We start from the raw sequence: 144179 nt of genomic DNA, 5'->3' as shown, positions 1-144179 counted from the left end.
AGCTGATTTTGTCTTTTCAGACACCTAAATCAGGGGTTATGCCCCTTACAGAAAGGTCAAATCTCTTCGGTCAAAATGTAACAAAGTTGCGCTTTAATGACCCAAACATTTTCCACTATTCAAAACTTCTGTAAGTATAATGGTTTCTGAGATTATCCCATAACAAGGTGTTAGGTCAAAGGTCAAGGTCAACATACAAATTTGACCTTGAGGTATTTTTCAAAGTCATATGAATTGATGATGAATGGTGAAGATCCTAGGTGTCTACGACTTACGGTTTCTGAGTTTTGGTGGCCAACCGACACCGGTTAAATTTCATAGGGGCATAACCCTACCAATGAGTCGTTGAATGCTTTCGATCCAAATGTGACGAAGAACCGGGGTCTGGTCCTGAACAAATTTCACCCTTTGTTTTTTTTCTACCTATTACGGTTACGATGTTGGAACGATAACAAGGTTTTTGGGTTTCGGAGGGATTACTCCGAACCGACAAAATATTTCGACTCACAGGGTGAGTTCCGGATAGGTATTCATGACACCGATACAAAGTGTGAACATGAAAGCGACATGGTGTACGGTTACGGAGGGAAATTTTGTCAAAGTTTGGCGGAACAAGAAGAATAATAATAATAATTAAAATGTCAATTGTTCTTGAACAATTGAGAGGTCTTTCCTTTTGTAATGTAAAATACATGTTCCAATAGACGTAGAATGTATTAAAAAGGTCAAGGTCAACCTTAAAAAGCTTTAAAACACACTGAAAATCCTTTAAATAAGTTCAAAAACACATAATTCGCTATATGGGACATGACCTTGACCTTTGATCTTTTGACCTTTGTCAAGGTCACTAGTCCCCAATGATATTGCTGAAGACCCCATGGGTCTAGGACCTTTGGTTATATAGTAAAAGCTGATTTTGTCTTTTCAGAAACCTAAATCAGGGGTTATGCCCCTTACAGAAAGGTCAAATCTCTTCGGTCAAAATGTAACAAAGTTGCGCCTTAATGACCCAAACATTTTCCACTATTCAAAACTTCTGTAAGTATAATGGTTTCTGAGATTATCCCATAACAAGGTGTTAGGTCAAAGGTCAAGGTCAACATACAAATTTGACCTTGAGGTATTTTTCAAAGATACATGAATTGATGATGATTGGTGAAGATCCTAGGTGTCTACGACTTACGGTTTCTGAGTTTTGGTGGCCAACCGACACCGGTTAATTTTCATAGGGGCATAACCCTACCAATGAGTCGTTGAATCTTTTCGATCCAAATGTAAAGAAGAACTGGGGTCTGGTCCTGAACAAATTTCGCCATTCGTTTTTTTCCTACCTATAACGGTTACGGTGTTGGAACGATAACAAGGTTTTTGGGTTTCGGAGGAATTACTCCGAACCGACAAAATATTTCGACTAACAGGGTGAGTTCCAGATAGATATTCATGACACCGATAGAAAGTGTGAACATGAAAGCGACACGTCTTACGGTTAAGGCTGCTAACTTCGTCAAAGTTTGGCGGAAGAATAATAATAATAATAATAATAATAATAATAATAATAATAATAATAATAATAAACAGAAGAAATACAGTAAGGTCTTTCCCTTTTGTAAAAGGAAAGACCTTAATAATCAGAAGAAATACAGTAAGGTCTTTCCTTATAGAAAAAGGAAAGACCTTAATAATAATAATAATAATCAGAAGAAATACAGTAAGGTCTTTCCCTTTAGTAAAAGGAAAGACCTTAATTATGTGGAGTATTTTATTAAGATAGCAGATATATGAATGATTTGGATGTCTTCAGGGCATTGTAACTCTTTTATCTAGATTTTAGTGACAGCATGATAAATTTTTCCAAAAATATATTTAAAGTTTTAAAATCATTAGAAACAACACGATGAAAACATATGTTTTGATTAAATTTTCCTGCGAGTGTCACAGAAAATTCAAAATGGTCGCCTATTCCCTGTGTAAAACACATGTTATGACCTTGCAGACTTTTAACGTTATCTGTTTTTTTTTCAAATATATGTAAAACCTTTTAACTAATTTTAAACAAATTAAAATTCAGTTTGAAGACTTTCATGACGCCTTCCAACAAACTTCATTATGCTATACAATTGTTTAAATCAAACACAATTTCTTTGTCAAGCCGTTTTGTCTCTTCTGATATGTCCTCGCATATAAAAAAAATTAGCCTGCAATGTATGAACAGAAAACCAATAAATTACAGTATTTTTGCATAAAACTTACAACGGATTTTTGTTATCATAAGCATGATACCGATTAGATATTATCATCTCATTTGATCTATAAACCACACATCATACTTGCGAACAATCGCCACCCCCCTCACAACCTCCCCCCCCCCCCAAAAAAAAATACGGAAAAAAAGCTGTAGAAGATTTTTTAATAAATGAAGATGATCCCGGAGTTGTATTTATGTTCTAATAAAAACGTGTAGACCAATTTAAACACATTAGTTTCTCTATTACAAGTTTTTCTTTGTACTATATATATGACTGGTTGAGATAAGCTTCTTAAAGTCTTAAAAAATCAAGTCACATAGAAATCAATCAAAGGCCTTCGTTAGATCCATCGGGATTGCAAATATGTTTTGTAGGATTTATGTCGACAACCGTTTTCAATATTTGAATTGCTCACCCAATTATTTTAACATAACGGAACTAGAACCAACTGGCATACATATGGAAAGTTTAGCTAGCTATAAAACAAGGTTTAATCCACCATGTTCTTCATAAATCCCTGTGCTAAGTCATATTTAACATTTGTGTTTCTGTTTTTACTTGTGCTTTTAATTAATTTGCCTTAGAGTTTGGTAATTATGTTTTAAATGTTTTTCAATCCCTCTTAACGGATTGATTGACAACCAAAAACTAGTAAAAAGGCTGCCAAAAACAAAGTTAAAAAAATATAACTGTTTCAATTGCTATTTGGAAATAGAACACTTATTAGAAAGGAAAAAATGGGCAAATAAGCATGTATGGATTATTTGCAACTGTTTCTATGGTAATTATAAGTTTGATGCAGCTTGTAAAATATCAGGATTATTGTATGTCATACATACATATATATATTTATATAGAGATAGATGTTACAACCAAACCCTGTTGAATATTAAACCTAACTGTACAATTTGTTTAGATATTTAACTCTCTTAGGATTTAATGAAAAATTGCGAATGCATTTTAAGATGTGTATTGAAAACACGAAAAGTAATTTTGAATTTTAAAATAATCAATAGTACGTAGGAAATCAATTATTCAGTATTTTATTATATTTAAATGTTAAAAATATGTTTCAGACGAACAAAAACATAAAATAATTAAGAAAAAAAGCAATACCTCTGTCAGTTTTCTTTATACTCCAAAATATCAAAATGACTAATCGATCATATAATAATTACGATAAACCAACGTTACAGTTACTAGGTCATAAATGACGGTTAATAGTATAATTATGTAGTCCAACAAGGAAGTCTTTACACAATAAACAGTTACAAAAACTTTAAAAAACAAAAGGGTTAAAGGTGCGTAACGTCTATCGGGACATCTAACAATATACATTATAGGTACTAAATAACAGTTGTATCGTTTATCTATAATCGAAATATTTTGTAAAAAATGTATATACACTCATTATATATACCTGGGTTACTTTTTTGATAATAAATGTAAAACAACAAAAATATTGAACTCCAAAAGACGGTGAAACGTCTAGATAGTGATATGAAACACGTTATATCGGTTAATGAAGTCTGTATGGAGTGAACATTCACAATCGAAACATTTTAATTAAGATATTTATATTAAAACGCCATACGGTAGATCAGAGGGTATGATATTAGTATCAAAACAAAAATAAATAACTTTGAATGTTGAATCTACACGTTTATCATAGTTTCTAATTTGTAGACGTCCATGTTTGTCGGTTTTGAAAAAAATATATAAAACAGATAATTTTGTTTTGAAGATATCCTGAACCGTAAGTTCACTACGTTATATGAGAATTTGTCTTCACTTTTTGGAGATAATCTTCGATTAAACGCCAGAATCAATATAAACTAAGCTCACTTGATGACAAAATGTACTCATATCGGGGTATTAAAACCTCGCGAATAATACTAAAGATTATCGATGAATATGGTCACCACGGACAGATATCTAAAATATAAAATTACATACATCTCAAGGAATTGAAAACCATAATAAAAAAAATATATAAACAACATATTATTGTCTTGAAAAAATAACAACATTATTTCGATGCATAATTATGTTCGTCCGTCCGTCTGCTTTTATTTTAGTTTTCCGAGAGCTAATTTAATTCCAAAATATTTAGAAATTTAAAAACAAATGTCATGCACAAAGCAATATGTTTTACGTTTTAGTTATTTACTGTTCAACAGATAATAATTATGTTCTAATATAATGCAGTAAAGGTATGTCGATTTTTCAGCACAAGTCAGGATAAGGTACAGTTTTGACATGAAATAACTGTCACTTTATTTGAACTTAAGACATAGTAGCCATTAACGCTTGAAATTGCAGAAAACTACATAGAAAGCAATAGGGCTATGAATAAGTGGTTTTATACCTTAAAAATAGATAGTAGTGAAATGCAACACTTGACAAAATCTTTTTGGATGTTATATGCAGGTCAAGAACTATGTTCATTTTAAACATTAGAATAGTGGACAGCGTCTATCTTTTTGACTGTAATTGTATATTATTGTTATTATATAGTCGAGTGCATTATAGGCCCCCGCATGGAAAATAAGAAAGAATTTAGAAAACTAAAATCTGAAACAATTCAATTAAGAAAACTTACAGTCTAATTCATAAAAAAACAATTTATGAATAACAAATATGACAGACATAAACCAACGACAACCATTTAATTACAGGTTCTCGAAATGCACATATAGAATGTATTGGGGTTTAAACATCTGTAAATGACCCATCCCTTTTCCCTTAGACAAATCCGAAAAAAACATCTAGCAAAAACACAGACTATTATAATTAATTTAAAAAAAAACATGTATCTAAGACTAAATCATCAGTCCGAATTCGACATAAGCTGTAATCTCATTACCAGAATCTATGACAAACGAGACGATTTTAATATTGAAATTATCCATTTCCACCACCTAAATAGCAATATATTGACTTAACCAGCATATGGGATTACATTTCCCAACTCACTCCCGTCATTGTGTTAATTATTCATCGTAAATGTTACTGTAAAACATTACTTTTACTATAAATTATAGTATTATTGGTATTATCCATTTGAACTTGCTCGTTACTTTTACATACCGTTATTGTATCATTGTGCTATGGTGCTATGGTAAATTTTTGAATTTTTGTATTTTGTTTTAAATTTGCTGTGTCTATATATAAAAAAGAAGATGTGGTATGATTGCCAATGAGACAACTATCCACAAAATACCAAAATGACACAGACATTAAAAACTATAGGTCACCGTACGGCCTTTAACAATGAGCAAAGCCCATACCGCATTGTCAGCTATAAAAGCCCCGATAAGACAATGTAAAACAATTCAAACGAGAAAACTAGCGGCCTTATTTTTGTAAAAAAAAATGAACGAAAAACAAATATTTAACACATAAACAAACGACAACCACTGAATTAAAGGCTCCCGACTTGGGACAGGCACAAACATAAATAATGCGGCGGGGTTAAACATGTTAGCGGGATCCCAAACATCCCCCTAACCTGGGACAGTGGTATAACAGTACAACATAAGAACGAACTATAAAAATCAGTTGAAAAAGTATATGCCTTTTTGTTTTCTTTGTTGACACATTTGTTTATTTTATTATAGGGATTAAGAATATAACATAACGTTGACTGCAGTACCCCTATTATTGACATCTTTACTTGCTATGTCTGCTTGTTTTGTTCACACATCGTTGTCAATATATTGAAATTTAATGCCACTGTTATAGAAGTGAGAGGTTTAGCTAGCTATTAAACCAGGATTAATCCAAGTCAGGAATCTGACAGCTGTTATTAATTCGTTTGATTTGTGTGAGCTTTTTATTTTGTCATTTGAATAGCTTCCGTTTTAAATTTTCCGCGGATTTCGGTATTTTTGTCATTTTACTTCCGTTCACATCCAACATCCAAAGATTTAGTGTAAAGAGGTCATTAAATGTCAGAGGAAAATATGACTTTGTCACAATGCCAAAATCTCGAACGATCGACTATAAACGTTTTTTCTATAAACTCCAAATTGTGTGTTATTGTCAATCTACCATCAACTACAAAAAAGTTGTTTATTGGCGTCTTAATCGAATTTCCTATTTACTATATCAACGTTTTTGTTAGCGTCGTTTTTTTTCATATTTATTCATGTTTTATCACTAAGTTTTAGGCTGTTGGGTATTATGTCTGTGATGTATGTTTACACAGATTTTGGTGCTGGATCCAATCATAGTCACATTAAGCTTTTATGTCTGATTTCTCTATTTGCTCATCCAATTTTGTCAATATAACGAAACTATGAACAACTGTCATGCATACAACTGTGAAGTTAAGCTAAATATAAAACCAGGTTTAACCCGAAATTGTCTTTAAAAAGTGCCTATTAAAAGTCAGAAACATGGACGGTATATTATTTATATACTCCTTATGTTCAATTTTGTCAGTGTTTATGGACAATTTTTTTTAAAAAGTGTGACTTGGATGGAGAGTTGTCTCTTTGGCACTCATACCACATCTTCTGATATCTATATACCTTTTTCTGAATTTACCATGGAGTTCGATATTTTTGTTTACTTTTTATACGCCCGTCAAAATTTTGACGGGACGTATTCAGGTATACAAATGTCCGGTGTCCTTCGTACCGTCCGTCCGTCCGTCCGTCCGTCCGTCTGTCTGTCTGTCTGTCTGTCCGTCCGTCTGTCTGTCCGGCGTAAACATGTAGCACCGTTACTTGAGAACGACTTATATAAATTTCATGAAACTTAATATAGTTGTTTTTTATGATGGTCAAATGATCTGTATACTTTTTGATGAAAATAAGATTTAAACTTTATGAGTTACGGCACTTTGTAACTAAAACAGGGGTGTGTTTTTTTCACATGTCGCACCGTATCTCAAATAAAATTGAGAATGGAAATGGTGAATGTGTCAAAGAGACAACAACCCGACCAAATAAAAAACAACAGCAGAGGGTCACCAACAGGTCTTCAATGTAGCGAGAAATTCCCGCACCCGGTGGCGTCCTTCAGCTGGCCCCTAAACAAATATATACTAGTCCAGTGATAATGAACGCCATACAAAAACTATTCTTGATTATTGCTTAAAACTTTACACACTTTTTAATTATATTAATCTTAATATCTGTATACTTTTTGGTGATGATTCAAAATTTCATTTTTGAGTTATTAAGTATTTTGTAAAAAAGGGGGAGGGGGTTTTTACATGTCGTGCCGTATCTCAAAAACGATTTATGATTATTGCTTAAAACTTTACACACATCTTTGTTATATTAATCTAAAGATCTGTATACTTTTTGGTGATGACTCAAAATTTTATTTTTGAGTTATTGAGTATTTTGTAAAAAAGGGGAGTGTTTTTTTTACATGTCGCGCTGTATCTCAAAAACAATTTATGATTATTGCTTGAAACTGTACACACTTCTTCGTTATATTAATCTAAAGATCTGTATACTTTTTGGTTTGATTCAAAATTTTATTTTAGTGATATTTGTAAGAAAACTTTCTCAGAAACTATTTATGATTATTGCATAAAACTTCCACACAAGACGTCGGGCGTATCATGCGCTCATGGCGCAACTGTTTAATCTAAAGATCTGTATACTTTTTGGTTTGATTCAAAATTTTATTTTAATGATATTTGTAAGAAAACTTTCTCAGAAACTATTTATGATTATTGCATAAAACTTCCACACAAGACGTCGGGCGTATCATGCGCTCATGGCGCAGCTGTTTATTTAGTATAGATGTTCAAATTGTGTTTTCATTGTGTGCTTACTTGATAATTTATTAACAATTTTGTTGTGGACTAAAAATGATGTATTATATTTCATATGCATTTAGTGAAAAACGAATCATCTTCTTCTTTCGAAGTCCTTTATTTTTCAATAGATTGACACATGGTTATAGCTCATACCATTTGAGGAGATAAACGAATTTTACATATTGGTAAAATCAATTGTTGTTATAGGTACCAGGATTATACTTTAATACGCCAGAAACGCGTTTCTTCTACACAAGACTTGTCAGTGACGCTCAGGTCAAAATATTTATAAAGCCAAACAAGAACAAAGATGAAGAGCATTGAGGACCCAAAATTCCCTAAAATTGTGCCAAATACGGCTAAGGTAATAAGAAAATACTTAGTATTTCGAAAAATTCAGAGTTTTGTAAACAGGTAGTTTATGAAAACTACCAAAAACCATTCCATTTTATCCTACTTATAACCTCTATTCATATTTGAATGATTGTAGTTAACAATTTCGCATGTTTTCTTTTTGAACATATTGGTGTATACACTGGGTCAAGTGTTATAACAACGTTATATCGATCTGTATAAATATCTTTGTGCTTTTTCTGTGGCGTTTATTTCCGGTCTCATTTACGTATCCATGGTCCACACTCATACATACATGTATACATAGCATATGCCAGTAATTGTCACTTTAATTTTTAAAGAAGATAACAGTAATATGAGTGAAACAGGTTGTTTTCTTTTTTACAGAATTTCAAACAGGATGTATAAACACGGGACAATTTACCTACAAACTGAATGCTGTGTTTGATTTGTCCGAGATTGCGTTTTTGAATAAATCTACCGAGTTTACAAATCAATAAAATCAGCGGAAATATAACTTATATAACTATGTCAAATCTCAATAATTGCATTAGTAATTGCTATTTACATGGGCGGATCAAGCATTTGAGTGCAGATGGCGAAAGTGGAAACAGGATGTATTAAAACATGTAGAATATTCTTTCTATTCTCTATTCTATTTTAATAATTAGTTCTTTCTGTTAGGTTAATCAGTCTAAGGAATACACGAACCTTCATTCTCTTATACTTTCGTTTTCTGAAAACCACAGAGAACGCTAAAACAAGAAAAACAAAAGTAACTATTTTTAGCAAAAATCCGCGTTGGAACCAAACTGTACTTATTATTTTACCATCCCACCTGTGCCACGACGATGCCCGATGGTGATTCACATACTCATTTTTGTAAGAAATTTCAAACAACTGGCATTTGTTTTGAAAACTCTTATAACAATTGTTGAAAAATGGTGTCCCAGTTGTGAACATGTTTTTTAGGTAAGGTAGTAGGTACCAGTATGTGCTTGCTTCAGGCAAACCAGAAAGTACATGTGCCAACAAAGGATGATTAGCAGTTGAAGCAAAAAAATCAATGGCAATACGATCGAAGTTATCTCCCCTATGGAGAAGGAAGTTATCTTTCTGGTTATAAATTTTTGAAAGCAGTGGTTCAATATTTTGTATGCATTCCATATCTATGTCAGCATATATTCCACCAAATTTATATATTATGATGTACCGGCCAATGTTTGTTTTACTAATCCATTCAGGCTGACTTGAATATAACTGATAAAGACTAGGAAAATTTTCCCGGACTAAGTTATCCACCATTGGTTTATCCCATAGAGTGTATCTAAAACCTGGACATAAATTCAGCCAAGATTTCCGTGCAAATTGGTATCTATTTAGAATATCTTTTCCCTCCATATCAAAATAAATCTGATGAATATGACGTGGAATTATCTGTTTACTGTTGTTCATCACGTTGTAACACCTTTCTTTATGGTCCTTATTCTGTTTATCAGGTAACAATGGTACCAAATTGAGCATGCACAAAAAAATAAGTAAAAATCCACAAACAAGCAGGGCTTTTGTTACCTTTGATTCCATACAAAATTCTACAAAGAAATAATCGTTATTAAAAGTCAAGTTTAGCAAATTAAACATGTACCACATTATATACTAAATAACAAAATTAATATAAATCGAGGAATCCAGAGACGTTATTTGTTGTAAGAGTCTATCTAAGGTATCGGTGTAGATTCGTAGTATTTTTTATGGTTAACAAAAATTGAGACTGGAAATGGTGAATGTGTCAAAGAGCCAAGAACCCGACCATAGAACAGACAACAGCAGAAGGTCACCAACAGGTCTTCAATGCAGCGAGAAACTCCCTCACCCTGAGGCGTCCTTCAGCTGGCCCCTAAACAAATATATATACTAGTTCAGTAATAATGAACGCCATACTAAACTCCAAATTGTACACAAGAAACTAAAATTAAAAATGATACAAGACTAACAAAGGCCTGAGGCTCCTGAGTTGGGACAGGCGCAACAAAAAGCGGAGGGGTTAAACATGTTTATGAGATCTCAACCCTCCCCCTATACCTCTAGCCAATGTAGAAAAGTAAACGCATAACAATACGCACATTAAAATTCAGTTAAAGAGATGTCCGAGTCTGATGTCAGAAAGTTTGAGTAAATTGCACTTGCTTTAAAGAAAAAATCATATCGCAGACCTGAATAACATTCACAATGCATTTTAAGGTATTTTTCATTTTCTACACAATCATCTGTATGATATTTTACATTTTTAGTAATAGTGAAGAGTTTGGCTTGATGTAACGACTTGTCTCTATTGACAACACTTCTAAAATTAGATAAAATACGTATGTCTATCATTTACATTTTTCAAATATGGACATGCCACTTATTCATTTTTAACAGTCAATCAGTACGTAAACTGTTACCATTTGGTTCATTTCTATCTTCATACAATTTTTCAGCCCATTCTTGTTTTTCAATTTCATATAAATTGGTTTTAATGTCATAGATTGTATGTCTATTTTAATATCATAATTATGCCAAGTGTATGCACTATCTCATAAGATTTGTTGTCCCAAGATCGGTATTTATTCCCCCCATGTGTACCGTGTATGCCATTCTAGTGCCAGGTTTATCGCACACTCAAATATAGACTGTACATTTCTAAAAGTTAGGCTGAGTTCGATGTTTTAAAACCATATCACCTGAAACCGCTATATTCGACGCATTTGATGAAAATCCCATGAAGGGTCATAATGCCCTGTTTTCAATCGTTTGAACTTCTGTCCAGTTATTGTGTAAATAATATTCTTCCACATGATAAGAATTTAAAAAAATGTATACTATCTAAAGCGCCCGTCGTGTGGATTTAGTTATCTCTCGAATCATTTAAATATCTGTATGCATTTTCAAAGCCAATAGACCACATTTGAAATTATAAAATCTGTTCTCGGAGCTACACGTTACGAAAATGTATAATTTTCGTTTTGGACCTTCAAAGTCATACACCAAGAACTAATTCAGATTAACATCATTTGAAGACTATTTTCGTCTGGCATGATTATCGCAATATCATCGGCATATAGCAAAATTAAAACATTCATATCAACAATGTCAGTATCAGCAATTAGAACACGCATGTCTTCAGCTGCAGTGTATATAAAGTGCGAATCCAGCTAGTTCATTTTTACTGTTATATGCGGGTATGTCTATTGTAGAATAAAGGATCATGGGAAAACTGTATTTGTTTATGTTTTGAAAATATCAAGTTAAGTGATTTGAAGATAAGTTTTAACATATTTTCATTGTGATATGTCTTTATAATATACAAACATAGCATTAAAGTTCAAATAAGTGTTATAAAAGCATCATAATATAGCATATCGATTATTGAAAGCGATCCATTTTAGCTATAGATGCGATGAATTATCACTGTTAGTGCAGTCATTATTAATGTAGAATTTTCAAAGATGCGAGGAATTTTTATTGTAGAATTATGTGATAAATGCACTTGCAACAAACGAAAAAACTTAGTTGATGACTTTAGGATTTATGATACATGTATTTTCAAATTGAAATACAAACTCCTCATTCATTCTTCATCAAATATATAGCTTTTCAAACTTGTAACAAAAGCGATTCTCAAAATGAAAAATTCTAGATCCGCGAATGGATACTACCGCAGAGGTAAAACCATACACATTTGGGTTATTGTACACGAAATGATTGCTACAATTCATTTTTGTTGATTTTAGACCCTTTGGAACTCTATGTGGGCTGTTTCAGCAACTAGACAAAAAATCCCCAAACTAGATACACGGTTAGATTCAGCATGTCAACGAATCCCAAATATCTATATTAAAGGACTTTGTTCTTTAAATTTGGACCCCTCAAAATTGAAAAAGGGACCAAAAATATAAAAAAATGCATGCATCGGATACATTTGTTATTAAAGGCATGACTGTAACAATAGGATTGATATACACAAATATCTTATTCTAGGGGTCTCATTGGGGGGGGGTTCTGATCCCGGATCCCGCTTACTGTTTTGGCAGATTCCCGTATTCCGCTTATTGTTTTGGCAGATTCCTGTGTCCCGCTAGACTTCATTTCTCGTTTTTCACAACACAATCATTTGACTTTCGACTGTCACGCTTGCAAAAAATCGGCAATCCGGCGTCACGCTTATACCCAAATGCGACCCACTATTTTACTCTATTCTGAATTATATTAAGCCCATTATACATATATTAAAAAAGTAGTGTGGATTTTTTTATACCTTTTTATCCCGTCTCGTTTCGTTTTTGAGCCATATATAGATGTCGTATGTGACAATGAGACAACTCTCCATCCGAGTCACAATTTATAAAAGTAGACCATTATACGTAAACATACGGTCTTAAACATGGAGTCTTGGCTCACACCGAACAGCAAGTTATAAATGGCTCCAGTGTAAAACCTTTTAAACGGGAAAACAAAGATTCAATCTATATCAAGATGTACGTAATTAGTGGTGAAGTGTCATGGAAATGGAAAAAAAAATAAGGATAAAGATCCCTATACGCTTTATAAGAAACTAAATGGAATACATTTGAAATAAATGTTATTTCTATTGAATTTATTAGAGTGTTTTAAAACCAAACTTTCCTCCGTAAGTTAAATTTTATCAAATCTTTCTCTTACTTTATCTATTGTTTGAGCAAGTCGGCTAAATTAAGGCCTTACAGCTAATTTCATAATGCATGCAAAGCAAAACTTTGGTTGGCTTGCTTGCTTTGTTTGTTTAATTGTTTATACAAACTTTGTAAATAAGATTGACATTTTTAAACAATATGATTAGGCATATGATAGTTCAACCTGTATTTTTAATATTTGAATTAAATTGGGTGTTATCATAACGATTATCCAATAAAAGAAAAACAAGCAAGTCAACTAAAGTCTTGCTCTACATGCTTAAAGAAATGAGCTGTAATAGATAAAAAAAATAAATAAAAAATTATACAGTGAAAATGCACCGCATATACAGTATTAATGATTCGCTCCACAGTAAAAATGAAAGAATAGTATCATTATTCGACAGTAAACATGACTAGCATTACGAAATCATCATAGTGGAATTTAGTTAAATATGAAGAAACTGAATGACAAAACATATTCTACGTTATACAACTTTATTAATTGTATTAAAATGAATATTTTGTACTGCAACAACATCTTACCTGTTAGTTATAAAGCACCTGCACGAACTGTTCGTGAAATGTCATAAATATTCACCTATTTTGGTATATATTTCAAAGCTGGATGGCTTTAGGCGCGATAAAACCCCGCTCGCATCTCCTACTTTGTTTTATTAGTATTATGTATTTCTGAACATATACATTTTAACTAATTTTCTTCATTTTCTTCGAAAGTAAAAAAAAGTTCGTCTGTTTATTTATCATTCTACATTAGACATTTATGGCATATACAGTAAAAATGATATTTTAGGATCCGCACTTTATATACACTGAGCTGGATGAAAAATAAAAAAGGCGACATTTTACGGACTTGTTTTCCACCAAACTTAACAGGAACTGTTTTTAGAATGACTATTTTACGAAAATTCAAATTATTTTATGTATCCAATTTTATTTCTATATCAAGGCACTCACGATTAGTGTGTACGAGACAAGCGGTTTGGCTCAAATAAACCTTTTATTACACGAAAATGAGAAAAGTAAATGTATCTCTAGAGTTGTCGCCCATTGTCTGCTGACTAACTTTACGACTACCCGCTTACCACCAGTAAACGGCATGCTGCCGATCTTACATACGCATTTTCTAATTCTAAAATAGTGTCTTGTTAAAATTCTGCATACAGTTATCTAAAAATAATTTTTTAACCATCATATTTAAACCTTATCGGCTCTTTTAACCAGTCATGTTCACTAATTGTTCAACTGTATCAGTGTTTTTTTTAGCAATATTTTCAACAATATTATTTGCAATGTCTTTCTCTATGCGTTCAAACTACAGGGGCCTATATGTTTTCTTACTGTCATGTTCATTTTGGTCCTCCAGATTTCTGTCAGATTTCGAAGTTTATAGAAAATTCTTTTTTATCGAATTAAATATATTCAATACTACTATGTCGCTAATTGTAAAAATAAATGATGCTTGAAAAAGATTTATTTAGTCTAATTTTCAACCTTTAAAAACAACAAAATCTTAGTGAAATATTGCGAATACAAGGGAAAAAAATGATTTTACGATATTTTATTGATAAGATCTTTTAAAAAAAGTATCATAATCAAAATATTGACGACCTTCAAGGCTTAATTATTACAGTAGAGGCTGTGTATCTATACATCAAAAATGAATAACACTATTACGCTTAAACTGGTATATTTTTTAATCTAAAATTTAAAATTTTGACGAATACTAATTCCAAAATACTACACACTGTCGTAAGAAAAGAAATCCCTGGACCCTCTCGAACCTGAAACAATCCCTGTATCGTTTTAGATTACCTCTCTGTATACTAAGATGTCCAACGAAGGTATTAAAAGAGTGCTTGGAAGTCTGGAACTCTCGCAACACCCTTCACCCACCAACTGAATATTCAGTCCATCTTCTAACTTTGTATTATAATGCTGGTCACTATTTCAAGGTTAATGGAACAGCAATAGTAACAAAGACGGCTCCGTCGTATGACATTATTTATAGAAAATTAAGAACAGTAAACTCTAAAATGTTCTCTTATTATAGTTTACTTATGAAATGTCCAACTCTTAGATAACCAGTCATGGCCCGGCTACGCATGTATCCACATATAAATTTGAATGACCGAAATTGTTAAGTGTTGCTCATAGAATGGTTCATTGCCCTTTTAAGGTGCGTTGTTTTTTTCAGCAACTATAAAAGATTGAGAAATGTTAGATATCAACATAGTTCATTTCTAAAAGATCTACAAAAAAGGCAGCAACACTGAAATGTTCAACTAGGTCCTTATGGGAATGTTGCTATAACCCTTAATTGAGTTTAAATCTCTAATTTGTTATGCCAGAAACATACCATACCTTCCACAATGTTAAATTGATTTGATATACTCAGTTTGACTTCACCAAAGAATAGTTCCACATTCACAGGGATATACATGTAATATATTTATTTACGACAGGCGTATGAATGTTCCAGTTCAGGATGCGGGATAATTGTAATAACAATAGAGTAAGAAGTTCCGATAGTATTTAAAGTCGTGCGTGCACGAGAAAAGTTATCGACAAGCGTGGAGACCATCTAACGAGTACAAAATGTAGTGTATACGTGTATAGGAAGATTAATCTTCAGTATAACAGTGCATGCCTTATATATATGTAGTAAGAGTTCATATTTTAATTATGCGCTTTTCTTTTGCAGATCGTATGTTAAAACTGATGCCATTGTGTATTATTTGAATGAACTGTCTGATACCATTAGTTGGAAAAACTATTTGAAGACATTTGTCTTGTGTTTTATGTGTTTAATAAATTATGAAGATGGTCACCGCACCTGACAGTCTCTATATGGTGTTTTTCTTTATTAATACAGAAACAATAACACTGCAAATAATTGAGACATGGGTATTATTTGTCGTCGTTGGTATTAGGGTGTTGTTAGAAAATAAGGAGCCTACAGTACATGTATATAAATAATTTATTTTCGGTTGAAAAGAGTGAATTAAGAAAATAACTTATATACTTCACTGTTAATCCAATACCGGTAACAGGATGAGCATGTATTTTACGTACGGCAATTTATTTCAGTTGGTAGAAAAAACGATTTACATAGAATAATACAATAAATTCTCGTTTTTATAGTTTTATATGGTTTCATTTCATTCATGATATCATGATACCTACACTTCTTAGGTTAAAACGAAATTGAATATATTATAATTTCATCAAATAAGTGTTAATCATTTTAATTATTCCATATTGATAAAATATTAGTAGGTTTTTCTATATAAATGGGATTATGAATAAATAAGCATATTCACCTGCGGAAAAAGGATATTCACCGCGCAAAACGTCGCGTGCTTTTGTGCACTTTTACTTTTTACTTCCTATTTAAAGAAATAAATGCATAAAATTTGATATTTCTTTTCTTTTTTTTCTTTCTACGTTTTCGTTAGAGTCAAGTTTGGTATTAAATCAAACATGGTCCTTACATAGTTCCTATGTTTAGAATGGTGCGTTAAAGTTTGATGTATAATGAAGAGATTTGGTATGGTTACCAATGAGAAAACATAGATTTAAACAAGAATATATTTATCAACAATAAGCAACATTAACAGAGAACAGCAATCTTTAAAAAGCAGAAGGAATGTGAAAGAATTTAAAAGAGCAAAGTTAACCATGGAGTGTACTTATGTGTCATTGAATACTTGACCAAAATATAAGTATCTCTTTTCAAGCTTACCTGACTATCACTTGCTTTTTCAATGCTAGTGTTGTGTGTGTGTGTTTCGTATTCATCTATCTGTACTTATCAATGAAATAAAACGATAACTTAAACATTATTTATAATTTTTGACATAAATATATGTATATCCTTTTAGTTTAATTTAAATTTGTCATGGATGTTGAAGGTTATTTAAAAGCATGTCCGGTACCGTATACAAATTGATCACGACTTTATTTATTTATATCTAGTGAAATTTCACATTTCAGGCGTTAAACATTTCAATATTTTAATGATCTCAAGGATTTTATATCAGATTTTGATGATCTTTTATACAACAGGATGGAGACAACCCACAAAAGGGGGATAATTTCCGTAATGCATAACTATCCCATAAAGAAGAATACTTTTCTACTGTTGTAAAATGTTTGTCAATTTATACTTATCATGGCACATACTTATAAAAATGCAGCAAATGTTACAAAGGATGAATAGTCCTCAATCATTTACGAAAATGCTAGGAGCCTGTGAAAATTCACAATTGTTTCTTTTTTCTTCATTTTTTTGTCATTTTTTATAGTAAAGAAAAAGCTAAGAAAATAGCATAATCAGCACTTCCAAGTTATAGATAACTTAGTTAGGAGATTGTTATTCAGTTGGGGAATAGTTCCCCGTTTTGCGGGTTTGTTCCGTACCTATTTAAAGTTTGAATTGCATAGTTTTGCTGAAATTCATTGATGTTTGTTTGTTTGTTTTCATGTTTGTTGGGGCAGGTTTTTGATTATCGTCATCAAAACAACATATGATAATATTTGCACCAACACATCAGAGTAAATTTCCTTTCAAAGAACCATTTACTTTTTCTGTTTGTTAAGTGATATGGAATATGAGCACTTGTCTTCAAGCATTTTGTTAAGATACTTATTAAACAGCTAATTTGACAGATAGGGGTAAATTATCTTGTATTCCTTTTACTAGGTTGGCAAACTTAAATATAGGAGTTAACTTTGTTCGATCAAACGAGCACCAGAGCCGATATATAACGCATTACGCATGTCACATCAGAATATATTGCAGTGAAATCGCTTATGAGAAAAAGAAAAATGTTTTATATTAAATATAAATCAAAACTTTATGGAAAATCTGTGTCACAGATGACCACTGATAAGTTAACATTATCATAATGAATCTTGTCCTCTCTTGCTCTATTATGACATCAAGCATCATCATTTACATGACCAGCACCAGTAGTTGAGCAGGCTCTCCGTGTCTGATGTTCTTTCTTGGGTTTATGTTGCTTCGCTTCTGAATTTCTATGTTGTGTTTACATTTCGTCATTGCTTGTGTTTTGACACGGCGTTATAGGTTTATCTTGATTTATATATTTTTGAGTTTTCCTTTATAATCATCCACCTGTTTCTTGTATTGATCACTGAAAGTTCTCTATATGGTTACAAATAACAACAATAATGTAGCAACATTTCAGCAGCGCCTGCATACGGAGTATATATCTCCCAATTGATATGATATTCCCGACCTTTTATTTCATTTTCTCATTTTCTTGATAGAGGGTTGCTGCTAACAAGGAATCTATTAAATTTATAGTTCCGAATGGTGCAGTTGAAATCATCCCTTCGTAAATTTTACGGACGCCATCACGAGTTGGTCGACCGCTATGGGTTATTCGTTTCAGAGATGATAGCGGATATGTTCATAATGTCGTTACTACAATTCCGTTCCCTATTTACGAAAATTCAAAGTTACCTACCGAATTAGACTTGTTATCCGATTTGTACTAACATGAGTACTACATGTGGAGCAGAATTTGCTTACTCTTCCAGAGCACCTTTGAAACCCCTTCAGTTGTTAGTGGGGTTGGTGTTGCTTAGTCTTTAGTAATCTATGTTGTGTTTTGTGTGCTGCTTTTGTCGATTTGACTTTTTCTTTTTTAGCCATAGCATTGTCAGTTTTTTTTCGATTTATGAGTTTGAATGTTCATCTGGTATCGTTCGTCCCTTTTTAAATCAAAACTGCAATGATTTATTGTTGTTTACCAAACCAAATGAAGCAAACATTTTATGCACATTCAATACAATAATATCGACAAGAATTTGTGTGCTATTAATTGTCATGTGGTCTAATGAATCACTTGTATCTTAGTCGAGCAGCGACAATACGTGAAACATCAGTTAATTATAATGGACATTTACTACCAATATGTTTTTGTTAGTACATGCACTACAAACCATTCAAGTCTGAAATGGCCTATATCTGTACTCGACTGTACTGATTTTTACTCGACCAGTCTGAATTGGTCTGACTTTTACTTGACATTACTCGACCCAAGTCTGAACCATACTTGACTGTACTGAATCGTACTTGACCCTTACCTTTGCCGTTGAAAATAGTCTGAACTATTACTCGACCAATCTGAAACAGTCTTGACCCATTCTCGACATGTACTCGACCTATTTTTCCAGTCTAAACCATACTTTACCAAAGGTCTGAACAATACTCGACCAGTCTGAACCATACTAGACCAAAAAACCTCTACTTTCTTAACTGTTAAAATAAATTTCGTTTTAACTGACATATATAACAACAGCCAACAAATTTTATAAAAGATTTTAATCTTATAAAAGAAATATATCTCTGATTATATTTAGGATAAAAAATATATTATATATAACTTATATCAAAAAGGGATAAAATTAAATAAATACATAATTTTTTTTTGATTAGTGGTAAAATATAAAGTATAACCTCTGCTTTGGGGCAAACTCATAAATAAGATCACACCTGGTCAGAGGTATTAAATTCTAAATAACATTGATTCAAAATTGCAACATCCTGTTTAAATTAAATAACAAGGCCTTTCGAATATACATGTATGTACTAGATAAGTAATACACGAATTTAAGAAAATAGGGCTTTCTTTTTACCTGTAAAACACACATGTACTGAGGTAATTAGAACATATTAAAGTGCTTTATGTATGCCATGTTAATTTGACAAAAAATACTTAAATTAATTGAATTTTTTTTTACTGTTACTTATTTTTACTGTTACTTTGGAATACATTTCCTTTTTTTTTTAAATTATCAAGGATTGCTATGGAAATTCTATTATAATGATTATATTAAATTCTTGATTTGATAAAACAAAACAATTAAGCTCTCATTTTTTTTTTAAAATTTATTAAGTTGTTTTATATACTATTTTATATATATCTTAATAAAAAAAAATCACTGCATTATTACCTGAACTCAACTGACACCATAAATCTATACTAGGCTTAAGTTAACGGTGAAAATAGTCCAGTTACCATAAAATACTTCCAAAATATTCATAAAATTTTGAATAGTATTGAAAATTAGTCACAATTCATTTTTTTAGATTATTTGATCACCTTGTTTTATTTATATTTTAAAAGTTGATATATATTATTATGTAAGTGTTGATTAATATTGAGTTGAAGTTATATTATGATTGATTATTGTGAAATTTTAATTTCAATACTGTATTTTTAATTTCAAGTTGTTGTTCAAATTTCGTTTTTATTAAAACAAAATCCTAAATTGATAAAATTCAGTTGATAGATACAAAGAATAGGTCTAGCTTGGTTAAGACTTGGTCGAGTATGGTTCAGACTAGGTCGAGTATGGTTCAGACTAGGTCGAGTACGGTGCAGACTCGTATAAAACGGTTAAGTATTGGTCAAGAACACATTCAGACTGTTAAGTATGGTTCAGACTACAGTCGAGTATTATCAAGTAAATCTCAGACGAATTCAGACTGGTCGAGTAAAAATCAGTACAGTCGAGTACTGATATAGGCCATTTCAGACTTTTAATGGTTTGTAGTGATGTATGTTCTCTGTGTGATTTTGAACAGATGACATATTGCAATGTATAAGAATAAAAGATACAGTGCCCATGATACAACTATACACTAGACTGGCTCCCGATTGCAATATTCCGTATGTTACACATATACCAATATATCGTTATTGAACAGACATGAACCAACGACAACACCTGAACATACATGCTTCTGACTTGGAACAGGCACATAGAGAATGTGGCGGGGTTTTGTATGTTTGTAAGCGCTCAACTCTCCATTTTACCTGGGACAATAGTGTAACAATACAACATTAGAACAAACTATAAAAAAATAGTTGAAAAAGACTTCACTTATTAAATCGATAAAAAGAAGAAAAAACATCCGTCATCTCGAACAACTTAACGACACTGTATACAGATCTGAGAGACTGTACTCGCAGTAACTGATAACTAGTTCAAAGACAATAACAACAAATAATTTAATTTTGGATGTTACATGTCTTCTGATTGGCTGACGTTATTTTGTTATCAGCCCATAGACATAATTTAGTCATGTGACCGTGACGTCATCAACGTTTTTTCATGGTTTTCAACGGTTTAAAATGGAATTTAGAATTCAATTATAAGAAATGACTACGAAATGACTGTAATTTTTATTCTGTCTATTCGAAATAACATAAAAAATGTGGTGCACACTGTTAAATAACCCGCTATGTGCGTTATTCAGTGTGCACCAAATTTTTTATGTTATATCTTCATAGACAGAAAAAATATTACAGTCATTAACCTGATGCATGTACATGTATCTATCATGACTAAAATATCAATCAGTGCACATACATCCAAAATCTAATGGATTTAGTGTAAAAGTGTCATTAGAAGTCAGAGACATGATTTTAACGTTGTGCACGATGTTCCTACAACACGACGTTACACTAAAAATGCGGCGTCAAAGAGGGTTTTTGACTTTGATTAATTTTTGCAAGTTTTATTCGTTTGTTTTATGTGTTATTGGTTGATTCTGGTTCTGTTCTTTTTGTGATATCATTTTATCATAAATTACTTCAAGTTGTGGAAATCGATTTAATGTTTACCTTTTAAGTTATTTCACCTAAAATTGCAGTGTTTACTGTCGTAAGTAATGTAGGAAGGAAAAATTGGACGGAAGTACATGTATACGGTTTCCATAAATAATGTGCAAAACTTTTATCATAGGATGTTTAACTTTCATGGTGCATATCATCTGTTATTGTAAAATTTCTATATCTTAATTCAACCCCAATACAAATATATCTGACACTCTGCAAGTAAATCGAAACATTTTTAACCTTGATTAATTTGAATAGAATTGTATTTTTCTTGGCACATAATTTGTCGAAATACACCCCTTCATTTCTTGAATCTTGGCTTGAGAATTATTTTCCAAGTCTTCTAAAGTTGCTTGCTTAAATTGTTTAACTTCTGATATACATTTTAAAATAAAGTAATCTACTCTTGAATTGTCCGTAAAATAATTTAATCCCGGGTTTTATTAATTCAATGAAACGGTTTTCGTCGCTGTTTTGGATTTGTCTTTAAATTACCTCAATTTCATGCACAAGTTAATATTGACGAAAAGTTCCGGCTTCACTGGAGATAAAATGATTTAAATTAACTTAAAACTTACCGAATATGAAATAATATGTGGATATCACACAAAACATTTATAGTATATGCAATTCATTCACTTTTTATTTAAATCTTATCTAATAAAATCTACCCTTACAACTTAACCAACCATAACTAAACGTTAAAAGTCATCATTTGTAGGACAAACATATAATCTATATCGGATGGCCGTCATGCAACATGTATGATCATATATAATCATGTTTGTCATGAAAACAAAATACTTTAGAAATTGACACGGGCTTTGACTCAATGCTCAACCAAACTATAAGAATATCGGTAATTCAATAGAACAATTTTTTTAAGATTCATTAGGCGCTGATTATGAAGTACAAGACACCAAAAAATATCAAGTATTATAAAAATCAAACTGATACACGTTACCGTTACAATAGCATTAAATATTTTCTGAACCAGATGAGCATTTCAACAATCAACAATTTAATATATCGTCAGTTGTACTTAAGGCAAAACAAAATTATATATGTGAAAATCCAAAACCTAGTGCAAACTTTAAAGAGCTGATATAACCGTAAACGGCACACGAAAAACCGAAGGAAGCAGTGCCATTTAAAATGCATATTAGTGATCCATTCCTTAATTCAAGATGATTTTATAATGTTTATAACAGTATATTTTAATGAAAAAATCTTAGTCTTTTCATGCAAATCCAGAAGTAATGGGGTATTGGGCATGTAATAATCCCCAAATTAAACGTGGATAGCTGGTACATCTGAACGCAGTGTATAAATAACCAAAATTGTCATAAGCTATTGACTTCAGTGAGTGTTCTTCATTTATTACACAGGTATGAAGAAAAATCAGTGACTTGATAAAAAGGGCACAATTTCCTGTCTCTCCGGCAAAAAAGAAGTTATTTATTAAATTGCGAAATGGGTAATGATTTAAACCTTACAAATTAAATTTCAGTCCGACAAATAAAATTTAAATCCTAAGGAATATTTAATCGTCGTAGTCTTCGATGTTGTTTTTGTTTCGTGAAAAACATTATCTCGTTTAGAGCAGTGAAATGACTTTGATGGAGGCCCGGGGTTCCTTTTCCAAAAAAAAAAAATCGTTGGATGAAAATAAATACTAATCCGGTAAAACCGCGGATTCAGAATCTTAGTTTGTGTATATGCATTTAAGCTAAAGATGTAGATTATAATTAATTTTAACACTTTTTTCCTTGTGACTTGTTTTGTTTCAGTAATTTTGATATCAATAACATCAAATGTACAAATTTCACTGGTTTAGTAAAGGTTTGAATTTAATTGTTTCAAAATTCATTCGGAATTAGGCAATTAAACATATACAACAATATTTTTTGCGTCTGATGCAATTTGAATATATTTTTTTTTAAATGAAGAACACTCACATATACGAAGTTAATCGTTGTAGAATACAATAGCTTTCATTCATACAAACTCATCAACAATATACGCTTAAAAACTGTACCAATCTTAATTTCTTTAAGTTTCAAAAAATATTTGACCATTGAGAATAAAAACATGAGCAGGAATAACAATGATTTTCGTTTAATAGTGAATATATGAGGTTTTATATCTTTCTTTCTTTCAAATGAATACAAATATTCCAATCGTTGCGTTTACTGTTTAGATTTCATCGATTGATTGATTGATTTTTGTTTACTTTACGTCGAAATATAAAATATTTCGCGAGAACAAATTCACAATACATGCAATAAAAAGGCGGTTGAAAGAGGCCATCCGGGATGAAGTTCGGGGAAATTATAAAAGAAACTGGAAAGTCAGAGTATATTAAATAAAAACAGATTTTTTTTAAACAGGGTAACTACAGACCCCTCTCAGAGTTGTTGGAAGGGTTCGTAACGTACAAATAATCGTTAAACTCTCTTTAAACGAAGCATCGGATTTAACGTCCCCATTCTGACCGGATGTGGCTGCGAACTTGTTCCTTTTGCGCAGCCAAACGAAATCCAATTTGCAAGGGTTTTACTGTCGGACGGAAGCAATGATAACAAGGAATATGCATTTGCCGAAACAACAATCTCCTTCCGTTTATTACAATGTATGTTGAAGAATGCTTACCATGTAGGGTGCCACCAATGAAGCAAATACTTAATGACACACTGGAACATTGGATAATATGGCCTCTTGTTTTTATTGAGTTTCGTGTTTCACTCAATCTTTACTTTTATATGTGGTAAATATTGACTTTTGTCTTTTAGTCATCATTTTTTTTGGGGGGGGGGGGTGGGGGGGGGGGTCCTGACGTTGGTTGTCTCTCTTGGGTTTATGTTTTAATGCTCTCTTAGTATCATCCCTGATTTTATAAAAAAAAAACAATTTAATATTAAAGTTAAAAGACAATAAAGACAAATGACGACAATAGTACACTGTCATTATGGGTCGAGCCAGATCATCAAAAAAACAAACCATGAAAAATAAATTGAAAATCAAATAAACACAAGTTGCTTCCCTTTGATCTAGTTTTCAAAAAAATCAAATATATTTTGCTACATTGTACCTGATATTTTTTTTATTGTTATGATAGTTTACATTTGCATCTTTTATGTAACAGTAGAATCGACAAATAGAGAAATTATGAAACTAAAAAACGATATTGCAATCGATCATTTATACACATACATATTTGGTAGATTAAAAAAAGAAGAAAAGAAATCGTAACTCTAGCTAAATTAGTAGAAAAATTTCTCCTCTGTATGCAGTAAAGGATAGATTCACCAAGTGACGATTCATGGTCATTGAGGCTATAAACATCGTTACCCAAACTTAAGTTTATTTTCCATGCATAATAAAGTCGTATACGTAAAACAGGCATCATAATTATAATATATACGCTGACTTACTTTCAAAATAATAATAATTTCATTTAGAGTGGAAGCATTGTATGAATATCATATAAGCGCTATGCGAAACAAAAATAGTTCACTACATATAGTATTTGTTTATTACTCAAACCGTTGCATCAGACTCCATTGATGTATACATATAGTAAAGTAGATACATATAACTAAAAAAAAATAGCTTTAAAACTTTTAAAACATATATTATCTAAAGGGTCAAATATCAGTGACAGTCACTACATGTATATATATTTACATGTATGAGGTTAAATCCAAGTCTAAATAATTGTACACTTTTCATTTAAATTCAATAGGATTTATTATTTGTATTGGTTATATCCGTGGTTGCACTACAAAGGTGGACTAAGTAAGAACTTTAAAACTATACGTTAAACGTGACATTGGTTCTTTTCTATAAATAGTATCATTCATGTAAAGGAGAGATTTATTTAGTGTATTTTTTCATTATCTACCCCTATTTAATTTCAATATCATTGATGAACAGGATATTGGATAATTGTATTTGCAATTAACATTCTCAGGTATAGTTGCAGTAATTGTGTTAATGTATTACAGGTCAAAAATATTCATTTTTGATATGCATGAATGTAACGACATTGTGATGATGTAGTAATATTTTGAAGAACATTATGGTGCTTATTAACTTAACGTGACGGTACCCAGATTGCATCTATTTTGGCAATTTTTTCATCTACGTTTTTTTATGATAATGACAAACATGTCCATTCTGTGTTTATTTTGTAGCCGTATCCTTCTTTATTATAAAGGTACACCAATTTGATTTTTATTCCATATGGAATCATAGAAAAATTGGTCTAAACTGACCTCCAAACCATCAATGATTCTGAAATGAGGAGTACCCAAATTGCATCCATGCTTAAATTCACATCGTCAAAAGTCTAATAACAGAGCTTTTGTTAAATTTCTTCAAATATTTTGAACAATTGGATATTAGTCCATGCTTACTCTTCATTATTTTTTAAGTGGATACTTGTAACATATTGTATTTGCTCATTTTAAAAAGATGACGTTTTGATGACGTCGCATGGCGACGTTTCAGTACATTTTGCTGTTTCAGTAAATACTTCTTCTGTTGATAAATACTGTGAACGTTTTGTGCATATCTAAATAGTTTTACCTATGTTGAAAGATGTGTTTAGTATCAAATCATAAAAATACTAATTGTTTAGTCTCTAGGAAATCTTGTAAGATTTTCGCTGCTAGTTTTGCTAAATAGGTGCAATTTGGGTACTCGGTGAAATTTGGGTACCGTTACGTTAGAACTGATTACGCTTTTCTCATATTTCTTGTTATATATTTCTTTTTATAAGAATTAAAATCTGTTTTATAAGAAGCTTTTCAATTGTCCTTTTTGGAATGAGGCTCACTAACAAGCAAATCGCCTGTACTTATCAGTGAAATATTTCTGCTCATAAAAAGTTAATCGACTGTACTCGTCAGTATCATGTTTTTCTGATTTTGAGCAAGTTAATCGCCTGTACTCGTCAGTATCATGTTTTTCTGATTTTGAGCAAGTTAATCGCCTGTACTTGTCTGTTATATGTTTCTGATCATTAAGAAGTAGGTCCGGTAAGGGCCGATTTTGGCCTCAAATTTCAGGTTCATCTGACGAAAGATATTTGACACTTTTTCAACACTTAAGGTGGCTCACCCCAATAAGGACCCCCGGTAGAATTTTTTTATTTTCACATATTTTGTAGATCTTTTTATGCTGAATCCAAAAATGCAAAGAAAAAAGGGGGTCACCAGGCTCGTTTTCCCCTCAAATTGAAGCGAAATGTGCGATTTTGACCCTATTTCCAAACATGCCCACCCTTTCAACAATAACGGTTACATCAAATTAAAAGACTTTTAAAACCAAGTCAGTATGATTTTTATGTGAAAAAATATTAGAATTTGAAATGTAAACCTTTGCCTTGATTGTTTTTGACTTAAAAATCCTTTTATTTTCAGATTAATGTCTAAATTTTGCATTTTCTAATTTCAGTTTAAGGCAAAAAATATTAGTTTAATCGATTTTTTGTAAAATTTCCCCGGTAGATTTTTTTTAAAAACAGATATGTCAAAGCTATGAACTTTTCGAACATTTTAAGGTAAAATAAAATGGGGGTCACCAGGCTTTTAAAAAAGTTACGAGCTTTTGTTTAACCCCTCTACCCCATAAGATCTGATTTCAATGCACTCCATTAATTACTTAATTGTGAATTCTTTATTGATGGCTTTAATAAAATAATGTTTGTAATTATATCAATAAACGATGACTGAATATAAAGGTGGTTATCGTATTACTGTTTGTTATCAAAAAGCGAAATTTTGATTATTTTGGTGAAATACGGTAATTTTGTCTGGCGCGAGTTGCTTCCCTCTAATTTGGCGCCATTATCGGACCAGAGGAATTTCAAGGTCGCCATTGCCGAGCAGCATACTATATTGATGAATACGACCATGTGAATGCAGAACAGACATTGTGGCGAATATACAACGATGAAGGTAGAGTTAGTACATAAGAAAATATAGATTTCGATATATTAGGCAGCCAAATGTTATCAGTATAACGAAAAATACAAACTTGGGGGTTGTCTCAAAATACTCGCTACTGATGAAAATCACTGCGGCTGAAACCTTGCACGGGCTCAATTTCTGTTCCATGTTTAATGTTATAGATCGTTATAGCTGGTATCTTATTTATGTGTTTATTTTACCCTTTACAGACAAGTTGTAAACATGTCTGGCCAGTTTTAGAAAATATCCGTGTGCAAACGGTCGAAGAGGAAGTGATGACATCTTCTATGAAGCACCACAACTGTCCTTTTTACGCTACCGTTAGTGTCAATGAATTAGTCTTTTTTAATCATCATTTGTAATATCTAATTTCTTAGCCAAGTCAGGGTCATATGTATGTGGGGTACCCCATAACTTCCCTCGGAACAGTTTCTACTCCTTAGGCTTAGCCCTAACTATATTTCCCTTCCCTTAATTTCACCCTAAACCCCCCCTCTTTACTTCCATCTCCTTGCTCCAAGACAAAATAGAAATGACTAAATATATTTCCAAAATACCCCCCTTTTCTCTAATCCCTCATTCCCCTGTCTCCTTATCCCTGTCCACCCCTCAATTAAGGTCCTCAAGGGGTTTGATTGACTTGTTTATTTTCTTGAGAATATGATATAATTGGCCTAATTTGTAAATGATAAACCCTACACCATATTGAAGGATTCGTCTTGATCAACCACAATTTGTTTACCATAACACCCCCCCCCCTCTCCCTAATTCTGTTAGGTATACAAAAATGTCTTAAGGTCTAGTAATAGAAGTATCAGGGTTAAACATGTACAGAGTGTGGCCATAAGTATTTGTCACTTGAGATTTTTAGCTGTTCATGTATATTGTATATAAAACTACATTTTTTTTAAAAAATATTTTGGATTGATTTAAGCATCCTGGTACCAATAGAAGCAGTATTATCACAGGTTTATTTTTTTGGTTATATTTTTTTGTGTCTCATTTTCATTATTTTCTGTTCAGAAATTCGATATATATTCAACCAAATTAAATTATAAAAAATATTTTATGTGTTCTCAAGGGAAAACAAAAACACATGAAAACGAACCTATTATCAAATAAACACATATTAATTTATACCATTCTACTTCATTTAAGGTTACCCTTGCATTGTCAGTCTTATCAAACTTGCATGTACCTCCCAAATTAGGTTTCTGTTCTCCAACTTGAGTTTGCCTCTACCAATGTTATGAAACTAATACACAATTAATGCATATATATGATACTACAAACAAACAAACATGAAGTTTGAATTTTTGGTGGGGTCGCTTTTACTGTTCTGGAGTTATGCCCCTTTACAAATTAAAAAAATGCTGAATTTTTGTTCCTTTCATTAACACAAGTTTGCTTCATCCAAATGTTCTGAAACTTATATGCAATGCTTACTACAACAACAATCAGATCAAGTACAAATTTGGGTGGTGTCACTCATTTCATTCTTTATATGCAAGCGGCAGCTCATCTGTGTCCCATGGACACATTACCCATCATGCCCATTATGAACTAGTCTACATCTATATGCTTTTGAATGTCAATAATTGTTGATTTTCTGACAGAAATACTCTGATATTTCATTTCAGGCTGCAAGTATATTTGTACATGTACATTGCAAATGGAAGGAGTGATCTTGGAATGTTCAACTTTACTTGGAAACTATTGGCAAAGTACTGACAGAATTTCATGAGAAGCCAGTATCATATTCTAGTCTTGCAACCGGAAACTATGCATAAAGTGCTGAAACTTAAGAACAACATTCTACATGTATATATGCAATATGTGTTGCCACAATCCACTTAAGGAGCTAAGATCAATTATAAATTGGAACTACATGTATATGCTTTAGGGCTGTCAAAATCCTTTAAAAAAATCCAATCAAAAGGACCTACTTCACCTTTATATATTGCTACCTGTCACAATGATGAATACAGATCATATATATGAGTCTTATAAAAAAAAAACAGTGAAGGAGAATAAAAATAATGAAAATATAGAGCTGATCAGCTAATGATTGTACATGTACATGATGTATAAATGGCAACAATTCTTATACATGTATACTAGTACATTGAAATTAATTATATTAATAAATGTTTTATATATTTGATCTCATATATATATATAGATATTAGAGGAATAAAATCAATCACGTTTCAAAAATTTGATTTAGTTGAGGCTTTTTTTACGCTCGTTTTCAGGACATATTATGGTATACCATTGACTGTCCATCGTCAACATGTCGGACATATACTCAAAAATAATAAATACTAAAAGGTACATGTAGTAGATAAACTATTTGCGTGCAATAATTTACAATTCTGTCTGGCAATGTCATTGGCCACATAATCACTTGTATGGTTCATTGGTCAACAGTAAGTCCTCTTTTAATATGCTATATTGTGAAATAAATATGTCATCTTCATGTATATTTGGTGTATGAAATGATTATTAAATGTATTATAACAAATTAAAATATCAAATAAGAGGATGTGATATGATTGTTAATGAGACACAAGAGACCAAATAACACAGAAATGACTATACATGTAGGTCACCATATGGACTTCAACAATGAGTAAAACCTATTCTGCATAGTTGGTTTTAAAGGCCTTGAAATGACAAATGAACAATTTAAAACATTTCAAATGAGAAAACTATTGGGTGATTTATGTAAAAAAAGAATGAATGAAAAACAAATATGTCTGTCTTGCAGGGTTTATCTGAACTTAAACTCATTTTCATGGACTTGTCTGTTTCTTGAATTCTAAAAATGTTTCAAAATATTTGGTTGATGGGATGATTGTTACAAAGTCCGACAAAGGGTGCAGGCTCATTGGTTGATTATATTGTGAATAACCGAAGCCGGTCCTGCTTTGGCAGTTAGTCCCCACATTAATTGCCACTGGAGAAATAAAATACTAAGGAAAAAAAATTGAATCAGGATAATTTTCTGTCGATATGCACATCTACATAGTATGTCTTTATTATCTAAAACGGTTTCATGAAATTCTGTTGTGCGGTTTGAGAGGAGTTGCAATGACAAACTGTTGCAGTAGTATATTGAAGCAAATAAGTTCAAATTGCCTTACTCCTAGAAAAAAAGAATGTGTACATCTAAATAGTATGTCCTTATCTAAAAAGGTTTCATAAAATTCTATTGTGCGGTTTGAGAGGAGTTGCAAGGACAAACATGCAGTAGTATAGTGAAGCAAATAAGTTCAAAGGGGCATAACTCCTAGAAAAAATTTGACTTGTAAATTCCTATCGATATGCACATCTGCATAGTATGTCCTTATTATCTAAAAAGGTTTCATGAAATTTTGTTGGGCGGTTTGAGAGTTGTGATCACAAGAAACAAGACTGATAGACTGGCTGATGGACGGACGGACGGGTCAAAAACGTTATACCCTATGCCACTTCGTTGCATAGGGTATAAAAATAGGAAGATTGGGTATCATTGTTTATGAGGCAACTCTTCACCAGAGACCAATTTACAAAGAAGATAACAATTATGTCCCCGTACGGACTTCAAAAATTACTATAAACTGATATACCACACAGTCAAACAAATAAAAGTCCCAGAAATTACGTTTTTTTATATGATTGCACATAATGAAAATTTAATTTGCATACTGAATGATCACTGGCAAATATTTCAAGCATAATACGGATGAGAACATGCAGATAAGTATCAATTATGAAAGTTATGCAAAGTAAGAGGAGCTAGATATATGGACTGCCATAAGAAAATGAATGGACAATTATGCTTGGTGCATGTATAGGCAAAAATCCCGCTTAATAGCTCCGTATGTATATATCCAGCTGTTTGAACACCCTGTATAATCAAGGGATCATCTGTCAGATTAGTCATATTTCTATGTTAACCACACGATATGAAAATAAGCAGATGTGGTATGATTGCCCATGAAACAACTATCCACAAAATTCAATATTATAAATTAAAAAAAAACATTATCTCCTTTTATCATCACGCATAGATCGATGATTAGTTATGCATTTCTTTGCCACGGTAAGATCAAATCAGTGTTCACAAACAAAATTGTCATTCACATTTTTTGCCGCAATGACATCACTCAACTATATTTTTTTTAATCAAGAACTTTCCTTTATTAGCTTACCTTTTAAAAAAGCATGTCAAAAATTAAGATAGAAGTTAAAGTTTGCCAACATCCCCGGCTAATATAGCGTTCCTGTGTACTGGGCGTAGTTTTTAAATTACAATCCAAACTTTCCCTGAACCTAGTAGTATAGATTTTTTTTTATATATAAAATCTTTAGTAGTGTTTGAGACTGTCCGGCACGCTGCGGGTGTATGTCCTAGCAAAATCCCGACATGCTGAAACCAAAAATTTTGCGGTTCTCTGCAAAGCATGCAGTATTGAGGAATTATATCATAGACCGATATATAAGGTCGGAATACTAGGCAAGTCCCGGTTACTTTTGACAGTGGTGGATCCAGGGGAGGGTTCCGAGGATTGGAACTCCCCTTTTTTGGACGATAGAATGGGAAAATATAGTTGGCACACCCTCTTTTTGTCCTGGGTTGGGGACCCCCTGTTAAAAAGGCTGGATCCACCCCGATTGATCAATTTTCATCTTCATGAAAAGGCGGAAAACAGCAAATTATTGAAGTGTCGTTTTATTTCTGCAGGAAAACAAATAATAATTTTAGTGAAATAAGTTGCTGGATCCATTAGTCTATTTTAATAACACTCAGTGCTCTGATTCAATTATTTTAGTTTTAATGCTGATATTTTTTTTTTTTAATATGAACTCGGTTGACATATAGATACAACAGAAAATTGTAAATCAACAAAATAACAATTCAGCAAAATAAGTAATAGAAGAAAAGTATCATAAAAATAGAAAACATTGGCCCCGAGGTCTTAGATTATAGGACTTAGTCTAGTGTTCCGGAAATCATGGAATTGTGATACGAGAAAAAATGTCAAATGATTTTCGTGCAGGTAAACAAATCTTTAAATTAAAATGTTAGGTGTGCCTGTCAAGTATTAAGTCTGTTAGAAAATTGGCATGTCCAAATATGTTTTTGGGAAAATAAACACATATATGTCTCTGATACGGGTCACAAGTCAGTGGCGGATCCAGAACTTTTCCTAAAAGGGGGGGGGGGGGGGGGGGGGCTCTAGTCATGCTTCAATGATTCCCTATATAATCAACCAAATTTTTCCCACGAAAGGGGGGCCCTCAGCCCCCCCACCTTGAAAGCTGTACGATGACATGAATTTGTTTACATCGCTATCATTTGTTTATAGTTAATCATTGCGTCATTGGCAAAACATTTTCAAAAATAAATTTCCAAGACATCATTTAATTCAACCGGTATTTAAGTGAATTTAAAATATGGTACGAACGGACCCAAGAGGCGACCGTGTAAGATGAGAATGCGTTTTGGGAGCGAAGCGGCACCAAATACCGTCGACGTCATACATGTGACTTTGTCAGTATTTATATATTCTTTTTTTTTTTAATGTTATATTCATGTATATTTCTGTCTTTTTTAACTTTTATGCGAAAATGAAGAAAGCACTCTGAATTTCTGATCGAACATATTTCCTGTTTTGAAGAACGTTTCGCATCATTTCGACATTTGTTTACATCGTCAAGGGTGCTTTCATACACGCCCGCGTTCCAAGGTCGTCAAAGCTGTTTTTGAGAAGACCCCTAAAAGCGACCGTTCCCAAGGCACTCGTCGTAAGAAACATGCGTTAAAATATGCGCACTGTTAAAGGGCCGAGCCACCTTAAGTGTCTATTTCAGTTGATTCAATTAGTTTATGTGAAAGATTTTAACTGAGCTAGTCATTAAAAACGCTCCGATTCAAGCTTAAATATGAAAAATCTATCAAATATTCCAACAAATGTCACTTTTCAGATGTTGATTTTGTCAAAAATGAAAGTGGCCGCATCCGTGTTCATCCTCAACCTTTATATATGTTATGTATCATCATGAAATACAACTAACATTTCAATAATGAGCATGCACACAAATGCGTCCACTTTCATTTAAGACGGAAACCGTCTAAAATTTAACTAAAATGCTAAAATTGTGAAGATTTCAGTAATTTAGCATGACTTAATGATGCTAGCACCCGATACATGTGCATTGTATTGTCAAAAAAGCCCATATTTTTGTAGAAGCATTCTATTTTCCAATAAATAACTAAAATAGATATAGGAAGATGTGGTGTAAGTGCCAGTGAGACAATCTCCATCCAAAGAACAATTTATAAAAGTAAACCATTATAGATCAATGTACGGCCTTCAACACGGAGCCTTGGCTCACACCGAACAACAAGCTATAAAGGGCCCCAAAATTACTAGTGTATAACCATTCAAACGGGAAACCCAACGGTCTAATCTATATAAAAAACGAGAAACGAGAAACACGTATAAATTACATAAACAAAGGACAACTACTGTACATCAGAAAAAGTTTACATTTAACAATTTTGTAAAACTGCTATATTTTGAGTCCAAAAAGGGGTCTTACTGGACCTTATCCTTTGTAAATCGTCAGTTTTTGTCAGTATTCTGTTTCTGTTTCTGATCTTAATCAAGCAAATCGCCTGCAATTGTCAGTGTAGTTTTCCTGCCTATAAAAAAGAAATCGCCTGTATTTGTCAGTGCTATGTTTCTGATCTTAAACAATCAAATCGCCTACACTTGTCAGTGTAGTTTTCCTGCTCATAAAAAGGAAATCGCCTGTGTTTGTCAGTGTTAATATGTTTCTGATAATAAACAAGTTAGTCGCCTGTACTTGTCAGTGTTATGCTTCTTTTCATAATTACGTAAAACGCCTCTACTTGCATTTGTCTGTTTTATGTTTCTGATTATCGGTTAGTCGGCTGTAGTAATATTTCAGAGTATAAACTAATAAATCGCTTGCACTTGTCAGTGTGATTTATCTGATCGTTAACAAGCTAATCATCTGTATTTTTCAGTGTTATGGTTCTGAACATAAACAAGTTAGTCGTTTGTGCTTTTAAGGATTATGTTTCTAATCTTAATCAAGTTAATCGCCTGTACTTGTCAGTGTTAAGTTTCTGGTGACAAATAGGTTTATCGCCTGTACTTGTAAGTGTAATTTGTCTGCTTATAAAAAGTAAATCGCCCGTACTTGTTAGTGTTATGTATCTGTTCATAAACGCGTAAATCGCCTTTACTTCTCTGTTTTATGTTTCTGAGCATAAACAAGTTAGTCGCATGTACTTGTCAGTGTTAAGTTACTAATAATAAACTAGTTAATCGCTTGATACTTGTCAGTGTTATGTTTCTGATCGTAAACAAGTTATATCGTGTACTTGTTAGTGTTGTGTTTTTGATTATAAACACGTAAATCTCCTGTATTTGTCAGCATTTATGTTTTTAATAATAAATGAGTTAGTCGCTTGTTCTTGTTCGTCTTATGTTTCGGATCATATAAACAAGTTAGTGTCTTGTTTTATTATCCTGAACACGTTAATCGCCAGTACTTTTCAGTGTCATGTTTTTGTTTTAAACAAGTTATTTATACGTTTATAATTTGTAAGTGCATTAATATAATTTGCCCCTGTAAGTGACACTATAGCCACTCTAGAAATGATGTTTACTGTCGGTCGTCAGAAGTCAAGGTGACAATATTGCAATATTAAAGTCAGCTCATTTGAAATATCATTAATTTTGCAATTATTTTATATATTTCTACATCGTTAAAAAATTGACATCAATAAAATGAGCTTTCAATAAACAGGTATGCTTCTCAATGACAAATCGTTGTTATCATAGATAATTTTAACAATTTTTTTATTATAATATTTACTTCCTTTTTGTCTGCTTGTATTACTTTACAGATATGCATTTTTGTTCAGCGAATTTCTCTTGAATTTAAAAGTAAATCCAGAATAGCATAATTCGCTTTACTCTTATTAACCCTTACTGCTGGTTTACCTTAAGCTCCTTAAAAGATCACCGACTCCGATTGTACATAAATTTACTATTACACAATTTTACCTTATTTTTCGTTAATCTGTGTTGCGCATTTTGTCATGTTTTGAAAACCTGACTCCAATGCGCAAATTAACCTTCAGATAGCTTTTGCTAATTTGTTTCACACCATTAACTTGTGTAAAATGTTTAAACACATTATATTTTTCAGCAATGCAGCAGGTAAGTCAGTCACCATATTGATCATAATATATATTACATATCATGTGTTCCTGCATAAAAAAAAAGTTTGAAAGTGTATCATGTATGTTTGATTCCTTGAGTATTTAGGTGTAATACCACCAAATCATAGTTCGTCACATCCGGTTCAATACGAAAATAGGTCGAAAATAAATTTCCTTTGAATTTGAAAGTTAAAAAAATTGAAATTAATCCTACATCTTATTGCATTACAAAACTTCTGAGTCATATACATCTTGGGTGTTTCTAAGCACCAACTTTTTTTACAGGTTAATGCAAATAAATAGTATGAACAATAGATTTATTAAAAAAAAGACTGTTTTGTAAGCATATTGATAATAAGACATATTCATCAGTCATCTTGCGCCCATTATATTCAGTATACAAAAAAATGAGAATAAATGTTCTTAAAAATACGCAATACAGTAAATAAACTCGTCATAGATACCAGGGATGAAATTTTGTATTTGCGCCAGACGCGCGTTTTGTCTACAAAAGACTCACCATTGACGCTCGAATAGTCTAAGAACTAGTAAAAATCAAAAAAGGAAATATTTAAAAGATATGTTTGCGTCAATCCCATCAACACATATGAATATTCATAACATGATAATTTTGTCTCATCCTCATTGTTCATTACCCATAGTAGGTTTTTTGATGAGTGTAAATCTTTTAGATGCGTGCAACAATTATTCATCATTGTTATGGTAACATGGTATCTTTTCGTTGATCTAATAGACCTTCATTAGTAGAAAAGAAAATGTCTACATCTTTGAAATATACACTACATATTTGAAATATACACTACATGTAGGTTGAAAAGGCAGTCGTTTTTGTAATATTTCATGTTCTCTTATTTTTCATAGTACCCACCTCCTCCTGGTGGGCAGTATCCCCCGCCTCCTGGTGGGCAGTATCCCCCGCCTCCTGGCGGTCAGTATCCCCCACCTCCTGGTGGGCAGTATCCTCCGCCTCCGGGTGCTCAATATCCGCCTCCTCCACAAGGACCACCTCCACCCTATAATGGCGGATATGGTCCACCTCCAATGCACAACCAACAGCAACAACAGCAGGTTGTAGTAGTACAACAAACCAGTGACTATGTAACAGTGAAGGAAAATAAAGGGTAAGTAGATACATTACGATAACTAACCTTTTTCCAAATGTTTATTTCAGTTTTTCAATAAATTGTTCAATTTGTAGGATCTTTTAATTCGATGAGAACTGGGGAAAAGTATGAGCAGTAATGGTCATAGAAAATGTTCAAATACTACGTCATATCAGGTCGGAATTGTGACATTCACTTCCATGTTCCGTTTTGAAAACTGTTACACTGCCTTTACATCAGAATCCTTTGTATGGTTATATCTTAATAGATTGCTCTCCCTTCAATCGGTTGTATCACCTTCGATGTCCCTACTAAAATGATGCATTGTTTATGTTCTTTCCCTAGAACCTAAGCAAACCTAATAGGAGGAAAAACCGTGAATTGGTCAATCATAGTCTCTTGTGTAATACAATATAGTAGAGATACAATATAAAATTGATTTGTATGATATGGCCTAGGCCTGCACTCCCGAATCAGAATGTATCTAACTTAACAGTGATTATCTTCTTCATAATCCGTCACAGTCGTAAGTTTTTTTTCCACCGTTCTAACGGTATGCTTTATTTTCAAACGTGATATGTGATTCCCCTTTTGTATCGTCTTTTGACTCGTGTTTAAATGATATATAGTATATTATCATATTATATGACATAAACCAAAAGCAAACCATAAGCAAAATTAATTTGAAATGTCTTCAAAGGGAAAACAACCATATAATATAGCAGAATAAAATCGAATAGAATATGTTTTATTCGCCAAATTAGGACCCCAGGAGGGCATATAGCATACAAACATGAACAAACCAACAATTATTGAAAAAAAAACACACATAAAATCTTGGTGAACTCCATTGCTATGGAACAGTAAGTAACTCGAAAGAGTCCCTTATAATAAAAGTACATAATAATGTGGGACCTCAATTGAATAAGTCTTAACGAATAAAACATATACAGTGTACGCCAGTGAATCAGCAGCAACAAAACGCGATACTAACAACAGAATCAAAGCCATCTCGATGTCAATATAAGGATCTGACAATAGACAAGAAATCCCAATGTATGCCTATACAACTATAGTTTAGTTCAAGTAATCAAAATCAGATAGTCTGTCATATCTTTTATTTTTATTTTTACTATAGAGTTACTATAACTTCATTGGAACATAATCATAATGGATTACTTTAAGAAGCGTAAATTCAATTTTAGTTTTACTATTGGATGCTCGTTCTTTATATACCTGAAAACATTAACAAAAATGACTGTAACGTCGACTCTCGAGATATGGCAACAAAATAATTTCATTAAAAATGGGATACTTTTCCTGGTGATTTTTTACAATGTATGAATGTTTTATTTAGATGGACTTTGAAATTTTCATGTTGTGAATGACAAGGAAGTTTAACCTCCTTTAAACATGTACATTTGAAGTTTGCATGTAAGTGTCTGTAATCTATTGATTGTAATGGTAGGTAATGAGAGTAATATTTTTCACCTGCCAGTATTATGTAATATTTGACAGTTGAATAGGAAAAAATAAAAAATTAGATGATTAATTACATTTATTATCGAAAGTAAGTTTCATATCCTTCGAACACCCTTTTTAGTATAGGCAGACATACAAAAATGTATGAGGACGATTCTATAAATGCTACAATAATGCATTTTCGTATCATATATTAATATTGAAGTAGATGTTTACTTTATTTTGATTAGATGCATGCCAGACACAAGTAATTGGGAATGGTGGAACTGGTTGCTCTGTGTCCTTGCTGTAATATTTCTAGGGCCAATTATCTTAGTACTAGGAGTAAGTTGGCTGTATATTTGAATTTCTTTGACTTATCAACGATTTGCCTGTGGCGGGTCTTGAATTCCTGGTTTTATATCTTAACACACTTTCCGAAGTTCAAATATGAAAACAGCTTCAGAAGCAGCAAAATTGTAAGAAAACAAAACATGAGGAGAACGGCAAATGCTCTAAATTGGGGCTGCTTCATTTGTTCTAGGTCGGGCGAACCGGGACCGGGTTAAATATGGCTAAAAATGAAACGAGTTGAACCGGCTGATTTAAAGATGGCGACAGAAGTTCAAATTTATACTTTTTTGCTTTCTAAGCTAGGGAATATAAAAGATGAACCTATTAACAATAAATATATATTTTTAAAATGCAATCTTTTTTTTGAGGCCTTATTCATCATAAAATTGTTTCTCGGAGATAATTTTATAAATTTGAAAATAAAATATAGCATGGCAATTTAATATCGCCATAGTGGACCAATGCAGTATCATGTAATATACTAGTCTGATTGACAAAAATCAATCTTCACCTTTTAAATTCCGATAATTTATCTAAAATTGCAGTTCCCGCCATATTTTTATGACCGGTTGATTGCTTGCCGGTGAGTGAAGACCGGCGAGGGCGGCGTATGCCTATTTGCGCCGGCGGCTGATTTTAAAGCAAATGAAGCGACTGTGCCTATACCGGAAGCGTCGACCGGGCTAACCCGGGTTAAGCCACTGTGGCAAATGAAGTACTACCAATGTAAAGACATATTCAAAATATCAAGGTTAATACATATCGACTACTGGGTCCTTTGACATCTTTTAACAAATAATTAGTATCTCCCTTATATTTTTAAAACATTTGTATCAATTCCAGCAATTGGTCTCAATATACGTTTAATTTATTTACTTAACTTTGCACTAACGCCTCAGCTACTTTTAGTGTTCGTACTTTTACTTAAATGTGTCCATTGTTCAAAGAAATACCAGTATCCACTATATAAGGGGATTGAGCTTGATTAAACATTAAAGTTAAAGATATTTATCTTTTCCTATTCGCTTTAAATTAAACAATTTCCTATCGGCCTTCTATTCTATTTGACACTGAATGTTCCTTGTATGTGAAATAATTTCTAATATAACAATTTAACTCTAATGTTAATATATATCGGTATATACATCCATAAGACTCTCCTGCTTTTATGTATTTAAATAAAATTATTTAAGTATCTATTGTATATATACAACTTATATATAATTATATATATGTTTACAAACATTTTTTAGAGATCTGTCGTTATTATTTTTAACACTGTCATATGAACGGGAGGCTTGGCTATCCATAACACAAGTTTTAACTCACCATTTTTTCTGAAAACAAATACGGAGTTGAAGAACAATGAGTACCCGAAATTCCAAAAGGTTTTGCCAAAACACAGGTAATCGTTTCCTGAGATAGAAAGTACTTAGTATTTTGAAAGATGCAACGTTTTGCTTACAGTTATTTAAAAATACATATAAATGACCATATTAATGATTTTTCACGTCAACACAGAAGTGCCGACTTCTTGACTGGTGATACCCTCGGGGAAAAACCCTCCAACTGCAGTGGCATCGACCCAGTGGTTGTAAAATAACTCATCATTGATATCAGGTTTAAAATTTTGTACGACATATCCACACAAAGACATATGTATACATTATAAAATTATTATATGTATCTTTACTTATGAGTATACAATGATTTTACATTTTTAATAATGTCGAACGTCCTGATATTAGGATAGAAATATTACTTTAAAATAACATACATTATGCTATTACAGTTGGTATGTTGTATTCTACTGGGTGGTAACGGCGGTCATGACCATCACCATCATTAAAGATTATCAAGGTAAATATCCTACTGGTTGTGTTTCCAACACTCACTGACTAAGATTGAGTTTCGGATGGCCAGAAGGGGATCCAGCCAATTTAATTAAAGGGAGAACGGTGTCCAACCATATTTCCCCATACAAAAGTATTGATCGTAAAAAATTTGTGTTCCCACACCCGAACCCTCTTTGCCCCTTGGATCCATCTATGATTGCCAATGTAAGAATATTTAGCTTTAACTGCTAATGACAAGCCCGTGTTATCATACATCAGAGCACTTTGCTAAACGTATGCTAAGGTTTCATGTTGTTATGCTAAAATATAAATATATATGAATTAATACTCACTATATAGCAAACAAAGCCACTTGCTTTCGATTGAAAATAATGATTCTATAACATAACATTTGCTCTTCCATGAATGTAACAATGTGTCGGAAGAAACAATGTGGACATAAAAAAACACCACAAGTCGTATAGAAACTGAAAAAAAATACGACCTTAAGACAAACAGGGCCACAAAACACTACAAAATGAAATAAGTAAAAGACTGAGAAACAAGTACCCGACCAAAAACTGATCGTGATCTCAGGTTCTTCGGAAGGGTAGGCAGATCTCTTCCACTAATAACACCCGTCATGTTGTTATGAGGTTACTACAAATTTGGTGATAGGTTTTGTTCAAACGTTTGTGTTTTTGCACAATAATTACCTTATAATCTTCGGATTATTACTTAAAAGCACAATAAACCCAGTTATGGAAAATATTTCATTTCTTTATCCACTTTCTTTATTAGCTTATTAGCTTATAATTAAAATAAATAACTCGTTGATTCTTTTTTTTTAACATCCAGCAAAAAATCTATCATATGAGTATACATATACATGACAAGGATAAAAGTGGATCTAGACTAGATAAGGTGTGCATATTACTCAAGCGTATTACCAGTTACAGATTGTGTTGAATACCAAGAGAGGTTTCTGGAATTCTCATGACATAAAAGGATTGTTCGAGTGATTAATTGATGTCAAATCTGTCCACTTGAATTATAATATCATGCTTACATGCGAAGTAAAAATAAAGGTAAATGTAAGTACTTGTTATAACCTACTAAATTTCTTTTTTTTATAGATTGACGAAAGACTTCACTACACAGATTTCTTGGGCATTGGTGGGATCGAAATCAATGAATACATTATTATTGCATTGATACTAAATAAAAGATTGTAAATAATCATCTCATAAAATTATAGTTCTCTTTATCATTCTGTATTGTTTGTTTGTCACTAAAGTTATGTCTTTTAATTGTCTTTTTAATTATTTTAACTGATGATAATCATACTAGAACGGTCAATAAGAGGCGGATGATACCATGGAGACATATTAAAGAGAAAAGAAGAGAAAAATCGCCATGACAAAAAACGAAATTAAAACATGAAAAGTCCACACAATACCACATAGAAAACAAAAATGAGTAAAACGAACCCTATCAAAGGTTGAACTAGGATGCTTTCAAAGGATAAACAGCCCTTTCAACATGTAAAACATAATGTAAATATCATACGTTGGCCTTCAAAACTTGTGTTTGTTATTTTCCTATTTGTGTATTTGGCTATTATTGAAGGTCATACAAGGAAATGTAGATTATTACATAAATAAATATCAATTTATGTATATCTTTGCATTCACTTCCCAATTGACTTTCAATTATACAACATCTGAGTTTCTTACTCGTACAATAGTAAATGTATCTCATCGATTAAATGAAGGATTTGTATTTACAAATATTAGATTTTTTATAGCAGGTACTTAATCAAATGTATAATTCAGTGTAAAAAATACTCGTTCCACAAAGCAAGCATAGTGAATACTGAAATGTATTGTTATAACATACTAGTATCATATTGAGACCTTGCAGGAAAATAAAAATTGTGGACAAAAAAGGGTATTAGTACTTACATTCCATTCTGCCATTGCTACCTTTTTATTTTACGATAACAATCAGGATAAGACACTTGTATGTGCGATAAAAACTTTGGAAATAACAGTCAAATAAAGTTCCAACTATCTCTATGTATACAACTGTCATGCAAGTGAAGGATTAACTTAACTACACACCAGGTTCTATAATGGTTTTTCTTTTACAATTGTGACTTGGATGGATAATTGTCTTATTGGCACTCATACCACATCTTCCCCCATTAACCCATAGCTACCATTTTTTTTTGAAAATGTTTATACTAAGTCAGAATAAAACGGTTGATGTCGCTTGTTCTGTTGATTTATAATGTTTATACCAAGTCAGAATAAAACGGTTGATGTCGCTTGTTCTGTTGATTGATAATGTTTATACTAAGTCAGAAATAAAACGGTTGATGTCGCTTGTTCTGTTGATTGATAATGTTTATACTAAGTCAGAAATAATACGGTTGATGTCGCTTGTTCTGTTGATTGATAATGTTTATACTAAGTCAGAAATAAAACGGTTGAAGTCGCTTGTTCTGTTGATTGATAATGTTTATACTAAGTCAGAAATAAAACGGCTGATGTCGCTTGTTCTGTTGATTGATAATGTTTATACTAAGTCAGAAATAAAACGGTTGATGTCGCTTGTTCTGTTGATTTATAATGTTTATACCAAGTTCTGTTTATTGATAATGTTTATACTAAGTCAAAAATAAAACGGTTGATGTCGCTTGTTCTGTTGATTGATAATGTTTATACTAAGTCAGAAATAAAACGGTTGATGTCGCTTGTTCTGTTGATTGATAATGTTTATACTAAGTCAGAAATAAAACGGTTGATGTCGCTTGTTCTGTTTATTGATAATGTTTATACTAAGTAAGAAATAAAACGGTTGATGTCGCTTGTTCTGTTGTTTGATAATGTTTATACTAAGTCAGAAATAAAACGGTTGATGTCGCTTGTTCTGTTGATTGATAATGTTTATACTAAGTCAGAAATAAAACGGTAGATGTCGTTTGTTTTGTTGATTGATAATGTTTATACTAAGTCAGAAATAAAACGGTTAATGTCGCTTGTTCTGTTGATTAATAATGTTTATACTAAGTCAGAAATAAAACGGTTGAAGTCGCTTGTTCTGTTGATTGATAATGTTTATACTAAGTAAGAAATAAAACGGTTGATGTCGCTTGTTCTGTTGATTGATAATGTTCGATTTTGTCAGTTTTTACTTACTTCCCCTTTTAGAATTTACCTTAGAATTCGGTATTTTTGTTATACTCTTCCTCTAAAAATATTAACATTAACCTTGTTAAGAACTACACATGTAAGTTCAGCTCTCTTTCAAAAACGATACGGCTTCCATAATATATTTATTGGCTGGTAAAAACCTGGCATTTTTGCTTATATTTAGATCTGAGGTCAGGTTGAACAGTGAATTGGTCGTATTTTATTAAGGTCGGTATATATTCATTAGATCAGAAAATAAAACTAATGCAAATGGAAAAACTAGTATAAAACAAGCAGTCCACCCCATAATACTGCACGATTTCCTATTGTCTTCGGCTGATCTTTTCTTATTCCAGTAAGCAGAGGTTTCCTTTACCTTCACTGTTATATTCTTCTGCAGTTGAAATATGTAGTTTTGTAGAATAATTCGAAGTCTGTCTCTTGACATACTCTTTTCAAGTTGAAACCATTTGTTACTTTTTAGCTTACAGGAACATTGGCATTTATTTGATTTGTAAGCAGCTACAGAAGTTGTGTCTGTGTCCTGATTTTTTGTAATCCAATCCGTTGATGTAATTCTTGAATTTGCAGCAGTCGCCTTCAACGTTTCTGTATTGTCAACAGCATGAGACGTTGAAGCCAAAGGCCAATATTTAGATGTAACTTGACCTGTAGTTGGCTTCAATAAAGTTGTCACTATCGAAAAGGGTTTACTTGTTGGGGAGATCGTGTTTTGATCAGTGGCTACTGTAGACTTGACTGGCGTAGAAAAATATGTAGTAACACCACCATTTACTGCAAATATATCAAAGATGTGAGACAAGATATTGTAACATTTGATTATTACTTCGTAACACTAGGCGTTTGTGAAGCGGATAATACTAAGGTACAATTTGAACTCACTTGTTTATTAAATTCTTGATATTCCTAAATAAACTGACAACGCCATGGCAAACAAAAAATAAGACAAACACTATTACAAATAAAAGTACACAATACACAATTAGAAAACTAAAGACCAAGCAACACGAACCCCGACAAAATATGGGGGTAATCTCAGGTGCACCGGAAGGGTTAACATATCCTGCTCCACATGTGGCAACCGTCATGTTGCTCATGTTATTACCCAGTAATAGTCTAATTAAGTATGTCTCATTCGCGAAAAAAAAAATGCATTTCAACACCTCATACTACTCGTTCGTAATATAAACTTACTTGAATAAACAAGAACTTTAGTCTCATCTGTTCCACCACATATAGTAGATGTTGGGGAACAAGTAGGAGTGGGCAAGCAATACGCTAGTCTTTTAAATGTGACTATACTCGGCTGTTGATTCGAGCAATAACAAACACATCCAGTCTTGATGAATTTAAAGAAATAAACAAGAACAATTAATATGTTTAATTAACAACCAACTTGTTAATGAAAATTTTACAACGCTATACGGATATCGATTCGCACATTTCCCTCTCATAAAATACGTGTCGTCATTAACTTAAATGCAATATTGAAACAACTTGATTATCCGGACTGTCTTGGACAAAAGTACAAATTATCTCCGTGCATCTTTACATTCAATTTTCTTGTGAAGTAGAGTTGCGTTTCTTTTTCTTCGTTGTTGGTTAAAGAATTATGTTGATTTATAATATGTTCTTTAAATTTTCTGTTTGAAATTGTCCTTTTTTGTTTTTTCCGTATTACAATACTTATTGCACGTCAGTGTTTCTAAGTTTCCGTTGTTTTCCTCTTACATATATAGTTGATGTGTTTCCCTCTAACGTATAGTTGATGTGTTTTCCTCGGTTTTAGTTTATTCCGGGTTTGTTTTCTCTCAATTAATTTGAGAATACTACTGTTGCATTTTCTTACATTTATATACACGATTAAATTACAAAAATCAGCCGGTCCTTTTCATATACCAAATTTTAAGTCTAATATTGAAATCTACTAAAACTTTGAAATAAATCACCAGGAAAGCTAAACCATATCAGATCGATATTTTGTGTCTGTGTTTCTGTTAGGGTTTTTTGTCGATCTGACGAATCAAGTACTATTGAACTGATATTTTAGTTCGTTCTTACGTAATAACCAGGTTAGAGGAGTGATTAAGGTGCCAACAAGCATGACGATTACACCTGACACATTCTGTACGTGCCTGTAACGTCTGAAGCCCATCATTCAGTGGTTGTCGTTTGGTGCTGTATATCATATTTGTTTTTGTTTCTGTTTTACACTTGGGACAGTCAGAGACTACCACGTGGTATGAATTTTGCTCAGTTTTAAAAGCCATTCGGTGACCTAAACATACTAACATCTACGTGATATTTATAGACGAATAGTTGTCTGATTGTCAAACATACCACATTTCCTTATTTCATATATTATAGTATTGTAAAATAGTTCCAATAATGTAAGTTGAGGATTGCATACAATATACAAAGTTATGTTCTATTTAAGTGACCCCTTGTGTTTTAAATCGGTAATATTACATATCATCTAATGTTTTAAATTCATACATAGATATATATTTCGTGCAATTACTAATACATGTATTAATATATAATGAGCAGATGAAAGATTGTTAACTAAAGCTATCGATATATAAACTTACGTTTTTTGTCGCAGCGTATATTTTGCCTTTAGTTTTGCAAGCCGTTATACATTGCTGTGATGTAGATATTTGACTTCCTTGATATTCCTCAAAAATGTCATACCGATCAAAACAACCGATAACCTTGAAATCTACAATACAAAGAAAACTTTAACACATAATTCATTAATGGCGCTCGCATCAATGCAGTTGAAAAACAATCTTAAAAACGAGTCGAAGATCATCTTAATAACCTGTACTCCACAGAAAAACCCTATAGACAGTGAAAATCTAACAGGATGCAGAAATGTTCAGAATGTTGAGATCGACTGTCACATATTGTTAATTTACACCAAAATGGCGACCTATCGATTCTTAGTTGGAGTTATCGCCCTAAAAGAAAGATGAATTTTACCCTGTTTTTATTATTACTGCCTATCATCTTGAAACTATAATACATATATAATATACAATATAATTAAAAAATAATCAACAAAACTAGATCTGAAAATCCTCAGCCTGGCTGAAATAGTCGGTCGGCTTCTTAATTATAGGAACTATTGTTCCTGAAGGACAATTTAACCCCAAAGGCGCTTCTGCTTATACTCTTATTTTTCTATCTGTTTGTTTCCTCACAGGGTGTTGTGATAATACACCAATGGTTAGTTAAGAAAGGGTTGAACATGCTTAAATACGTCACACGTCAAGATCCTGTATTTCAGTGTGCGTGTGTGTGTATGGTTTTTGTTTGTTATATTAGTTTTTCGTTTATTACTTTATGATATTCATTTTGGTCATTGTTGAAGGCCATGCTATTACCTTTTATGGTTACTATCATCTTCTCCATTTGATCTCTGGTGAATTATTGTCTCATCTTCTTATCCAATTAATATGGAATAATTGTTGACATTAACCTCCCCATGGCGGATTTAACATGATTCTAAAGCACATGCTCATATTCAAAATGTCGTATATTAGAACACGAAATTATTTTCTCAGTATTAAATTGGATAGCCTGTAAAACTTAAAACTTCACTTCAAGAAATTCAAGCGACTTTAATCATCTGATATTTTTCAATAACCTCAGGTTTAGTCAGGAATTGATTTTTTTTGTAAACCGAAAAAAACATCCTTGTAGATTTCGAAAAAAGAGCAGGCTAATGCCACTACAAGGTAGCGCTAGCACCCGCAAAATGGAAAGAGATTGCTATAAATTGCAATAACTTGTTTCCCAATCTACTATACATACATATATTTAAACTAAACAGAAAGAAGTATGGTAAGCATAAATCGTAGTTATATGATTCAATCATGAATTGATAAAAAAAGCAATACCACAAATGTGTGTTGTGTTTTTGAAGTCCGTAAGTATTTATGAATTGCAAGGAGGGGCGAAAGATACCAAAGGGACTGTTAAACTCAGACTCAGACTCAGAACGAAAACAAACCGACAACGCCATGGCTAAAAACAAAAAAGAGAAACAGACAGATAATAGTACACAAAACGTAACATAGAAAACTAAAGACTCAGCAACATGAACCCCACCAAAAACTGGAGTGATCTCAGGTGCTCCGGAAGGGTAAGCAGATCCTGCTCAACATGTGGCACACGTGGTGTTGCTTATGTTATTACAAATCCGATAAATAGTATAATTCGGTAAGTCTGTTTAAAAGTTTAACCATATACTGAGAAAACACGCGTTTCTTTTTCTGCAAGACTGAGTATATATGAATAACTTACTGTTGAGTTCGTGTTATTTATAAAAACAAAGCATAAGTTTAAAAAGATACGGTAACATAGATTGCCAAAAAAATCGTTGGCTGTTTTATACCACAAATTTTTCCTACCTTGGGTGTATCCATAAATAAATAAAATGTATAACATTATTATCCGTATTGCTGCCATCTTCGGTGGAAATGTCTGTTTCAATCTTAGTAACTCGTTTTATATTTTCATTTCCCATTATCGACCTATACCAACCTCTAGAACTGTTTCGGTATCTATTTACTTTGTACAAAAATATCATAATTATTTTCACTTTTGAAAATATTCAACTTGAGATCATGAATTATTTTTGTATCATCACACATAATTACTCAAAGCACTCAATATTTTGATTTTTTTGCGTACGACTTACGTTTAAACAGTGGAATATAAGGCATGCAGACGTTGAAAATTGGTTCTAATACCTATGAAAATAAGAACAAAGGTATTTGATACATATTAATTAAATGTTTTTGATGAACTTTATAAACTTTATTGACATTATAATTATTATGAATCTCGAGTTGAACGGCAACAGAATGTTAAACGAGAATACAAATAGTAAATGTCATTCCATTTAATTCATAATATCTCCATATATAATTATGTACATGCATTGGTTTGAATGCATCGGTTACGTCATACTTACATAATTGGCTTTCAGTTCTTAAGGACTTAATTAAACTATCTTCAATCGACAATACTTAATGGAGTAATTCTATAAGAATCAAAAAATTAAATCACAAAAAAAAAAAACAACTCGGAGGAAAATTCAAAATGAAAAATCCCTAATCTTATCGCAAAATCTTAAGTTTAAGCACATCAAACGAATTGATAATAACTGTCATATTCCTGACTGGGTACAGGCATTTTCTTATGTAGAAAATGGTCGACTTTACCTGGTTTTATAACTAGCTTACCTCTCACTTGTATGACAGTGGCTTAAAATTGTATTATATTGACAACGATGTGTGAACAAAGCAAAGCAGAAATTATAGTTAAAAATGTCAAAATAGGGGTACAACAGTCAACATTGTGTGATAATCTTAATGAATATAAAAACAAGCAATATCATCAAAGATAAACTAATAAGCATACAACAAAGCATATATAATCCTGGTACTTTTGATAACTATATAGACAAAAATAAAAAAAAATAAAGGACAGGAATATAAAACTTTACCATAGCACAATAACGGGATGTACTGATCCACATCAAATGAATATCACTAGCACTGGACTAAACAATAAAAGTAATATTCAAAACGACAAATAAGAAATACTATAAAACGTTATTAAGATAATAAACAACGTCAGTATCCAAAAGTATCCAGGTGAAGTTGGAATATTGATACTAAAGAGGGGAAATTGATCATTTCAAAATTAAAATTGTCTCGTTTGTTCTATATTATGGTACTGAGATGACCGTGTATGTCAAGTTCGATTTCAAGTCTCAGAATGTTGCTTGATTTTCTAGTTCAGGGAAATATATTAATGGAAATATCATTTGAAAATTTCTTCAAAGACAAAAATTCCTACATTTTAAAGATTTTCTTTATAGTAATCAAACGAATTTAGGCAATTATAAATCACTGTAATCCATACAATAATGATCAAAACAAATGACGTCGAACCAGCTATGAAAGTCCCTAAACATTAATCCAAACAGATAAAAACAATGGCATAAATTATGACAAAAACAATAAACGAAAAAAAAAGATATAATAGATAGCATCTAACGACAAACACTGAATTAAAAACTTCAGGCTAAGGATAGGCACTTATGGAATGTAGCGAATTAACCATGTTTACTTTTTAAGCACCTACTCTAATCTAACCTGTGACAGTGGTGTACCAGAACAACGTAAGAAAAAACATAAATCAGATTGGCACGACTAACAAAAACAAACAACTATTTTTTGTTTGAATTGTTTTACATTTGTCAGTTCATGGCCTTTTATAGCTGACTTAGTGGTATTGGTTTTATTTATTGTTGAAGACCATACAATGACCTCAAGTTGTTAACTTCTATTTTATTTGTTCTCGGATGGAGAGTTGTCTCATTGTCAATTATTCCACATCTTCTTATATTCATACAGACACAAAGTACCGTTCAATAGTTTCCCGAGTTACGGAAAGCCATTAAAAAAACCAGATCAAATCATGTTCTGTTTCAAGATTGTTGCTCTATGAACATTTCATGTCTATCAATCAATTCTGGTAATTTTTTCACAATGTTCAAATTTACATCAACACTCGTGATAAAAAGTAGATACATGTAACCTAGAAATCTTTCCCCTAAACAGATTTAATAAATTTACATTTTTTTGGGATTTCATAAGGATTATCACTTGTTACAGCACGTTTTGTTGAGCTTTTTGTAATTCAAAGCTTAAACATAGGTCAAATGAGGTTCATCCTACGTCCATTTTCTCGTCTAATGCGTTCACATATACAATGTAGTAATTAGGTAAAGACGCATAAAAATGCAATATATAGACCTAATCATGTTAATCGAGTCTGATCTCGTTATCGTAAACATTATATTGAATCCACATGATGCATAAACAGATGAAAGCATAGTTACTCTATCGTTGAAGTGAAACTAATTAACACAATCGCTGGCCGATTATTTGCTTGGGAACATATCTCATCTTGGAAACTTACTATAACCATCACCGAAGCGAAAGACTAATTAATTCTTCATAATGAATTTCATACCAGACCGTGACAATCTCCTGACTTTGAAAACTTCAAAGCAGAAGGACTAATATTTCAATATATAATGAAATATCATAATTTTTCATAAGGAGTTTTTCTACTGATTAAAGCGAAACGGTCGATGTTTAATTTTTCGTGATTAAATATTTATTATTTGCACTAAAGTATGCCATAAACTAATCTTGCTATAATGTCTTTGAAATAGAATGTGTTAGTTTAAATATCTTTTAAACGAATTGAACATTGTAGTTGGTTCATGTCTGTCATATTTGTAAACGGTTTGTTATAAATCAATTTAAGCCGTTATTTTTCTCGAACGGTTGCCTATAATTGCTTACATTAACTTTGTTTTTTGAATATTAAATTTGTGTTTTGGTTTGTGTTGATACTAAGTAAATAATTTTTATTGGTTTAAAATCCAAAATTACAGAATTGATACCAAGACAATACAAATTTGTTATACACAAACATACAAACATATATATATCATACCAATTTCATAAACATTATATGAGGAGGTGGTACCACAAACTTATTTAGTGCTTAATAAAGCATTTCTAGAAATGTACATGTCGCATATAAATTTAACAATAATTCTAATTATATCAGTCTCAACACACGTATACACAAATTTAAATCTTGCTTCATTAGTCATATTTAAAAAAGAGGGAACTATTTCAGTAATTTTGGAAAACAGTTGGTCTCTAATTATATTTAGTTTTGTACATTTTAAAGTGAAATGAAATTCATCTTCTACTTCTAAGAGGCACAAAGGACAAATTCTTTCTTCTACAGGGGTTTTAGTGTGACGCCCTTGTTCAATTCTAAGAACACTATTACTAATACGAATTTTTGCAAAATGCCCTATTACTTTTCTGTCTATATTTAACAATAAATAGGTTTCCAATTTATAATTTTCTTTAAGCTGTCTATATGTTCTCAGCTTATTACCATGTACTGATTTATCATCACAAAATGTATTTTCTTTCCAATAATTAAGATATCTATCATTAAGTTTGGTATGAATTGCATATAATAAACGCCTTTTTGAAATAGTATCATGATTTTTCCAAACATGTGAAAAATTTAATGTAGCAAGTAACTGTTCAATCTTTTTAGCAAATCCATTGGTTAATTGCAGGTTGGAAACTGTTGATACTTGTCTTATTGGCAATCGCACTATCACATCTCTTTTTGTCTACGGAAAAGTAGTTTGACTAAGACCTCAAGACTTCACATGTTTTGCACATAAACGGTACAGCATATAACATCAGTTTTTTTCATTTTTTGTCCGTTTGATAACTTTCTTTCAAAATCAAATACTAAATAATTCCAGCTCTATATAACTACTAAAAAACCTGGGACATCTCACGTATATGTGTATGATAAGCTCGTACTTTATGTCGCCTAAACATATTCAAGCTAGTATATCAGCAGAGTGATTAAAAATTAAAACATCGTTGTTTTCAATATACAAATTAAAATATTTATATAAAAAAAATTGCCTTCGACTAAAACAGTTTTTCAGTCATTTCAGAAATAAGAGACCGGAATTAAAAGTCATATATCTTGTAATTCAAACGTGAAGTCATCAATTATTGAAATAGTGCATATATATGAACTAAGTTTATTAATATTAAAAAAATCAGACTGAATATTTAATATTAATAAATCATTTTTTAATATTAAATATTCATTTATTAATATTAAAAAATCGGCGTATTATTTAATATTAAAAAATCGATTTATTAATATTAAAAAATGATTATTAATATTAATAAATAGGGAATAAATTCCACAACGGCTTGCCATACTAAGTCATATATATGCGTTATTTTCAATAATAAATCTAGTACGAATCCATTACTAAAATCGGCAAAAAGAAATAATAATTCAATGAATGTTGATAAAAAAGAAACCTTGTAATCAATTCTCGCGTTTTGAAGACGCAGTTAATCGACTGCGACCGTGATTATCGACACATAATTATAAAACACGCTAAAACGAGTGAGATGATAGCAGTGAACATGAGTTGATTATTTGGTATATGTGTATGAAAGCCATGTATTCCCATGTGATAATTCAATTTTATCAGAGCAGTTGTTTACATGTTGTTGTTTTTTTAATAAAAATGTTACTGTTAGGATCGATAAATGTTTATTCATAGATTCCACACTTGTTAACCTTTTTCATTGCGATTTTTCCCTCGCACTTTCGCTCGTCAATTAATAACAAGTGGTGTCAGGTAAAGGTCTCTGCATATGAAAAGGCTGTCAAATTACTGTACATCGGAGAAGGCAACAATTATATGTCAGTACATATCTGAAGATTTGGAGAAGACGAATGATTTTCTTTTAAATGAAAGTTCACATTGTACACGTGTTTTATAGAAAATCTTAACCATTTCAGATTACACAACATTTTATTAAATTGAAGTGTTCATATGACTTTTGTTAACGTATCGGGGTCCGTACCTGAGTTGATTCTCGAGATCTGAGACTTAATAAAATTGAGAATGGAAATGGGGAATGTGCCAAAGAGACAACAACCCGACCATAGAAAAAAAACAACAGCAGAAGGTCACCAACAGGTCTTCAATGTAGCGAGAAATTCCCGCACCCGGAGGCGTCCTTCAACTGGCCCCTAAACAAATATATACTAGTTCAGTGATAATGAACGCCATACTAATTTCCAAATTGTACACAAGAAACTAGAATTAAAATAATACAAGACTAACAAAGGCCAGAGGCTCCTGACTTGGGACAGGCGCAAAAATGCGGCGGGGTTAAACATGTTTGTGAGATCTCAATCCTCCCCCTATACCTCTAGCCAATGTAGAAAAGTAAACGCATAACAATAATGTATAGTTTATTTTGTTTACAATGCCTTTTAAACTCTCTTCGCTCATCAAAGCTCCTCACGCTCAAATAAACATTCAACCCAACTGGCTAACCGACTATATAGGTCAAATAAACACCAATATCTACTTGTTCACTAACTCTGTAGCTCCTAGCTCAACAGACTCATTAGCTCCACTGGCTCGTAATATTTTTATCTCAAATAGTTAGCTCATCAGGCTCGCAATATTATTGCTCTTTCCGCTATATCTTTATCTTTATCAACGAAGCTCTTCCATCTCTATAGTTCATCCGCTTTTCTCGGTGCAGCTCTCTTAAAGCTTAAGACAATTATTCTGCTAAGTTTCAAATATTTGAAAGACTTGAGCAGTCAATCCAATGTTTTGAACAACAAGCAGGTATTTATTTTATCACTTATACGTGTGATCTGATCGTAATACCGACCCTGACGAACTGCTGAAAGATGTTTATATACATCATTTGTACCCCTGGATGATTGGAATATACCATAATGGGACAATACCATAACCCTGTATTGCCTATCATAGTAACAAGGAACGTCAAGTAATAAAACGATGAAATCTATCTCAAGTAAGATATTATGGTACCCGATGACCATAAAAATACCACTTATATTGTAATTGCATTTCACGCCAAGGATTCTCCATATAAGTTCACTCATTTGCCAGTTTATAAAATAGTCAGAAATATGCATAAGCATTCATATTGGAAAGTACAATGTAGTCCGAAATAATGCAAGTTGTCAAATAATTAACCTCACTGTAACTTTAATAAAATGTAACGAATTAATACGATGAAGTTTAAAGTAAGTATTAGGTCAGATAAAAAAATTGTTACTGTATCTTTTAATACCAATGCTTCTCTGTTTGAGTTCAAAAACGAAAGGGGAGAATAACTACTGACTTCGCCCTTTTTAATGCATAGCCGTCCCAAAGTCATTCGTCACCCTTTAAAGTCCATATGTATTACGTGAATATAATTTTCTTGTGAATTGGAAGACGATTTTGGCATAGATCCATAAATCAATGTTACACAACATTTTTAGGAGAATCCAAAGATAGGGATACAGGTAAATCGTTTAATTAGCGTACGAGTATGAGTTTCTTTATTGAAAAAAGTAATAGTCCCTCTGATTTCGAAAAAGGTCAGTCCCACTACCCTTCTTTCAACCAATATATGTAAATTACGTCTTAGAACTCTGTTCATGAGAACTTAACAAATGCAAATCAGAAATGGTATTGCCACTCTCCAGGTAAAGCTGATCTTATTATTATTCTTCTCTCCTTTTTGTCTTTTCTGCTATGCCTTGCGCTCAAGCTCCAGGTAGAGTTTAGTTTCGTTGTTATTCTTCTCTTCTTTTGACTTTTTTTTTTGTTATGCATTGCACTCAAGCTCCAGGTAGAGTATAGTTTGGATGTTATTCTTCTCTGCTTTTATCTGTTTTGCTTCACATTACACCCCAGCTCTAGATAGAGTATAGTTTGGCTGTTATTCTTCTCTCCTCTTGTCTTTTTGTTATCCATTAAGCTCCAGCTGCAGGTAGAGGTTATTTTGTCTTTTAGTCTTTTCTCCTTTCGTCCTTTTTTATTTTTTACATTGGATATGACATTGAGAGGTCATACGGGTGTTATGTTGCGGCAGAAATTATCTTAACAGATAACAGAACGTATCTTAAATGATAACGCGGATATTATCGAGTGCAAAATAACATTCCTTATGATCGTTTGTTATATATTAATTCATAAATAAATTTTCATGAAACCAATTTTTAAGAACATAGATAAATGATACGGAAATGTTTTGTCATGAGAAATATTTATCTTAAAAACAAATCATGCATACCGAAATATTTTGTTTACACATGCGGAAGAATACATCGAGAACGTTTTGCAACAAAAGTTTATAAAAACGAATTTATACAGAAGAGTGTCGACCATGCACTTGCCCTGCACTATCATTAGAATAGTAGAATATATTGATATATAAATTGATGAAAATGTGACTGTATTGTTATAAAGATGATCTGCTATAATTATAACTGGTTTACAAATATTATATAGTATATAATAATAATCCAGAGTATAATGATAACAAATGATTGTATCTCTACAATGTAATAATTATTACGGTGAGGTTGAATTCCCAGTCATTTATTCATCATCCACACGAGAACTTGTCTCAGAACAAATGTATCTATGTACCTTAACCTAACTTTCAGGTGTAGAAAGATGATCTTTTTTATGATACAAGTGTTTCTGACCATCCACCAAAGTTTGCGGTCATCCGATGTTCAGTACTTCAGTACTTTTATTTGTTATGCATTACACCCCAGACAAACTTGAATCTACTTAATAACGAAGAATAGTATAGAAATACGTTTGATCTATTGCAGCGAAAAAGTTGTCATACATTTACATCATATTAATCCTATTCTTTGAAAAAACAAGTCTATTTCAAGCATCATGCGACATATTTAGACTAACAACTTCGAGTTCCATGCATTTGCAATAATAAGACAATGATTTGATTTAAATTGATCAAAATAAAAAAAGATCAATGTTGTATGTAAATCCCTTTCATTTGAAAATGTTTTAATAAGAAATGGCACTTAAAAAGATGACAGGTTTAACATGTTTCGTAACATTGGGGCAATATTGATCCAATAAGAACAATATCTTACGACAGTGTTCAATGTACAACCTTACAAAGAATGAGTTTATTCAAAGGATGTACAGTATATCTTTTTATAGGCTCTATACATATCTCCGCAAACATTAGAATGTAACATCCTATCTTTCATAAGATTTCTATAATTGCATGCAAATTCGACACCAAGTGTTGGTATGTTTAAAAGAATTAAGTTTTTTCAATATTTCAAATTATTTATGGTAAGAAATCCATGACTTCTAATTTATTTCTAAGATAGTTTTCTTTGAAATCTCATACCTTCATGTTAAATAAAACAGAAAAGTTCAGAAATATCACCATCCACATATGACTATTGAACAATAGGATAAAACAAATCTTCTCTTTTATCTAAATATTCGAAAAGAGGTTCCCGTGTTTAAAATTCTTGAATTCTTTTATTCGAAATAAATTTTCTCTTACCTAAACAGTGATACAGCATTGTTTATATAGTATTTATCATCTTCAGACAGGCATATGAACAGTTTCAGGTATCCAGTCAATTAGTTTTATAAATGATGTAAATAATAATTTGATATAATTTGCATAATTCGGGGGGATCATCAAAGCTAAGTTTAATTTGGTACAGTGGACGCGCGCTTCGTCTAAATATGACTGGCATTCGAATTCAAAGTTTGAAGGATCACATCAAATATGAATTTTTAAAAACATTATGAACCGGAAGTTCCGAAACACTTGTTCAATTACGGCTGCGGCAATATTTGACCTGGGTAGAACATACTTAATGTCTCGAATAATTCAACGTTAACGAAAAATAGACGAACAACAACGAAAAACAACCAATGATCTAAATAACACGACTTCGTATATATAGAAACAATGAATTCCTACATGTAAACTGATACAATTTACGGTTATGAACACTTTTTTGAATACATCAATTAAACATCTATAAATTACTAAACTAAATTTCAATGGCGAAGTTTATTGTGGGTAGAAATAATACCTACTTTGTAATGCATTAACATGATATTAAAGATCAAGTTCGAAAAGATTAACAGAAGATTAGGAGTTGGGCTAATATAAAATTTAATGTTGATTTAGTGGTGTTTTTTTTAACAAATAATCACATACACAAAATGATATTTGTGTACCATGCAAAAATTTGCTGTTGGAGGCAGTTTTATTTCCATCCGCTTTTAACTTTGTAGAATGTTAAATTGAGGACACTTAAAACCGAAAAGAACGAATTTGTCATGGCTCAATAATTCTGTAAATTGTCAGGATTCAGAATCATATTTGAGTGTATCTGCTTGTAAATACAGGAAAACAAGTTCACCTCTTTAAACTAACAACTGCGATTTAACACATATGGAATGATAAGACGAAGAAATAATATATTATCAGAAAAAGGACGATAATGTTGTATATAAATATCATCCATTTGAAGATGTTGAAATAAGGAATGGCACTTAAAAAGATGACACGTTTAAAATGTTTCATAACATTGGGATACTATTGCTTCAATAAAGATTAAGATCTTACGACAGTGTTTAATTGATAACCTTTCAGAATGAGTTTAATCAAAGGATGTATAGTATATCTTTTTATCGGCTCTAAAAATATTCCCGTATAAATTAGCATCCTGTCTGTCATAAAGTTGTTTCTACAATTACATGTAAATCCCCGCCCAAGTGTTTTTATTTATAAAAGTAATTTATGGTTAAGAAATTCATAACTTATAAATTGTGTCATTTTTTACATAGTTCATTAAAATTCAAAACATCACTACAGATGTGGGGCGTATTGAACTAATTAAGGATACACTTTTGTGTTAAAAGGACACCAAAGCTTTGGATCAAAAAACGGGAATGTTCGTAAAGAGTTTCCCGTGTAAAGTTCACCTTTTTTTAAAATACATATGGTCTTATATTCATGAAGCAGTGCTACATCATTGTATGTATGTTTTTTCATCTTCAGACAGGCCTATGGACAGTTTAAGGTACCCAGTCTATCAGTTTTTGAAAAGATGTAAATAATAATTTGATATAATTTGCATAATTTGGGGGGGAAATCATCATCAAAGATATCAGGCTTATAATTTGGTACTGTAGACGCGTGTTTCGCTTTCATATGACTAATATTTGGTTGTTGACTTAAAACAATTTGACGGCTCGATCAAATATAAAGTTGAAAAACATTGTAAACCGTAAACTCCGAAACAGTTGGTCAAATTACGACTGCGACAACATATGACTGGAGTAGAACACACTTAATGTTTCGAATAATTTTTACGAAAAATAGACGAAAAACAACCCATGGTTCAGATAACCTGATATTTGTATATACAATATATTCCTACAAGTAAGTGCAAACAGATACAGTTTACGGTTATGGACACTTTTTTGTATATATACATCAATTGTACATCATTAGAATTTCAATGGCCATTTTAATCATAGGTAGAAAAAATACCCATAGTTCTATTTTGATTTTTTTATAAATCAGTTTTCATCGATATTACACAATAAGTTCGAAAAAAAAGCGCAAAAGATTAGAAATTTGACTAGTAAAAATATAAATATCAAAGGTTTATTGTATTAGTGTTTAACAAATTGCAATAGCCACAAACACAAAATGATATGCACCACGCTAAAACTTGCTGTTGGAGGCAGTCTTATTGACAATATATAGCTATCTATATTTTAGAAACACTTAAAACCAGAAAACACGAATTTGTATTTGAAAGAGATCATAGCTTAATTAGTCTGTGAAATTGTTAAGGTTCAGATATGTTGTAAAGAGGATAAAACAAAAATACTGAACTCCGAGGAAAATTCGACACGGACAGTCCCTAATCAAATGGATAAATCAAAAGCTAAAACTTTCTAATGGATAACAGCTGTTATATTCCTGACTTAATACAGGCATTTTCGTATGTAGAAAATAGTGGATTAATCCTGGTTTTATAGCTAACTAAACCTCTCACTTGTTTGACAGTCGCATCGAATTAGTAAACAAAACAAATAGACATAGGTAAAAATGTCAAAAATAGGGTTCAGCAGTCAACATTGAGTCATTATCTTAATCGCTTTAAAACAAACAAATATGTAACAAAGAAGCAGAAAAAAGCATATAGACATAGCACATTAGCAAAAATGAAAAACAAGAATACAAAAATTTACAATAGCACAATAACACAATAACGGGATATATTAGAACAATGCCACGTTATTTGTATTAAAGAAACACAAAAAGGAATATAGACAAAACACATAAGCTAAAACGAAAGATAAGAATACAAAAATTGTCATAGAAAAATAACACAATGACGGAATGTATAAGTACAGAGTCACATCAAATGGATATCACCACAAACAGACTTAAAAGTAATATTTATAAAGACCTATTTTAAAGATAATAAACAACGTCAGTACCCAGAATCTATACTTCGAGACCATCGTATTTTATTTGTAAAGTTGATACGGGATATTTATTAACAAGGTCTTAGTACCTTCCGATGATTTAAAAAAAAAGGTCAAGACGTTCTTTGACATACCCCTGTTTCATCAAGTTTCTGATCAGACACTGGTGACGTTTTACCAAATCTGAGTAAGAGCTGCATGCTCTTGAATACCGAATAAGTTGGATAATGTATATCCCATATGCAGGTGAAGTTGTTATATTGCTACTAAGGTTAGGAAATAGATAATTTCAAAATTAAAACCGAATACATGTAAAACGTTCCTGCTTGTGAATACAGGAGAAAGTGCTTTACCTCTTTATGTAATTTGTAAAATTGATCATACTCTTTTCCGCCAAGGAGGTAGTTATTGCTAAACCTGCGTTAATTCATCATTTAATTCATGTGTTGCTTTTGTTCTGGAAACATAGATACATCAGTCGAGCGTTGCCTCTTTCTACATGTCAATGGTATGGGCCCGAAATAGCAGAAGACATAAAACTCTATCATGTATAGATAGCTTAACTATTCGACGATGACAAAACAGGTTAGGGACAGTTTAAATAATGATCAATGCAAGTGATGAAGGGATTAGACATGAGAAATGTAAAATATTTCTTTTAAGTAAGCAACATAAGCTAAAGTTCCATGAAACAACCCTAATATTTCCGTAGGTGCAATCAAATAAATATAGTTAACAAGCTTCTTATGAAAATGTAAGAATCAATGGTACCACTATTCGACGCAGATGAACTACCTAAGTTCTTTTCTCATTAAAACCTAATGGGGATTTTATTTGTAATAAAAAAATAATTCATTTTGACAATACATTTAAAAAAAATGTATATTTAAATTGAAGCTTGAATTATGTTTTGAATCGGATTATTACCATTTAACAAATCTGGTCTGCAAAGTCGGAAATAAAATTGGAACTCTCTTTGTTTTTATGTAAAACGTATCTGTGTATTCGATCGGTTCATCATTTTCTTCATAGCAATACAGGTCAATGGGTTTTTATTTTTATCTAAGAAATATAAAAATGAAGTGTTATAATTCTATTGTCACTCATTATAACAAGTATTTGTCCTACAAGTTATTTGAATGTTAATTCTCTTTAAAAGTATATGTTACAAAGAAATTGATACTTTCGCATACGATCATTCAGTACAGTTGCTTTCTTAATATTTCTCTGTTATTGTTTGACATCTACCAAGGTTTTATGTTTGAGTTTGTAAAAACAATGCCCAATCCTCTTTCATAATTTTATAACAACTAAAAGATCTACGTTGTACCGGATATGTAACGAATGAATCCATCCATTATTTATGCTCTGAAGCTAGAATTTCTTCATTCTTTCATATTGCATGTAAAAAGAGTTCTTCAGTTGACACGATTGTCATTGATTAAGTGTCACGTAAAATCACTGAATTCCTTAACTATATCAATATTTCCGATCTGTCTATCATGCCTTAACTACTGTACAAATTATCCTATTTCAGCACGATAAACACGAATGGTGCCATGTGTTTAGTATAGATCTTTACAAAGAACATATTTATAGATTATACCATGTCCTTTTCCCTATATATTCGCCCCGGTATCAGCCCGAGTATTTAGCCGAAGGCCGATATGGGTCGAGGAATGATATCAAGGCCAATACGGCAAATACTCAGAACTTATAATCTATTGATCATATATCTAAGTTCTACAGAAAAGAGATAAAAGTTCAACTATAACTATTTCATTTACCACAACAGGTAAAATCTAAAAAGATGTATTACATTTTCCATTAATTTAGATCATTTATACCATTATTAGTTACACAGCCGATATGAATTTTATGGATTCGATAAATTCTCGTATTAGGACAATTGCACACTGTGTAAAGAATTGTCCTGATTTTGGTATATTACATATTTATATATTCAAATTCAATTGTTAGGACAATATAATCCAAATGTATAAGATATTTAATCTAAAACTGGTTTATGAAAGATAATTTCAATTGACGTGATAAAAAAATAAACTGAAATTTATAAGCCAATATCAGCCAATCAAATTGCGAGAAATTACTCTAAATCAGGATATACACGATAATTGTGACATTTTTCATTATTTTTGAATATGGTAATACACAAGATTGAGAATTTTAAATAACTGAGGCAAAATCAATAATAGTTGGTCGGACATTGTTACCGGTGGTCATTGTAGCAGAATTCTCATAATTTTCAATACAAACACTATCATTGTTCGCCATTGTCGTTAAGGACACGTTTTGGAATGTGGGCACAATAACCAAAAAGTATCTTTTTGCCCAGAACAGCAATATGAGTAGGACAATTTTGCGGTTATTACATATATGAAACCCAACGTTTTCGTAACAAGTTATAGTTATTGACCAAGCAAGTCGGTATATTGGATTTAATCTGCACAGCTTGGGTGACCCTGATTAACCCGAACGACGTAGGAGTTCCGGTTAAAGGGTCACACGAGTGTGCAGATTAAATCCAATATACCGATTTGATTGGCCAATAACTGTTTTAACACATGACGCCATCAATTTACGTGAACGTTTAGCAATATGCAAAGGACATTCCGCAATCCACGGCTGCTAGAAAAGTTTCTTGTAGAGTGAAAAAAGGGGGGAATGAGCCTTTATGTAGTAAGAGGTTGGTAAGTTTTATTTTTTTTTTTTTTATTCAGACTTCTTCCTCAATTTTTACATCATTTGCGATTTAATTGTCATTTTTATCTATCGTTTCTGTTAAATTTATTCGTAATTTTTTTTTCGTGCAATCAGTGACGATTAATACTTTGATATATTGTACTTTCAAATCGGTGTTATTGAGTAAAGATTAACTACTTTTATTTCCTTTATAATGATATGCTTAGAGAAAGATTAAAAATGTTAAAGTCATAAGAAACCTCAAATTAAAAAAAATATGCATATGTTTTTTTATTACTAAATGGATAGTTTTCATTATACAACTTATGTACATATACTTTTTTCTGAAGAAAATTCTTTAATTTGTCCACATTTAGAAGAAATTTACTTATTTTTCATTGCTTCCTTCCAGGAAGCAATTCTAGGAAGCAATTCACCGACATATTTTCCGTATACATAGTGACCTGAGCGTAACCCTCCTCGTAAAAATCCGGTGATCGCAATACGCATGGATCTGTCATTAAAATAAACAAGTATCTGATTGTACATGTTAAACATGTGCTCAATACCCATGATTTTTGTTATTTGTTTACTATAAGGTGACAATCGGTAAACTTAGGTTTCAAAACACGGCATTTAATGAGCAGCCATATTTGTTAAATCATAATAGACAGAGAGAAAAAAAATTGACGATTATACGATATATTTGCGTAAAAAATGAGAAAATCGTGCACAGAGGACTTAGTTTATGATATACATGCGTTGGTTCAAGAATTGGATAAATATATATATATTTTTTTAAATATTTATTTCACATTTATATATATATTTTTTGAAAGTACGTGTTAAAGTTTGGATAACCGTCAGAGGTGTTTGTTGCTTTTTCATTAAACTCATCTTGATCTTGGGCTGTGATAAGTCCGGAAGAACCAAAAATTGAATCTAATACTTCGTAGCGTTCTTTGCCGTTGGAACCAATTTTATTTTTCAGGTGGTCGGACACATTATCTTTAATTTGTATTGTACCCGTATCTCTATACTGTTTTTTATTTCTTGCAAGCGTGCTTGAATGTGATCACAGGCGACGACGGACATGCGTTTGAAGAAAAGACTGGAATGGAGCTGGAACACTTTAGTTTGTTTCTTGTGGTGCACTTTTCAAAATGTATTTTCATATATGCAGAAATTAAGCAACGTATTACTGGACAAAACGAAACCAATAAGATAATGCATTTTTATTTCATGCAACCACACTAAGTTGATATATGACATGTTTGAGCAATATATTTCGGGCCTTCAACCGTGAGTAAAGCACATACGATACCACATGGTCATTATTTCATAAATTATTTCGTACAATATGTTAAACAGACAATTTGTTAAAAAAAAATACAAATCGGATTTCCTTCTGACATACTTGTTCTTCTTTAAGATAAATAGATTTCAAGAAATTATAGTTTAAAATATTTCTGTCGGCTTTTTCATTTTTTCACGTGATATATTTAGGTTTAAAAATTCAAATTATATTGTATTACAAAAAATATTTTTACACATCATGTGGGAAAGGCATATTTTCGGGGCATTCATACGAAGCATTCTCTTTCTCTGTCAAATTATATCTTTAGCTCTAAATCAACACATACTGAAATTTGTCGTGAATACTGTACTAAAAACTGTGGAACATTTTAAAAAACATTTGTCTCTTTTATATATTTGAAAATGAAACTTAATCTGACTAAAAATCGGGAAATTATTTTTATGCCCCACCTACGATAGTAGAGGGGAATTATGTTTTCTGGTCTATGGGTCCGTTCGTTCGTTCGTCCGTCTGTTCGTTCGTTCGTCTGTCCGTTCGTTCCGCTTCAGGTTAAAGTTTTTTGTCAAGGTAGTGTTTGATGAAGTTCAAGTCCAATCCACTTGAAATTTAGTAAACATGTTCCCTTTGATGTGATCTTTCTATTTTAATGCCAAATTAGAGTTTTTACCCCAATTTCACGGTCCATTGAACATAGAAAATGATAATGCGAGTGGGGCATCCGTGTACTGGGACACATTCTTGTTTCAACTTCTTTTACTTTTAGAAAAAAAATGTCAAACATATACAAACAAATAACTACCGTATGAAGACTTTGTAAACAGAAATCAAACTGTTTGAAAACTAGTGGTTTTCATAAACTCCGATGAAGCCACATGATTTTTTTCTCTCAATTCCATCGTAATTTTTTAGTGAAACCATTTGTATATACACGCATCTTTGTCGAAATTAAAACAAAAACAAAACACTTATCAATATATCTATTCCTTTTGTCTTCGTATCTCTTGCATAACAAGCTGGCCACACTTTAACTTATTTAGTTGGTGCAAATCAAAGTCGTGCACATGTGGCAAATAACTTTGTCGGGAAAGAAGTAAAACAAAAACAAAATTATTTGTTCTTTTAATAAATTTTATTAAAAACAACACATTTAATTATAAATATTAAGCATAAATCTTTTCGATACAATTGTTTATTACTTAAAATAAAAAGATTAAGATTGTTTAATCAGTTGTTATGGCACGTGTCAAACGGTTCATTGGTTTTCGGCATATCAAAGATAAACGGGCACGTGACTAAATAATGTTGAATATCTTGTTTATTTATGATTATTTTTCTATAACATTAAAATTAATGCATTAAATATCAATCTCTAACATAATATGTTATAGTTATTGACCAAGCAAGTCGGTATATGGGATTTAATTTGCACAGCTCGAGTGACCCTGTTTAGCCCGAACGACGAAGGAGTTCGGGTTAATGGGTCATCTCGTGCTTTGCAAATTAAAACATATACCGATTTGATTGGCCAATAACTGTTTTAACACATGACGTCAACAATTTTCCCGCATAAATCACATCCGCCCAACAAGACGTTGAAATGGATGGATTTCATCATGAATTATCGGAGGATGATATGATCTTATCACAAGTATTAGAAACATTGGAGGATGAAATGGAACTGAGAAATGTAAATATAGAGGACTTTTTTGGAGAGTTTCCTAGTAATGTGATTGATGAGAATGCATCTGGAGATTTAATCAACACCTCAGCTGTTTCATTTGACCTAGGACTAGACTTAAATCTATGGTTGCAAGTTCCTTCGGAAAACGGAAAGATCCAAAATGTCAAGGTACGTCTTTTTTTAGAATTATCTGCCACGCGCAGACCCATTATTGCATGATTTGAGGTGTGGACCCATAGACGGATCCAAGGGATGGAGTCCCGGGTCCCTCTTTTGTGGAAAAAAATGGTTAATTATATAGGGAATCACTGAAGCATGACGCGCGCCCCCCTCCTTTTAGGTCAGTCAGCCCTCCCCCTTAAATAAAAAGTTCTGGATCTGCTACTTAGACCCTTGATATAATCATTTTCGGAAACTTCCGACTAGTTTTATTGTTTAATTGTTCTCATCCGGAACATTCATGAAATATTTGCCACTGCCTGATTTTGCCTCTAGTGCGGTGACAGAAGTGTAAAAAGTCGTCTAGATCGCGAGTTTAATCTCCCCAAATAACACACGGCTAAAAATGGTCTTAACTTAAAGACAAATATGTCTTCTTTAGTTTTTGCCCTGTCGTCAGAATTTCGTATGGTCACTTTTTTCTAAAAAGTCGTTTTAATGACTGGTAGTATATTGGAGAGTTTACACCCCCCTTTTTCAAAATGAAAAAAATGGGTATGTTTGCTTACATTTAATTGAAATAGTTTTTCCTGAAGCTATTTTTACATGTCAAAATATGCTATTCAGTATTTTATTTTCTTCTAATCTATAAAATTTGTGAAGTTTAGACTATTTAAAATTGAGGTAATTTTAATTGCAAATTCAGACTCAAACTTTAGTTTCTTCTTCATAGTAGTAATAAAAATTATCCCATAATATTTTAAGCATATAGTATTTAATAAAACTAATAAGTGATAAAAATTTCGGAACCAAAATATGAAAAAAACCTTAAGAAATCAATGGAAAAAGAATGGAGTAAAAATCTTCAATTTCAACACGGAACTCAATCACTTGCCTTCCGTCCCATTTTGTGTATTAGTCAATAATTTGCTCTCAAATGATATATGAAGGGAAAACGGTACTATTTATTCTGCCATTGGCGACAATGTTAACATTTTCTAAATTTACCACTTTTTAAGATAAAAACCTGGATAAAACAGTTATATGTTGTGTTAGTACTTTATTACTCTGTTTTAAAAATTAAAGCCAAATAGTATCATGACCAACTTCCAACGGAGCTTGTTTATGTTATCCATGCCCACCGTCATTTTGCACCAAATTTATGAAATTTTGCAAGTCTTTTCGAATAATTCTCTAGAAAATATTTCAATAGGTTTTAAAATTTATATTGTAAATATACACACTGCAGTTATTCATAGATAAATAAAAAATATATTGTACCCTTACATCCAATCACAGCGCTCCTAATTTGACTTCCTTCACCTGCCTTGGGTACACAAAAGGCCAACCTAATGCTGGGAAAATTAAATACTACCGTTTTCCCTATACTGTGACATAAAGATATAAAGAATTCTTATGACATTATTAATGCAATACTGGGCTATTGTGAAAACCTTGGCTATAATAAATACTTGTATGTCCCCAGTACTTAAAGAAACATAGATCATTTTATGTCCCCACCCCTACATGCTGGTTTACCTCATTCTCTTCTTCTTTCAGAAAAGCCTTAATAAACAACCTGTATCCAATCATATCTTATCTTATTTAAAAAGAATGATAAATAGTTCCATTTAAACAAATAAAATGGACAGTTCCATTCAATTTGTATTCATTTTATCAAAAATTTACAAGAAATGCACAAATTCAAGATTTTTCATACTAATCTCCATTCCATGCTTTAGTATATGCCATATTGTGGTTAAAATTTTTAGAGCTTGTTATAAAATCTATTATTCTGTCTTGAGATGATGAAAACAAAGATATTAGACACTTTAAACATTAAATATGCAAACTACTCAGCTGTAAAGTTGCCTTTGTTGCCTGTATTAATCAATGAAAAAGCTGAATTATGTCCCTTGGGAATATTAATTTCCAACAAAAGTCCTTTCAAACAGTAGGAAATGAAAAATTATTTATGTCTGATATAATAAAAGAAAGAAACTACAAAATGAAGCACTTTTGAAGTATTTGCTGCATGCATTATCAAGAATGTGAACAATTCTTTACACAGGAGAGTATAAATTCTATGTAAATTTAGCCTCAAGTGGGCCTCTTTTTTTCTTAGATGAACAATTCTAACACTGAAAATGCTTTCAATGTGACCAAATATTGCCTAATTCCATAAACAGTACAAACTAAACCAGACAATTTCCCATTTTAATAGATTATGTTTACAGAAATACCCAAGTTATACATTTAGGGAATTACGCAGCAAAAAAGGCAAACATTTCAGTAAAAAATATTTGTCGCGACTTGAATTCTGGTGTTTCTAATTGAAAAAATCATTGCGAAAGGTGAAATCAAATACAAAAGAACAATAATATGGTGCATTTTACACAATATAGTTAATATTGACATCCTAGAATAAAGTTTTATATCATTACCAATCAATTTGACCTATCATGATGACTCAGCACTTTTCTCAACACAGTATTGTTCTCAGTGAAAAATTTCTATTCTTTGTGATAAAAATCAAATGTACTAATCAAAAGCTTCAAAATAGTATAAAAGAATTGAAGTTTGAGTGACTTTGATTTCCCTTGCTATCTTCAGTATAGGGAAAACGGTACTATTTATTCTGCCATTGGCGACAATGTTAACATTTTCTAAATTTACCACTTTTTAAGATAAAAACCTGGATAAAACAGTTATATGTTGTGTTAGTACTTTATTACTCTGTTTTAAAAATTAAAGCCAAATAGTATCATGACCAACTTCCAACGGAGCTTGTTTATGTTATCCATGCCCACCGTCATTTTGCACCAAATTTATGAAATTTTGCAAGTCTTTTCGAATAATTCTCTAGAAAATATTTCAATAGGTTTTAAAATTTATATTGTAAATATACACACTGCAGTTATTCATAGATAAATAAAAAATATATTGTACCCTTACATCCAATCACAGCGCTCCTAATTTGACTTCCTTCACCTGCCTTGGGTACACAAAAGGCCAACCTAATGCTGGGAAAATTAAATACTACCGTTTTCCCTGAAATTACTACCTTTTTCGCTATTATATACACATATTTTCAATCAAAGTGCACTGATATATGCCACATACTTTATATATGTTTATATTCTATGTTCTTCCGTTATAAAACATCAAATATACTTTGTCAGAAAAGTCTTATTGTAAAATCAGAATAATTGACGGATAGTTTCAGTAAATATTCCGTGATATGTCAAGTCCTTTGCAACTTGCTCGATTAAGTCCAAAGAACAGACAAAAGTCGTTAAATTTTATGCAGTGAATAAAAAATATGCTGAAAAAAACCTCGATTGAAATTTTGAGTCAATTTACCCAGTTTAGGGAAGTCGACTTTTGTATCTGCATTGCATAAAAGATTGGATGAGGGGAACATCAAGATGTTTCATGCGATAGCTGTTAATTTGAAGAACTCCGTGCAGGAAGTTTGACGACATACAATTATCTGACTGTTGTCCCTCAGTTTCGGGTATTCAGTGTACACGTTCTAGAATGCAGTCGTTCATCTGGAGCGCTTGTATATTTTGTTGCAACAAAACATTTTAGAAAGATAAAAAATTACTCAAGTTTGAATCAGATGAGCGCATTAAAAATGTTTTATCCGTGTCAGATAAAGTTAAAGTTGAAATAGTTTCCCGTCCATCTTTTAAACTTCAAGCAGTCTGTCATTTTGGTTGCATTACAAAATATTTGCTAAAAACGAAAAATAATAAATCCAAACCCGTGGAAGCAGATATTTCAGAACACGATACTGCTTTTACTAATTATATTTTGGCTATTGACAACAATTTAATGGTCATTCCTCATGGAACCGTTACTTGATAAATATAGATCATTTCTTCAGGCTGATTCTAATTTAAAATAGTCTACATGTAAAATGCAGTCTAAACTCATTTATTTTTATAGAAATTCAGTTGTCAAACAACTTTAACAAGTTCAAGGCAAATATAACATATTATTTAGTAGCAAATTAACTATTTTAGATGCCATATAACATGTATAAGCTTCTAGTCAATTAAAAACTGACCTCAAAATCTCAATGTCAACTGTAATAGACACCAAAAAAGACAGATATTTAATTCCGCTGCAAGTTTACTTAGAAAAGACATCGAAACTCTAAAGAAGACTACCCAACTTTGGATGAATTGTTTCTTCCTTCTTAATTCAGTCAATGTCTTCGTATTTATTGCAATTCATTCTATGCTTACTCAATGAAACTGCATACAGCCAAGACTATTCTCAGGAAATGGCACCATAGAAATTGTGGAAATGCTAAGCAATTTGTTGAGGCAATCATTTTTGTTTTACTCCTTTTTATTTAGGATTGGCTTTACAAATGTACCGTGAGTTTGGTTCAAAACACCTTGTTGAAACATTGAATGCCAATGGATTGTATGCTTCTTAAAATAAAGTGCGACGCTATATAATGTGTTACTAACCATGAAATTGAGCGAATTCAAGATAGTGTGTACTTCTCGTATGATGTTTTCCCAGCATCTTTGCAGACAAGCATATGGATGTCATCCCACCTTCCTAAACCCCCTTATAGATCTCTGTTAAATCTTGGATGAATTGATAGGGATGGTTTGAAGCTGGTATTTTTTAGGAACAAATGTCTTCGGACTTCCTACAATACCTTGTCTGTACTTGTAAAGAAAAACTCAAAATAACGTGTTTGCTTTGAGCAGAACCTTTCATGTGCAGACCTGTGGCCATGAGTGAAATGTGTAGAAATATTAAAACATGTCAAAATGTTAGATATTATTATAAATTAAGGAATGTATCTCCCTCATGCAAAGCTCTGATTCATTTCACGGATTTGGCTATACTTTTTGGAACTTTTGCATTATAACTCTTCATCTTTAATATAAGCTTTGGATTTCACATATTTTTGCCACGAGCATCACTGAAGAGACATGTATTGTCGAAATGCGCATCTGGTGCAGAAAAAATGGTACCGTTATTGTCATTGTGACAGTTGATGAAAATGAACATGATGGAGATAAGGGTTGATTTGGTATAAAGCTTGTTGCACTGGTACACACGAATCCAGTCCCGAGGTTAGGGGATTGTTGGCGTTCCCTTAAAAAAGTTAAACCCCGCCACTATCTGTATGTGTCAGTTTTAAGTTACGAGACGGTAATGCTGTGTTTGTCGTTTGTTTCTATATACTATATTAGTTTCTTTATTATTTATTTTGTACATTAATCAGGCCGTTAGATTTTTTGTTTGTTTTACATTATTCGTTTCGGGAATTGAAGACTTTGCAGTATGACTTTTACTCATTGTTGAAACCCGTACGGGACCTATAATTGTTTTGTGTCTCATTTGGTCTCATTTGGAGAGTTGTCTCATTTGCAATCATATCACATCTTCTTTTTTTTATATGGAATACTTTTGAAGTTTGTGGTACGTTGCAAGGGAAAAAAAGGGGGGGGGATAAAGTTACAAAACCTATAATGTAATAGATATTAACCAGAGTTAAATACAAACAAAAGATAATACTATGGTAGCTGTAATAATTGTGAAAAAAAACCAAATAGCAACGAGTAGTCTATAAAAAACTTGAAGTATCCACAAATTCAATTTGAGGTCATATTTGACTGTAGTGTTCTATGGCTTTGGTTTGATACCTCACCCAATATGATAGTTTAAAAAATAATTTTAAAGTATTGTCCTGCATGACACTTGATTTTTACCTGAAATTGATATTTTTCATAAGGTTAAGGTGCTCTCAACATTTTATAGGTTGAAAACTTGATTTTTGAAGTTTTGTTTATATAACGTCGTTTTAGGATTTTTTTTGATAAAAAATCTCAATGATTAAGGTTTATGTATAATAACAAACATTACTAAAGCCAAAACAGTATCATTTGTATTTAGGTAGAGTTTAGAAATAGAAAAAAATGTCAAAATTGAAACCCACCCAAATTTTCACAAATTTTTCATATGACCTTTGACCTCAATTTAAAAAAAAATGTGACCATATCAAGTCCTGATGACAGGCATATTATTATAGTACACGATTTCCTCTTTCCAATGATATATTATGTAGGTGTGTGTTCGGTGGGGAGATTAAATTCCAAAAAATCTGCCTTCAGTCACCGCACTACTCTGCCATGTGTTAAATTATGTGATATTATCTTATTTTAGGATGAAGAACCTAAAGATCAGGAACAAGGAGTCGAATCAAGGTTTGCAGAAATGACAGACAATGAAATTGATACACTTATTGAAGATGCTGAGAACAAAAACACAAAGAAAGCCACAAAATGGGCAGTTAATGTCTATGAAGACTGGAAGAATTCTAAAATTGGTAGTGGTTTAATTATACCAAACCTGAAGGATTTGTCTGTTCAAGATATTAACAGCATTTTAGGAAAATTTGTAGTAGAAGTTCGGAAAAAGAATGGAGAGAAATATCCAGCGAAAACACTTTATCTTCTTGTAACTGGACTTCTAAGAGGAATGTGGTCACACGGTGTTTCTAATATTAACTTTTTGAACGAGTCTGATGACAGATTTCTGAGGTTTAGACAAATACTTGATGCACAGATGAAGAAATTAACATCAGATGGGTATGGTATAAATGTTAAACAAGCAGATCCAATTTCAGTTGAACAGGAAGAAATATTGTGGGACAAGTCTGTGTTTGGTAATCATTCATTCGAAAGTTTATTGCATACTGTTTTTTTCTACAACTGTAAATATTTTGGTCTACGTGGTCGTGACAAACACCGTAATCTGCAAATTTCTCAAATACAATTAGAAGATGATAACGGAAACTATATTGAATTCCGGGGTAAGGATAATAAAACGTATAATGGAGGGCTACGCCATCGCTATATTGCACCAAAATCTGTCAGACAATATTTAGAGAAGGATTGTCAGACCCTAAAATCGTATCAGATGTATATGAATGCAATATACGAAATTGATAAATCTGTTAGCAGTCCTTTTTATCGTAGACCTGTTTTATCAGATGGTTCTGTTAAGTTTGACCACATACTGGGTGCTAATAGATTAGGGTAACTCATGAAGACAATATGCCAAAAGGGAGAATTAAAGGGGAATTTTAGTAACCACTCGGGGAAAAGAACACTTGCAACTAGATTGTACCAAACAGGAGTCAGTGATCAGATGATAATGGATAGAACAGGTCACAGGAGTGAAAAGGCTGTTCGTACCTACAAAAGACTTGCGGATTCTATGCTAAAAGATGTCTCTAACATTTTGAATCCATCTAACAAGCAGATAAAACTTGAGGATCCCAAACCATTAACCAATACTCGTGCAATCCTTCCTAAGCAAGTTAATATTGAAAATACAGAAAATGCATTTAATGTTTCAAAACCAGAAGGAAAATATCGGGGATTGCCAAGTAACAGCTTTTTTCAAAACTGCGTGTTCAATTTTGTAACGAAGATGTGAACCTCACAGATTTTGTTTTCAATTTTTAACACTGAATTGTTATTTTAAGTTGTTTTTAAGCCGTACATAGAAATGTATGAAAAAGCGGGGTTTTTTTTAGTTTTCATTGTGTCATGTTGTGACACTGATAACTTACATATCAAGACTATAATAGGAATATGTCGATGATACTTTATTTTCATTTTTTTTTAATGACAATTTTTTTTATATTGATGGAAAAATAATTTTAGTATTAAATCAACCTGTGTTCTTTATCTTATTTAGACTTGTATTGTGTTGATTGTAATACTACTACATTTGTTTTGTATGTTTTCTATTCTGATGTTTTATCAAGTGACTGATTTTTATGTCCGAGTATAGATACATGTATCCACTTGATATTTCTTACAAAATGGAGAAAAACAAATATTTGTAGTAGCAATGGAATCAACAAACGCAAAGTACTGTACAATAAACATCTGTCAAGGACGTGAAGTTCACATGACCTGTGCAATTATTGAAGTAGTTAATGCACACCTGACGCGTGCATTATCCAGATTATACCACAGTAAGATCAAAGGAATTTTGCCTCTGTCATGTGTTAAGTAAAAATAATACACATAACAGCACTCCTCCTAGTCCTTAATGGCATTAGTCCTTAGTGCACTAAGGAGTCCTTAGCAGTGTTTAGACGTACCGGAATAAATATGCCAAAAATCGTAATGAATTTCATTGAGTCTTAAATTTATTCAAATAATATTTCATTTACTTGAACATTCTTAAGTACATGATTTCTTTTTTGGCAGAAACTACAAAAATCGTTATTATCTGTTATGATTTTAAAACACTGATTTAAGATTTACATTGTGTATTTATACACAAAATAAAATAAAATATTCCATGTACCAGTTAAGATAATAAAAAAGGAAGGAGAAACCTTTCTTTTTTCGTCAGGGGCCTCGTTTGCCAAGAAGTCTAAGAAGTTCTTCTACAGTAATTGATTAGCTGATCAGGACTGTCAGTTTTCCTATCAAACCAAGGTGTGTGGTTTTCTCCGGGCACTCCGGTTCCCTCTACCAATAAAAACTGGGCGCCACGAAATAGACGAAATGTGGCGCTTAAAAGTGACGTTAAAACATCAACAGTCTAATCCATTATTGTTTTTCTTATTTTGAAACTACGATGTTTGTACAAAGTGTTTAAATTATTAAGTTTTTTGTAAGTCAGATGGCGGAATCGGGTTTTTTTTTTGGGGGGGGGGGGGGGCGAATATTCTGTTCATCCTTGAATTGGAGAACGAAACTTTTTTAGTCTCGCTACAATCGTTGATATTTTTTAATTTTAAAGAATACATGTCACACCCCTTTCAGAATCCAGGAAACGCCCCTAAAGGTAAGAATAGATTTGAACTGTGCAGATTATCTGAGGTAGTTAATGCACACCTTAGCTGTGCATTATTCAGATTAAATTTCCTGATACAAAACTTTGAATTTTTCGAAAAACTAAGGATTTTCTTGTCCCAGGAATAGATTACTTTAGCCGTATTTGGCACATCTTTTTGGAATTTTGGATCCTCTATGCTCTTCAACTTTGTATTGTTTGGCTTAATAACTATTTTGATATGAGCGTCACTGATGAGTCTTATGTAGACGAAATGCGCGTCTGGCGTACTAAATTATAATCCTGGTACTTTTGATAACTATTTACACCACTGGGTCGATGCCACTGCTGGTGGACGTTTCGTCCCCGAGGGTATCACCAGCCCAGTAGTCAGCACTTCGGTGTTGACATGAATATCAATAATGTGATCATTTTTATAAATTTCCTGATACAAAACTTTGAATTTTTCGAAAAACTAAGGATTTTCTTGTCCCAAGAATAGATTACCTTAGCCGTATTTGGCACACCTTTTTGGAATTTTGGATCCTCTATGCTCTTCAACTTTGTATTGTTTGGCTTTATAACTATTTTGATATGAGCGTCACTGATGAGTCTTATTTAGACGAAACGCGCGTCTGGCGTACTAAATTATAATCCTGGTACTTTTGATAACTATAGCACAGTAAGAACAAAGAGATTTTGACCATGTCATGTGTTAATTACGTGATAATGTCACTTATCCCTGTCAATAGTGCTCAATAACTCGTGAAAGCAATTTTTTTAATGACTTCAACAGTTATGTGTTTTTCTGTTTCCTTTTTTATTGAAAGGGCGTTATCATCTTGCTCAATTGTGCCTTACATCATGAAGTTTTCTAAGAAATGAGAATCACTTTCTATTTTATAATTTGAAACGACAAATTCTATACAAAATTGTTAATTGATCAACTTTATCGTAATTGACAGTTTACTTGTGGATTTAAAACTCGAGGGAAAAGCTAAGAGGTCGTGATCACCCTTTAATTTTAAATATATAATATTTATTATAATATCGGCAATTTTTTATGGAGTTACATCCAAAGACATTGTCTCTAATATCACGTATCACTACCCAATAAAGACTTCTCAAAAAGAAAAAGAAAGCAGTCATAACTTAATCGTCATGATAAACGACCAAGACATTTACCAAAAATCGTCCAGACGCACGTTGGTAGGCAAGGTTTGTTCATTAAACTGATTGCATATGTATTAAAAACTCATAGGTTAAAATTTGTATAAGGCCTCGGTGTATATTTGTTATGATTGTATTGCAGAATAAATGAATCAAATAATTACCGGTCTTTACCATTTGACTCCTTATATCGTTCATCTCTGAATCCCTGATATAATTCCTAACCAATATACGGAGATACTCTTGAGCGAAATATGGTTCCCTCAATTAGTTACACTAACAAGTTGTACTTACATCAATTACACAAATGTATATATTCCACAGCTATGATATCTTTGGAAAAGTATTAAACGCAAGATTTTTCACGTACGATTCACCGATTATATCCATTAGATTGGTTAAAAAGGCTACTAAAAGAATCATTTGGTACATAGTGTAATTGAGTTCTATTAACGATGCATTTGAACAACTATCAATACTTTAGTGCGTATCTGTTTTCCTTCAAAACCATGCAAAATTTGATAAAAAACATGACACCAATTAGAACACTTAATCGATAATCTAGATTAAAATTTCGCTTAAAACATTGAATCTAACATCTTTTTTTCTTTCTGTTTATTTTTGATGATATATTTATTATTTTTTGTAGTGATTTATATCACTACAAACCATTAAGAGTCTGAAATGGCATATATCTGTACTCGACTGTACTGATTTTTACTCGACCAGTCTGAATTCGTCTGAAATTTACTTGATAATACTCGACTGTAGTCTGAACCATATTTAACAGTTTGAATGTATACTTGACCAGTACTTAACCATTTTATACTAGTCTGAACCGTACTCGACCTAGTCTGAACCGTACTCGACCTAGTCTGAACCGTTCTCGACCAGTCTGAACCATACTCGACCAAGTCTTAACCAACCTTGACCTATTCTTTGTATCTATCAACTGAATTTTATCAATTTAGGAATTTTTTTTTAATAAAAATGAAATTTGAACAACAACTTGAAATTAAAAATGTATTCAATACAGTATTGAAATTAAAATTTCACAATAATCAGTCATAATATAACTTCAACTCAACTCAATATTAATCAACACTTACATAATAATATATATCAACTTTAAAAATATAAACAAAACAAGCTGATCAAATAATCTAAAAAAAAGAATTGTGACTAATATTTTCAATATTATTCAAAATGTTATGAATATTTCGGTAGTATTTTATGGTAACTATACTATTTTCACTATTGACTTAAGCCAGATACATATATAAACATGTGTATATATGTCTCTGCTTAAGCCAAGTATAGATTTATGGTGTCAGTTGAGTTCAGGTAATAATGCAGTGAATGTTTTTTTTATTAAGATATATATAAAAAAAGTATATAAAACAACTTAATAAATTAAAAAAAAAAATGAGAGCTTAATTGTTTTGTTGAATTTTATTAAACCAAGAATTTAATATAATCATGATAATAGAATTTCCATAGCAATCCTTGATAACCTTTTTAAAAAGGAAATGTATTCCAAAGTAACAGTAAAAAAAAAATTCAATTAATTTAAGTATTTTTTGGTCAAATTAACATGGCATACATAAAGCACTTTAGTATGTTCTAATTACCTCAGTACATGTGTGTTTTACAGGTAAAAAGAAAGCCCTATTTTCTTAAATTCGTGTATTACTTATCTAGTACATACATGTATATTCGAAATGCCTTGTTATTTAATCTGAACATGATGTTGAAATTTTGAATCAATGTTATATAGAATTTAATACCTCTGACCAGGTCTGATCTTATTTATTGGTTTGCCCCCAAGCAGAGGTTATACTTTATATTTCACCACTAATCAGAAAAATAATTTTATTTATTTATTTAATTTTATCCCTTTTTGATATAAGTTATATATAATATATTTTAGTTTATCCTAAATATAATCAGAGATATATTTCTTTTATAAGGTTAAAATTTTATATAAATTTTGTTGGCTGTTGTTATATATGTCAGTTAAAAAGAAATTTATTTTAACAGTTAAAAAAGTCGAGGTTTTTTGGTTTAGTATGGTTCAGACTGGTCGAGTATTGTTCAGACCTTTGGTTAAGTATGGTTTAGACTGGAAGTTAGGACGAGTGCATGTCGAGAATGGGTTAAGACTGTTTCAGACTGGTCGAGTAATAGTTCAGACTGTTTTCAATGACCAAGATAAGGATCAAGTACGATTCAGTACAGTCAAGTATGGTTCAGACTGGGGTCGAGTAATGTCAAGTAAAAGTCAGACCAATTTAGACTGGTCGAGTAAAAGTCAGTACAGTTGAGTACAGATATAGGCCATTTCAGACTTTAATGGTTTGTAGTGTATTATAATACATTGTTGACTGTTGTACCCCTATTTCTGGACTTTTTTTTACCTTTTATGTCTGTTTTGCTAACACATTGTTGTAAATAAAATTGAGTTTTAGGCGACTTATACAAGTAAGAGGTTTAGCTAGCTAATTTCAGGTTTAAGGCTACCTTTTTATACACATGAAAATTTCTGAAACAACTTAAAAATATGACAGTTGTTATCTATTCGTTTGAGGTGTTTGAGCTTTTCATTTTGACATTTGCTTAGGGACTTTCCCTTTAGAATTTTCCTCGAAGTTAGGTTTTTGTTACTTTACTTGTTACTGTTAGGGAATGTCGACAACAAACAGTAATGTACATGTTTTAGCATGTACGTGTATGTTTGCTTATAAAATCAGAAGTGACAAAGGTCATAAGCATTGAAAAGATCTAAAAGTTTGCAGCATTTAGGGATAAAGCTAGTATAATTCACATTTTTGTTGCCTTTATTGATACCTTTAACATGGATATCTGAAATGCTAGAGTTTAATAACTGTACTAATTAGTCTGTATCTCGGTCTGTATATATAACGCTGACTGTTGTTTTTGTGCTTTCCAGTTGAATTATATTACAACAGTCCATATTTCGAACCCTCTGATCTCTTCAATACAAAAGTAATCATGACCGTTTAGCTGTTTTAGCAAGGCATTTATTTACACAAAATTGTATAGTAATATATATTAATTTTGTAGTTTTTCTTATTCGTTCTACTTCAGACCCACGAGAGTAGTAATGAACTGAACGGTTGAAGGGTGAAAGGTATAAAAGCGTTTTATCACTATAGATACAAATATATGATAAATATTTTAGTATACTTTAGGCTTATACTATGAGAAGATGTCTTATTGTTATGGATTTGAAATAAAACTCTAATTGCGTCTTTTTTAATATATACCTTTTTTTAATAGATACCTTTTTTCTATTTTCTTTTTTTATGGTAACGGGAAATTACGTTCTATCATTTCTATTCTTGTTTTATTTTCAAAGCCTGAACGTTTTGCTGATGATGAATGCTAACACTTCTATGTAAGTATTTATGAGATACACATTGAGGGCATTAGTAACACATTTAAATTCAAGAGTTCTGGATAAACAGTTATGATATAGTAAACAAACAAGTATAGTGCGTGTGCGTTATTCTTCTATTATCTAAAAAAAAACTGATTGCCAAAGCCTGATTTATAACCCCCAAAAATGATAAAATGTGAAAAGACTATAGCAAACTGAAGAAATTTAAGTATCATAGGGAAACTTGAAGTGACTTAATCTTTTACATTTTCAAAACTGGTCCGAGATTGAATCTATATTTACTTATGAATTTTAACATTCTTATGTCATCTGACGAAGTTGCATGTAGTTATTTAGGGGACAGTGTTCTATTCTTGTAATATCTTTCTGTCTGAATCTTGTATTATAGTTAATCTTTTACAGTTAGCAGCTAGAATGGTGTGTCAGATTGAAGCACATCATTTCTTATTCTTCGGAGTGTAATGTTTTCCCTAGTTTTATTGGATTGTATATTTGACACTTGCTACCTTCTAAGTGCTGAGATTTAATAACAGGCATGTCTTCATAACTTATTATTCGATGTTAATCTTATTTACCTTCAATTTGGCGAGTTTATACAGTGATAACTATGTCAGTACACCGTCATTTATTTTCTGCAACGCCTCCTTATCTTGATATAATGTTTCTCAGGTAACGGCATTGTGGAACATGTTTAACATTTTGAGTTATGTCTATTAACCATACTTTGACGCTTTTCTGTCTATATCTGCCAACAAGACGGTAGCAACATAATGGAGTATGCTATCAATTCTAACTCACTTGAGATCACCCCAGTCTATTGCTCAGTATTTAGTTTTCTATGTTATGTTTTCTATACTGTTGTTTGTCTTTTCTATTCAGCCATGACGTTGTCAATTTTTGTCGGCCATGGCGTTGTCAGTTTTATTTTAGGCTATTTAATGGCGTAAATTTAGATTTCCACTGAAACAGGACAGTAATCAAAACTGTTTCCTTTCAACAGACAGTCTTTGGATCCTCATAGAGATGGTTAAAAGGTATTCAGTATCGTCATTCAAACTGACTAAGGCTGCGTATTTATACATCTCAAACTAGCAAACAATGAACAATATCTAAACTTGTATGTATATGTTCCGGACCATATGAGTATTTGGACCATACACGTATGGTCGAACCATATGAGTATATACTCGATTGATTATTATCGGGCCGGACCATATGAGTATTTGGACCATATAGGTATTTTTCAAATATGCATTAGAACCGTTTCAAGGATACAATAAACTTTAATTCAAAGGCTACATAAGCATAAAATATTGATGTCATAGTTAGTTTTAAACTGTACTTGTATTCTTGTATTCATGCGTAGGGTGAAATTTATTTTTACACGGTACTATAACTTTTCTACATTAGCTCGTCTAGGTTGTGCACGATCCTTTGTAGTTATACTTTTTGCTTTTGAGTGAAAAGTTAACCTTCTTAGCAGCTTCGTGCAGTGATGACGAGGTCTTGATAATAACATAACGGTTCTTTTAAGAAATTTTGGAAAATATCTTCCAAGGTCGGCATGTTGTCATTTTTAAAAGCGTAATAACAAATCGATAATTAGGTATAAAATGTATAAAATCAAATGCGTGATACTGCTTATTTTTATTTAGTTGATTTTTATATATTCATAATATAATAAAATTACCTTTGGTATCGTATCTTTAATGAAGTGACAACTAGAAGAGCCATACCTTGAAGAGTTTTAAGTATTAACTGTAAACTTATTAATTACCCCGACCATACGCGTATGGTCGGACCATATGAGTATATACCCATACGGTCATGACCATACGCGTATGGTCCAAATACTCATATGGTCCGGAATATATACATATATATTGGACTTATATTTGTTTGTATGTTTGCAAATGATGTATGTGCTGGATTGTTTCACTGAAATTTTTAAAGATGACATATTCTTAAATAACCTCTTTACAACTACGTATATGCAGAACGTGATACATGATATTGCTATACATATATTTTCGAAAGTTTATTTCTCGTTCGTTGTAACAATTATGTTAAACTGGGAGCAAAAATAATGCAATTATAATTCTATTTTTATTGAAGCAATTTGTTTTTTATTATTAAAATATATAAAACATATTATATCATATTTTCGTTGACTAAAAAAATATCTGTTAATACATGTAAATGTTGCTATTTCAGGATGATCTGAAATACTGACAAACAAATATATACAAATTTCGTCTGACAACAACATTACTAAAAAGTGCACAGACACCAAAAATTAGAAAATAAAATTATTATTCATTTGTTCATCAAAAAATCTAACTGGTCACATTTTATAGTTTGCGTTTTTTAATCTGCATTGCAAATCTCATTGCATCACTGCACAGTATGAATGCTATTGGGATACCAACTAAACAAATTCCAAAATATCCAATCGAAACTGACGACTTTCGATCATCTGGGGCGGATATTTTTGTGTTGATATATGCTGATGTCTTCGTCTTATCGACGGTAAGATTTTGTTTAAGTTCATCTAAGTAATCATTCAGATATATTTTCAATTCAGCAATTGACATATTCATATTAGCAAGAAAGTTCCACTTAGAACTAACTGATGCACACGGGCACGTACATTGCATCTGATTAGGAATACTAGGATTTTTAAAATTTGAAGAAGAAGATACCGTTTCTACTGCTGTTGTAGAAACTGGCAAGCCTGACTTAGTATTGTGCGTAGATATAGTTTCTTTTATTGAAGTAGACTTAGCAGAAGAAGAAGCTGGCAGTGCAGCTACTTTTGTACTAATTTCAGTTGACTGTACAAATGTAGTTGTTGGTGACGTTTGTTCACTTCCTATTGAAACAGTAGTTGTTTTATCGTCATCTATACTCGTCATATCATTCACGGGACTGGTAGTGGATAGCTTTTCAGTAGTAGCCACCAATGTTGTGGGTTCTACTGAAGATGTAGATAATCCTGTTGAAGGTTGTACTGTAGATGTAGATACTTCTGTTGTGGGTTCTACTGTAGATGTTGACACTTCTGTTGTGGGTTTTACTTGAGATGTAGATACTTCTGTTGTACGTTGTACAGTAGATGTAGACACTTCTGTTGTAGGTTTTACTTGAGATGTAGACACTTCTGTTGTGGGTTCTAGTACAGGTAGAACTATGGGCAAAGATTCGCCTTCTGCAATTGTAAGGAAATTTCAAACAAATACTTACTTACAATCTTCAGGTGAAACAATTTAAAAAAAAAATGTTGTTAATACCCGTTTGTCTGATACATTTTGGGCGAACACTTTTGCTCAACTATGTCCAACGTTCTACTTAGTGCAACGGGGCATAGTTTTTAAAATATAAACTCTACTAGTGCATCGAGTGTGCCAGTTAAGCTTCATAGGGCATGACTTGCCTAGGGATTTAGATAGTGTAGATATACCGTAATGCATAAGGTTCGCTTGGCGAATATCCTGCTAGTTCGAATTTAAACGATATGTTGGGGAACATAATCTTTTTAAAGTATCAATCTAACATCTTTTAGTTTCAGCAAGTCAACACTTATATTTTGGAGAGCCGTGGTGTAGTGGTTAGTGCATCGGACTACTAACACAAAGGTTCCTGGTTCGATTCCCGTCTGAGATAAAATTTCAGGAACTGAATTTCTCCCTTGACACAATTTGCGAGTATGGTCTCGAGGAAATTATGATAGTCCGTCGGTAGGGGACGATAAATGGCTGACCCGTGTAAAGCCATATTTCTTGCACGTTAAAAACACCCTTGTAGATTTCAAAAAAGAGCAGGCTAATGCCGCTGCAAGGCAGCACTCGCACCCGCAAAGTGGAAAGGGATTAATATAAGTTGCAAAACTTGTTTCCCAATCCACTATAAATAAAAAACTTATATTTTGAATGTGTTTTAATTATTTGCAAAAAAGATGTGTTCTTTCTATTGACGTTACTTGAAAGGTCCGTAATGCAAAATAGCAAATTCAAAGAAAAGCATGGAGATTGACGCCTCACTGGAGATTTGACTAATGAAAAGGATCAAAACAACAACACATTGATTATCTATATAATAATAATTATATCTCAAATATAGAAAAAAGTTCAACGAGTGATCGAACAACACATTAATCCACGAATGCTCGTAGCTCATGAGTTAATTATTAGTCCAAACACATCAAACGAATGGACACATCACACATATCAAACGAATGGAAAACAACTATCATATTCCTGACTTGGTATAGGTATTATCTTTATCGTTAAAAAAGCAAACAAACAGCACATTAGCAAAAATTAAAGGCAAGAACACAAAATATATTATAGAACAATAACACAATGACGGGATGCATGTCATATGTAACTAAGAAACACAAAAAGGCATACACAAAAAAAAACGTCAGTACCGATAATATATACTTCAAGACCATCGTGTATTATTTATGAAGTTGATACGGAATATTTATCAACAAGGTCTTGCTACCTTCCGATAATTTTTTTTTAGAAAAAGGACGAGATGTTCTTTGAAATACCCCTTGTTCATCAACTTTGTGCTCAAACACTGGAGACGATTTTCAAAGTCTTGTGTAGTTGTTGCATGCTCTTGAATACCGATTAAGTTGGGACACGGGTGCCACATGTGGAGCAGGATCTGCTTACCCTTCAGGGCTTAAAAAATTTTGTAACAGCTAACTAGCCCAGGACTTATTGGCAGCAGGATTTCACTAGCCCTGTTGGAAGAACTGCTAGTCCATCAATACTGACCTGCTAGCCCTAGTATGCCGTAAAAATCAAGAGTTTGCTACCTAATACAAAGTGTGTGTCCTTTGTTTTGAAGAAGACATTATACATGTTATACACTGTATTTCATATTTTTTGTTAATCTGCTATTTATTCTGTTGGTGCTAAACCTAACTTACGGTTGTTCCCACATTCAAAGCAGACTTTTTATTTGCGTGCTTGGGGCAATTAACGGCAATTTTTACAAAGCATCGTCTGTTTTTTTCATCACCAACAGCCAACCTTGCCAGAGAATCATTGTGTCCTAGTTCTGCCAACTTTTTACAGGTAGTAAATATGGTAAATGCGTGAGTTTTTGGCCAAATTGTAAAGATCAAAGAAAAAACAATAGATCAAAGGCAAATGCTTCCAAATTAGCATGAAAATATGTGAATCTCGCGATAAAGACTTGGCAGGCTTCCTGTCTTAGACACTATAAAAACATTTTCACTTTTCCCGGTCGTATTTGGCATTTTGGGGGGGGGGGATGAATTGTCAGTCTCATTACCCCCTTCATCTACAGTTTTTCGTTTTGAAACTGATAAAGTTCCTGGGGTTCCCGTATTAAAATATTAAGAAATATTTTGTTGCATGGTTTCGTGCTCAAGAGCTGTGCGACAAGACAGGTCAATACCGATCAATACATCATACCCCCTATACCGTTAATTGAAAATCTCGGCATCAGCAATGTACAATACCCCAAGCCATGGTATGAGAAATCAATATTTAAAGTACTAGAATTGCAATCAACACACGCTACCGAGTAGCCAGAGTTGTTTTTCTGTTTTTAAAATATGTCCAACAGGACCTGTACAAACCATTTCAAATTCTTGGAATCCCGGATGAATCGGATTGGCTAACATAGAATAGTGATGAAGGGATTTTCTCCACTTTCTATTTTGGAAACGTCAATAATTTTGTGTTACTAGTCCGTCGGGCATATCGGATTACACATTTTAACTGCCCGAGGCGTAATTGATCTAGTCCCGGGCGTCGGGCTAGTGGAATTTTTAACCCCTGCCCTTCCGGAGCACATGAGATCACACCTAGATTTTATTGGGGTTCATGATGCTTATTCTTTAGTTTCAATGTTGTGTCATGTGTACTATTGTTTGTCTCCTTGTCTTTTTCATTTTTAGCCATGATGTTGTCAGTTTATTTTCGATTTATGAGTTTGTTTGTCCCTCTGGTATCTTTCGTCCCTCTTTTAAAAGATATCATTCTGACAGATATGTGAATTTTATGTGATTATTATGCATATTTCATTACAAATAGTCTTATATGTGTATCAAGTTAGAGTAAAACAGGCACTAGCTGTCAAATTCATGTTCTCCGTTTTGACTCAAAATTTCATATTTGATTTATAACATATTAAAACATTGATTCAGATTTTAAAGTATAAAATGAACAATTTACAAGACATAGGCTTGATAATATGTCTCATCGTTTCGTGTAAATTTAAATCTAGACGCCATCTAATTAACTATCGAGTTAACCTCCGAATACTGCTGATGGCAATATATTCGATATAATTAAAACAGAAATAAAGATTAAAAAAGATATCGAATTTGTGCACTTACATTTTTTAAATTCCATATTATAGCTTGACAATATATTTTAAACATCGTTTTTACCCATATAACAATGAGTTTTTGTAGATTGCATCACTCAATAAAATTATTGACCTTTATTTAACTTTCAATGTCGACATTCTTTTTATTTCAACTACTGAACACGCACAATTCCTGCGTTATCTTTCTCTAACTAAAGGGTTACATTGAAGTTCACATGACTACGGAGTCAATGTGGTCGAACTATTCACTTTCAAGCGAATAATGCATCATCGATTTTTTTAGCCTATTTTGACAAAATTTATCTTTACTGGCTGCTGAAATCGAATTATTATTTCACTATTTCACTTAAGTTTGTGATTGAACAAAACAAATCATAATTGTTTTTTTTTCAGAGCCCTCTTTAAATCTCATCAGGAATCGTTGAAAATCTATTTAATTAGCAGTTTGCAGATATAACGAACTAATTGCCTCGGGACTGTTCATTAACACAGCACAATCACAGAGGAGATATATGCCCCCTCCTTTGACATATATCGCTGCTTAGTGGGAAAATTCTTACTTACAATCATTAAAGGGAATATAAAATTTTGTATCGTTATACATATTTACAATAATCTTAATTGTAATATATGTTACCATTCGATATATTCACTAGCAACGTATATCATAGTCCATCCCGCTTAAAATGTTTGGAAACTTTCTTTAGTTATTTTTAATTTCCACCAATAAGTAATCTGACTGAACATTTGTCTACCAGTAAGTACCAACACTAAACATATTTCGACAAATAAGTGCTCTCACCAAACATATCTTGATTAATTAATACGTGACCAAACATATCTTAACAACAACAGATCAAAAGATAATTATTTGTAGATCGAATTCTCATTAGATATCTTGAACTTAATATATAAAGTATAAAAATTACAGTTTCGTGCAACCTTAATATTAATTTCAACTTACGTATATTATAAACAGCCATTCGATTATGTCCTCCACATGCATCAGTCACGGTAATTGGACATGGAAATCCACATGCCAAGTCAGAAACTTTTGTTGTAAATTGTATATCATTTCCACAGTAGCACTCAAATGTATCCTAAAACAAAACATTACTCTTATTTTTGTTTTGTCAATTATGAATGTTTGTATATGTTATCATAACCTCTGAATTAAGGGGCGTATAATTGTAAAGTGTTTGCTTTAATGTCGACTAGATCACTTCTCATTTAAATGTTATTGAAATAACGTTAACGGTATCAATTCTTACTGCACCGGATGTTCATTTCTAAAACCAATGTCTCTGAAGTTGGGCCGAAATATTTGAAAAATCCAAAACCATATTTATCACAAGAACAAATCAACTATGCAAAACAACAAGACCGGGATGAAAAATTGGAGTAGACAATGAATCTTAAACAGTGCTTGGATAAAAGGGTAATTTGGGATAGAGAAAGAAATATTGTCTTGTATCAACCAGGTCATCTCTAAAAGACAGTTGCAATGTTTCTTTAGTTTGAATAAGGGATTGTCACTTTTCTAACATGAGGCATCATATGTCATCTTCCTATACGCACCCTATTTGTGACATTTAAACATATTATGTCTGTTCATTTTGTTTACACATCGTTTTCAATATAATCGAATTTGATGCGACTGTCATAAAAGTTTAGCTAGCTATAAAACCAGGTTTAACTCATCATTTTCTACATATGGAAGTTGTTATCCATTCGTTTGATGTGTTTGAGCTTTCTTTTTGCCATTTGATTAGGGACTTGCCGTTTGAATTTTCCTCGGAGTATATAATTTGATGTGATTTTACTCTTGCTGGGAAGCGGAGTTGTGGGTAGTCATTCTTCTAAAAAAAAAACAACAACAAGGAAACTACATGTATATTGGCACGGGGTCCCTCCAGGTATTTTAGATTAAATATTTACAAAGTTATGGAACTTTATTTATCGAAATATCATAAACAATTGTCGACATGTCATGCTCCTAGGACTTAGACTTCTTTAACATTGTATGTAACGATCTTAAAACTAATAAGATATATATACTCTTAAAGCCTTTTACATATTTATATTGTTTTACTCATCAATATATTTATAATAGGTAACACTTTTCATTGAATACCAATTTTAAATGCCATGTTCTGATGTTGCTACATACAAATGGAAAGATCACATTTAGAAAATCATGACATCTGCCTTGACATAAAATTAAGTTATCGTTGTCAATTATTGATATAAATCAAAGCTATAACACTATCTCGTTTTCTTAATTATCAATGCAATTCGATACATGTGGTGAACAAAATAAACAATATTTTGAATTTTGAAGTGAGGGTACACGTGTAAGGATAATTTCATTCGTTTGAGGAGTTCTGCCCTTCAAGACCAATACTTACCAATTCATCAAGTTTTGATGCAGCAAAGTTGTAATTCCAATTCCTGCATCTTTCCATGCAGGAAACGGTTGTTGGTTCAGTACTAACTGATTTTTGAAAGGCTGTCATACCATTGTTATCATCTGTCCAATAACATCCCAAAACTGTAAAGCCTTTTCAATAAACAAAGGAAAATGATAGTGATAGGTAAAGCCACAGATTTTGATCAGATTGCTTACGACTATATTATTATGTTTTATCTCTATTACGTTCATTAATACCATAGTTTCAATTATGGAATAAATCTGTTTTCATGGAATAAATCTGTTTCATTGAATAAATCCGTTTGCCACTGCTGGTGGACGTTTCGTCCCCGAGGGTATCACCAGCCCAGTAGTCAACACTATACAATATCAATAATGTGGTCATTTGTATAAAGGAGTAGGTTCAGTAAGACCCCTTTTTGGCCCCAAAATATAGCAGTTTTACAAAATTGTTAAAATGTAAACCTTTAGTTATTTATTGGACAGTAGAATGCTTCTGCTACATAAATATGGGCTGTTTTTGACAATACAATGCACATATATCCGGTACTAGCACCATTAAGTCATGCTAAATTACTGAAATCCTCATAATTCTACCATTTTAGTTAAATTTTAGACGGTTTTCGTGTAAAATGAAAGTGGCCGCATTCGTGTTCATCCTTAATATTGAAATGTAAGTTGTATTTTATGATAATACATAACATATATAAAGGTTGAGGATGAACACGGATGCGGCCACTTTCATTTTTACCAAAAACCATCTGAAAAGTGACATTTTTCGGCATATTATGTAGATTTTTCATATTTGAGCATGAATCGGATCGTTTTTAATGACTAAATCTGTTAAACTCTTTCACATAAACTAATTAATTCAAATAAAATGACACTTGAGTGTTTAAAAAGTGGTCAAAATCTTTCGTTAGATGAACCTGAAATTTGAGGCCAAAATCGGTCCTTACCGGACCTACTCCTTTCCAGTTTACAAAACTTTGAATTTTTCGAAAAACTAAGGATTTTCTTACCCCAGGCATAAATTACCTAAGCCGTATTTGGCACAACTTTTTGAAATTTGGTATCTTCAATGCTCTTCAACTTTGTACTAGTTTGGCTTATAAATATTTTGATATGAGCGTCACTGATGAGTCTTAAGTAGACGAAACGCGCGTATTGCGTTCTAAATTATAATCCTGGTACTTTTGATAACTATTTACACCACTGGGTCAATGTCACTGCTGGAGGACGTTTCGTCCCCAAGGGTATCACCAGCCCAGTAGTCAACACTTCGGTGTTGAAATGAATATCAATAATGTGGTCATTTTTATAAATTGCCTGTTTACAGAATTTAGAATTTTTCGAAAAAAATAAGGATTTTCTTATCCAGGCATAGATTAGCCTAGCCGTATTTGGCACAACTTTTTGGAATTTTGAATCCTTAATGCTCTTCAACTTTGTACTAGTTTGGCTTTATAAATATTTTGATATGAGCGTCACTGATGAGTCTTATGCAGACGAAACGCGCGTCTGGCGTTCTAAATTATAATCCTGGTACTTTTGATAACTATTTACACCACTGGGTCGATGTCACTACTGATGGAGGTTTTGTCTCCGAGGGTATCACCAACCCAGTAGTCAACACTTCGGTGTTGACATGAATATTAATAATGTGGTCATTCAGGCAAGTCAGGAATATGACAGTTCTTGTCCATTCATTTTTGATGCGTTTTGTTATTTGATTTTGCCATGTGATTATGGACTTTCCGAATTGATTTTCCTCTGAGTTCAGTATTTTTGTGATTTTACTTTTTAAAACAAATTTCTGTTTACAAAACTTTGAATTTTTCGAAAAACTAAGGATTTCTTATCCCAGGCATAGATTACCTTAGCCGTATTTGGCACAACTTTTAGGAATTTTGGATCCTTAATGCTCTTCATCTTTGTACTAGTTTGGCGTTATAAATATTTTGATATGAGCGTCACTGATGAGTCTTATGTAGACGAAACGCGCGTTTGGCGTACTTAATTATAATCCTGGTACCTTTGATAACTACATTCATGGAATAAATTCGTTTTCATGAAATAAATCTGCTATATCTATGATACCGTTATTCAGATATCAAATATACCTGAAATGCCGTAATGCTTTTCGAGCATGCACACTTACTTCGAATAAGATATTCAACATAGTAAAACAACAAGTGTACTTGTGTGATTAATTCCAATCACTGTAGCTACATGTATGTAGCTAAGCATTCATACATACTAACAGAGTAATATAATGCAAAATAATGGCAAATCTTTTGTTACCTTTCCGTTTTTTTGGGGTTTTTTTTTGGAAACACATGAGATCCTCCCCGGTTGCCGGTGGGGTTTTTGATGCTCAGTCTTTAGTTTTCTATGTTGGGTTTTGTGTACTTTGTTCGTCTTTTCGTCATCTTTCTTTTGTTTTGTCCTGCCATTGTCAGTTATGTTTTCGACTTATGAGCTTGAAAATCCCCTTGTATCTTTCACCTCTCGTTTGTTTTAGGCACAATTTTGTCATTAAATTTTATAATTCCGATCATAGTTTAGAAAAGATTTTTCATTTTAACGGAAGGGAACCATTTGAAAAATCATTCACATGATTTGAGCTAAAATATTTCTTCTGAATATAAATAAAATCTAGTGATTTCCAGTTTACTTGCAAGTTATTGGTTTACTTGGTGTACTTTTCTACGTCAAGGCGTCATACGAGATTTTTGTTTTAATACATTCGATTAAATAATCGTATGAATTTGGATGGAGAAAGCGTTTTTGTCTGCAACATAAACATTAATTAGTTGTCGTCATATACTGGTTATTTGTTCTATCAACCATTCTTTCTGTAAGGATTCGACCGGTTACTGGTGGTGATGTTGAGTTGGCGTCGATTTTCGACATTATTTGTAATGCCCGGTATAATCAAGTCGAAATACCTGTGTAACTTGACCAATATTGTTCTGATTCTTTGCGAGATAATTGATACTACTTGTTGATCAGAATAATTTAAGCAATGTAACCATAAAATAAAACTAACTAACACCTTTAGAAAAGCCAAACCTACATTTAACTTTTTTTTGTCTAAATTATGCATCATAGGCTGCATATTAACATCTCTTTCTTAATACGAGACGTCATCTATATGGAGTCGGTACGCGCAACTCAATATAGACAGCCTCTCTGCAAAGTTGGTCTGTCAAGACATCAGACTGATTTGGAAACAATATAATGGTATGTTCACTCCCGGTTTTTAGTGGAGTTCGTGTTGTTTCTTATTTATTATTTATAACTGTTGATGTAAATGTCCTATGGTTTTGTGAGTCTTTGTTAACTCCTTGGTTTTGATTGTTAATGTCTTGAAACCAAATTATAGTTGTGAAATTCACTTATTTTCCTACATCTAGTCGATACTTATATTTTGACTTTGGCTTATTTATACAATATTTACACTTACGATGGACACTGATGATGATGTTTCTGTTGCCAATCTTAAGAAGATTTTATATCCCAACTCGTTCGCTTTGACATTTGCTATAGCTACGATATAGATATCTAACTGGTTATTATTTTGTCCGGTATTTTGTTACAACTAACTATTTCAAACTTTACTAAATTCTTTTATCGATACAAAGATTTGGTTTACAAGCTTGGTTGGTAAGCTTACTGTAATAAGATCTTAAATCTTTGTTTTAACGGTGCTAACAACGATTTGTTTTTTTTATTATTAAATAAAAACATAGCTGAATATGTATTCCTATACAGTCATGAACAGTTGCGGTCCATTATCATTGCAATACTTGTATTATGGCATTGCATAAGGTCATATTTTTTCTCGTCTTTACATAAAATCCATTGGATGTGTACTGATAATTAAAATCTAGGCTTTTAAATTGATCTATTTATAAGTTGTTACATGCTTTAAACTATCTTTTAGTAACTGAGTGTACTGTTAGATCGTATTTTGTTTCTTGGTTGTGCTTTATATCGATCTGGTGACATATTTATCCGTTTTAACAAATTTCTTATGTTGTGTTGTTAAATCAATGTCTTAGGTTAGGGAAAGGTCAAAGCTCGCAAAATGTTTAACACTGCCTCATTATGTTTGTACGTGTACATGTTTGTATATTTTGTTTCTATCATTGTTTTGTTTATAAAAAGTAAAGTTAAGTTTACTCGTTCAATTGTTTTACATTTTGTCATGTCTGGGTTTATTTTCATTATTGTACGACTTTGCCCCCCGCAGAGCTATAGAAAAACAGTGCATTAACGGTTGTTACACGGACTCTTTTTAGACGATACACGGCCTCTTTTTAGTTGTTACACGGACACTTTTTATGAATAGAATCACTCATGCATGATCAGTGAGTTCATGGGCACTTTAACTTTCAATTAGATTTGAAATTTTTGGTTCACCGACTTATTTCCTGTCTTTTTATTTAACAAAATATTTACGTTAGCATCAATATCTTTTTCCGAAACATTTCCAGTAAAATACTATTCATAACAGTACACTAGGAATTAGACATTTAACTTCAAAAGGGGTGTGTGGTTTTCTCCTTAAATAGATATTTTGATCCCAAATTTTATGAGAAAAAAATTGTTGTGGTCAAGCAGATGACAAATTAATGTTTTGCTTTATTCCTGATTTTCCGAATACCGTAAATAGTGCTAATTTAAACAAAAGCATTTGAGTGATTATACTAAAAAAATAACATACCGCCCCCTTTATGAAGCAAAATAGTCGGTCAATAAATGTTTTCTTCAATATATGGACATGAATAGTATTTTGGACAATGCTGAAAGTAAAGAAATGATGGTACTGACGTGCATATTTCAATAAAAATAAGACAGGAAATAAGTAAATAAAAATCAAATCTTATCAAAAGATAAAATCCCTATCAACTCACCAATGCACGATTGCTACTCTAAAAAGTGTTCATGTAATACATGTCCAAATAAGCAGCAAATCTAGAAGAAAATAATTCAACTTATGTCATCAATTTTGGGCGGTAAGCTGCGATTGGATCATAATGACACGTGTTAAATCCCGATCAACACTTGCAGATCTAGAGACGAGCATGAATTAAAAAAAAATAAATAAAGTATATGCCTGAATATATATATATAATATTAAGACACAATCCTTTTTTTCATAAACATTTCATTTACTAATGAAGTATGAAAGTCATTTTTTTGATAAATTTATATTGTTATCGAATTTATATCAGTGGCGGATCCAGGTCCAAATCAAGGACAAAACAGGGGGGAGGGGTCCAATTTTATGTCACAATTTAAATGCATTGATCGTCCAAAAAAGGGTTGTTCCACCCCCGGGACCCCCACCACTGAATATTAAATTCATGTATTTGGCAACAAACGCACGATTTTTACGATTTTTTAGGGGGGAATGGGGGGATGAAATGGCACATCCTGTACTTTTCATCAAAAATAAAGGTCACAGCCTGTTTATTTTAAAATGAATTAGCCCATTTTTCCCCGCTTTCCGTTTCATCCATAAAAATCAAACGTTATCCTACTTACCACTAAAATATTTTTTAATATATTACTTTTTTACGAAGTTGCATTCTAAAAAGTCTTAAATGTGTACAACATTCATCTTTTACTTAAAATGGTTCTTTTTTATAAAATTATTAGATTCATGATTTTTTTTCTTGAATAAAAATCTCGGTTGAAGGGATATGAAAAAAAATGTGTTTATATACAATAACTTACATTTACTGCTTTATGGCTATCTAAGTTTCTCAAATGTTTAGTCTTGCAAATTGTATTATTACTTTCTTGAAACGTCGTACAAGTCAGATAAAAAACAAAAGTAACAAAAGAAACAGCCGGTAACAACCGGCCGAATAGTTTTTCTGCACTTGTAGTCAGGTCAAGGTCTTCGGCTATCGCCTCGGACCTTGACCTGACTTCTCGTGCAGAAAAACTATCCGGCAACGGTTGTTACCGGCCTGTTTCTTTGTTACCTTTGTATTTTATCTAATACTTATTTTGTTTACTATACGGTATGAGTTTGACTCGATTATGAATACTGCTCACACCTACGTCACTTGGTCGATAGTAAATAGTTGTCGCATACTTCAACAATTATTCTAAACAATTGTTGGAAATTGTCACATCAAAAATGAAACAAAATCATGGACTGTATTTGTGATCTAGTAACATATCTATACGAGGAAGTTTGTATTACATAGATCATGAGATTCCGTAGTTTAGAGAGGCAGACAACTTTCGTGAGCCATTCCGACATAACGTGTTATTTCCCAATAAATAACAACATCTGTAACTGTCTATAATCTTTATGACAATGTTACAGAGTGTAGGAAAACAAACGAAAGGCTTGAATTAAAAGCTTTATTTGGAGTCGTATCGATGTATATATGATACTTTACAAACATTAGATTGATCGAAATAAGGGCAACAGCAGTATAACGCTGTTCCAAAGTCATAAATCGATTGAGGGCATGCAACACAGTTTCGATACTATGATGATTTGTTTACGAAAATTTGCATACAAGCTATTTTTCACCTAAGCAATTCAAATATGTAATAAAAAATATACCTTCATTTGCTACTTTAAGAGATAGTCATTTAATCAAACTTTCGGTTTTTATTACATTTCCATTCTTTGGATAGCAACACCTAGCTTTTTTTTTATTTCAACAGATTAAACACAATTGAAAATATGTCTTGTAACCATAACCACATCATCATTATCATATGAGTAAAAAAAACTGTTTGGTAATAGGCAATCGTCAAGATAAATGTACAAATAAATAAACATTCTTAATATATATGTCCACCCACGATCTTCAAAAAATATATTGGTATGGAATGTTAACTAAATATGATTAAACTCACGAGACAAGAAACTCCGAAAATACTTCTTATGTCCTATTATAAGAACTAGAACTTTAATATATAAAGTGCGAAAAATTTCGTTTACGTTACTGATAAGCACGTACATGTGAACTCAAATAAAAACGAAACACCTTGAGACTGTCAAAGCTATAATTTTTTTTCATTGATTAATCTTACTTTAAAGTGTTAATTATATAGCAAAACTAATTTAATCGATGATTGCAAGACTGTTATAATTACAAGAACTAGTTTAATTATAGAGCAAATATGTGCTAATGGTAAATTTGACCTTCAGAAAATTATCCCAGATCACTCTCTACTTACTTGGGAAATAACGTTGAAATTTAGTCAAAGTATTAAAAATGCTGCGCAACCAAAAAACAATCGTAAAACTAAAACCAAATATGACATCAAAAATATACCAGAAGACTGGCTCAGTTCGGAAGCTGCTCTGAATGAAATTAATATTATTATTCAAAATTTGGAAATTTCAAATGTAACACAAGACAAGATTAACAACATGTATGATGCATTTGTGAATTTTATTAAAACGGAAATGTCTACAAAATTATCATCTAAAGTGATTGTCTTATCCGACGGGGTAAATAATAAAAGAAGAAGATTTAAGAAACCTTGGTGGAGTGAGGAGTTAACTGAATTATGGAACGACGTTTGTGCATCCGAAAAAATATGGATTAAGTGTAAAATTCAAAATCAGAAAAAGTTTTTTCGACAAGTATTTGTTAATAAAAGGAAACTATTTGATAAAGCGGTCCAAAAGGCAAAACGCCAATATTGGTACTCTATGCAGGAAGAATTGAGTAATTCGTGTGGAAACCCAAAAGAGTTTTGGCGAAAAATTGGAAAAATTGGTGTAGGTAGTGAGCGCCAAAATCATATTCCTATGGAAGTAAAATTAGATAATGGTCATATTTCTAGTGATAAAGATGAAGTTTTAAATAAATGGAAGTGTGATTTCTCTAATATGTTTAATAGAAATGATGATAGTGATGTAAATATATGTGAAAATGATGTAGATGTTTTATATGATGATATGTTAGATTGTGAAATATCTGTGGAAGAAGTATTTAATGTTTTAAAATGTTCCAAAAATGGTAAATCACCTGGATATGACGAAATACCAGTTGAATTGTATAAGAACCAAACTATGTTAAATGCACTAACTAGAGTTTTCAATATTTGTTTTGACTCTGGTAAAGTTCCAGCAATGTGGTCAAAAGGGATTATAACGCCTATTCCAAAAAGCTCAACATCAGATCCGAGGGATCCCTTGTCGTACCGTGGTATAACTTTGGCACAAGTTTCATACAAACTGTATTGTGGAGTATTGAACTCTCGACTAACATATAAACTTGATGATATTGACTTCCTATGTGACGAGCAAAACGGTTTTAGAAAAGGTCGTAGTACTGTTGACCATTTAAGTACATTGTCTACTATTATAGAAACTAGAAAACTTCGTAAACAATCAACATATGTGGCATTCATTGACTTCAAAAAAGCTTACGATTGGATAAATAGAAATTTATTATTTTGTAAATTAAAAACACTTGGTATTAGTTCAAAAATGTTAAAATCACTATATTCTCTTTATAACAATGTACAGTCTTGTGTTAAAGTAAATGGTAACTTAACAGATTGGTTTGACGTAAATTGTGGTCTTAAACAAGGGTGTATCCTTTCGCCTTTGTTATTTAATATTTATATCAATGATCTTGTTGATGAGGTCAAGAAATTGAACATAGGTATAGACATTGAAAATGATAAAGTGAGCATGTTGTTATATGCAGATGATCTTGTTTTTATCACGGAGAATGAGAGTGATTTACAAAAAATATTAGATGTTTTGAATATATGGTGTTGTACTAATGACCTTACTGTTAACTTAGAAAAATCTAAAATAGTACATTTTAGAACACAGTCTGTATCTAGATCAAATTTTTCATTTTTGTTTAATGGTAACAATATTGATATTGTTTCCCAATACACATATTTAGGTTTATTGTTTACTGAGCATTTAAGCTATGATAATATGGCAAAAGCAGTTGCTAAAGCCGCCAGTAGATCGTTGGGTCTGTTAATATCTAAATGTAAAGCTTATGGTGGATTTCAATATTGTACATTTACAAAATTATTTGATACACTTGTATGGTCTGTAATAGATTATGGTGCCTCTATATGGGGAACACGTGATTTTTCATGTATAAATAGTATTAAAAATAGAGCCATGCGTTTTTTCATGGGTGTAGGTAAATACACGCCTAATATGTCTTTGTATGGTGACATGGGCTGGATGCCTTGTAAAATCAAACAGTGGACTAGTGTTTTTAGAAACTGGACACGTTTTAATAAAATGAATGATGATAGAGTAAATAAAAAAGTGTTTATATGGGGTAACACATGTAAAAAAGTAAAAAATTGGCATTTTAGAGTAAAAAATAAGTTTAAAGAACTTGATATGGAATATTTGTGCAATGGTGCTATTTTGAACAAGGATTTAGTTAAGAATATTGAAAATGTATGTTTTGCAAAATTTAAGGAAGAATGGTATGACAAGATTATGTCAGATGATAAAAAAAAATTACGTACATATAGAATGTTCAAAAATGTATATGGCGTAGAAAATTATTTAATTTTTAATATACCAGGTAGATACAAGAGTGCTTTAGCAAAATTTAGATGTGGTGTAGCACCCATCAGAATTGAAACTGGTCGTTATGAGAATATTGATATTGAAAATAGATTATGTTTTAACTGTACTGATGACGTTGAAGATGAAAAACATGTTTTGTTAAACTGTCCTGTATATTCAGATATTCGTAATGTTATTTTTAACCATGCTAGTATTGTTGATGAGAATTTTTTACATATGTCTGATAATGAGAAATTTATCTTTCTTTTTACAAATGAAAATATGGTATTTTATACTGCCAAAATCTGCTATGAAATTTTAATAAAGCGAAAATGTATTTTATATTCATGATAGTTGACTTAAGTTGTATTTGTATTATAATTTAAGAAAAATTGTTTTATAGTCTCTCATAACTCTTTATAGAGTGGCTCTTGTTGTTAATTTGTGTTTTAAAAAGCTGTATATTTTATATGTAACAAGTGGTGAGACTTTAATAAAGTATTTGTCTTTGTCTTGTCTGTCTACAATAATCGACCAAGAGTTTGTGTTTCTTTTCTTTTTTGTATACTTTAAACTGTTTAATAACTATCAAGCGTCAGTTGTCTTTGCCGTCTTGTTAACACATCTTCATATGGACTATCATTTTCACATTTAATTATATATCAATTGATCATATTACTCTTATTCAATGTTTTGAATTTTTTGAAAAACTAAGGATTTTCTTACCCCAGGAGTAGATTACCTTAGCCGTATTTGGCACAACTCTTTGGAATTTTGGGTCCTCAATGCTCTTCAACTTTGTATTTGTTTGGCTTTTTAACTATTTTGATCTGAGCGTCACTGATGAGTCTTATGTAGACGAAACGCGCGTCTGGCGTATAAAATTATAATCCTGGTACTTTTGATAACTATTTACACCACTGGGTCGATGCCACTGCTGGTGGACGTTTCGTCCCCGAGAGTATCACCAGCCCAGTAGTCAGCACTTCGGTGTTGACATGAATATCATTTATATGGTCATTTTTATAAATTTTCTGTTTACAAAACTTTGAATTTTTTGAAAAACTAAGGATTTTCTTACCCCAGGAGTAGATTACCTTAGCCGTATTTGGCACAACTCTTTGGAATTTTGGGTCCTCAATGCTCTTCAACTTTGTATTTGTTTGGCTTTTTAACTATTTTGATCTGAGCGTCACTGATGAGTCTTATGTAGACGAAACGCGCGTCTGGCGTATAAAATTATAATCCTGGTACTTTTGATAACTATTTCATATTCCCTACATCAAAACACAACAGTAAACAAAACATATAATTTATTTTTTTTAATTTTTTTTTTATCAGGTTAAAGCGAATTGATTTTTGTTTTTATGCATGACATGACATTTGATCTTGAACATACTAGACGGTAGAAGTTAACATTTCTGAACATGATAAGTATAGCCAGAATGGGTAGAATCAAAATTTGAAAATGGGTCATTATTATGTGTTTTTTCTGATAATAATTTATTAAAAACTACCAAGGGATGGACACATTTAAATGCACCAGACAGTAAAAAAATGTAGTTCATTTACGCAATAAGGTTTTTCTTTGAGTCAAAAGTTATCAAAGGTACCAGGATTATAATTTAATACGCCAGACGCGCGTTTCGTCTACATAAGACTCACCAGTGACGCTCAGATCTAAATGGTTAAAGAGCCAAACAAGTACAAAGTTGAAGAGCATTGAGGACCCAGAATTCCAAAAAGTTGTGCCAAATGAAGCTTAGGTAATCTATTCCTGGGATAAGAAAATCCTTAGTTTTTCGAAAAATTCAAAGTTTTGTAAACAGGAAATTTATAAAAAAAAAGACCATATAATTGATATTTATGTCAACACCGTAGTGCTGACTACTGGGATGGTGATACCGTCGAGGACAAAACGTCTACCAGCGGTGGCATCAACCCAGTGGTGTAAAACATTTTCAAAGGTACCAGGATTATAATTTGATACGCCAGACGCGCGTTTCGTCTATAGCATAATGCCGACGTCACACATTGGCGTTGCATAAGTTTCAAGTACGTCGAAATGCAAAGGTAAACGCTTGGCGGATGCTATAACTCCAGGAAATTTTTATGCAGCTTAATAATTTTCATCCAGCTCAAGCGTTTGCCAAGCGTATACCTGTACTCTACACGCACGTAATACATTCGCTACAAGTGCGTTGAAAACGCTACAGATAAGTTTCAGATACGTTGTATACGCTTCAAGCTATTTCGACTTTAACTAAAACGTATGCGGGTGTGTTTGTGACAAACACCACATAATTAACCCTCCTACACACGCCGAAAGAACGGATTATCGTCCCAGATACGACCGGGACCCGTTTCAAATACGTTCAAGAGACTTTGTTCCTTCGTAGCGTGCATTCCATCTACGTTAGACAAACGTCAGACATACGCCAACATACGTTACTTGAACGTCCGATAAACGCTTAGGTACGCTTAAAGCTCGTTGTGCACACGATGAAGATATGATTGACAGGTTGAAATGCATCCAAAATTACTAGCGTATTAAAAGCTTACATGATTTTTTACCACGCCCGGCATACGTCAGAGCTATACGCTGATGTGTGACGTCGGTAGACTCATCATTGACGCTAAGATCAAAATTTTTATAAAGACAAACAAGTACAAAATTATAGAGCATTGAGAACCCAAAATTCCAAAAATAAATACTGCTTCCAGTCCAATATACAGCTGAAATATAACGCAAACGTTTTGATATGTTGTATCACGAATACAAGGCTCGTATAAAAAATGTTGTAGAAATAAAACATATGTAAGTAAGTGATTCATACTCGAAATTCCTTCAAAGAAAAGAAGCTTCTGTTTTTGTTATGACAACAGTTTTAGCAGTTCTAGTCGGATAGATGTAGTTTAAAAGTTGTATAGCCAGAATCAAAACAGATGTGGACAGTAAAACCTTAAAATAATAGAGTGAACATTGTCAGTTAAGACGAGCATCAAGTATAATCTCAGCTATAAAAAAAAGACTAATTAGTGTTTAATGTTTTAAATTTCATTAAGGTTTTATAATGAATGGTGAATGTGATTTATGATGAAAACGGTGTTTTTGTCATCATAACTTTGTTGTAACATCATTATTAAAAGTCTCTTTTCAATACGTCGATAGGGTACAATACATTTGTATAATTAGAAATTAAAAACTTTCAAATCATGTTGTATAGGACATGTGTTCTACCTGAGGGTTTTTTTTGCAACAATAAAAAAAATTAAAATAAACCTAATGGTTACATATACGTATAGTAGCTGACTAACTACGGGTTGAAGATATCTAATGTGTTTATCAAAAACATTTAAAGGTGATTGTAAGGTCATTCAGACACATGGAATGGATTCCTTTGTGTATTATCTTGACAAAACGACACGCCTCCGGGTGCGGGAATTTCTCGCTGCATTGAAGACCTGTTGGTGACCTTCTGTTGTTGTCTTCTATATGGTCGGGTTGTTGTTTCTTTGACACATTCCCGATTTCCATTCTCAATTTTATTATCAGTTCTGTTCTCTAATGAACGATGGCTATTACATTTTTTGAATTTTATTTTATATGATTAATCACCAGGTTTGCACTCACCACATAAGCAACACGAAATGTGCCTCATATGAAACAGGATATACTTACCCTTCCGGAGCACCTTTGATCACCCCCTAGTTTTGAAAGGGTTCGTGTTACACAGTTTTAAGTTTTCTTTGTTGTGTTTTGTGTACTGTTGTTTGTCTAATGGTCTTTTTTTAGCCATGGCGTCATTTTATTTTCGCTTTGTGAGTTTTAATGTCCCTTTGGTATATGTCTTCTCTCCATTACACGATCAACATGCAGAATCGGTATCATTACATAAACATTAAATAGGCATTATTTTACTTATATCCACTTTATTTTACAGCAAATTACATTATGTGTGCACATTTATATTGGTATCATGAATAATTATTTTTAATATTTTCGTTTTTTGACTTTGCTATTTAATACTGTTAAAATAAAATAGCAATTGAAAAACTTATCATTTTAATAAGATTTGATTAGTGGACAGGGAATGAATTAGACTATTCACCGGATTTGTTATCACATAAGCAACACGACGGGTGCCACATGTGGAGCAGGATCTGCCTACCCTCCCGGAGCACCTGAGATCACCCCTAGTTTTTGGTGGGGTTCGTTTTCCTTATTCTTTAGTTTTCTATGTTTTGTCATGTGTACTATTGTTTGTCTGTTTGTCTTTTTTTCATTTTTAGCCATGGCGTTGTCAATTTATTTCCGATTTATGAGTTTGACTGTCCCTCTGGTATCTTTCGTCCCTCTTTTATATCCACTTTTAAGGGGTAAGGCAGATGATTTATTTGTATTTGAATCAGTTTGATTTGTCAAACAAAGAATTTTTGTTTTATTTATAGTCCCTGAAATATTTCAGGGAATTTTAAAAATAATTCTTTAAATCAAATTAAATTGACAAGGATGTTGTCGCATTGTGTAAAACAATTTTTTAAAGATTATCAAACACAATTCAAAAACTAAAATTATTCATTAACTTGAAGTGTTACATTTGTAAGTACCAAAAAAAAAAGGGATTAAAAGAAAATTGGATCATCAAATTAATCTGACTCAGAGCATCGAACATTGAAAAGTAATTGAAGAACTAATCTCAGTTGAAATAATTGCGATTTCAAGTTTTGTTTTAACACGAAATACCCGTCAATTGGTCACACTTTTGATCTAAATGTAAAAATCGAATCGTATCGAAAAAGGTAAACTAGAAAGAAGCGACAATGTAAAATATTACTGAAAATCATACAAAATTGTTCTTTTTATTCTCAAAATTGATCAAGTTGAATAAACAAATTCTCAAAAATATCAAACTTACCTTCAACATAATATGTATGAAATCCTGATAGAAATTCATATGTTAGATAAGTAAGAATAAATGTTTGCATCATTTGTGTTGAGCTGTTATTCAAAAAGTGTTCCTTTCAAACATGATTGACAATTTGTTTTGAACGCTCACTGCAGTTTGGTATTGCTTTCTAACAGCTCTACTGAATGTGGATCATGAATATGAAATTTGTATTTAACTAGCAATAAGATTTAATTTCATAGTTTACGATAATTCTTTTACCTGAAATATTGATTGTTTTCACTGCTCTGTTTAATTGCAGTCAACATTTAAATATTATACTTCTAAATAAGTATTGTTTCTCTGTACTACGGGGAAAGTTTATCAAAACATTCTCAAGTTTCAATTCGGTATTTTATTATGTAGTGGATCAAATTTTGATATCGACCCGGTATTTTTTAAGTACAATGTACTCGACTGAGTAGTTTTCGCCATGTGGCATTGACATGCACCAGCTCAGTTGTATAGTGTGTCAGGGTCTAGTAGACTGACATTTCTTGACGCGAATTATTTACCTTTTGACCATTAAATGTTCTCGTCCTTTTTGCAAAAAAGAAATGAAAAAGAATATCCTTTATATTAACAAAATCATCATAAATGTACTTCTGTTGAATAATTGTCTTCCCGTAGACTGATTCGACGATATTTTCCCCGTATGCAGTAACCTCAACTACCTATCCTCTCGTTATAACTTCGGCCATATCTCATAAGCCGAAAACCAACTACCATCTGTCAATGTGTTCATGGACAGACAACTGTCAATTCATATCATTTGGCATTGATTTTAGAAGGATGCCTCACAATAAACATGTGCACTAAGATTCAATTTAATGTGACCACAATTTTATTTGGGATAAGGTATTTATCAAATTTCTATGTTATATGTTCTAAGTTTAAAGTTGATGCGACCAAACTTCATTTAAAATAACCTTTATCACACCTTTTAATCGGATACAGAGTAGATTAACGATAGGACTACTGGACAGACGGACGGACTAAATTCACAAAAATGAAAAAAAAAATACTGATATTAAGATAGAACAAATTTATCTAGAAGTTATTGATTTGTTGACTAAGCTGCTGACTTTCAAACTTATCATAAAAGTCTTTTGTATTTAATCCTATAAGAAACATTTTAAATTGAAATCTTATGTAGTATAATTAGAACAGTTGATAGTATGCAGTAAAAATTGGTACAGTTGATATTATTTGTAACATTGAGTAAATGTGTAAATACAGCAGGGATTTTCAATTCAGTCTACGCATTGCCTTTTTTTAGGCGAGTTGGCGTACTTTTATAGTTTTTCTCATTTGTTTTAGATCTAAGTCTAAAGATTTATGAAACAATGAATATCATTGCAAAATAACACATTTATCCTTATGTAATCCGGAAAATGGAAGAAATCAAGTGGTTTTGGTCATATTGTCCAATACCTTAAACCCACGTTTCCCACATTAGCAGACAGGTTCAAAACATCAGTCTTCAAACACAGAACAAATCTTTTTATCACTGCAAAAGATAAACATAACAAACGTTCAATATCCGATAGTAACCTATTATCAACCATCAGGTAGACTATATCATATATTCTTTTTTTTATTTTTATTAAAAGACATTTTTAAATTGAAAACAAATAAATTAAATAAAGTCCTTGAAAAGATAAAAACTTAGTATTAAATATGTCTTTACCATAACTCGAACTTCTATCATATGAGTATTAGTAGTCATTAGTGATTAAAAGTAAAACTCAATCAAACAGAAACTTCCAACGAATAAGTATAAACATAAATGAACATTGAATCCAACAAAAAAATAAAATCTACCCTTTTAAAAAAGAATAGGAAGTATAATCAAGACAGAAAGAAAAGCAAATTATGAGAAAACTTTCTCATTAGAACATGGTGTCTGAATTTCTGGACAGACACATATACAAAATAAAATTAAACTCGACTTAGTGTTGCATCTCTATTTAATAAAAATGAATAGAAAACAGTTTTAAAATACTATTTTAGCGTGTTACTTTGCGTTGCTTAACGTTCTGCTGGTATAATTCAGTTTGTCGAGTTCCTGTGATGATTCATTTTGTCTTAACTCTTACCATAATACAAGTAAATCAATGCATATTTAGGTGGAGCGTTTACTCTGTAATTTATAAATTGAAACGGAAAGTAGATTTACAAAAAAAATTGTTATCTTTAAATCATAAAGAGATATACAATTGTTTTTGAATATAATCTATCAACATCTATTTATCCATTCAAAGCTCGGCTAATTAGAAGGAAAATAAGCAGAATGTCAAGTGAACGTATATACTGATTTTTCAGATGTTCTGATTGTGGAGCACAATTGGAAAGTTCTAATGTTTACTGCGTTCAAGGAACTAACGGTGTAAGTAAAGCTAGGCAGATTAAATGCATATCGTCGACATTTTTTATATACTATAGATAAAATCTTTCTGTCGATTTTTAATACAACCATTTTGAATTCTGAATTTTCATAATTATTCCTATCTAAAAGCGATACAAAAGACAGTTTCAATTTTGTTTCATTTTCCTAAACCAACACATACTTATTTCCAGGCATACTACGCTCAAGATTGCAAAAAGGAATCCTTACAGAGTTAAAAGGTTGAAATGCTCGATTTGTGGTTAGGTCAACTGTACTTGTTCCCGGGAGGAAAGAGCACAACGCCATACCGAGCCAAACAAGCCCCACCGCAGTGATCTTTGTCATAAATGTAAAAGTAGAAACCTTTGCATGAACTAAAATGGTGTATCTGGATACCTTTCAACAATTGTAGAAGAATCGGAAACTGAATGTAAAATGCTTAATTTGTTGAACGTAAATTCATGTATAATCAGGTGTATTAATTATTTTAAAAATTATAGATAAGCTATTGGAGTTTGTACTTTAATTCTGAAATTTAAGTTTGCATAGTTCTTTATAAGTTATTGTAAACAGATATATATAATAAAAATAGATAATTATTTATTTTTTTATCCGTGTTATGATTTGATTAGCTAATGATAAAACAATTGTATACAAGTATTCTTAATAAATTAATAAATAACGGTGACATTGTTTTCGGGAGTTGTTAAAAAGTTATATGAAACGATTGTTTTGAAATTATAATGATCAGGAATTTCTTGAACCGATGCATGTATATACTAAACAAAGTCCTGTATTCAAACTTTTATATTTTATGGTTTATTGTCAAAATTTACTGAATTTGACCTAAAAAACAATCAACATATGATTATGGAGCACATGAAAAAAAGTCAGACATGAGAAATGCATTAGACAAATGATTAAAGTTGTTTTTGGTATATATATTTTCTATGCATTTCCATTTGTTAATTACACTTTGTCATAATAGTTAAATGATTTTGGTGAATTAATTTTTTTCTTTCAGAATACAACTTCCATGTTTATTCGCTTTTTCTTTTATCCCGGTTTATCCATTCCACTTTCATTGTTCGAATGCTAAAGTACTAGCGATAATTTTATTGGTTATGGTCATTTTGTTAATAGCACTATATGTCCCAGGGTCATTATATACGAAAAACTATCGGTGAATTACAGGACGGGAAGACAATAACTCAATAGCAGTACATTTCTTAAGATTTTTATAAAAGAAAGGACTTACTTTTAAAAAAAGTCAAAGTCCACGTGTTTAACTTAGTCGTTCAAGTATAATATTAATATTCTACCTTTATTTTTTATTTTAAGATAATTTGACATTAATTTAGCTTCTTTAATCTTTACACACACTGGAAAACATATGTTATAAGAAATATTGTATTTTCGTTTGAAGTCAATTACTCATGTTATGAATACATTTCAGATTGATATACGAACAGTTATTGAAATATAATGAAATACATTGTAGTTTATATCTTTGTTGATTATATATAATTATTGTCTTTAACCGGTCTTTTTCCAAATAAAACGCGCTCATGTAACTTCTTAATAAACTTGTGTCCCGTTTTATTTAACAAGACAAGTAAATGGATAGTTTGTTATTCACTGAACCAAAGTTAAAAAACAATTTACAAGGTACAATATCGCAAAACAATTCCCTTTATCTAAAGAAATAATTTGTATCATTATACTTGATTCAAATTTCTTATATTTGCTTTTATAATTATAGGTATGTTATAACGATAGATGTCGTTGGTATGTCACTGCGTAAGCAACATACCTATTATTTGTTATTAAGTTGTATTTCTCTAGTAAATAATAGATAAAAGGTAATGTAAGATTAAATAAGTTATTGATTTACTTTTAATTACATTTTTTTAATGTAGAAACTGGAAAAATGTGAAATTATAACTTTTTTGTTTCCATGGTTACCACCCTTTGAAACACGATCCCAAAGAATTTATTCCATCTATCGAAACTATGATATGTTGCCTCAATGGAAAGTACAATGTTATATTCCATCATTGACGTGTAAGTTTGCTATACATCCTCAAAAACTGTCTAAATTGGGTATTTCATATACTCTTCCATGTATCCAAGGATCAAGTGAGGGTATAATAAAATATTTTACATTTTTAAATTCAGTCATTATATCAATTTGTAATAATATTTATATAAATAATATGTATTTTAACCAATATATTGCTATTTAAGTGGATATAAATGCCTGAAGTAGACTTATTTCATAGTTAAAAAAGAGCAATTTCGAAGATCAAAATAGAATAGCCTGTTACCATAGCAATCATGGTAAATATATTAATATCAATACTATTTTTTTTCATTTATTCATAAAAGTGTGATAACTGACAAAGTTTGAAGCCTTTTTGAGACTATGCGTGCATAGTTGATATTTACAGAGAATGAATCCATGTTAATGAACAGCAGTACATGTATGTAGATTTTGTTAATAAAAAAAGGATCACCCAGGCATAGTTTCCTTCGTTCTATTTGGCACAACATGTCTCAATTTTTTGTTTCTATTGCTCTCTTAACCTTGGTACTTTATTAGGGCTTCCAAATATTTTTTTTATCGTGCGTCACAAATGATTCATATGTTATCAAAACACATACGCGTCGGGCGTTCCAAATTATAAGCCTGGTTTCTTTGTTGATTTTTTTGCAACCACTAAGTCGATGCCACTGCTAATTGACGTTTCGTTTCAGGGGATATCACCAGCCCAATTGTTTGTCATTTGCGTTGACATGAGATATCATTGACCTAATCATTTTCTGTATATTGGCTATTTCTTTTGAAAGGATAACTAAACGGGTGATATTGGTGTAAGTTTGTCCTTCGGTTCTGCACATGCTGATTTGGAGTTGCCCAACAAAATATCAAAGGTTCAAACCTCTAGACTCAATATAATCAAATATTAACATGAACACTAAAACGGTTATGCATGAATTTGTCGAGGAATTTAACTACTGAACGTGATCAGAAATTGCATCAAATGATAATAAAATTCAGGAGATGTGATATGAAGAAGATTGTTCTTTTACATTTATCTTATTTATTCATTTCAATTTTGAAACTGCAGAGCCAACGCTGTGAATATAAATAGTATTAAATCAACCTTGGAATTGTTTAATCATCTTTAATAAGTCACATGAAACCAGTTTATTATGATGTTCGGGACATTATTTAACCAACAAATTCATATAGTGGTCTCTCAAGATGAAATTATATAATTATCTCAAAGTCATATGGACGAGTTTCGGATGATTATAATAGTAAGAAATAAGAATAGTAAGAAATAAGTGAGCCAATGAATTAATACTATACTAACCTTGGTCCTCTGTAGACGATTTATTATTTATTACATACATAATGAACCAACTACGTATAATCGACAAAACAAATTTCGGTCTGTTTAAGGCAATGTGATTTAAAAACCTATCGTGACCTTGATAATGTCATTACAGAATAACTAATGTTGAGGTGAGGACGTGCATATAGACAAGTGAGACGAAAGGACGATTCTTATTTAATGAATTTGGATCAACTTAGTTGGTGAACAAACTTGTTTCTTTCAGAATAAGTCAATACTATGCTTTTCAATTGTGCATTCCAGCTTCAGATATATAAATGAAGGGTGTTGCGCTATAGAGGCATAACCTGTCGAATTCCTGTTCACCGATTTGACTCAAATTCTCATATTTGACGCATAACATACTAAAACATTATCCATATTATATATAATAAGTTCAAATAAACACTTTACAAAGAATACATGGACTCGATAATTTGTATCTCATTTAATTTGTATGTTAGTCTAGACGCCGTCTACAAATTAACCCTGCAGGAGATATGCAAAGACTGATAACGATCATATTAGCCGATATAACCATAAATACTGGTATAAATACTAGTAAATAAAGACCACGGACAATGGAATTTTCTAGGTCTGTTTTGTTTCATATTTAAGTTTGAAAATAATTAAATATCTTATAAGAATTGGTTCCTGTGGTTTGAACTAGTCAACTGAATGATTAACCCTTAATTGTTTCACTGTCAATGTTGGTAATCTTTTCCTTTTAATAGCTGAACATGACTAATTGATGCGTTAGTCCATCTAGATAAGGGATTAAATTGAAGGTACCGACGAGATGTTTATTCTCGATAAAAATCGTCCTTTCGTCTCACTTGTCAATATGCACGTCCTCACTTCAACATCAGTTATTCTGTATTGACATATCAAGGTCACGGTAGGTTTTGAATATCATTGGTTTCCGAACTTCGTACTCGTTGAATCCATATGAATATAGATTCAATGAGTTCGAAATATTTACTTGTGATGCAAGTGAATAGTACACCAGTGATTTTTCTTTGCTTATTTTTACAACATTGAACAAAACTGGCTGCTTAAATTTAATTAATATTTCACTATTTTATTCATGATGTTTAAACGAAAAACAAGGACTATATTGCTAGTTCTTTAAATTTAATCTTGTGTATATTTTATAGATTTTCAGTCAAGGAACTCCAGAAAGAACTGCGCAATTTTACCAATTGTTTGAATTTAATGAACATAATCAGAAATGTATGCTGTAAATTACAAAGAATTTTTTTCGTAAATCAAAAGTTTAATAATTGTTCAAAGTATTTAAATATAATACTGATATTGGAAACAAATAGGTTGTCGTTTGATGCAAATATTTAGATATTGCTAACACTTTTTATTAGATGTATACATAATTACGTTGTCTAAAGTCTTATCTAAGTGTCCTTGTTAGTAAAGTACACGTAATTATATGATATGCATATCCAATCCTTTATTTGTAACTAAAAATTTTTATAATTTACGGTGCACAATAAAGAATATGTTAAGCTAACATGTTGTCATACAATATCACAAATGAGTAATCTGGCGAAGGAGAGACAACCATTTACTCGATTGCACAATTGGATTATTGGAATATGATGGAATTATAGTTATCATTCTGTTATTACCCTTTTGTGTATGTATTATTATTTTTTTAATGCCCCTTTTATGGGCATTATGTTTTCTGGTCTGTGCATCCGTTCGTCCGTTCATTCGTCCGTCCGTTCGCCTATCCCACTTCAGGTTAAAAAATTTGGTAGAGGTAGGTTATGATGAGGTTGAAGTCGAATCAACTTGAAACTTAGTACACAAGTTCCTTATGATATGATCTCTCTTATTTTAATGCCAAATTAGAGATTTCCCCACATTTTCACGGTCCATTGAACATAGACAATAATAGTGCAGATAGGGCATCAGTGTACTAGGGACACATTCTTGTTCTAAATGTGTTTATTATATGTAGATTATAATGCCACGGGGTGGATTATCTGTTTTGTTAACTGCGTGACCTTCTGAAAATAACATCTCGTTGTTACTTCCGAAGTTTTTCCATCGACTAAAGAAACTTGGCAAAAACTCTTGTGAATCTTCATAGTACAATCCAAATTGTCAGCCCTTCATCACTGCAATCTTACCGTGTAGAACCTACTCTATTATATTAATTTATTATTTTCATTTTATCGACTGTTGACTCCGGATTATATAACTTTTCTACGAATTACATTCCCAGTTTCTCAGAATACATCCTGATTCTCTGTCCTCACAAATAAAGCTTCAACTAAATACTGTTTTGTATGTAAATCATACTACATAAATGTCTTGATAAATGAACTAGGTATTTACAATTCACTTTGAAATTCAGCTTAAACCCTCACGACACATGACAAAGAGAAAATCCTGGATAATCATAGGTCTGTTATGTGTTCCTTTGCAGTTGCAGCCACAGATGAATAATTGAATCTTACTTCACTGTTTTTTAAACCTAAATTACCTGCGTGTCCTTACAAACAACTTTATATCGCTGAGTTTTCTACATACTACACGAAACATCTGTCTTACTTGTACATTTTAATTTTATCATCAATCAAAGAATGGCTTCAACGGTATTGTGAAAATACCTATCGTAGAGGCGACCTGCATCCAATCTGGATACTAAAAAATTCCAAAGATCTATAGGATTACATACAGTCTAAGACCCTTTCATCTTCATTTGTATTGAAACGTTTGACTTTTCTTTACTTTACACAAACATTTCCTATATTCCCAAATTAAAAATGACAGAGTAGGTCCTGGCTTGTTTTGATAAAATAATAAGTACCATCGCAGATACTAGTATCTGAGATTAATCGAACTTTTAAAAATAATCGCTATTATTCAAACAAAAACATTCTCTGAACATGACATTATCAAGCGTCTTGATTTCATGATTGACAAAACAATTATTTGGTTCTTTCAGAGGACGTGCTTTTCAACAAACAATCAACTTCCTATTGGATCCAACTTAATCTAACCCACTGGTTCTTAGATTAATATGAAAAGAACTCCATACAGAAGCTTCTTAGGAAGAGTAAACAGTTAGCATTATCCTTTAACTTTACTTTCTGCTATAAAGATGATGTTCTGTCATTAAAAAATTCAAAGTTTGGTGACTACGTTGAATAGATCTAGCCTTTCAAACTTCAAATAAAGGAAAGAACAGATACAGTTAGGTCTGCCTCATTTCCTGAGATAATCTAGAAAATAATAAGGTTCACTTGAGAACAAAACTTTTTGACAAAAGAGGTCTTTTTAGCCTCCCAATTGTGAACTTTCAATTCATATATAGCAACATTCCATCAGCGCCTGTTTATAGAGTATGTATGTCCCAATTGGTACAATATTCTAGTGCTTGCCCTTTTCTATAACGATATCCTTAATAGAGGGTTGCTGTCACAAGGACGCAAGTTAACAGTTTGAAGATGTAAGTTGAAATCATCTCGTCGACAGTTTTACGGACGCAATTGCGAGATGATTGACAGCTATGGAATACCTGTTTCACAGCTGACGACGGACACCTTCCAATCGCAGTAACAACAATCTCGTCCTCTTTTTTTCTTCGAATGTTGCATACCGAATTGTTTGGGTTCCACATGATCATGATGAGAAGTTTCTATTTATCCTTCTAATGCATCTTAGATGAATATAGAATTTTGATGGTGTTCGTGTTGCTCAGTCTTTAGTTGTTCTGTTACGTTTTGTATACTCTGTCTTTTTCTTATTTTGTCATGGCGTTGTCAGTAACTGTTCGTCTAATGAGTTTGATTGTAGTTTAGTATTTTTCGTCTCTCTTTTATAATCAACAATAAAAACAATCTGCATTAATGATAGTTGGTTTAATAATAAATTATTACAAAACTTTGTTTTCTCAAAATTGTCCTTGCAGAGAACCTATATAATATTTATTTCAAGCATGAAATGTAAAAAAGAGTTATCCCCCCATTCCCCACTAATTAATGACTCAAAATTAATTATTCGTCTTCTTGAGAGTGACACTGTTTATTCTAATATCCGCATCCAATTCTATCATGAAAAATCCAAGTAGGTTATTATTGTGAATTACATTTTAAAGAAAAACAAAGTATTATCTAACTACTTTTTCTAAGAGTATATTTAAAAACAAAACTTCTATCTTTCCTCATTTAACTACAGCAAGCAATTTTTAAATCGCGAAATTAAATCGATGCAAAATCGTAAAGTTTGGGCTAAACGCGATATAAATTATCCGCGAAAATTTATTGTTTAACAGCTTAAGTTTTCCTTTTTCACTTGATTTTATCACTTTTCTATTTAGTACACATCATGGTGCAGTTTATAGTTTAAATGGCATAGCATAACTTGTTCTAAATAATAAGGATGTTCTTATCCCAAGCATAAAAACATAGCCGTATTTGACACAACCTTTTTCAACTTCTGATCTTCAGTGCTGTACAACTTTGTACTTTTTTTCACTTTCGATCTTTTATATCTGGGCGTCACTGGTGAGTCTTGTGTGGACGAGGCGCGTTTTTGGAGTATTGAATTTTGAACCTGATGCCTTTTGTTATCTATGAATCATGTGTTTCTTTATCTAATACGTTCTCCTATTTATTTGTATTGTAGTCCTGTAATATTATGTTGTCATTTCAATGTTATATTTAACATTGCCATTAAAGTGCGAGGTTTGGCATGCCACAAAACCAGGTTCAACCCACCATTTGTATCTTTAAAAATATCCCGTACCAAGTCAGGAAAATGGCCATTGTTATATTATAGTTCGTTTCTGTGTGTGTAACATTTTAACGTTGTGTTTCCGTTGTGTCGTTTGTTTTCTCTTATATTTGAGTGTGCATTCACATTACTATAAGGCGTGTCACGGTACTTTGCTATCCCAAATTCATGTATTTGGTTTTGATGTTATATTTGTTATTCTCATCGGATTTTGTCTAATGCTTAGTCCGTTTCTGTGTATGTTACATTTTAATGTTGTGTCGTTGTTCTCCTCTTATATTTAATGCGTTTCCCTCAGTTTTAGTTTGTACCCCAATTTTGTTTTTTTGTCCATAGATTTACGAGTTTTGAACAGCGGTATACTACTGTTGCCTTTATTTATAAAAGGACGATATTTTGTATCCTCATGAAAACTATACGAATGTATCTACTGTATGTTTATTCTTCTTTAGACTTCTTGATATGAGAACATCGGCAGAAATCTGAACACAAACATAAAATTATTGGCACACACATCATTACTCCACCAAACCAGCCAATAACAGCGGAGGAAGAACGACTGTCCGATGCTGATGTTTTTGAATTTATGTACGAAGACGTGGTTTTATGATCAATAGTAATGTTTTGCTGCAGGTCTTGTAGATATTCATGTAGGTAAATAACTAATTCCTCTTCCGTCATGTTTAAACTGAGTAAATGTTGCCAAGTTCTACCAACAGTATTGCAGGGACACGAACACGCTACAAATAAATCAAATAAGAGGGTTGATTGAATGATTATAATGTGTGGTCGCTTTAAAAAAGACTTCCAATATTTCAAATATATTCAATACGAAAACAAGTGAATTGAACGCAAATAGTTACTAGTATATAAACTCATCATAGATACCAGGATTAAAATTTCATATTTACGCCAGACGCGCGTTTCGTCTACAAAAGACTCATCAGTGGCGCTCGAATCAAAAAATGTTAAAAAGGCCAAATAAAGTACGAAGTTGAAGAGCATTGAGGACCAAAAGTTCCTAAAAGTTTTGCCAAATACAGCGTAGGTAATCTTTTCCTGAGGAAGAAAAGCCTTATTATTTCAAAAATTCAAAATTTTGTTAACAGTTAATTTATAATTCTGAACATATCAATGATAACTCAAGTCAACACAGAAGTGCTGACTACTGGGCTGGTGATACCCTCGGGAAAATAAATCTCTACCAGCAGTGGCATCGACCCAGTGGTTGTAAACAAACTTATCATAGATACCAGGATTAAAATAGCATATTTACGCCAGACGTGCGTTTCGTCTACAAAAGACTCATCAGTGACGCTCGAATCAAATATTGTTAAAATGGCCAAATAAAGTTCGAAGTTGAAGAGCATTGAGGACCAAAAGTTCCTAAAAGTTTTGCCAAATACAGATTAGGTTATCTATTTCTGAGGAAGAAAAGCCTTAGTATTTCAAAAATTCAAAATTTTGTTAACAGTTAATTTATTATTAAGAACATATCAATGATAACTCAAGTCAACACAGAAGTGCTGACTACTGGGCTGGTGATACCCTCGGGGAAATAAATCTCTACCAGCAGTGGCATCGACCCAGTGGTTGTAAACAAACTTATCATAGATACCAGGATTAAAATAGCATATTTACGCCAGACGTGCGTTTCGTCTACAAAAGACTCATCAGTGACGCTCGAATCAAATATTGTTAAAATGGCCAAATAAAGTTCGAAGTTGAAGAGCATTGAGGACCAAAAGTTCCTAAAAGTTTTGCCAAATACAGATTAGGTAATCTATTCCTGAGGAAGAAAAGCCTTAGTATTTCAAAAATTCAAACTTTTGTTAACAGTTAATTTATTATTATGAACATATCAATGATAACTCAAGTCAACACAGAAGTGCTGACTACTGGGCTGGTGATACCCTCGGGGTATAAATCTCCACCAGACGTGGCGTCGACCTAGGGGTTTGTAAATAAACTCATCATGGGTATCAGAAAGGCATGAAAAGTAGATAAAAAGAGATAAAGTCACAGGACACCTTTGATCGTGTATTTTGAGGTAGTTGCATGTGTTTAATTCTACAACATATACATGAGGATGTTAGAAGAACTCCTTAGTTGGTTTCTATGCATTATTTTTAGGGTATTAATCATTTCGAGAATTAAATGTAAATGACAGATCTTTGATAGACTCTGCTAGATTTATTTATAACATTTTCAAACGTTTTAGAGCTGAATATATTGTAATGAACCAACATGAAATACAGGTTCAATATGTGCTTTATGTGCCGATATGAATTATGCTGGTTCGTGTTATATTTTTATTTCAAAAATTGACATCCAAATTCCTCCTAACCACTCACCTCTACATTTGATATAAGACGTCCAGGATATTACCAGCCTAAAAGTCAGTCCTTTTGTGTTGCATTGACATCAACTATCATTGATGTTGTCATAATTACAAAATCAACAGTTTATTAAACTTTGAATATTTGGAAATACTAAGGATGCATACCCCAGGAATGAATTATCTTTGCTGTATTCGGATAACCTTTCACAATTATTGGTCCTAATTATTCAACTTTGCACTTCATTTGGCCATTACTTTTTTATTGGAGTGTAACTGTTGAGTCTTTTGTTTACGCACCGCGCATCAGGCATACAACAGATTTAGCCTATTATATATTTGTATAAGTAACTGTTTTATTTCAGTGTTTTTTAGAATGATTATTATAAACAATGCTATAATCATCATTAACTGTTGTTAAATGCAAACAGTTAACAAAAACTTTTTTGATTTTTAAACGTACATCCGGTTGACATCCAATAACTTTTTTCTGCTTTGATAATAAGATTCGTACAAACAACATTCATTTAAACATGCGATACAAATCTCATTGAAAAACTACTTCGAAATAATAAATAGTTCAGTTAATGTGCAATTATCAACAATTAAATTTGAGTATCAGAAAATTAATTTGAAATGTGTTTCCCATTTAGCAATGACAATTCCTACATCTTTGTTATAAATATGCTTCCTTGTTTCGACTTTTAATGCTTCTATAGGAAAAATTTCGGTGCGTAATGACATTTTGCACCAATGATTTATTTGTTTATCTCATTCGTATCATGGTGGTTTCCCGGCGCAATATAGGTTTTTGTCATATTTATGCAACAGGGTTTGAATTGTGTATCTGTAACCCTTCATAAATAGTGAATCAATAACATCGAAACATTAAAGAATCTGTATGTAAAAACATTGGCATTTTGCATCTCTCATTATATTATCGTTCAGTTTTAATCCGAATATTGACCTCGTCGAATCTTCTAACGAGCATTGTGTACCATCCATTTGGCGTCGATGTTATTCGACATTGACACAGGTTTGTGTTTCGGATTAACAATATGTGTTTATACTTCGTCGACTCCTTTAGTCAAATAAGAGTGCGAAATGTTGGGTTTTTTTTAAATATATTTTGGTAGGCTTAAGAATGTTCTATGATTTGTTGGTTAATATTCAAATCAATTTATACACAAGTAATGAGGGGGGGCAAGGGGTTTAGCTGTTATGCTGTTATGGGGCATTTTAATTCTTTGTTATCTGTTATTCTGAAAATATATTTGCTGTTAACTGTTATCGAACATTGGAATGTTAGCATTTTTTTGACAGCCACGAACGAACATATTAAATTAGAACAATTCTTAATATGACAAAAAGGAAAACATATGGCCAGGAATATCTGAAAAGGATCTCAATTAAGGACTAGGTCCTTGCAACCAGTTAACCTTTTATATTATATGGTACATAGACTCAGCTCTTTTCATAGCAGAACCATATACATTATACAATGAAAGTTCCCACCATGTACTGGGTTCCGAAGCTGCACATGTATAACTCATTACAAACAAAGATTTATTTCGTCTTCAAGCCATTGTTCCACTACTAAACTATGTATTCTGCTTATTAGTAGACTTGGTACAATCAAAAACCTGATCAAAAATTGTTCAAATAAGGCCTATGAAAATAGTGGAATAAATTACTTTTGGAGTGTCAAAATTGGTTCGAGGTACTTGATAAATTGCATGCTTATAATTGGGGCTTTCGATTTTTCTACCCTATATACAACTTTGCCTAATAGTCTTATTCAGAAAAAAATCACACACCTCATTAAATGGGCATTTAAAAAAGTCAGAATGCGAATATATATATTCAAAGTCTTTTAGGTCATTTTTTGTAGCAACAAACACAAGAACTATGTCAATTTGACCGGACCTACTTTGATACCATAACTGCCCTTGCATTGTTACTAGATATCTTTTTTGTTTCTTTGACATATTCCTCATTTTCATTCTCAATTTTATTACTCACTATTTAGATTACAAGCATGTGTGAGTTTCTATAACTGTACAAAAAAAATGCTGAAAAAAGTATACTATAACAAATAAACAGCTACGCCATGAGCGCATGATACACCCGTCACCTTTTTGAAATATTCAATAACTTCTCAATGTCAAATCAGATATTTATAAATATCAGCCAATATATATCATGTATATAAACAATACACCAAAGTTTCATGAGAACTGCTGAAAACATTTTTGAGTTATTGTCCGAAAACTGGAAAATACCATCTTTTTTAATGAATCAACCCCTTAACTGAATAACATAAAAATCGAAAAAAAAAATAAAAATCGAAAGGTTGCTTACAACAATAGATATAAACAATTCAGCAAAGTTTCATGAGAACTGCTTTAACGTTTTTTTTTGTTAGTGTCTGAAACCTAGAAAATCCCCCCTTTTCAATTAATAAAACCCCTTAACTCGGAAACGTAAAAATCTTCGATTTATAAAAATCGAAAGGGAGCTCATGTCAATAGATATAAAAAATTTACCAAAATTCCTTGCAAATTTGTGAAAGGATTTTTGAGATATTATCAGAAAACTGAAAAAAACCACCATTTTTATTGAAAAAAAAAACATTACTCAGAAACTTAAAATCTAAAATTTATAAAAAACGATAGGGAGCTCACGTCAATAGATATAAACAATTTCCCAAAGTTTTATGTAAATTGGTTAAAGAGTGTTTGAGTTAATGTCCGACATGTTGACGACAGACGGACAAGAATATACCAAATACATATCTAATTATCTGTTTTTGTCCATTTTAATTCCTTGTTATATGTTATAAGCCAAATCAATTTGCTGTTTTGCTGTTATTGGGACCCCCCCTTGTCCCCCCTCAGTAAAGGATAATTGTTCTTCCATTATTTATTTTTTCTAATCAACTTAAACATAAATAATAGAAGAATACTGTAAGTAGTACAAGGCATATCAATTGTGACCATTTAGTGACCTGAACGCATGTAAATATAGATATTTATATATTCATTTACAAAGCCACACACACACACACACACGCAAAACAAATGAAAAAAACTGAAATAGAGGTGAAGAAATTATGTATGAGGGGTAGATAAATCTCTTTATCTATCTTTAATCCAAAACGACCTTAAACTGTCCTTTTGATAATAATATATATAAAATCAATTACATCGAGTGGATCACTCACCAGTGTCCATAAAGTGAAGGTAGAATTTGGGATTTTTTTTTTATCTTATTTTGACTGGTGGGGAATTTTAAAATAGGTAAATGGATTTTTTTCTACATAATTATGATCAATGACATTTAATTGACATGGTTCATATTTAGTTGTGCTGCTTTAATTTTATGCCAGTCTAAAACATTGCATTCAATTCACGTTAAAAGATTCAATACCAATTTTATACATTAGTGTTTTAAACGAAAGTTAATTTGGATCACTGAACCGAAAAAAATCAATGTAAGAAAAGGTATATTATTTAAGTTGTTAGCCTATTTTTTTCTTTCTTTAGGATTGGTTGCTTTTCTCTATTCTTGTAGATTCCTAGTTTGCATATTATGTTTTGAAATTAAAATCTTTTTTTCACTAGGTTAACAAACAATAAAGTTTTTTTACAAAAATCTCTGAATTGATATATTGAGCTTGTATTGAATACCGAGATGTCTGAATTGATGTATGGAGTTTATATTGAATACCGAGATGTCAAGAAAGATATATGGAGTTTATATTGAATGCCGAGATGTCAAGAAAGATGTATGGAGTTTATATAGAATACCGAGATGTCAAGAAAGATATCTGGAGTTTATATTGAATACCGAGATGTCAAGAAAGATGTATGGAGTTAATATAGAATACCGAGATGTCAAGAAAGATGTATGGGGTTTATATAGAATACCGAGATGTCAAGAAAGGTGTATGGAGTTTATATAGAATACCTAGATGTCAAGAAAGATGTATGGAGTTTATATTGAATACCGAGATGTCAAGAAATTACCTTTTATCCTTCCTTCTTTCTTGTTGTTGTATGAAAAAGATATTTCTAGAACACTATTGAATCTTTGCATGTTTTAAGCTTAATAAAGTACTACTAAGTCTTCCTTGTCGATTATATTACTGGCACGGGAGTTTATTTGAAAATAAATATGAGAATTGTGTGTAGAATCTATTTAGATAATGAATAAATCTAGTATAAACACTCGCTTGGTTTTAGTATTATATCATGAATGGACAATATGACAAAGTTGAACAATATTAAGGTATTCATTAGAATAAGTTCTATCGGAAACTTCAATCTTTTCCAGGCCCGGATATACATTTCAAATTCTCTTCACCTCCTCAAAAATTAAATTGTCGTCCTTTAAATATATATTCTTCATACCTGCGTTTGTGCTGGTTAATTTCTCGTAGTTTTAAAAATTCAAACAAGTGACGTATATATTCGACTGTCTCATAAACGAAGCAAACCAATATATGTGCAATTCTCCAAATATTTTATCAATTTAACATATGTATATATATTGAAGTTTTTAACTACCTTGACTGGCTATGCAGCCCTTGCACGGTCGGTATTAACATATGTAAAATGTACTATTGCTATCTATTCATTTATTAATTCAATTCTAACTTATATTGGTGACACTAATTTTTTTAATTCACATATTTCATTTCCTCAGCACAGATTCATTATGGGCACTAAACCAGATAATTTTCTTGCATACTTTAAATTTGTTGAAAAACATATTTTCAACAAGAAGACAACAGATTTTATATGTGGTCACTGATATTGTTCTTTAATCTGGTTCAAAACGGATTACATTAAATTACTGGCAATTTAATTTTTTTTTAGACCTTTCACTTACAACTTTCTCTGTAATTCCAGACTTTAAATCAAGTGAACATGGTAGCTTGTTGACATTCTGTAAAAGTGAGAAAACATACGATTATCCGTTCGAACTGACCAGTGTGAGAGAAATTCTGTAAAATATCTATCTAAGCTCTGTGTAATCCGACCCCTATCTGGCTTTTTAATGATCGCTACATATCCTCAATAAGCATGATATATTAGCCGCTAACTTTGAGTTACTGAAGTCAGGACTACACAAAAAAAGTAATTTATGTTTCGGTACAACTTCTAGAATTTCAGTGTTTCTTTTGATCTTGTCCTTTTTCGTCATGAGCTGGTGTTTCTTTATTTGATCTTATCTCTTTCTTTTGGAAATTTATTGATTGATTTAGTGGAAACTTAGGTTGGCTTCATTATGTAGACGAAACTCGTGTCTGGCGTGCATATATGCAATTCTGATATCTATGGTGATAATTTCGGATATTGCAAGTCACAGACTTTTCAAGCCAGTTCGCATTGGAAAAGATGAAAAAGAGAAAAGATCTTTTCTTAATCTTTCCTTTGCCAACAAAGGTCTCGATGGCGTCAACCTAGGCAATATCTTTCATCATAAATTAGTGCAATCGAAAATACCTCCTTATTTCAAAGACCAGTCTGTACCAATAATTTCTTATACCTATACCAAACCTATTGCAACTAAAATTTTCAATTACAAACGCGTTTTGCAGGATCTCGATATTGAAGACTTCAAGTCTAAACCTCCTGATTGCACTTGTGCTAGTTCCAAATTCACGTATAATCCTGCTGGCCACGTTATTACCGGTGACCTTAACATTGTTAATAACACTTCTCTACGAATGTGTTATCGAAAGGTCCCAAATATCGTGAGCCTAAATCCATCAATTGGAAATACAACTTTAAAATTTTGATGGATTCAGTCGAGGATTATGCCAGGCAATGGGCTAAGCGCGAGAAGGAAGACGTAGACACTCTATCCGAATGGATTAAGGCAGTGAGGTCGTTGATACAAATCAGAACTAAGAAACTGAATGGGTCCATCAATGCCCATGCTACGTCAATCTTTAAAGACCCCAATGTTGCAAAACACCTATCCGACCTCTATGACAAATATGTTGTTGTCCCCGCAGATAAAGCCCAAAATAACATCGTTTTTGTGTGTAAAAGTCATTACATCAACTGCTTGATTAACGAATTAGGTATTGACAATTCACTTGGAAACTCAACATATACCCTCACGACACTTACCAAAGAGGAAATCCTGGACAATCATAGGTCTGTTCTATGTTCCTTTGGAATTTCAACCAAAGATGAAGAACTGGATCTTCCATCACTGTATTGGATACCTAAACTACATAAGTGTCCTTACAAACAACGGTATATTGCTGGGTCTTCCAAGTGCTCCACGAAACCTCTTTCTAAATTATTAACATCTATTTTATCAGCAATCAAAGACGGGCTTCAAAGTTATTGTGAAACTGCCTTTTCTAGAGGTGGCGTGAATCAGATATGGATACTTAAAAATTCAAAAGATCTTTTAGAGTACATACAATCTAACTCTCTTTCATCTTGTTACAGCATTAAAACATTTGACTTTTCTACTCTTTACACAAGTATTCCACATTCCAAACTAAAAGACAAATTGAAAGAGTTGGTATTACTTTGCTTCATAAAAAAGAATGGCCAACGTAGATACAAGTATCTTGTCTTAGGGAGGGATAAATCCTACTTTGTAAAGAATCACTCTGATTCAAACAAAAAATTCTCTGAAACTGATATTATCAAGATGCTTGATTTCTTGATTGACAACATATTTGTTACGTTCGGAGGACGTGTTTTTCAACAGACTGTCGGCATTCCAATAGGAACAAACTGTGTCCCTCTACTCGCCGACTTGTTTCTTTTTATTATGAGGCTGACTTCATGCAGGAGCTTCTAAGGAAGAAAGATAAGAAGTTAGCAATATCCTTTAACTCTACTTTCCGCTATATAGATGATGTTCTTTCACTAAACAATTCAAAATTTGGTGACTATGTGGAACGCATCTATCTAATCGAGCTAGAGATAAAGGATACTACAGATACAGTTAAGTCGGCTTCATATCTTGACTTACATCTAGAAATTGACAATGAGGGTCGGTTGAAAACAAAACTATACGACAAAAGAGATGATTTCAGCTTTCCAATTGTGAACTTTCCATTTCTAAGTAGCAACATTCCAGCAGCACCTGCATACGGGGTATATATCTCCCAATTGATACGATATTCCCGTGCTTGCATTTCCTATCATGATTTTCTTGATAGAGGTTTGCTGCTCACAAGGAAGCTATTAAACCAAGAGTTCCAAATGGTGAAGTTGAAATCATCCCTTCGTAAATTTTACGGACGCCATCACGAGTTGGTTGACCGTTATGGAATAACCGTTTCACAAATGATATCGGATATGTTCCTTACGTCGTAACTACAATCCCCTTCCCTTTCATGAATATGACCTATCGAATTAGACTATTTACCGGATTTGTAATCACATAGGCAACACGACGGGTGCCACATGTGGAGCAGGATCTGCTTACCCTTCCGGAGCACCTGAGATCACCCCTAGTTTTTGGTGCGGTTCGTGTTGTTTATTCTTTAGTTTTCTATGTTGTGTCATGTGTACCATTGTTTTTCTGTTTGTCTTTTTCATTTTCAGCCATGGCGTTGTCAGTTTGTTTTAGATTTATGAGTTTGACTGTCCCTTTGGTATCTTTCGTCCTCTTTTATTTACTGTATTGTTGTTTATCTTAGCACATACTTGCTATTGATACATAGTATTCTAGTTTATAAATACACTAACTTACCAGTATTAGAAGTGTCCGATAGAACAACAAGATATATTGTAAAGTACGCAATAAGCAGAGATTTGTAGAATATTTCCATCGTTTTATAAATAAAAATCGCATTAGAAATGAATAAACACTTGTGACGACATAACCTACTTGTAACAGAATATGCATGAATCTGTCAGATTGTCAGTGACAAAATCGAAATAACGATTTAAATCCTTTTTTGAATGCTGACTATAAAGATTGTATTACCTTTGTAACAATTGATTTGAATGCTATGTGAGCAAATAAATATTTAACAAAACCTTTTAATTGAATTTCAATAATGAGGATGGTTTACCAGTTTGATGCATGCTAGCTTTAAAAACAATACATCTACTAATTTAATAATGTGTTTTAAAAGGTATAAACAACAATTGTGATATTGTTTTACGGTTGAAAAAGAAGACTTTGTAACAATATCTACAAATAAAAACAAACTGAAGTTAATGTTCCTGCGAGGAACCATTTTACCAACTTTTCAATCATGCTTAATTTGACTGTACTGCATGTATAATTTGACAAATTGCCATTTTGAACTTATAGTCATTAAACTATTTACCAGACTACACGCGATTAAATAATGTGTATGTAAAATTGAAAACCCAAACCCCATCGAAATATCTGTGTTTCGGTAGGATAGCGGTTTCTTCTCCACTAGCAAGAACTGGCTTTGTATTTTTTTTTTTTTACAATATGTTGGTTATCTTGATAAGATATTAAATGTATGTATGATAAAACGTCACACTTACTCTGCGATCAGAAATCCTACACATTCTGCAAAAAGGCATTACATATATAATGTCAATATCAATATACAGACAACCTGATAATCGGTACGTATCATCAATTCTCAAATATTTTTGCCGTTTTGCATTAAGTGAAGTTCGAATCTTTAATACAAATTTACCAGGTAAAATTTGGAAATACATACATCAGACATTTTTCAATCACGCGGTTCGTGTTCAGAGATATTCAAAACAAATAGCGAGACCTTGCTGATGTATTCGTTTTACTTAAATTTTAAAAATATGGTACTGTACAAAAAAATTCTATGTAATCAATTTCATTTGAAAATAATCTCGTCACTCTTGACTCGTGCAGCTGCAGAACAAGACGAATAGGAAACATAGGCTGTTTGGCTGGTCGATTCGTCGACCTGTATGTCACAGAATCTATGGAAGAAGGAGAGCAAAAAACTTGACAAACATAGGGATTCTTCGAAAAATAAAGTTATACGAAAAATGAATTGGACGGTGTTACCACAGGGATGAACTCAAATATTGCGGAGGTGTAATCAGATCATACTTCTAGTGATATACTCGTAGTGATTCTCGTAAATGTTATGTTCGCCATTGTAAATATACAGAAGTTCCTCAAGGCAAAGAAAAAAAAAGTGTAATCGCATTTAGATATGTTGCATATCAATATGAACAAAAAATTGACGTAACTTCTTAAATGTATACTATACTAATGCCATTTCCTTTATTTTTGAAACCACTTGTTTTCTGCTATTTTTTATTTTTTGCTCTTCAACTTCGCTATTGATTTGACCTTCCAACTTCCTATGAGCTCTACTGTCGAGTCTTGTGTAGACCAAACCCATCTCCCGTACTTCATTATATATATATATATATATATATATATATATATATATATATATATATATATATATATATAAAAGATGAGGTATGATTGCCAATGAGACAACTATCCACAAGAGACCAAAATGACACAGAGATTAACAATTATTGGTCACCGTACGGCCTTCAACAATGAGCAAAGCCTATACCGCATAATCAGCTATAAAAGGCCCGATATGAAAAAGTAAAACAATTCAAACGAGAAAACTAACGTCCTTATTTGTATAAAAAAATGAACGAAAAAAAAAAATATGTAACACATAAACAAACGACAACCACTGAATTACAGGCTCCTGACTTAGGACAGGCACATACATAAATAATGTGGCGGGGTTAAACATGTTACATATGCCTTGTATATTTGATGAACTACTGCATTTGTACCGTTTGTTATATATTCATCACATGTTTTATATATATATCTTAAGATTTGTACAACGATACTAATATATATTTATTAGGAAAGTTGTCCTTTGATGAGTGTTCGTCGGGGAAACAGCGGTGACACCCCACAATTTAAAAATCTTTCATGCAAATACAGGTTAAAAAATATGCAGATCGATAAAACTAAAATATAAGTTTATCATGGCATTAAAATATAATGATAGTTAACAATACAAGTTTTCTTAAATCAATCAATTTTCTTTCATTGTTATATTCAAATCATATTACTGTAAATAACGCAATAGGTTGTCAAGACTTATTACAGTTACTTGACTGTTAGTGTTGCTCTCCACCAATTGCAACTTATTCAAAATTTTGACCAAATTGCAATTTGTTTTATAAAATCAAATTGTTCAACTGGTCAGAAATTTGAACCAACTGCTGTCGAAAACCACAGCCAAGTCATGAAAGTGCAAAGTGATAAAATAAAACATACTTACAATCCTATAAGACTTTACTCCACTTTAATGATGATGTGACAAAATTAGTTTATCAGTTTGTATAGGTATATTATAGTCATTTCCATGCTGAAGGGGAACTGTTTATTTTGAATTGCTATAAAATTGTCCAAACTAAGCTTTCATACAGTTTTTCTTTCTAAAAGTATTCTATATTTATACGAATCAGACATTATGTGAATTAAAACATTTCATATTCAGTAAAATATGTGTAAAATTGCAATATATGTTTGTAGGAAGTTTCCATGGGGGAGGTAATCATTTTTTATTTCAAAAAGTCTTTATTCAAAAGAATAATATTTTAGGTTATCTCCCCATGGAAACTTATCAATAGCATATTTGTTATTTCACACATATTTTACTGAATATATGATGTTTTATTTAAAATGATATCTGATTCTTATCAATATAGAATACTTTTAAAAGGAAAAACTATATAAAAAGCTTAGTTTGGACATTTTTATAGCAATTCAAAATAAACAGTTCCCCTTAAGCATGGAAATGACTAATATAACTATACAAACTGATAAACTAATTTTGACACAACATCATTAAAGTGGAGTTAAAGTCTTATAGGATTGTAAGTATTTTTTATTTTATCACCTTGCACTTTCACAATTTGACTGAACAGTTGGTTCAAAATTGTGACCAGTTGACCAGTTTGGTTTTATAAAACAAATTGCAACTTGGTCAGAATTTTGAATGAGTTGCAATAGTCGGATAGCAACACTAACAGTCAAGTCACTGTAACAGTTCAATGAGAATAGCAAGTTGTATACATATGATTAAAAGTTTGTTTGCATTGATTTACCCATTTTTTGTATTCAAAGTCTCCATGGAGTTTACTTTTAGTAGAGCGTGTCTCTGTCTTGCATGTGTTTTTTTCATTTTTATCTATTATCACAACAAAACATTAAGTGACTTTTTTCAATATTTCTTTAATACAAACGTACCAACGGACACTCATCGACCAAAAAACGCACAAAAATCTCAATGCAACATTATTGACCGAACTGAGTCGTTAAAACTGAAATTTAACAACTTAGCAAAGTTACTAGAATAATCACTAAAAAAGTTAGAACGATCTAAATCTGACTTTATATTCAGTTCCTCTTTTGAATCAGACTCTTACATTTGTAAGTTCAGGAATTTATGTATCATAAAAAAAATGCAATATTAAATATTGATACACGTTTTATCAGAAAAATATGTTGATCAAATAACATCAATATTACAGATTATTCGAATTTCAAGTTAAACGTCTATTGTAATTGCTAATGCTGGTTAAAATTGACAAGCATCATCCTGATGGAACTCATAAGCTGTTCCTGTTGTATTTCTTTTATTCAATTTCCTATCACGCAAACATTTCCGTTATTTTCTGGTAATTACAATTCCACGAAATACAGTCTAATCTAGGAAAGATACGACTAAAAATATTTTCTTCCTCTAAATAGACTGAAAAATTGGTTAAAAGTGTGCTAAAATAGCTATGTATGCATACAACAGAGAACAATGACATCAGTTATTGAGAATTCTCCTCTTATATTTGATGTTTTTCCCTCAGTTTTAGTTTGTAACCCGGATTTGTTTTTTTCTCAATCGATTTATGAATTTTGAACAGCGGTATACTACTGTTGCCTTTATCTATTGAATACCGTTAATATATTACACCATTGAGATACTCTATCCATTAAAAAAAAAGGATTTGAGGTATGCGTGAATAAAACAATTTAACAACACAAAGTTTCGGCAAGATTAGTTTACCGATTTTCCAATCGCTTGGAAGATATAAAACAAGGTAGCAAACAAAACCAAAAGCTGAAGGAGAAAGCTCTGACTTTGAAGTCATAAGTGATTATCGTACTTCAAACTTCATTGGTCAAGCAATCAAAATTCTGGATGTTGGTGTTTCGAACAATACTGTCGAGTTCTAAGTAAATATTTATGACCGTAGGCCATAGATAACTTTCTTATGCTGTGTATGTATCATTCGTCATGGGAACATCACTCATTCAAAATGCCCAAATCGGGATCTAGTATGTTGATCTGGATATATAAAATACCACCACGCACACCGAGTCGTATTTGTAACGTACTAGATCACAATTTCATAGTCCGCAGGAAGACACGTCACCCTTTTGACCACATGAGTTCGAATCTGAACAGTCTGTCTTCACTCGAATTTAAAGGGTATATGCTTACCGGAGATGTTTCAAATTACATTTTAAAAATTTTTGTTCGAATCAGCCTGGCTTCAAAACACCGATATGTTGCAAATTGAAGCGAAGAAAAATTACCCCCAAATTGAGAATAAGTCATAAAAATGGGAAGACATTCTAATAACCCCTGAGATCAACATTATGCCACAGGTGATATGCATTAAAGAATGACGGACTTTTTAAAAATATTATTGTTAAATTAATCAAATAAGATTTGAAAAATATGTGTTTGGATGAAATAGAAAGTAAGCCCTAAATTGTACTGATCTATCAGAAAATTGAAATAATTATAATACACTAAACATGTCGATTTCAAGTTAAAACCCAATTATCAAAGAAACCAGGCAAATATTTTGTGCACCAGAAGTGCCTTTGTCTACATCAGTTACGCTCGATTGGAAAAGGCCAAATCAACTTATAAATTGAAGAGCTTTCAGAACTCAAATCTTACAATATATTAGTTATGTTCTTCAAAAAAGTTCCGCAGGGAATCTTAATAATATATTTGTCAGATCATTTAAAAAAAGAATTGACTTAAATTTCGTGATATTGTATTGGTAACAAACCAAATAAGCTTTGTTTATAGGGGCTCGCGGGTATAAATCGATTTCTTGTTTTAAATATAGGATTTCGCTATTTATTTTCTATAAAAAAAAATTGAAAACAACACGTTTAATAATTTCAATGCGTCCGAAGCACTTTTCTTGATTTACCCTTCATCAGGAACGCTCAAAGCCACACATTTGAAATCCGAGGATGTATAAATACCGAAACCGTTTTAGCCATGGCGTTGTCAGTTTATTTTCGATTTATGAGTTTGACTGTCCCTCTGGTATCTTTCGTCCCTCTTTCTTGAAGAGCTATATAACAAAAATACCTAAAATTGATTGCCAAATTCATCTAAAGTCAACTTTGCCTGAGGGAGCTAAAACCTTAGTTTTTTAATAATTTCAAAATTTATAAACGAACTAAATCATATACTTAATAGAAAAAGAAAATAAAAAATATGGGGTCTTTTTGTTAATGTACTTTTTGCTGTTGAACTAACAGGGAAAATATAGGTAATATTGTAATTTAAAAAAAAAACTCATTTACAGAAATCGTCTTAATTTTACAATTGTTCAGCTTAAGGGCATACGATACAGTTTTGATCACGTATTTATAGTTTGATGAAAGTTTCCATATAGGCTATTTTTTGTCTGGTTAACTCAAATATGTAATAAAAAATATCATGTGCTAGTTTTTGATTTCAATGAGGTCGAAATTTTGTATATTTGCTCAAAATTCGGATTTGTGGCCGTATTTTCCCTTGCGAAAGAAAGACATAACTTTTTTGTTTTAAAAGATAAACACAAATTGTTTTTTGTTAAATAATTTGTAATTTCTGTTTTTTATAAGTATCCTAAAAATGTATGCTTTTTAAATTCAGAAATAACTCATATTTATCAAATGGTCATGAATTGAGAAAAAAAAACGTCATTTTTTGCTGTAGATTTATCAAAATTCCCTGCAAAATGAAACAAAATTTTGTTTTAAAAAATAGGGGGACATGCACTCGTTTTCAAATTAAATCAGTTTGAATGATAAAAATCAGTCGAAAAATGCATCTTTACCCGACATGTCACTGTTTGACGTCGAAAAAAATAACATTTTACGTTAGCAACGTAATTACCTCCCCTGTAACTGTATCGTATGCCCTTAAGTACAGCTTATTTGAAAATAATAATAAAAAATATAGGTCACCGATGAGTTAAAACGGATATTTCAATTTTAATTTTTGCACCAAAGGAAGATAATTTGGAGCTTTTTCAATGATACAAACATTTTAAAACTCATCTGGGGCTAAAACGAATCGATTGATTTGGTAGATTTTTTTCATAAAGTACCATTTAATAGTGTAATAAATAAAATTAGTAATGAAAAAAAAAAAAAAAAAAAAAAAATTCGGATATTTTGGTACTCTCGAGCATCCTTAAACGAAAATAAAGATTTGAAGTTGATGTACAAACTCTATTTTAGTGGGACTATACTACATTTCCATATCGACGCTGTGAAGGTAAGTTTCACTTTCCGCTTCTTATTTGTAATCCAATTCCATTTCATATAGATTTAGATCTTTAAATATTATATTTTCTGCATAGAATTTTCTTATGTTACCTGTGGGAAACGAGGCAAATTCTGATGCTTAATTGAGGAAATTAAGGATTAATACTTATCAAAACCTTAATGAGAAGATTTAAGTGGAAAAAGAAATTACAAAATATGCGAAAAGTAAAATAACAAAGATACCGAACTACGAGGATAATTCTAAACGGAAAGTCCCTAATCAAATTCCAAAATCAAAAGCTGAAACACATCAAACGAAAGGAGAACAACTGTCATTTCCTGATTTTCTCCTGTAGAAGATGGTGGATCAAACCTGGTTTTGTAGCTAGCTTCATATTTTACTTGTATGAAAATCACACAAGAATCCATTATATTGTCAACAATGTGTGAACAAAACAAACATAAATGATAGGCAAAAAGTAAAAATAAGGGTTCAGCCGTCAACATTGTGTTATAATCTTACTCACTATAGAAACAAACAAATATGTCAACAAAGGAAAACAAAAAGGCATATAGATGAAGCACATTGGTACATATGAAAGACAAGAATACAAAAATTAAGTTTACCATAGCCCAATAACACAATAACGGGATGTATAAGTACCGAGCCACGTGAAATAAATTTTACCAAAAAAAGAGAAAACAGTTAAGGCATTGATTAACAATTACAAAAAAAAAATACTATAACACTTTATTAAGATGATAAAAAAAGTTAGTACCTAGCAAAAATAAAAGCAACAGTAGTAAAAACTATTCGAAATTCATAAATCGATTGAGAGAAAAAACAAATGCGGGTCACAAACTAAATCTGAGGGAAACGCATCAAATTTAAGAGAACTACGACACAACAGAAACACAACACCGTTTCTAGAAATTACAGTTAGTGAGGATATAATAAGCCTTCCAATAGTAAAAAGGCTTTAGTAAAAATAACGAACTCCAAGGAAAATTCAAAACGGAAATCCCTTTATCAAATGGCAAAATCATAAACAAAACCAAATGAATTATAAGCAGCATGAACACACGAAAAAGGATAAGTTTGAATTTGAGATGGTCTGTTATGATAAAATCGCATAATATATGTAAATGTATTGTATGACAGTGTTGGTTTTTTTTTCTCTTCAACTCGGACGGAGCTTTTTCTGGTAAAAGGGAGATAACTATTTTTGAACTTTGAACAATTGCCTATCACAATGCATTATATCTTAAGTATAAAAAGGACAGACGGTAGTAAAGGGCAAATAAATAAAGCCAATAATAATTCATCGATGTCCAAGTCTCAAAAATCGAGTAAGAAGATATAGATCAAGTTTACAAACAAAACCTGAGAGAATTGCATAAGAAACAGGGTAAGTCCAATAAGTTTTGCTGATTGCCGAGCCGTTTTTAATACATGTTTGTTTTGACATGGTAGTGGATAGAACCTTGGTGTTCTGCATTTGCAGCGAACACTCACGTGACCAACGTTATCAGTCATTCCCAAAAAATGGGTACAATTCGAATGTAGACACTGTTAAAAAATAAATTTCAACTGAGCAAAGAGAGAGTGTTGTTTTCTTCTGTGTCTATATCTAGTCTTTTTACTTACACCATTTTAGTTGTTTTCTAGTTTTAGCATTTTTTGTAAGACAAGGTAAGTATGAACGTATCGGAGGTTAGTGTTGTATAAATCCATCTTAAAAATTGCATTAGAGAAAAACACAAGATTTAAATCCAGGCTCATGTGAAATGGGTTACATTTACCACCATAGCAAACTGATTTATACGTATTATTCTGTATATATTGAAAGCAAATACCAATTTTAAGGTCTGAATTAATATAGTGTTTAAAAAATAATTCAAATAAGTAGTTTTCACAACTTATTTTGTAATAAATTTAAACTAATGAAATGTTATGCTGTATAATATTTTAGTTTCATAATACAGCTTTCCAGGAAAAACCCTATTATTTATGTTTTGAATCACTTGTATGTATTTATTATGCTTGTATTAATTCACACCCCCATCTTTGTTACGGAGGTTGATATCAAACCAGTATCTGAATGCTGATACATAGTAAAACTTAACTCTTTAATGCTAGCTTTTCTAAACAATTTATTGACATTACAAACTAAAAAACTGTTTTCTATCAAGTTATATGTTTCTTTTAGTCAAATGGACTTGTTTTTGTCAAAATCTCCGTAACGATTCATGAACTTTCACTCAAAAATATGTTTTACCTAAACCGAATACTGTTCAACTTAATTTTATTAGCTCTACACAGATAATGTCATCTTCCTTCACACCATAATGTATATATTATACTCAACTATGAAGTTTTGGAGTCAAAATAATTTCATTTCGAAAATTTCTATCCTCCGTAACGACATTTAAAACCTCCATAACGGACAATTCCAGTTCTTACCAACAGCAAACATATAAATGAATGTAAATATTGGAATTAAATGACAAACAAGACAATAGAATTAAACATTTTCTTAGTAAATCGTTATCTAAAAAGAGTAAAGTCCTGTTAGAGAAAAAAAACTTTTTTTCCTTAAATTTCTATCCTCCGTAACGTAAATCAATGATGTCGTCTATGATTGACATCACCTTTTGATTTTTATTAGTGATTATTGATGAACTGATTTGGTATCTATAACAATGTACAAGAATTTCAATTGGTATGATCGTGTTTACATGCATCTTTAGATTTTTTTTATTTGCATAACCTCCGTTACATTGATGAGTCCTAAATAATCTTGAAAATGTTTGCCATAAACCGTTGTTAAAGTTATGATTGTCGTCGTAATTACACAAGTTGTGTTGTAGACTATTTTAAATCTAAGAAAATGGCCGATATATAACGTTAAACGTTATAATGTTGCTCACATAATAGGGAAAAACAAGTTAACCTACCTTTCTCAAAACAACATTTTTTTTTCTCAAAATCTGTATTTTGTTTGTCTGTTTTATTTAAAATAAATGATGTCTGCTACAAAAATGACTTTCGGCTGTGTCGGCAGCCGCTGATACTGATAAAAAAGTCTGACAACTTAACTGTAAATAACTGCGTCACGGAGGTTATTTAAACGGAGGTTAGTTTCATTTACATTATACATGGAAATATGTAACAATATTGTTGGGTTGCTTTCTCAAAACTGATTATTGAGAAGCTTTATGGGTGCTTTCAATGAAATAATCATCATTTTGATTTGTTCTTGGTTAGTGCGTTCCAAAATACGCGTCACGTAGGTTGGATTCTTATATGCGACAATCGAAAAAAAGAGAAAGAGAAGATTTTTTTTTATTTTTCGTTTCATTGCAATAAAAGTTAAATGCAGGATTTTAAAATTTGATGTATCAACTTTGCTTAAAGTCACTTTGGGCATGATTTCCAATCATATAAATATGTTTTGACTGTACCTAAAGATACGTTACGGTAGGTTATACGTTTATCGGCGACATTGGTTTAATGGGTAAATCAAAGTGTATATTATAACTTTTGATTCTAAAATATTTTTGTGGATAAAAATCAATATAGTGTCAAATAAAAAAAGCAGATCTAATCATGATTTAGATGAAATAAAGTATTTTAATTCACACCGATATTTGGAGTTTTTCTTGGCGACATTCGGAATTCGTGTGATTTCCGTATATTGAATAGAAAATCACACAAATATATTTACGATACACATCACAAAAGAATATAATTTTATTTTAGTATACATATTAATCACTTAGAACACGAAAAAGATTATCTGTGACATATGTTAGGCTTGCATTTTGTGGTTATTTGCCGGCGACACTGAAATTTTGTAATTGTACCCATTTTTTGGGAATGACTGTATATGCAATATTTGTTTTGATATTTCAATGAACTTTTTATGGTCATATTCGCAAAATAAAAAAGAACTATGTCTATCATTATCAAAGTACATTAATTTTAAATACCTTTTAATGATAAAGTAACAACCAAACATATTTTGTGTGGGGTTTTTGAATCTTGACTTTAAAGTCCACAGGTGAATATTCAATTTTAAAACAAAAACAAAAACAAACTAACAATATATTCAATTGTAAGATGCTGCAAATTACGTAAATCACGATATAGAATACTCAGTCTGAATAGTATACTTGGTTGCCAAAAGGATAGGGTAAGTTTTGAAATTCTCGTTGCAATCAGTTTTACGGTTTATTTATTCATACTGCAAAGTCAAACTGACTCCTCTCCAAAGTATAGGTTTAACTGATTATATACTTAGTCGACATTATAGTAGTAACATTTATTTCAGATTTTAAAGGGCTTTATGATTTAGTGTATTTAAGAAGGTAATGAATTCAATTATCTGCTCTTACGATTTTTCAAATATTGTTTTGTCTGAAAAGCACCCAACCTTATAGTGCTACTTTGTGTCAATATCTTGTTACACATTTAATACCTAGTTCTGTGAAGAACAAGTATGTTGTATGTTGATTAAACAGTTCACGTTAATAACCCAGGGTCCAGTCTTAGTATTGATGCTGTTATAAACATGAATTATATCCGACGAAATAATCAGTAATATAGGAATGCAAAAAATGAATCCACCAGCAAGACCCATCAACATAGATGATGTGCTACGATCTGAGGCAGACTTTTTTGTATTTTTTTAGGCAGAAGTAGCTTTAACATCCACAGTTAAGTTTTGTTGAAGTTCGTCAACATTTGATTTTAAGATATCAATAAGCTGGTCTTTAGTTATGTTGATGTCTCTAAAAAATTTCCATTTACTGGTCGTAAAACTACACGTACAATCAAGATTTTCTGCCTGTGTTGATGATGTTGGTAAAGTTGTAGTTCCTTTTTGTGATAAAATTATTAGTATTGATTCGTCAGCTGTAACGATAAAATAATACGTGCAATATCTTTAAATACAGAATTGTTCCAGATCAGAACTGTTTGGAAAAGATGTATGTTAGAACTGTCCAGTTATACTAATTTAGACCCGGTCAGGGAGAATATATTAGAGAGTCGATCATATTTCTCGTATAGTTATACGTTTCTCTTAATAGAATTTATCAGATTTAAAAACTAATCTCAAATGTACCTCATGTAGTAACAAGCACATTTTAATGCTGTGTTTTCGTATAATGGACAGTCCTTAATATATTGTTTTCTTCAAGTACGAGGTACTAAGTAATCTTGTTTGCCTGGGTTGCGCATGTATTTATTACGGGTTACTTTGATTTAGTTTCACATTTCATCATCAAAAGGAGAGGTGTATGTGCAGATAAATAGGTTAAATCCCCTTAAATGTTATTCAAAGTAAAGCTATCTGGAGATTGTATTGCTACATGTTGTTCAACGTCAGGCTATATGGACATTGTATTGCTACATGTTGTACAAAGTCAGGCTATATGGACATTGTATTGCTACATGTGGTACAAAGTCAGGCTATGAAGACATTGTATTGCTACATGTTGTGAAAAGTCAGACTATATGGATATTGTATTGCTACATATTGTATAAAGTCAGGCTATCTGGACATTGTATTGCTACATGTTGAAAAAAGTCAGGCTATATGGATATTGTATTGCTACATGTTGTATAAAGTCAGGCTATCTGGACATTGTATTGCTACATGTTGTACAAAGTCAGGCTATATGGATATTGTATTGCTACATGTTGTATAAAGTCAGGCTATCTGGACATTGTATTGCTACATGTTGAACAAAGTCAGGCTATATGGATATTGTATTGCTACATGTTGTACAAAGTCAGGCTATCTGGACATTGTATTGCTACATGTTGTACAAAGTCAGGCTATATGGATATTGTATTGCTACATGTTGTACAAAGTCAGGCTATATGGATATTGTATTGCTACATGTTGTACAAAGTCAGGCTAGATAGAGATTGTATTGCTACATGTTGTACAAAGTCAGGCTATATGGATATTGTATTGCTACATGTTGAACAAAGTCAGGCTAGATGGATATTGTATTGCCACATGTTGTACAAAGTCAGGCTATATGGATATTGTATTGCTACATGTTGTACAAAGTCAGGCTATATGGATATTGTATTGCTACATGTTGTACAAAGTCAGGTTATGAAGACATTGTATTGCTACATGTTGAAAAAAGTCAGGCTATATGGATATTGTATTGCTACATGTTGTACAAAGTTAGGCTATATGGAGATTGTATTGCTACATGTTGTACAAAGTCAGGCTATCTGGACATTGTATTGCTACATGTTGTACAAAGTCAGCATATATGAATATTGTATTGCTACACGTTGTACAAAGTCAGGCTATCTGGACATTGTATTGCTACATGTTGTACAAAGTCAGGCTATATGGAGATTGTATTGCTGCATGTTGTACAAAGTCAGGCTATCTGGATATTGTATTGCTACACGTTGTACAAAGTCAGCATATATGAACATTGTATTGCTACACGTTGTACAAAGTCAGGCTATCTGGACATTGTATTGCTACATGTTGTACAAAGTCAGGCTACATGGATATTGTATAGCTACATGTTGTACAAAGTGAGGCTATACGGACATTGTAATGCTACATGTTGTACAAAGTCAGGCTATGCAGACATTGTATTACTACATGTTGTACAAAGTCAGGCTATCTGGACATTGTATTGCTACATGTTGTACAAAGTCAGGCTATGTGGACATTGTATTGCTACATGTTGTACTAATTCAAGCTATGTGGACATTGTATTGCTACATGTTGTACAAAGTCAGGCTATATGGACATTGTATTGCTACATGTTGTACTAATTCAAGCTATGTGGACATTGTTATGCTACATGTTGTACAAAGTCAGGCTATGTGGACATTGTATTACTACAAGTTGTACAAAGTCAGGCTATATGGACATTGTATTGCTACATGTTGTACAAAGTCAGGCTATCTGGACATTGCATTGCTTCATGTTGTACAAAGTCAGGCTATGTGGACATTGTATTACTACATGTTGTACAAAGTCAGGCTATATGGATATTGTATTGCTACATGTTGTACAAAGTCAGGCTATATGGAGATTGTATTGCTACATGTTGTACAAAGTCAGGCTATCTGGACATTGTATTGCTACATGTTGTACAAAGTCAGCATATATGAACATTGTATTGCTAGACGTTGTACAAAGTCAGGCTATCTGGACATTGTATTGCTACATGTTGTACAAAGTCAGGCTATATGGAGATTGTATTGCTGCATGTTGTACAAAGTCAGGCTATCTGGATATTGTATTGCTACACGTTGTACAAAGTCAGCATATATGAACATTGTATTGCTACACGTTGTACAAAGTCAGGCTATCTGGACATTGTATTGCTACATGTTGTACAAAGTCAGGCTACATGGATATTGTATAGCTACATGTTGTACAAAGTCAGGCTATACGGACATTGTAATGCTACATGTTGTACAAAGTCAGGCTATGCAGACATTGTATTACTACATGTTGTACAAAGTCAGGCTATCTGGACATTGTATTGCTACATGTTGTACAAAGTCAGGCTATGTGGACATTGTATTGCTACATGTTGTACAAAGTCAGGCTATATGGACATTGTATTGCTACATGTTGTACTAATTCAAGCTATGTGGACATTGTTATGCTACATGTTGTACAAAGTCAGGCTATGTGGACATTGTATTACTACAAGTTGTACAAAGTCAGGCTATATGGACATTGTATTGCTACATGTTGTACAAAGTCAGGCTATCTGGACATTGCATTGCTTCATGTTGTACAAAGTCAGGCTATGTGGACATTGTATTACTACATGTTGTACAAAGTCAGGCTATATGGACATTGTATTGCTACATGTTGTACAAAGTCAGGCTATCTGGACATTGTATTGCTGCATGTTGTACAAAGTCAGGCTATATGGACATTGTATTGCTACATGTTTTACAAAGTCAGGCTATATGGACATTGTATTGCTACGTGTTGTACAAAGTCAGGCTATATGGACATTGTATTGCTACATGTTGCACAAAGTCAGGCTATATGGACATTTTATTGCTACATGTTGTACAAAGTCAGGCTATATGGACATTGTATTGCTACATGTTGCACAAAGTCAGGCTATATGGACATTTTATTGCTACATGTTGTACAAAGTCAGGCTGTCTGGACATTGTATTGCTACATGTTGTACAAAGTCAGGCTATATGGACATTGTATTGCTCCATGTTGTACTAATTAGTCAGGCTATGTCTATGTTGCGTTTTCATTTCTGACGCCAAATACGCGAAACAATGAATGTTTTTTTTTAATTTGATAGATGCTTTTTGTGCTTTTTTGAAAATGTTTGTTTGTTTTGAGATTGTAACACAGTAATGACTGCTGTAACCATATTTTGACTTTTGTACTGATTATGTCTGTTTTGTTCACGCATCGTTGTAAAAATAAAGGAATTTGATGCGAAAAGTGAGAGATATAGCTCTGTAAAACCAGGTTCAATCCACCACTTTCTACATTTGAAAATGCCTGTTCCAAGTCAGGAATATGACAGTATTTGTCCATTCGTTTGATGTGTTTTATTGATTTTGTCATTTGATTAGGGACTTTCTGTTGGAATTTTCCTCGGAGTTCAGTATTTTTGTGATTTTACTTTTTGCTACATGTTGTACAAAGTAAGGCTATCTGATCATTGTATAGTTCGTTTCTGTTTTCATACGTTCCTTTGTAATGATTTCAATTCGTATATTTGATGCATATTTTTTTCACGACCGAAATATCTTACTTTTATAATTAAAATAGCTAGTATGTATTCTCTCATTACGGACGAGTTTTGACTGAAGCTAAATATAGTTATGCAACAGGAAGACAGATAACAGAATAAAAATCAAAGCATCGTGGATGTTGTGATCCAGCCATATATATAGCTATTCTGATATTCTTTTCTAACCATACTATTTCTATTTTGTTCCTTTTTCCATTTCCAATATCACTGTAAAGTGCTATGTTACTGTCCAAAGGGAGGGAATTTCGCAATATTGATGCAAATATTTATATATATATTGATATTTCACTTTTAGACACTCTCAGATTATTATTGATATTTTTTTGCAATTTAATGGTATTGACAAGATTAGAAACAAGTTATATATTTTTCATATACCATTGATAATGATATAGTTTCCAGAAAGAGGCCTAGGAAATGCACTTTCTAACCAACAAAATGTTTCAATCTAAATTGGTGTTCATTCTTCATCAAGAAAAAATACTCTTCCTGTATTAAAATTTAAATGTACAAATACCTAAGGCTGAGATATTTCCAATTACTGTTAAATAGCAATATAATGGGATATAAATGGAGAACAAACACATAAATTTTAATGCATAAAATGCTCAGGTAAGATTTATGTAATTTGGTTTTTTGTTTCAACCAAATTTCTAATAATTGTACCTTATCAATAACAACTTGATTATTGACTTTATGTCAGATGATAATGACACGAATTTTAAAAGTGAAATAATATTCTAATGCAATTTTTATGTAACAATTTTTTTTCATTGGTTAAAAGTTGCCGTCAAATCCACAGTTGACCAGGCGTAACTAAGGAGGGACCCGCCATTTTGAATTGATTGAATCAACAAATGTTCGATTACTGCTAAAAAATCGAAAATAAAACAACACCTACCTCGAATTCGCCGTTTTAATGTAATTGTATCCGAATTTGAATCGTACAGGTAACGTAATAACCTCAAGTGTGTAAGTTTTCATTTGTATGACGTCACGTTTACCCATGACGTCTTTGCACCAAAATCATTTATAAAGTTTCGCGCATTATTTTCGTTTGTCAAATTTATCAAGTTTAATCGTGTCATTTCTTTTTGTAATGCATTAGAATCGGAATAACAGTACTGTAGTTGAAGAGTTGCCACCGTCAATTTTGATTTGACGGTCTCAAATCTCCGTTTTACTGTCTCCGCTACGCGTGGCCAGTAAAACTGCATTTGCGACCATCAAATCTACAATTGACGGTGGCAACTCTTCAACTACAGTACTGTTATTCCTTAATTTTAGGCATATTTTTTTAACATTTCTTTGAAAAGAAACACACCTGATAAATCATTCAGCTAGGTAGAAAATTAACAGAATATTTTAATGTAGTGTAGATCATAATAAATAATACATTTTTAGGTTTACTTTTGAGGTTTGTGTGTATTCAATTTGGTGTGTAATAACTTGTGTCTATTTAATTATGTAACACGTCATGAGATAACTGTGGGGAATTAAGACTAGGGTTGTATCCAATTAATACCTAAACCTTTGAGTGTAATTATTTGAAAATGATGACAGTTATAATCATACTGACTCTTACTTGGCTATGAAAAGAATTGGAGTAATAACATTTCAAAAAAGTGTGGGAATCAACTTAGATATATTACTACGCGTGTTGGCCAAAAGTTCACTGACCAATAATTTACACAAGTATAAGATACTAATATAAAACTTTCAAAATTCTTATCAACTGATTCAATTGATGTACAAATACTTTTTCAAATCAATTCATAAAATTTAAATCAGTTGACTATATTTACGAAGGAACTATATTAAAATGTATATCTAAAATAACAGGGTTGTTCAACCAATCTTTTCTTAATTTAAGGGCAAATGATATGTCAAAGGTTGACAGTTGAGGATTTATAAAGTGTATAAGTTCTGCAAGTCATTTGTTTCATGATATGTCTTCAATTTAGTTTTCAGCACCATCTCCAAAACATTAGTGATTGGAAAGATCCAGTACGGCTGAATCAAATACTATAAAGAAAAAATCATCACAAAAACAACATGAGAATATAAAAAGGCTGCTGCGCCAGTATATACGAATTCGTATTTCCACGTGCTCATTGCTTTTTAGCCTTTTCCGATTTCCTCATTCTTTATTTGTCTTGAATTTTCCTTATAAGTTTGTTGCTCTTCGTGTTGATTAACCATCATTATCAAAATAAGGATTTGGCTTTTCTAACTATTTTGATGAGTCTTATGTAGACGAAACGCGCGTCTGGAGTACTAAATCATAACCCTGGAACCTTTGATAACTAATTAAATAATTAAAGAAACTTATTCTGAAAGGTTACCAATTCAACACTGTATTTAGATCTTCCAACAACCTGTCGATACCCATATCTTGGCACTGCACAAGGTCATGTTTTCTCTGACGTCTTAACACTGAATCTATGAGAACTCTCAGATCTGTACCTAATAGTCTTTTTTGTTATGGGTATGTACAAATACCTTGCAACGTCCAGTCTGTGTTTCTCTTAGATGTGTTTTTGCTTTGTATCGATCTAATGAGTTAAGCCTTTTGTAAAGTGTGTTCTTTTGTTGTAATGTTACATTACTGTCACAGGTGAAGGGAGGGTTTGACACAAATAAATTAATTAAACCCCTCCACATTCTGTAGGTGTCTGTCCCAAGTCAGGACCTGTAATTCAGTGGTTGTCGATTGTTGTTGTGTATCATATTTGTTTTTCGTTCATTATTTTGAACATAAATCAAGTAGTTAGTCTTCTCGTTTGAATTGTTCCAAAGCCAACTATGCGGTATGGATTTTTATCATTGTTGAAGGTCGTACAGTTACCTATAGCTGTTAACTGCTATTTCATTTAGTGGAGCGTTGTCGCATTAGCAGTTATACCACATCTTATTTCTATATTATCAGGTAAATTTTCGGTAGTAAAAGGGTATTATTCAGTTCCAATACAAAGATTCACCAGCTCCATTGCAGTGCCAATTGGTACAAAAATATATATTCAAATCTGTCAATACCTACTAATATTATAGACAGCCAACCTAAAGTGACCTCCACAAATGTCACCTGACATTGTAGGACATGACACGTTACAATCATTGCTAGGTTGGACTCCTTGATTAAAAATGCTTTTACCACAGACACATGAAAGTGGGTCCTGCAAATATTTAAGAAAGGGTAAACGGAAAGTAAAATATAAGTTTACACTAATCTTAAACTTTTCAAAACTTTTTAAGAGAAATTGCATCGGAAGTAATCAAGAAAAAGATACTATAAAAAATCCGTCGAGCCAACTTGTTAAGTGACAGGCATTACGAAGATAATATTATGAACTTGAAAAGTTATATCTAAGTCTCGTCAGATAAGTAACAAAAAGTTGTCATCCCATGATTTACAGCACGGTAACGGTTTCTGTATGGGTTTTTTTTACACATGGTCTAGAATACCACAGAGTTTTGGGACTGATGTTCGCACGTAAAACTTGGTTTACCCCACCATATTTTGTAACCCCCCTTATGCCTATACTAAGTTAGGCCATTTGTACATGTACCATGGTTGTTCGTTTGTGTTTGTATGTCTGGGTTTTTTTTTGGCAGGAGTCAGGTGTTGATAGATAGTTGATGTTGTTTGGTATACCATGCGGTATTTTCATTTATCATATGTTTAGTAGTAAATACAGTAGTTTTGAACATTTGATAAATAGCCTGCTGTTTAATCCATATCGCGCAACTTTGATGCGCACCCTTTATCGCATACCCTTTATCACACCCCTACCCTTTATAACACCCTTTATCACACCCCATACTTTTTTTTATACATAAAGTCAGGTTTTATTTATGTAAGCTTAAGAAATATTTTTCCTCAAAATAGGTCCAATAGAACGGTCATTCGGGTGTGACGCAATTTGTTGAATGACGTGATTGTTTGGTATGTGACGTCACGAACGTCAAGTTTTGATATTTTTTGGCACACTAAATGCAACTATAAAAAATACGAATACACACAAAAAAAAAAAAAATACAAAAATAAACAAAATATTTTTAAAACAACAGCAAGCAAATTGTAAGGTGACCCAGGTGCTTCGGATAAGTAACTGACCAGTTCTTTGAAGGCTTTTAAAACAAGACAAAAGTAGAACTGAAAGAAACCCAGTGCTATGGATCAGAAAACAGTTCATTAAATATAATACTCTCCTGTTGAAATATATGATAAAGCGTATAAAACATGGCAAAATCCGTATCACCCTCGACCAATATCATCCCTTGGGCCTAAAGGCCCTTGGGCTGATATTGGTGTCTCGGGATGATGCGACATATGATACGGATTTTGCCATGTATTATTCTATATGTATCATATAGACTGATATGTATGTCTAAAATCTGTTCGATATAGAGCGTATGTATCAAGCCAGGGTTCAGCACTCGTCAGTTTAGACTGATAAATCTCTCTCAAATCTAATCGATATAGAGCGTAGGTATCAAGCCTGTGACAACACTCGTCAGACTAGTTTTATACATATACTGGTAGATAAGTCTCAAATCTAATCGATATAGAGCATAATGTGTCTTCCTCGAGTGCCAACATTTCATATGTTACATATTCCTTGAATGCCAACAAAAATATTCCAGTACATGTTTTTATAATAATCAATTAATAATAGGTATTTTTATAAATATGTAACTGTTAGAAATAATAAGGGAACTTGATACAATTGCAACATTTTATCACTTTAATATAAGAAAAAAAAGTAAATTTTAGGGTTAACATTAAATGAAGTCATGAAAGGTAAAGAAACAAAGTAAATTAAAATTAGAAGGGAAATGTTTATCAAAATGAAACAATGTTAGACATATTTGAAATTTAGTTAAATACAATTATTTTCAAACTAAAAAAAAAGATATTGGAGATTGATTTAATTCCATATCATTTTAAATATTATATAGTTATTATAAACTATGTGAAGATTTCAATTGAACAATTTATTAAACTTTAAAAATCACCAGAATAATAAAGTAAATTTGATGACTTCCATGCAAGCTGGAAACTCTACAAAGTTTCAAGAAAATCCATAAAATGGGGTAACAAGTTACGAACCTAATAATGACATAAACAGTATTTATTTTTTAATCACTTACAAGAAAAAAAGGGTGAAATAATATGAGCAAGAAAAATATCCTGCAAAAACTGAACAAAATATAAAACATAGTTATCTAACATGTTATACAAAGTTTCAAGATATTCCATCAAGTAATACGGGAGGATATTGATTACAGCACACACAACTATAGAGTTATTGAAAAAAAAATCGAAATCCAAAGAGGCTATTGTAGA

General features: G+C 32.0%; 4 protein-coding genes and 3 long non-coding RNA genes across 9 annotated transcripts in view; 3 read left to right on the top strand and 4 right to left on the bottom strand.

The window, feature by feature from the left end:
* Window positions 1–25577: 25577 nt before the first annotated feature.
* LOC143067403 (uncharacterized) lies at window positions 25578–42058 on the top strand. Of its 2 annotated transcripts, none has more exons than XM_076240640.1 (6): window positions 25578–25724; window positions 35962–35972; window positions 36857–37116; window positions 38811–38904; window positions 40706–40773; window positions 41885–42058. In XM_076240640.1, the coding sequence occupies exons 2-5, from the start codon at window positions 35964–35966 to the stop codon at window positions 40760–40762; spliced, it is 420 nt and encodes a 139-aa protein (XP_076096755.1). In that variant the 5' UTR covers window positions 25578–25724; window positions 35962–35963; the 3' UTR covers window positions 40763–40773; window positions 41885–42058. The 2 variants fall into 2 exon arrangements, with proteins under 2 accessions (XP_076096755.1, XP_076096756.1); XM_076240641.1 differs by lacking the exon at window positions 41885–42058 and adding an exon at window positions 41607–41625.
* Window positions 42059–43981: 1923 nt separating this feature from the next.
* Window positions 43982–48583, bottom strand: LOC143066356 (uncharacterized). Of its 2 annotated transcripts, XM_076239310.1 has the most exons (4): window positions 48385–48583; window positions 46558–46688; window positions 45161–45305; window positions 43986–44740 (listed from the first exon to the last, which is right to left on the bottom strand). In XM_076239310.1, exons 1-4 carry the CDS (start codon window positions 48440–48442, stop codon window positions 44169–44171), a joined length of 906 nt encoding a protein of 301 aa, XP_076095425.1. In that variant the 5' UTR covers window positions 48443–48583; the 3' UTR covers window positions 43986–44168. The 2 variants fall into 2 exon arrangements, with proteins under 2 accessions (XP_076095426.1, XP_076095425.1); XM_076239311.1 differs by lacking the exon at window positions 45161–45305 and having other exon boundaries at window positions 43982–44740.
* Window positions 48584–65412: 16829 nt separating this feature from the next.
* On the top strand, window positions 65413–73564 carry LOC143067402 (uncharacterized protein KIAA1958-like). The gene is made up of 2 exons (XM_076240639.1): window positions 65413–65842; window positions 72035–73564. The coding sequence occupies exons 1-2, from the start codon at window positions 65591–65593 to the stop codon at window positions 72911–72913; spliced, it is 1131 nt and encodes a 376-aa protein (XP_076096754.1). The 5' UTR covers window positions 65413–65590; the 3' UTR covers window positions 72914–73564.
* Window positions 73565–80322: 6758 nt separating this feature from the next.
* On the bottom strand, window positions 80323–102693 carry LOC143066232 (uncharacterized). The gene is made up of 5 exons (XM_076239226.1): window positions 102538–102693; window positions 88046–88197; window positions 86602–86737; window positions 82002–82470; window positions 80323–80350 (listed from the first exon to the last, which is right to left on the bottom strand). The coding sequence occupies exons 1-5, from the start codon at window positions 102608–102610 to the stop codon at window positions 80323–80325; spliced, it is 858 nt and encodes a 285-aa protein (XP_076095341.1). The 5' UTR covers window positions 102611–102693.
* A 2118-nt stretch (window positions 102694–104811) lies between these two features.
* On the top strand, window positions 104812–106823 carry LOC143066355 (uncharacterized). Its single transcript, XR_012975573.1, has 2 exons — window positions 104812–104956; window positions 105148–106823. It is a non-coding gene; the product is annotated as an uncharacterized LOC143066355 (long non-coding RNA).
* A 5470-nt stretch (window positions 106824–112293) lies between these two features.
* LOC143066354 (uncharacterized) lies at window positions 112294–123290 on the bottom strand. Its single transcript, XR_012975572.1, has 3 exons — window positions 123191–123290; window positions 120350–120406; window positions 112294–113858 (listed from the first exon to the last, which is right to left on the bottom strand). It is a non-coding gene; the product is annotated as an uncharacterized LOC143066354 (long non-coding RNA).
* Window positions 123291–134854: 11564 nt separating this feature from the next.
* The window catches only part of LOC143066353 (uncharacterized), an 11035-nt gene continuing 1710 nt past the window's right edge, over window positions 134855–144179 (bottom strand). The window contains exons 2-3 of the long non-coding RNA XR_012975571.1: window positions 141870–142005; window positions 134855–134945 (exon numbers count right to left, since the gene is read on the bottom strand). This is a non-coding gene — a long non-coding RNA (uncharacterized LOC143066353). The remainder of the gene's footprint in view (window positions 134946–141869; window positions 142006–144179) is intronic.

This window comes from Mytilus galloprovincialis, chromosome 3 (assembly GCF_965363235.1).
Source record: "Mytilus galloprovincialis chromosome 3, xbMytGall1.hap1.1, whole genome shotgun sequence".
Classification (NCBI taxonomy): Eukaryota; Metazoa; Mollusca; class Bivalvia; order Mytilida; family Mytilidae; genus Mytilus; species Mytilus galloprovincialis.
This window is presented reverse-complemented; position numbering and strand designations above follow the sequence as displayed.

Coding starts and splice junctions, on each gene's coding strand:
- LOC143067403 (XM_076240640.1), top strand. Junction 37,117..38,810: donor ACAGTGAAGGAAAATAAAGG/GTAAGTAGATAC, acceptor TATTTTGATTAG/ATGCATGCCAGACACAAGTA. Junction 38,905..40,705: donor CAATTATCTTAGTACTAGGA/GTAAGTTGGCTG, acceptor ATGCTATTACAG/TTGGTATGTTGTATTCTACT.
- LOC143066356 (XM_076239310.1), bottom strand. CDS start 48,442: ATGGCAGCAATACGGATAATAATGTTATACATTTTATTTATTTATGGA. Junction 46,689..48,384: donor TATTTATGGATACACCCAAG/GTAGGAAAAATT, acceptor TTTGTATTGTAG/ATTTCAAGGTTATCGGTTGT. Junction 45,306..46,557: donor TATACGCTGCGACAAAAAAC/GTAAGTTTATAT, acceptor AAATTCATCAAG/ACTGGATGTGTTTGTTATTG.
- LOC143067402 (XM_076240639.1), top strand. CDS start 65,591: ATGGATGGATTTCATCATGAATTATCGGAGGATGATATGATCTTATCA. Junction 65,843..72,034: donor GAAAGATCCAAAATGTCAAG/GTACGTCTTTTT, acceptor ATCTTATTTTAG/GATGAAGAACCTAAAGATCA.
- LOC143066232 (XM_076239226.1), bottom strand. CDS start 102,610: ATGATGCAAACATTTATTCTTACTTATCTAACATATGAATTTCTATCA. Junction 88,198..102,537: donor TCATACATATTATGTTGAAG/GTAAGTTTGATA, acceptor TTTATTGAAAAG/GCTTTACAGTTTTGGGATGT. Junction 86,738..88,045: donor CATCAAAACTTGATGAATTG/GTAAGTATTGGT, acceptor GTTTTGTTTTAG/GATACATTTGAGTGCTACTG.